Genomic DNA, 125,000 nt, shown 5'->3' with positions numbered 1-125,000 from the left:
CGATTGTCAACACTTTAAACCGCAGGAGAACCCCACACACACACACACACACACACACACACACACACACACACACACACACACACACACACACACACACACACACACACACACACACACACACACACACACACACACACACACACACACACACACACACACACACACACACACACACACACACACACACACACACACACACACCAATTTGGCTTTGTCACAGTTGAAACACCACAATGTAACAGCTTTACAACCACACAGCTGAGAACGACATCGTTGGCAAACAGCCCACTGATCCTCAACACGATAGTTCAGAAAATCATTCCGTTGTCTTAGAAATGTGCGCTTACTGCCGGCCATGAGGCTTATGTACAATCATTTATGCAATATTGTGTGCAATTAATGATCATTTACATTATATGTAGTTGAATATTTTAATTTCATGGCAGTTTAAAGTTCTACCTAACCCCAAATAATCAAAACATTTAATATTTAAATTGTTCAGAACCTTATATTTTCCAACTCTGTAGCTAAATGTATTTTTTGGAGAAAAAATAATCAGACCAATGGAGTCGATAGGGTTAAATAATGCTGCAAGATGACAATGAATGGTAAATGCTTGTTGTCAAAATCACTTTTTTGTCAAAATCAGTGATTATCTCCTCACAATCATCAGAGGCGAAGGCCTACATACTGTGTGTGCTTAAAAGAATTGCTGGTGTTAATACACAGCCTATGCTCTGTAAACCAGCATTTAATCAAACAGTGTGTAAACAAAGGGGGCCCACCTTAGCTAGTAGCAACATACCAGTTTACAGAGCCTAGGCTGTGTGTTAACACTGGATTTTTATTCAGCGCACACACACACAACAGACAGGTAGCGGATCATAAGGAGATATTCACTGAGTGATTTTGACTAAATGTGATTTTGACAACAAGCGTTCTCCAGAATCACTGACTCCACTTTTAATCTGATGTTGGAAATCATTAGCCTGGTGCTACCAGACCATCGTACTTCATTTCATTTGTACAGAAGGTCTGAAACTGCTCTATTTGGCAAACGTTCACTCACTTAGAGGCGGGTGTCTGTCGAAGTTTAAAACTATTGGATCTGCCCAGTGCCACTCTGGATCAGCCGACCAATCGCATAACGTTTGGTCGTAGCATTCAACTGAAACTGGAGCGCGACTTCGACGTCATCGTTCTCAGCCACTCGCTCTGTTCGCTGATTGGACGGCCGAAAATTTTCCTGAACTCAAACACGTGAATTCACCGCAGCCCCAGACTGACTACTGAAGGGAAAATGACATTTGGGCGGAAGTAGGTAGGCGGGCGGGCGGAGCCAGGCTAGGAAATCATCCCAGTGTGTCAAAATGTGATTTATCATTTAAGTAACTAGTTGAAACGGTTGTAGCTAATGAAAGCCAGCGTTTCATGAAGTCAAGTCAGATTTATTTATAACAGCCGAGGCGGACCAAAGCTCTGTACGGTAAAATATCGTCACCTTCTTAAAATAATGGCCTAAGTCATTTTTTCAGTGTTTTCAGGAAACACAAAACACTTAACCAAAGATTGAATATATGATATTCATTAATAATTTCACTCAAACAGGTTATGTCAAAAGATGACTCTTGACATTGTAATAACAATTTATGTCAATTATGTAAGATATTAGGAATAAACCCTTTATAATAATGTTTCACTTGTGACTTAAGCCATTTTACACACTTGTGAAATGTCCTTGAAAAAACAAATTAACAGTAAATGTTGACTTAGGCAAAATAAAATGGCCTAAAACACACTCTTGACATTCTGGTAATATGGTATAATGGCCTATGTCAAGTAAAATCACATGATCTGTTCAACTGAGGATTTAGGCCATTTTACCAGAGGTGGCCAGCATCATGAGGAGATGATTTAAGCAAAAAAAATCATTTTGGCCAAAAAGTGACTAAGGCCATTATTTTAAGAGGGTGACGATAAGTAAAAAACATTACATCCAAAACATCAAATAGACACATAAAAGCAACATTTAAAACTAAATTAAAACACAAAGCAAATAGTTTGTTTTTGTTTCTTGTGGTGTGTGTTTCGTGTTGTTGGGTGTGAGGGTGGGATGTGGGTGGGGTATGTTCGGGGAAAAAAAGGGGAAAAAATTTGTACTCATTGTGCTACAATTCCGTTGTTACTAACATTTAATAAAAAAAAACTTTGAAAGAAAGAAAACACAAAGCAATAGTAAAAGTTCTAGTAGACACTGCTGGGATAGGACGCTCTCAACTAGAGATACAAGTCAACTTGGAAACTGCCTACAGAGCCTTCTCACACTAGCCGTTGCACAACAATTGTTTGATATATTTGCATATTGTTCTTGAGGCCTGCCTGTTCAAAACAAGTTCGAATTTATTGGACGCGGTTTCACTATTGTGTATTGTGTGTGTGCGTGTGTGTGTGTGTGTGTGTGTGTGTGTGTGCGTGCGTGCGTGCGTGTGTGTGCACTGTTTGCTGTGTGTATTTCTCAATAGCTTATATTAGCGTTACTCAATAAATTACAGTCGGTACATTACATTAGCGTAACTGACTGGGGAAAGACACAGAAAGGCAGTTCAGTTCCCTGGAATGTGATGTCAGCTTTCTCTTTGTGTGAATGACATAATACATGATGCAGCATGAGTCAAGACATGTTTGAAGTGTGTGTGTGTGTGTGTGTGTGTGTGTGTGTGTGTGTGTAGCTCCCATGGGCACGCCTCATAAACGTGCTCCTTCAAAACATGTGGTGCAAAGAAGCGTTCTGTCATCCCAGTGAATGAAAAATGGGATTAGATAGACTCCAGGTTTAATCTGTTGCAATTACCACTACACGGTACCCGGCTCTACTCTATTCTACTCTACTAGTAGTATATGTTTCATTCACTTTCCTAGTCAACAACCAAACTGTTACTTTCAAAACATGAAAACGTCATAGAGGTCCTCTTGTGAGTGTGTGTGTGAGAGTGAGTGAGTGAGTGAGTGAGTGAGTGAGTGAGTGAGTGAGTGAGTGAGTGAGTGAGTGAGTGAGTGAGTGAGTGAGTGAGTGAGTGAGTGAGTGAGTGAGTGAGTGAGTGAGTGAGTGAGCGAGTGAGTGAGTGAGTGAGTGAGTGAGTGTGTGTCTTTTGACTCTAATGGACATGATGGCCTCATCAATAATACACTCCAACATCCGTCTGCTTCAGCAGCGGCAGACGACAATGGGAGGCTTCTTTATGCTGCTGTGTGTGTGTGTGTGTGTGTGTGTGTGTGTGTGTGTGTGTGTGTGTGTGTGTGTGTGTGTGTGTGTGTGTGTGTGTGTGTGCTTGTGTGTGTGTGTGTGTTTGGGTCAATGCTCCGTCCAAGAAAAGCACAACAAAGGTAATAGGATCTGTAAAGTCTGCGTGTGTCGGTATGTGTGTGTGTGTGTGTGTGTGTGTTTAGCCTGCCTGTGTGCCTGTGTGTGTGTGTGTGCCTGCCTGTGTGTGTATGTATGTGTGTAGCCTGCCTGTGTGTGTGTGTGTGTGTGTGTGTGTATGTATGCCTGTGTAGCCTGCCTGTGTGTGTGCATGTAGCTGTGTGTGTGTGTGTACATATATCTCACCCAGTCTTCAAAGTGCCTCTCCCCGCTGTGCAGTATCTCTTCAAACTGGATGCTGCAGTTTGCCACAAAGTCGTCGTACCCGATGGGCGCGTCGTGGAACACGGACAGCTCGATGGTCCGGCCCGCAAGCACCTCCGTGGTGAACTCATCCTGCCACGCCGGGCTGTTGGTCTTCTGCAATACATCAATCAGTCAGTCAGTCAGTCAGTCATCTATCTATCTATCTATCTATCTATCTATCTATCTATCTATCTATCTATCTATCTATAAATCTTCAAAAAAGCTATCTGTCTATCTATCTATCTATCTATCTATCTGTCTATCTATCTATCTATCTATCTATCTATAACCTTTATTTTAACTCGAAAGACACTGAGGTTTCCCTAATTTACAGTGATGACAAGCATACACAATACACACAATTACAAGGATGACTTATAGGGTAATGAGCAGAGAAAACAGAAATACAATAGGATAAAAATAAATATATATTCATTTAAAGGTGCTCCGAGGAACTTTGAGCTTTTGTTAATTCTAGCGCCCCCTTTGGACAAAAGCGGTAGTGTTTTCTTACTATGCCAGCTGTAGTTCTTTGGTGAACGTAGGGGCCTACACATGAAAAAAGGCATTAAGAAAAACTTGGCAAAATAGCATTCTTTGCCCTGATGTTCTTGTTTGCTGTAACATGCAAGTCATGATCATCAGAGGAAAAATCCAACTGTTTCAGAAATATTTATAAGTTCCTAGCACCTTTAAATAAACACAATAAATAAATAAATAAAATATATCAAATCAAACTATTTCAGAAATATTTAAAAGTTCCTCTTGGCACCTTTTAAATACAATAAATTAATTCATAAATAAAGTATGTAAAATAAAATAAAACCTGCTTGGTGCACGTCTGGCCCACGCGTGAATCGTCCACGTTCAGAGCGACGTAAGTGTCCAGCAGGAACGTGCTCTGCGTCTTGGGGCCGACGGCGTGACGTAACGACCAGGCCGTTGGCTTCAGGTCCACAGCCTCGCAGATCTTGATCCTCAGCTGCCCGTTGAAGATCACCATGGTGATGACGTGACGTGATGACGACACTGACAGATGATCAACTGTTTACTCTAGTGAATGGAGGGCCACCCTTTTTTTTTGTTGTTGTTTACTTATTTTATATTTTTTCTAAGGCTATTAAGCTTTGTCCTGTTATCACTCAGCCTAGGCTACTTGTTGTATATTTGTACTACTGTTGTAGTTGGAATAACAATATGTACACTGTTATTGTCTTCATATTTCATTGAATTCATAAGAGTAATAACAATTTAAAAAATTAAAAAATAAATTAAATTAAACCAGCCCACCGTTATCCACTACCACTGCAACGTTTTTTTTTTTTTAACTCCTGTAACAGTTTGAATAGCGGATCTGTTCAACCGGTGGTCCACCAAAGACGCAGGCTGCTGTAATTCCTTCCAGTAGAAAACACGTTAAAAAACAATCGCCAAAAAATCACGCCTTTTTACAATGTTTTCGGCTATGAATTGCATACAAGGGAAGTGTCTAGACGTCTCAAGGCAACACCACCAAACACAGCAACAAAACCCTTGTTAAAATAAACTGTGGCAGGCAGCAGCAGCAAAAACAGATTCACGAATATTTCCTCAGACGTGCGCGGAAGAACCATGCATACACAGCCGCCTGAAAGACTTCTCCAAAAAACTAATCGAAAAGGCCCGAGATCCAGATGTTTAGAATTGCCCTGTCATGTTTTGAATATTAAAAAACCCTCGCGTTAGCTGTGTGTAGCAGCTGAGGCGCCCCTAGGAAGCTTGTTGTATCGCCTGCTGCCAATGCCGTTGCGTTTGCATTGCACCGTTTGGAAGAGTGGTGGGGAGGAGGCTGCAAAATGCCTCATTCAAGCCCGGGAGAGGAGTGGCAGATCCCGGCGTTAGGTAGGAAGGTAGAGAGGGGGGTAGAACCAGGGTGTAGTCCAGCTGTTGCTCGCTTGGTGCACCGAACCGACGGCCTGGTCTCTAGCACTGCTGCTGTTGCTGCTGTTGATTTCAACTTTCCGTGGACATAGCAGCAGCTACCTCTCTGTCTGGTTGCCTCCCTCCCCTAGACAGACGCTCGCTGTGTGTGTGTGTGTGTGTGTGTGAGTGTGTGTGTGTCTTTCTCTCTCTCTCTCTCTCTCTCTCTCTCTCTCTCTCTCTCTCTCTCTCTCTCTCTCTCTCTCTCTCTCTCTCTCTCTCTCTCTCTCTCTCTCTCTCTCTCTCTCTCTCTCTCTCTCTCTCTCTCGCTGTGTGTGTGTCTCTCTCTCTCGCTGTGTGTATATGCTGCAGGAAATGCGAAAAACACGTCAGATTTTTTGGAGGTTGCAGTCTTCGTGTGTGTGTGTGTGTGTGTGTGTGTGTGTGTGTGTGTGTGTGTGTGTGTGTGTGTGTGTGTGTGTGTGTGTGTGTGTGTGTGTGTGTGTGTGTGTGTGTGTGTGTGTGTGTGTGTGACAGAAGATTTACGGTACGTAACCCCAGACTAGAATAGGGAGTAGGGAAAGCAGGAGGGGGTCGAAAGTAGGGAAGGAGATCAGAATCAAAAAATATTTTTTGATGGGGGTATTCGGTTTGTTAAAGTTGCTCAAATTTTGAATAAAAACACCCAGAAACAAGTGTAGAAAATATGTGCTTAAGGACAAGGTTTAACCAACAATACCCCTGTAAAGCACTTTGAATGGCCTTGTGTCTGAATTGTGCTATAGAAATAAACTTGCACTAGCCTTGCAGATATCTGTCCTTTTTGTGTTGAGTTTTAGGGTACTATCTATGGCTGAGTTTCATAATTTCAGCAAAAAAAAAAAAAAATCCTCATACTATACATATTATATCATATTAAATATTCTATATTCCCCACCCAAATTAAATACTTTTCATTCCACAGATTGACATAAAATAAATTAAAGTGAATAAAACTTAATATTTTGTTGCAAATTCTTCTCTTGCAATAACTGCATCAAGCCTGTGACCCATTGACATCACAAAACGTTTGCATTCTTCTTTTGTGGTGCTTTTCCAGGCTTTCACCGCAGCCTTTTTCAGTTGCTGTTTGTTTTGGGGGGTTACTCCTCTTTAGCAGGTAAAATGCATGCTCTATAGGGTTTAACTCTGGAGGTAGACTTGGCCAGTCTAAAACCTTCCATTTCTTGCCCCTGATTAACTCCTTTGTTGTTTTTGCAGTGTGTTCTGAGTCATTATCTTGCTGCATTAAGAAGGATCTTCCAATCAGTTTGGTTGCATATTTCTTTAAATTGGCAGACAACATGTTTCTTTAAACTTCTGAGTTAATTTTGCTGTTGCCATCATGTGTTACATCATCAATGAAGAATAATGAGCCTGTCCCAGAAGAAGCCATGCAAGCCCAAGCCATGACATTGCCTCCACCGTGTTTCACAGATGAGCTTGTATGTTTGGGATCATGAGTAGATCCTTTCTTTCTCCAAACTTTAGCCTTTCCATGACTTTTGTAAAGGTTCATCTTGACAACAACACAGTAACACATGATGGCAGCAGCAAAATGAACTTAAAAGTCTACAGAAACATTCGGTCTGACAATTTAAAGAAAGATGGAACCAAACTGATTGGAAGATCCTCCATCATGCAGCAAGATAATGATCCAAAAAAACTGCAAAAACAACAAAGGAGTTCATCAGGGGCAAGAAATGGAAGGTTTTAGACTGGCCAAGTCAATCTCCAGACTTAAACCCTATAGAGCATGCATTTTACCTGCTAAAGAGGAGACCGAAGGGAGTAACCCCCCAAAACAAACAGCAACTGAATTGCTGGCTGCGGTGAAAGCCTGGAAAAGCATCACAAAAGAAGAATGCAAAAGTTTAGTGATGTCAATGGGTCACAGGCTTGATGCAGTTATTGCAAGCAAAGGTTTTGTGACAAAATATTAAGTCTTATTAATTTTAGGTCTATCTGTTCCAATACTTTTGCTCCCCTAAAAATGTGGTGTTCCTTTACAAATAATGCTATCTTCTCAGTTGTGTATCAGATCCAGATGTGAATACCTGGAAATGAAAGCTGAAATGTTGAGCTATTGTCTCATATTCATCTTTTGGTGTCAAACCCAAATGTTTCTAGTCTACAGCAAAAATAAAGGAATTGGCCTCACCGTTCCAATACTTTTGTAGCGGACTGTATACAATTACTATACTATACAATTTAGTTTTCTCCTTAATTCGTGGGTATATATCAAATTCTCAAATATTTTCGATAACACTATTTTCTGTAGTATAAACTTTGGTCTTTTCTGCAATTCCTCCACTTTTAGCCAATGTATAATGCACTTGACTTACACTTATGTTGCTCCAAACTCACTTGATATTTTCACTTATTCCTTTAAGTTTTAGCCTTTATTTCAGAAAGTAAAAGGTATTGACGTTATTCTTTTACCATATACAACAATTTTTATCTTAGAAATACACATGTTGGGGTGCTCCGGTGGCGTAGTGGATAGAGCGCGTACCATATTGGCTCCGGCCTTCGTTGCAGTGGTCGCGGGTTCAAATCCGACCCGTGGACCTTTACTGCAGGTCATCCCCCCTCTCTCTCTGTCCCCATTTAAACTGTATTATCTAATAAAGCTTGAAAATGACAAAAAATAATCTTAAAGAAAAATGCATTCGTGATTAATTCATAAATTGCATCTTACTGGAACCAATATTGGACAATGGTCAGGCATCTGCTGAAAGGTGCGGTGTGTAATAGCGTGCATTTTGGCGCCATATAGTGGTTAGTTTCTAGATTGCAATGTCTACCCTACCATTCGGTAAATTGACTGAAGCTACGGTGGCCTTTAAGGACAAGAAGCTATAGTTACTAAAGATGGCATCATCCACCACTGCCTCAAGTCTTTCCACAATATCAAGTGATGAGGTGAAGATGTATTTAGTTATCTATTCTATAGTACTTCTTCTTCTTGGTCTTCCAACAGGTGCATTTCCCCAGGACGGCCACTATATATAAAAACATGTAAGGCCGTTAAGTTTGTCCGTTCTGTGCTACTGTAGAAACATTGCGGCCTCAGCGCTCCACTTGTATGTTGCTATAAAATACTTATTCTAAGGTAGTAAAAAATACAATTATTTTCAAGCTATTATACACTAATTAAAACATACTTCTGAAAATACATGTAATGGGATGGGGGGAGGAATAACTGTTTCAAAATAACAGAATGCAATAAAACCAATAATACGGTAAAAATCACAATAAGTCAAAACATGAACATAATTAAAAATAAAAGCATGCTTGAGGGGGTCGCTTGTGGTGTAGTGGTTAGGACCCCCCTCACAGAGTCTCAGTCCTCTTCACAGCAGACCCGGGTTAGAATCCGTTCTCTGCGTGTCATTCCCCTCTCTGCCCCATTTCATCTCTGTCTCTCCTAACTGTCTAATAAAATTTTAAAAATGCCAAAAAAAAATAATCTTTTGAATAAAATAAAAGCATGCAAACAAATTACTTTTGCCTCGTGACATATAAATACAGACACGAGTCTCGGTGACGTGTGAAATTAAAGCAGGAACATACTGTATCAGTACAAGGCCAACAGCAATTCACTGTACACACAATGGGACGGCACAGTCATCTGAGCCGATAGCATCATGCCATTATCTGTATTCAAGCTGTGTACACCACAGACAGACAGGCAGCTCAACAACATACAGTACATATTTTTAATGTACTGTGTGTAACAGAGGCTCACTGATAATTTAACACGTGTTATTCATTGTGTCACTAAAGATGGAGGCAGCGATTCTGGAGAACACTTGTTGTGAAAAACACTTTCCCTGCGTTCCAATCCCCATACTGTCTACTATCTAGTATGGTAGAATAAAGATTTAGGATGTCCCGATTCTTGTGGCCAGATTTAGGATGGTTAGAAATATCCGGATGTCTACTAAATCCGTCCGAGAGTTTTAGTGTTGAAAACAGCATCCTATTTGGGCGATTCTACATAATAAAAACAGCCTAGGCTCTGTAAACTGGTATGTTAACAAAGAGGGTCCACCGTAGTAGCAACATGGTAGTTTACAGAGCCTAGGCTGCATATTAACAACATATTTTATTTCAGCGCACACACACAGTATGGACAGGTAGTGGATTGTTAGGAGATACTCACTGATTTCGACAAAAAGTTTGACGTTCTCTCGCTGTCTACACCTATCAAATGTACATTCTTTGGTAAGTGATTATACTAATTTAATAAAAAATGGCATGAACAGGTTAATAAAAAAAATAAAATAAAAGAATATCATGGAAAAGATAATTTTTTTCCTTTAATTTGATTATAACAGTGAAACCTTCATATATTCTTGATTGATTACACATACAGTGAAATAATAATAATTCAAGCCTTTTTGTCTTTAGATTTTTTGACACAGGCAGGCACACACACACACACACACACACACACACACACACACACACACACACACACACACACACACACACACACACACACACACACACACACACACACACACACACACACACACACACACACACACACACACACACACACACACACACACACACACACACACACACACACACACACACACACACACACGGTAACATTACACACAATTTATTTCACCACACATTTAAAGCTTTTAAATACAAAAGAATAAGACAATCAGGGTCTGAGGTGAATTTAAAGGCGGCTCTGTCCACGTCTGTCAGTACAAATAAAGTTATTTGAACTTGAACAGAAAATAGTCATTGGCTGTGTTGTAAAAGCCCTACTAACGTCCTCCCTCCTACATACTCAACATGTATGTACTACATACTGTCTGCTTAACCATCCATTGTGTATGTGAGGTTCTTCTGACCGTTAACACCCTACCTTGCTGTTTGAAAAGACGCAATGCATTGTGGGGCGGTTGGAAAAGTATCCTATCGATCCATACACAAAATCTACCCGGAAGTTAGTACTCATCCGGGGCATTTTTCGCCTACACAAACTCCCATACACAACCGTCACATACTCAAATTGACGTCAAAATGAGTATGAGTAGGACGTTAGTATGGCTTTTCGAAAACAGCCATTGACTGCATCACAGGGTTCGAAGCTTGAACTGGTTAATTGTTGTGGAACAGAAATCAGAATATATTAACATCTCATTTCAGGATTCAGATAAACTCAAGTAGCAGCTCACTCACACAGTCCATTGGTAACCAAACCGAACACAATAAAAGAAATATAAATATATTTTTTAATTCCACCATCTTTGCAGCTGCAGTCAGTCTATGGAAAAGGCTGGATGTTAAAGGGGGAGTCAGTGATTCTGGAGAATGCTTGTTGTCAAAATCCCGTTTTGTCAAAATCAGTGAAGATTTTAATTTTTCGAATGCACACACAGTAGTACAGACAGGTAGTGGATCATGAGGAGATATTCTTTATGTCTTAATGTTTAAATTGTTTTTGTCTCTTATCAGCTTGTCGTGTATTTGATGTATTTGCATTGTATATTGTTTATGTGTTGTTGTTTTTGTTTTGCATTTGTTTGACTCGACATCACTGTGAATGAGGGTCACACACACACACACACACACACACACACACACACCCTTCAATTGATCTCTCGATAATAAATTAAAAAATTATAAAAATTAAAAAATTCACTGATTTTGACAATAAGGTAATTTCATTTTGACAACAAGCAAACGTTCTCCAGAATCACTGACTGCACCTTTAAGTCTTGTCCTTGTTGTGTAGCCAGTCCATGGGGCTTAGAGAGAGAGGGCAGGGGGGGGGTTGTTGCGGTCAGGACGTGGGCCCCGATGGTGTGTCTGCTCCGGGCCTGAGTGTGTTGGTAGCTGTCGTTGGGTCTAGAACGGTTCCTTCATACACCACCTTGTTCTTCATGCCGTCTTGGATCATTCTCTGCTGAACGCGAAGCTTAGCGTTGGTCACTCTGCAGTAAAACCTGGAAGAGGAACACATATTGTTTCAACACATAGCACATTGCACATTTCAAATGAACTTAATCTACTTTTAACTTTATATTCTATTTTAAACATACTGTTTTATATTGTACAAAACAAATTCCTTGCGCTACTTATTTAGAACTAGTATTTCAAATGTATTTAATGGATTTATTTAAATGTTTTAAGATATTTTTTTTGGCATTTTCAAGCTTTTATTAGACAGTACAGAGTTGAAATGGGGAGACAGAGAGAGAGAGATCCACGGGTCGGATTTGAACCCGCGACCATTGCAACGAAGGCCGGAGCCAATATGGTACGTGCTCTATCCACTACACCACCGGAGTGCCCCGAGAGGATTTATTTAAAAAGGTGTAGCCAGTGATTCTGGAGAACGCTTGTTGTCAAAATCACTTTTTTGTCAAAATCAGTGAATATCTCCTCACGACCCCCCTACCTGTCTGTACTGTGTGTGCGCTAAAAAGAAGTAGAGTGTTAATACAAAGCCTAGGCTCTGTAAACTGGAATGTATACAAATTGGGGCCTAGCGTGACCATAGCAAGCAACCTGCCAGTTTACAGAGTCTGAGCTAAGTGTTGACACTGGATTTTGTTTTCAGCACACACAGTATGGACAGGTAGCGGATCATGAGGAGATATTCACTGATTTTGATAAATAATTTTGATAACAAGCCTTCTGTAAATCAATTGACTTCACATTTAAATGCTGGGTATCCTTATGCCAAAAAAAATACAAATGTGTGATGTAATCGGAAAGTGAAAGATAAATAAATATAGTTTGAACATGTAGACGTACCAGGACCCGAGTGTTGTGATCATAAATCCTGCAAACCCAACATCAAAAGACCTCTTCACCCGACCTGTGGACAAAAATACATTATATATTATATACAGGGTTTCCCGCAGGGGTTTATAGTTAGGGGATTTCCTCCTAGACAACACACACCTCCTGCCTTACCTACCGTTGTTTCAAAAAACATTTTGATAATGTACTAAAATGGAACTTACTTTATATCTATATTGTCCACGAAATCTCTACACTTTGTATCTGCACTGTTTTCTTGCTGTCTTACTGTTGTGTTTATTTGTGTCTCAGGTGATGCTCTCTTCACTTGTGTTTTTCTTCTATATTGCATTGTCGAGAGGAGCCTGGGAATTTCATTGCCAATGACTGCCGCCCCCCCCCCCCCCCACACACACACACACACACTGCTGCTGTAGTAACTGTGCATTATGACAAATAAACCATCTTGAATCTTGTGAGCGAACAGTGACATCTGGTGGTCTAGTATAACATTGCACCGTCTATGCAGAGCATCTCTATGGCTGTATTTACACTGCCTTGTGTTGATGCCCCAATTCTGATTTTGTGCCTACTTACATCTACTTAAATGTTTTGTCCAAACAATCACAAGCCACATATACATACAACACAAGACTGTTGAATGATTGTGTTTATTGTGTATGCTCGTCGTCACTGTAAATGAGGGAAACCTCAGTGTCTTTCGAGTGAAAATCAAGGTGATGGATGGACGGACGGACGGAAAGAAAGATAGATGGATAGATAGATAGATAGATAGATAGATAGATAGATAGATAGATAGATAGATAGATAGATAGATAGATAGATAGACAGACAGACAGACAGACAGACAGACAGACAGACAGACAGACAGACAGATTAAACACTGATCCAGACTCACTGGTGGCGAGGAAGTGCAGCAGGCCTAGAGTCAGTGATCCTCCTGCTCCGTGCAGCACTGCGTCTCGGGCACACGGCGTGTTCTGAACATCCAGAATCCCCAGCAGCTTGAAACCCTGAAGACAGAGAGAAAGAGAGAGGAATGGATTACAATAGATAGATAGATAGATAGATAGATAGATAGATAGATAGATAGATAGATAGATAGATAGATAGATAGATAGATAGATAGATAGATAGATAGATCCAGGATCCCAGCAGCTTGAAACCCTGAAGACAGAGAGAGAGACAGGAATGGATGACTGAACAATACTTATATTAAAATATTTGTTTTAGGGGGCGCCCTTAGCTCAGTTGGTAGGGCGTTGGTAGCTATTTTACTTTAATAGCTACTTTGACTAGACCACATCTTCCTGCTAATACTTATGCAGGATGCTTTCACTTTTAAGGTGGTGTTAACTTGTATCCAAGAAAGGTGGTAGCCTAATGCCTTTTACGTGTAGCCTAATGTTATATCTTTACATTGCTGTCTGTATTGGTAGGCTACCTTTGCAGATGGTACATCGAGTATACTAGGGTTAGTGTGTATACAGGTATGAAGGTTGTTTAATGTCCGGTGAATGTTTCATTATGTCATATTCGCTCAGTGACCTTCTCTAAACCGTTCCACTATATTATGAACACATACCTTGCTCTTCGTTTCCTCTCCTTCTCCCGCCATAACGTCACTGTTTCTATGGAGATATTTCTGTTTCTGCGGATGTATTTATCAATGAAAAGACTTCAAAAAAAGACCACTGTCTGTCTCGTTACAAAGTTACAATGTTTTTCGTAACCAGCTCCGTTGGCCTGGCGCATGCGCAGTAACTTCCAAATGGGTCCGTCATGGTTTTAAAAGCCGACTGGAAATCAGGAAGGAGCAGATAGTTCCGGTGCCGAGGTAGAGTCCGCATACTGTATAGTAGTGTAGGGAACACACATGAAGGTTTATAAATACCCTGCGTTCCAAATCATATACTCTTTCTTTTTACTACACTACATACTACATAAAGTACAGAAGAGTTTAAGGGCCACAGGAGAGAAACAAAATCAAATAAGGATTTTTTTTTTTCATTATGTCGAGAAATGTTACTGCAATTGACGTGCATATATTGGGACATCCTAAATCTTTTTCTGGCATACTAAATAGAAGGGAAGTACGGGGATTGGAATGCAGGGTGTTAGTCTAATCTACTCATGTATTGAAAGAAGTCTTGATAAAATGCTATGATGTCATATGATAACGTCATGACAAAATCACAGTTACTAAGGGTGTTTAGCCTACATATATATTTTTTTTAAATGAAGTTTATTTTGCATTATTCACTTAGGCTACATATCATTTTATAATTTAAATTTTTCTATATCCACAGTTTGCTCTTTATATTTTTTTATTATTGTATATTACTAAAACAATTTTTTTTGAACAAACCAAGTTGTACAATTCTTACTTTATATTAATTGAGAAACTACAAATGATGTATATTGTTTTCATATACTGTAGCCGACATTTTGGGCTATATCATCCCTTTTTTGGATTTTGCTAAATTTCATTTTATAGGAAGTATTTAATGAAATTGAAATCCCCGGGGTTGGATTTCGGATGTCTGCTAATTTGTCCCGAACAGGAAACAACTGAATCACGCTGTGTCATCTTGACCCACAAACTAAAAACAAAATTCATTCTCTAAACGACGAGATTAAAGTCATGAATGGACCATGTAACCAGGAAGTCAGTGTGTCGCAGTGAGCTTCAGATATCAACCTGTCAGATGGTCAAGATAGAAATCCGTAGGGACTCTTCTGAAAATAACAATTATAGGCTTTATGTTCAAATCTGATATTTATATGATATTATCACAACATATGTATTCATTCATATTACAGTTATTTAAAAAAGGAGTCAGCGATTCTGGAATTTGCTTGTTGTCAAAATCACTTTTTGTCTAAATCTCCTCACAACGCGCACACACAGTACAGCCAGCCAGGTAGTGTCTCATGAGCAGATACTTAGCGATTTTGAAACAAGCATTCACCAGAATCACTGACTCCACCTTTAACATTTTTATATTGAGACAGTATTTGACAGTGGTGATAGTATTGAGAAATATTTCTAAGGCATAGTTTCAATTGATTTAAAAAAAAAAAAATGTAATATATATTTTTTTTACATGTTTATACTTTATTAGACAGGTTGTAGAGACAGAGTTGAAATGTGGCAGAGACGGGAATGACATGCAGAGAACGACCCGGGCTGGATTCTAACCCAGGTCTGTTGTGAAGAGGACAGAGACTCTATGGGGGGGGGGGGGGGCTCTAAATACTACACCACACTGATCCTTCTAATACTGTTTTATTTTGACAGTCTATTTGAGTGTAACAGGATGCAAACGCGATGTGGAGATTAAGAGACTAATCCCCGAGGTAAATGAAGGTCACTGCTGCACTGTCATCAAAAACAGGTAACCATGGTTGACTTCCATTATGAGGACGTTTTATCCCGGATAAAATGTGCTTTATAAAGACTGGGCCGGACTTTTCTGCACACTGACTGCAGATACCAGAGGGTCAAGTCGCACCAACAACCACCAGGTAACTCATTCCATTTAAAAAAAAAAAAAAAAGGCGCTATATACCTAAATTGAATATATTATTATTATTATTATTATTATTATTATTATTATTATTATTATTATTATTATTATTATTATTATTATTATTATTATTATTATTATTATTATTATTATTATTAATAATCTGAATGTCATTTCTTTTATAATGCCTTTTTTAAAATTTCATATTAGTTTCAGTCAGTATATTAAAGGTGTAATCAGTGATTCTGGAGAACGCTTGTTGTCAAAATTACTTTTTAAAAATCTGTGAATATTTCCTTTCGATCCGCTACCTGTCCGTACTGTGTGTGCGTTGAAGAAGAAACAAATCCAATGTTAATACCCAGCCTAGGCTCTGTAAACGGGCATGTTGCTGTAGCTATGGTAGCTATGGATTATGAGGAGATATTCACTGAACAGTTTGATGCTCACTGGCCTGAACGGGTAACACAATGGCAATATGAAGGTGTATTGAACTCTTTGATCCTATGTAGTATAAATGTGCAAACACTTTTTAAATTGTTTCATCCTAGCCTGAGGAAAGGCAGAAATAATGTTGTATGGTCTCACTGTATAACCCTACATTTTACTAGAGTGACATCACACTAGTAAAAATGTAGGGTTAAGATTAGCAGGACAGCTGGGCCAAGGGAAGACTCAGGGAGGACTGAGGGAAGAAAAAACTCATTCATTATATTATAATAGTGATTTTATAATGATAGAATGCCTGTTCCGTATAGGGTGAAGTATTCCTTAAAGTGAGACTGTGTCTGCTGCAGGATAATGGCTGTACAGGGCTGCAGAGGGTCTTTCCCCCTGATGTTGAGTTTGCTGCTGGGAGCCTCATCTTCCATTTGGCACCTGGCCCCTGCAGGTACATAAGACTGTCACACAGTTTGAAATATTTAAGTTTTTATTTTCTTGTTAAAATAAAAAAGTTATGCAAACAATTCGGAATATTATTGATAAACATCTTCATATTTTTATCAGAAATATGTGTGTGTGTGTGTGTGTGTGTGTGTGGAGGGGGGGGGGTCTTCCTGTTTATTATTTTATTTTTTATTTGTTTTATTCCAACAAGCACAGAGATGTTTTTTCTTGCATTTCATCTTTTCAGTTATTTCAAAAGAAAATACATTTTTGAAGTAAGACAGTAACACCATATATTTAAGTATTTTGTCGATTTATCACAAGTCCTCTGAATCAATATTCAACATTGTTGAAGCCCTAATTTGTACCCAAACCTCTTCCATCACCAGTGGCCTTCCAGCTGCCGTCCTGTCAGCTCATCAACCAGACGGTGTCTCTGGAGAAGGAAGGCTGTCCCAAGTGTCACCCGGTGGAAACTACAATATGCAGCGGCCACTGCATCACCAAGGTATGAAGGGTGATATAGGAAAGAGTCATACCCTGCGTTCCAATCCCCATACTTCCCTCCAATAGCATTTTGGAATATTTGTCTTTATTCTTGACATTTCTCGACATAATGAAAAAAAAACTTCCTTATTTGATATTTTTTTCTCTCCTGTCTATGGCCCTAAAACTCTTCTGTACTTTAGTATGTAGTGTAGTAAAAATAAAGAGTATGTGATTTGGAACACAGGGTTAGTTTTTTTTTGCCAACAATATATGTACTGCCCTTTTTGTGTAGGTTAATATCACGGTAGCATCATTCTTTAGATTTCAACACTCAGTTACTTTTGTTTCCCCTCCCAGGACCCAGTAATCAAGATTCCGTTCAGCAACGTCTACCAGCATGTGTGCACGTACCGGGACATTTACTACAAGACATTTGAGCTCCCGGACTGTCCTCCTGATGTGGACCCAATCGTCACTTACCCTGTGGCTCTGAGCTGCCACTGTGGCCGCTGTGCCATGGACACGTCAGACTGCACCTTCGAGAGCCTGCAGCCAAACTTCTGCATGAATGACATACCTTTCTACTACTAGTCTCACCATCTTCAAATCCCAGCTCAAGACCCCCTCTCTTGTCCTCTGCCTACTCCTAGATCACCCACCAAAACCAAGCCCCATCAACCTTACATTTTCCTTTTGTTTGTTTACTGTTGTGTTAAGCGCTTTGAGTGCGAGAAAAGCGCTATATATCAATTTAATATATTATTATTATTATTAGTCTCAAGTAAACATAACATGACACTTTACATATAGGAATTGTTCTTACTTTCAGCATCAACTATTGTAAATAAAGATTATCATGTTTTAAAGTGCAGGGGAATTTGGTTTTGTATTTCTAATGCAATTAAACTACATGTAAAATACCCAAGTAAAACATCTCTTGGAACTTCCCCTCAATGTGGTTATCAACCATCATTTCCTGGAACAACCAACAAGCACAAAGTCTCACCCTGTGTGTGTGCTACATAACCAACCTGTTATCTGATTGCCTTTGAGGACGTGGTTTGTATCTGAGTGTAAAGTTAGCAAGATGAACTTTCTTATTGGGATTGTCAATAACAGAGGTTTTCTATAATACATTTCTTGCTGACATTAGTTCTAATTCTCAATTGCAGTAATGTAAAAGGACCTCCACTCCAAGGTTAAAATAAATAAATCATAAAAATACTGGTGTTTTGTCAATCTGTATATGTTGGTTATAACAAGGATCTTCAGAGGAATTTTAATTGTTGGTTTATTCTAGCACCCCCATTGGACAAAAGCAGTACTGTTTGTAATCTATAGTTCAAGGGTGAGCGTACCCATGACAAAGGCAAAAAGAAAAACTATAAAATAATAGCATTCTTTGATGGTCTCGTTTGCTGGTACATGTCATTTATGATCATTTGAGGACAAATGAGACTGTTTCAAAAATGTTTAAAAGTTCCTTGTAGCACCTTTAAGTTCTCTGTCTTAGAGAAACAGATTTTGGAATACATACAATAATAAAGATATAGGTCAAACATCAAATCAATAATTTATTTTTTTAGATATCAAATGGATGACGGTCCCTGCCCATCTATGTTCTTTTCTATTCGTCTACATTCTCTTGATTGTTTCATCCCTTTCTCTCTCTCTCTCTCTCTCTCTCTAGAGAGATCTTGTCATTATTCAAACTGATGGGCTGCTGACATCATTGCTGTCCATTCTGCAACAACACAGAGAGGCCAACAGCTTGTCTATGGCCCCTTTCCTCATGAAAATATACAGAACTAAATCTGCAAGAGGACTCAACCTCAGAAGCATAGAGGACAGGTGGGAGAGGGAATCATGCGATCTTTTACCAAACACTTTAAAAAATAAGTTAATGATGAAGGGCAAAAACAACAGTGTATAAATGAGCAGCACCAGAACCAGAATTCCCACAATTCGTTGTTTTTCCTCAGTGGGGACCGACCTGGAAGCAGACAGGGCTTTGAGGGTCCCACCCAGGAAGAAGATGAACAGTGGGAAGGGAATCAGGAGGATGACGGCTATGAAGGTATATATGACTGGTGAGTCAACCAAGAAATATAACATGAGTATAGGGACAAGAGGAACGGCCCAGACGAAGACACAGACCACCACAGAGATCTTGATAGTTCTTCTGAAGCGGTACCACAGTGGACAGGCGATGACCAAATACCTGTTATACAAGACAGACACATGGAGTTTGATGAACTTCAGAAATACATATTTAGACATTGATCAGACATGAAAGTTGTTTAACACGTAGACAGATAGCTACCTTTCCAGGGCGATGCACACCATGAAGCCAACACTGGCCACAACACCACCTAGGTGACTATTTAAGAAGATGCCCCATATCAGCCACTCCTCATCTGTCTCACGGTAACGTGTTGCTTCCCTAACACTCAGGCTGCAGAGCTGAATGAGGTCGGAGATGAGAAGGTTGATGACGTAGATCGGAGCAACATTATCCTTTTGCACCTGCAGGAAAACATTGGTACGGTTACCAAATGTATTGCATTTCTCATGTTCCTTGATTGCTTTTTGATAAAAAAAAATAATAATTATACTGTACAAATTGTTATTATTTTCTTTGATTTGTGACTAACTGGTCACATTAAAAGCTTAATGTAGCTTGGGGCGGCAGTGGCGAAGTGGGTAGGGAGTTCGCCTCTGGTGTGCAGGGTCGGAGGTTCGATCCCCCGTCTCCCCGCCACATGTCGAAGTGTCCCTGGGCAAGACATTGAACCCCGAATTGCTCCCGATTGTTAGCTTAGCACCCTTAGTGCTAGCTTAACACCCTTAGTGCTAAGCTTAGTTACCCTGCGTGGTAGCTGCTGCTATCGGTGTATGAATGTGTGTGTGATTGGGTGAATGTGTACAAACAATGTAAAGCGCTTTGAGTCTGTGAAAAACAGAGATAAAGCGCTGTATAAGTCCATTTACCATTACTTAAGAGAAGGCTGGAATGCAGCCACACACGTGGTTAGGGTCAATATTAAAATATAGGGCAATTTTGGAGTATAATTTTCCCTAAAAATATATAGGTTATAACAACTTTTTGTCCCACACAGACTGTACAACAGATACATTATAAATAAATAAATCATTCTTGGTCATAATGTACATACCAGAGAATAAAGAGAGTAGATGGCCACAAGGATCAAAGGAAGGCCGATAGCGATGATTATGCACGTCGCCACATGCTTGATGAATTCACCTTTGTCAAAATTATCATCATAATAGTCGTAGGTGTAATTGTAGTCGTAGCTTTCGTTCTGTGAGGTGTTGAAGTTGAAATCATCCATTCTTCACTGTGAGACCTGTTGATGAGATTCCGTCAAGAAATGCTAAACGATTTTCATTCATAATCTTATTTAATTTAGTAGTTAATTGTAGTGCATTACTTTCTTATTTCAATCAACCTTTATTTAGTTCTCGGAGGTACAATTGAGGACAAGCCCTCATTTTCAATGTGGCCGAAATGACAGTAGCCTAAATAAAATACACAGTAAGACCACATTATACCAACAGTGCATAAAGTGCAAAACACCCATGCCTGGGATAGAGACAGAGATATGCAAGATTCGCAATGTAAAAAAATTTAAATGATGGACATATACATCACTAAAAACAGTTACAGCTGAAAACAGGAATAGTTAGCACCAATGTTCTGAACTGCCCATAAGTTGGAAGAGAATGTACTTTAAGTGACTGTTGAAGCCTGTTCCAAGTGGTCGGTGCATTGAAAAGGAACGCAGATAGTAATAATAATAATAATAATACATTTTATTTACATAGCGCTTTTCTCTCACTCAGAGCGCTTAAATGTCCCTAGTTCTGAATGAACCCTTTATTTATAGCATATGTGCACCTTTAATCCAAACATGTCTGCTTGTTAAAGTTTGCATATTGATTTGAATGGCTGTTTGCAGTTTTTTAAGAGGGATACAAATAATTAATACATGTAAAAATCGCGCTTCCTATCTTCTAAGATTTTGAATCAATTCATAATTTCCAAAATGTTTTGCTCAGAATTTATTGATTTTCCCTGTGTTACTAGTAACTACATTTTATTTTAGAAAGTGGCAAGTTTGAGAAATGGCAGCTAGCCTAAACCTACCAATTTTATTTTATTTTATGTTTCTGTACAATATACAAGCATGAATAAATGTTACCATTTGTCCTAAGTTTGCCTTTGTGTTTTACATTATCACAATCGGTTGATAATACTTTGCAAACATAACAACAAAACTTTAATTTTCTTTCATGCCAAAATTTGCAACAACGCCAAAAGATTAACACCCCTAGTTATTTTTCCTTTTCAATAATCTCTATAATATATTAACACAAAAGTCCCATTTGAAAGCTTCAAGACCTCACCTTACCTGAGTTCCTTAACCAATGTCTGATGTGTTGTCCTCTGCATCCGAACAGTCTGTGGTGATGACAGTAAGTGAGTACATGCAGTAGGGTCTCTGGTGATATGGAATTGTGAAAAGGAGGAAGTGAGAAAGTGCCAAATGTATGGAGGGTTTTCAGTGCCAAAATTAAATAACTTTTTATGCAAATAATTCAGAATCTATATTCTATATATCTTAATATTTTTTATCAGAAATATGTGTGTTTGTTTGTTTGCTTGTGTGTGTGTGTGTGTGTGTGTGTGTTATTTTGACTTTGAACAAGCATGGAGATTTTACTTATGTGATCAATAAATAATGAACAATAAAACCATGTTGTTGGAATGGAAATAATGCATTTAATCTTTTCATTAATTTCAAAATAAATATATGAATGCAGAAAGACATTTACACTGCATATCTAAGTATTTGTCCTCTCCGGGAACCATCACCTTACCGTGGTGGAGAGGTTTGTGTGCCCCTGTGAACCTGAGAGCTGTGTTGTCCGGAGCCTAGTGCTCCTGGTAGGGTCTCCCATGGCAAAGTGGTCTCAGGTGAGGGGCCCGACTAAGAATAGTTCACAAAGACCCCATGGAAGAGCAAGCTAGAGGAAGTGTGACCCTGCCCAGAGGAAGCCCGGGGCCCCCATCTGGAGCCAGGCCCAGAAAGGGGGCCCGCCTGCAGGCGTCTGGTGGCCGGGTCTGCCACGGGGCCCGGCCGGGCACAGCCAGAAGAAGCTACGTGGCACCAACTCCTTCTACAACTGATGGGCCCACCACTCGTCAGAGGAACCGCTGGGGTCGGGTGCGCTGCCTAATGGGTGGCAGTGAAGGGCGGGGACCACGATGGACCAGACCCGGGCGGCAGAGGCTGGCTTTGGGGACGTGGAACGTCACCTCGCTGTGGGGGAAGGAGCCGGAACTGGTGCGGGAGGTGGAGCGCTACCAATTAGATCTGGTGGGGCTTACCTCCACGCACAGTCTTGGCTCTGGAACCGTACTTCTGGATAGGGGTTGGACTCTATTCTTCTCTGGAGTTGCCCAAGGTGTGAGGCGCCGGGCCGGTGTGGGGATACTCACAAGCACCCGGCTGGGCGCTACTACGTTGGAGTTTACCCCGGTGGACGAGAGGGTCGCCTCCCTATGCCTCCGGGTTGTGGGGGGGAAGACTCTGACTGTTGTCTGTGTGTATGCACCGAAAAGCAGTTCGGAGTATTCGGCTTTCTTGGAGACCCTGAACAGAGTCCTGCATGGGGCTCCGGTAGGGGCCTCCATAGTTCTGCTGGGAGACTTTAACGCGCACATGGGCAATGATGGAAACACCTGGAGAGGCGTGATTGGGAGGAATGGCCTCCCCGATCTGAACCCGAGTGGTCTTTGTTGTTAGACTTCTGTGCTGGTCATGGTTTGCCTATAACAAACACCATGTTCGAACATAAAGATGCTCATAAGTGTACATGGTACCAGAGCACCCTAGGCCGAAGGTCGATGATCGATTTCGTGATCGTATCATCTGATCTGAGGCCGTATGTTTTGGACACTCGGGTGAAGAGAGGGGCGGAGCTGTCAACTGATCACCATCTGGTTGTGAGTTGGGTCAAAGGGGGAAGACTCTGGACAGACCTGGTAAGCCCAAACGGTTAGTGCGGGAGCCTCTGCCGTGACCGAGGCAAAGCAGCGGGTGTGGGAGAAGTTTGGAGAAACCATGGAGAAGGACTTTCGGTCGGCACCAAAGTGTTTCTTGAAGACCGTCCGGCACCTCAGGAGGGGGAAGCGGGGAACCATCCAAGCTGTGTACAGTAAGGATGGGACGCTGTTGACCTCAACTGAGGAGGTGGTCGGTCGGTGGAAGGAGCACTTTGAGGAACTCCTGAATCCGACTAACACGCCCTCTATGTTGGAGGCAGAGCTGTAGGCTGATGGGGGATCATCGTTAATTTCCCTGGTGGAAGTCACTGAGGTATTCAAACAACTCCACAGTGGCAAAGCCCCGGGGTTTGATGAGATCCGTCCAGAAATGCTGAAAGCAATGGGTGTGGAGGGGCTGTGTTGGATGACACGCCTCTTCAACATTGCGTGGAAGTCAGGTACAGTGCCGAAGGAGTGGCAGACCGGGGTGGTGGTTCCTATTTTCAAAAAGGGGGACCAGAGAGTGTGTGCCAACTACCGGGGTATCACACTTCTCAGCCTCCCCGGCAAAGTCTACTCCAAGGTGCTGGAAAGGAGGGTTCGGCCGCTAGTCGAACCTCAGATTGAAGAGAAACAATGCGGATTCCGTCATGGCCGTGGAAAAACGGACCAGCTCTTCACTCTCGCAAAGGTCCTAGAGGGAGCTTGGGAGTTTGCTCATCTAGTCTACATGTGTTTTGTAGATCTGGAGAAGGCTTATGACCGGGTTCCCCGGGAGATACTGTGGGGGGTGCTGCGGGAGTATGGAGTGAGGGGGTCCCTTCTCAGGGCCATCCAATCTCTGTACGCTCAAAGCGAGAGCTGTGTACGGGTTCTCGGTAGTAAGTCGGACCCGTTTCCGGTGGGGGTTGGGCTGCGCTTTATCACCAATCCTGTTTGTGATATTCATGGACAGGATATCAAGGCGTAGTCGTGGTGGGGAGGGGTTGCAGTTTGGTGGGCTGAGGATCTCATCTCTGCTGTTTGCGGGTTGTTCTAGTATGAAATATGTGGTAAATTTGAAAGATTCACATATGTTTTTTCTACTTCCTTTTTAAGTATCGTAATATGACTCCCTGCCTACAGATACATATACTGTATATTTGTATACAGTTAGTATATAGGGGAGAGTGGGGCAAGTTGTGCCGTTTGGAAGTTGTGCAACCCCTTGTTTCTAGAAAACCGTGGAAGAAATTGGAAATGTGACCACATATTTAAGAAGAGCCATCCATTTAACTCATCCTGTAAAGAAGGGAGAAACATGGAATAAGATATAAGCACATTTAAGCTCAAAAAACAGTTTTTTGCCTTTCAAAGTAAAATTTCCATGGTCAAGGTTTTTTGATTATTGTGTCTGAACAATTATAGACACGTTTGAAAACATTTCACACATGTTTTAGTGCTTTGGTATGCTACACTTTGAGTCTATACAGTTAGCACGATGTCAGCCCTAAACTGCTGCATCATGCTTTTTATCCAAATTTCTGAGGTTCTGGTGATTTGTGCCAAAGGGCCTAGGTGAGTTATAAGTAAGTAAGTAAGTAAAATGTATTTATAAAAGCACATTTATAACAGTTTGCACTGTCCTAAGTGCTGAACACAATTAAGGTAAAATAACAATAACAAAAATAAAGGACATAAAGCCCAGACATCCACATATAAACAAAGATAGTAGTGCAGAGGTAAGATAGTTAATGGGGAGGAAACGCCAGGGTGTACATATGGGTTTTGAGCCTTGATTTAAAGGCAGAAATGGAGGGGGAATCACATTTGTCAGGTGGCAGTTGGTTCCACAAGCACGGAGCAACTAGGGCAAAGTACATTTCTGAGAGTTGTGCCAGTGGCATGGCTGTATAAGCTGGTCACCAAAAGAAAGTGATTGTCTACAGTAGCTCAGAAGAGAGTGACATCTCAATTCCACTTAATGACACCACTGATGAGAGTTCAGATGGCCAGAAAGATGATGATGGTGACTTTGTCATTGTGAGCTTAGCAGGTAAAACCATTAGATCTGCTAGGCCTTGTTTAAGAAAATTGTCCTTCAATCTTTGTCAACTATTTACTTTATTTACTTTAAATACACCTTAAATAAGTGATTGTCTAATGGATTTGTCTTGCATTACAGTTTATGAGATATATAGCACAATGGCACAATTCACCCCATGGTATTCTCTCTTGTGGCACAACTTACACCACACCGTGGGGCAAGTTGTGCCACAAGACAACTTTTTTTCCGAAAGCTATATTTCTTCAACGGTTTATTCCAGATCCAAAGTTTGTATTGCCAGGGATGCACAACACCCTGAAATATATGTATATTTGAGTTGGAGACTTTACTGTCAAGGCCTCACTTTAAAGTCACTTTGAGTAAAAAGTTGCACAACTTGCCCCACTCTCCCCTATATGATCATAATAATAAAATATATTTTTAGAAAAATTATAAAATACAACAAAAGATAACGTAATTTATATTTAAATTCACTCTTCCAACTATCACGACTGAATCCTAAATATTATTAATTATGGTTGATATATTTAACGCATTTATTCCACTGTTTCAAATGCTTTCATTGCTACATAATATAGGAAAAGGGATAAAGACAGTGTACTTTACTGTATTCACCAATGAACTACCGTTAATCTTAAAAAATGCCAAAATAGCTATCTATGCTGATGACTCTACAATATACATGACATTCCCATGAATCCACCGCTGAAAGGCTTACACGTGGTTTAATGTCTCAAAAACTAAAAGCATTGTTTTTTAAATAAAATGTTAATTAACTATCCAAAATTTAAACTGTGTTAAAGGTATGGCACTTGATGTTCCTATTTTCTACCTAAAAATGTAATGGGAAATGATAAAACGAGTGACTTATTTAATTTGGACTTTTGATCAGAAGTTTGGTCAGGTGCTGCCAATTGCAAATTGCTCAAAATAAGACGCTGTTTACTACTGTGCTTATGCAGATCTAACGTGAATACAATGCTTAACTGCCTATCCTGGTTAAGTGTTCAGAATAGATTTACTTCCCTCATTGTGTAACTTCACTAGAAATATGTCCTTGACAAAACTGCACAGAATATTGTGTCATCTGTTTTTGCTTCAGTTCTGATGAAGATGATAATGGCTCTGAGTCACTGTGGCCGCTGTGCCATGGACACGTCAGACTGCACCTTCGAGAGCCCGCAGCCAAACTTCTGCATGAATGACATACCTTTCTACTACTAGTCTCAAGTAAACACATAACGCTTCACAAAATTGTTCTTACTTTCAGCATGAACTATTGTAAATAAAGGGTTAAAGAATTTGGTTTTGTATTTCTAATGCAATTAAACTAAATGTAAAATACCCAAGTTAAACATTTCTTGGAACAACCAACAAGAAAAAAAGTATTGCGCTGTGTTGCGCAAAATGCTTTCATTGCTACATAATATAGGAAAAGGGATAAAGACAGTGTACTTTACTGTATTCACCAATGAACTACCGTTAATCTTAAAAAATGCCAAAATAGCTATCTATGCTGATGACTCTACAATATACATGACATTCCCATGAATCCACCGCTGAAAGGCTTACACGTGGTTTAATGTCTCAAAAACTAAAAGCATTGTTTTTTAAATAAAATATGTTAATTAACTATCCAAAATTTAAACTGTGTTAAAGGTATGGCACTTGATGTTCCTATTTTCTACCTAAAAATGTAATGGGAAATGATAAAACGAGTGACTTATTTAATTTGGACTTTTGATCAGAAGTTTGGTCAGGTGCTGCCAATTGCAAATTGCTCAAAATAAGACGCTGTTTACTACTGTGCTTATGCAGATCTAACGTGAATACAATGCTTAACTGCCTATCCTGGTTAAGTGTTCAGAATAGATTTACTTCCCTCATTGTGTAACTTCACTAGAAATATGTCCTTGACAAAACTGCACAGAATATTGTGTCATCTGTTTTTGCTTCAGTTCTGATGAAGATGATAACGTCTCTGAGTCACTGTGGCCGCTGTGCCATGGACACGTCAGACTGCACCTTCGAGAGCCTGCAGCCCAACTTCTGCATGAATGACATACCTTTCTACTACTAGTCTCAAGTAAACACATAACGCTTCACAAAATTGTTCTTACTTTCAGCATGAACTATTGTAAATAAAGGGTTAAAGAATTTGGTTTTGTATTTCTAATGCAATTAAACTAAATGTAAAATACCCAAGTTAAACATTTCTTGGAACAACCAACAAGAAAAAAAGTATTGCGCTGTGTTGCGCACAATGTGATCTTATCTGTCTTTGAGGATGTGGTTTGTATCTGTCAGTGAAAATTGTGCAAGATAAACTTTGTTATTAGAATTACAGAGGGCGACTGTGGCTCAGGTGGTTAAGCTGGTTGGCCAACGATCCTAGGGTTGGCGGTTCGATCCCCGCCTGGCCACTTGTGTCATGGTCGTTGTGTCCCTGGGCAAGACACTTCACCCACCTTGCCTCGTGTGAATGTGTATGACTGCTGTATGTTTGAGGTGGTGGTCGGAGGGGCCGATGGCGCGGAATGGCAGCCTCGCTTCTGTCAGTCTGCCCCAGGGCAACTGTGGCTACTATTGTAGTTTACCACCACCGGTATGACTGTGTGTGAACGAATTGAACCTGGAACCCTGAAAAGCGCTATACAAATCCAATCAATTATTATTATTATTATTATAAAACAAGTACAGTGACAGAGGTTGTTCTCTAATGAATTGCTTGCTGACATTTGTCCTAGGTTTTGATTGCAGTATTCTAGAAGTAACTTCAAGGTTTAAAATAAATAAATCATAAATATACGAGTGTGTTGGTGATATGTAGATGTCGGTTATAATAAAGATAAATAAAATGCACATATCGTTTTAAGCATTTTCATCAAATATTGTAGTAACTCTTTACCTAACAGCTTAAAAACCAAAAAGTCAAAAAGGCTGAAAATAACCATGTCTTGACATATTTTTTGATATTAATAACATTAATAGTACCAGGGATGTTGGTGTAGCATACAAATAAACAAAAGCAACTAAATTTCATTTTGACTTTAGGAATGTTCTGAAGATGGATTTCACTTGAAATAAGGATCTCTGTTCCTGACTTTCCAGCACTGTCTTCCAAACATAACCCATACATTTTGTGTATACCGATAAACCACAACACATTATGCTTTATAGGGGATTGTTAGACACCAATTCATACTGTGGAAATGTGGTTGTCATTTGTTGAATATAAATTGGTTATCGGTTTAAGACATTAGGTTTCATAATCTTTTATTTTTGTCAGTTTGTAATTCAATGAAAAAGCCAAAGGTATATTTTCCCATTATTGTTCGGAAACTGATTTTTAATATAAACTTGCAAGAAAATGTACAATTTAATACAAAATACCATATAACCTGATATAGATTGGTATGTATATTGCCAAGCAAACAATAGCAGTTGCAAACCCAACACCCTAAAATGTACATGCCTTCCACTCAAACACCAAAATCTAATTTATATTAAATAAAAACAGAAATGATTATTGTATTTTATTCATGTTTATTATTCAACATAAAACTAGAAATAGGCAAACAAACACAGCTATGGATAGAAATATATCAGTTATAACAAAAAGATAAAACTAAATTAAAATGGGCCATGATGAGACCAAAAAAGAACAAAAGTTATAAAGACTTTTTAAAGGTGTTCCGAGGAAATTTCAGTTTTGGTTAATTATTTCACCTTTGTTGGACAAAAGTAGTAGGGGTGACCGGGGCTAGTAGGCACACTTTTTACTCTAGTAAGAATTGCTCATCACCTAAACATCTTTCAATAGTCATTCCTAAATTAAATTGAAGCTTAAGGTGTTAGCTTGAAATGTACCCCTCACTTTTTCTAACTTATTGTAATAAAGAAGAAATCTACCATCAAAGACACTCTAACACATTGTGACAACCGACCCCATTAAGTGGTCAGTTGTCACAAACTATGGGGTTGTTTGTCACAGTGTTATCTTTATGGGAAAAATCTTCAAAAGAAGGCAAGCAAACAGAACTAAATTTGAAAGTTTAATTTCATTGTCAAGTTGACAAATAGGCCTATATAACTTTATGCATCTCAACACAAAATGAGGAAGGAATAAACAAACAGGAAATCCATATTAACCCTTGTGTGGTGTTCATATTATTGTTACACAGCCAGTGTTCGTGGGTCTGGTGGACCCACTGCATTTTAGGAGGTTTTAATTCAACACAATCAAACATTTTATGTTAAAATACTCAACAGATGTTTACTTCATCCTATTTGCAAGAAATATAAACAGCATATATATAGTCAATAGTTGCCCTTTACCTTTGTTAGATCCCATTTATGAATTAAAGTACCACTCGTTTTTTGTCTGTTTTTGAATAAAATGTAATAAAACAAGAAAAACAATTATAAAAAAGATATTAGGGGAATAAATTCAACAAATTTACAGATGAAGCAGGGTTTTTCACAACTTTTGATTTTAATCTATTTGAACTTAATTGGAAATTTAACCCATTCAGGTCAGTTTACACTACAAAGCTAATGGGCTGGTCCTAGGGCTGGCTGCTGAAGGCTGGTCCTGTGTCTTCGTTTTGGAACTAGCTGATGCTCAATCTCATTCTCTTCTTCAAAGTCACTGTCAGACACTGACATTTCAGAAATGTGATCCTCACTGTGATCTCATCACTGCTTTATGCAAATGACGTGGTCCTGATGACATCATCGGTCTGTGACCTTCAGCTCTCACTGGATCGGTTCACAGCCGAGTGTGAAGCAGTTGGGATGAGGATCAGTACCTCTAAATCTGAGGCCATGGTTCTCAGTAGGAAACCTATGGATTGTCTACTCCAGATATAGGGAATGAGTCCTAACCCCAAGTGAAGGAGTTCAAGTACCTTGGAGTCTTGTTTGCGAGGGAGGGGACAATGGAGCCTCAGTTTGGCCGGAGAATCAGAGCAGTGGGGATGGTATTGCACTTGCTTTATCGCAACGTTGTGACATAAAGAGAGCTGAGTTGGAAGGCAAAGCTCTCGATCTACAGATCGATCTTGGTTCGTACTCTCACCTATGGTCATGAAGGCTTGGTCATGATCCAAAGAACTAGACCGCAGGTACAAGTGGCCAAAATGGGTTTTCTCAGCATGGTGTCTGGCATCTCCCTGAGAGACAGGGTGAGCAGCTCAGTCATCCTGAGAGATTTTGTAGTACAGACGCTACTCCTACGTGTAAAAAGGAGCAAGTTGAGGTGGTTCGGGCATCTGGTAAGGATGCCCCCAGGGCGCCTCCCTAGGGAGGTGTTCCCGTCACATCCAGCTGGAAGGAGGCCTCGGGGAAGACCCAGGACTAGGTGGAGAGATTATATCTCCACCCTGACCTGGGAACACCTCTGGATCCCCCAGTCCGAGCTAGTTACTGTGGCCCGGGAAGGAGAAGTTTGGGGTCCCCTGCTCAAGCTGCTGGCCCCGAGACCCGACCCCTGATTAGCAGTTTATGATGAGTAATAATCATGAGAGAGTGAGTGATCCTCACATTCTGAACCCTATAACTCTACATCATCTTTAAAAGCTTCTCTCTCTTCCAAAACCTACAATTTCTACACTTGTATTAGCCCTGGGTCCAGTAGACCCGAACATCCTGAATGTAATATAAATGTGTAGGGGGGGTGTACAGCATGTGTTGACCACATTTTTTTTCTGATATATGTTCTTCACAGTAAATGAGCCAAGGCCAATGAGTCTCAGTTTGAAATCATAATAAATAGTATCAGTTTTCTTTTGATAAAAAAGAAAATGGGTCCCACAGACCCGAACACCACACAAGGGTTAAGAACCCGCCTATGTAACGACATAGAGAACAAAACAAATAGGTCTAACAATAATAGCCTACTCAACTAGGATACACACATTCACTATCTGAGTTACAGTGATGGCAAATTCAGGGTCTGCTCACTCTAACTAAGCGGAGCTTGTGTGCCCACTGTGTGAATGCACTGATGGTCTCGTTTGCTGTTACATGTAATTTATGATCATCAGAGGAAAAATGAGACTGTATCAGAAAGGTTTAAAAGTTCCTCGTAGCTACTTCCACTACTAAGTTCTCTGTGTTAGAGATACAGATTCAAGAATACATACACTACTTAAAGTGTAACTGCACCCTTTTACTTGTTTTTTGAGATATAAGCTGAATTAAATCACTATGTTGTTAAGTAACACATATATGCTGGTGTTAATATTGAAAAAAAATTGCAATATGTTAAATATCGGCAATTCAAGAAATGTTTTGTATTGTAAATCATTTTAGAACTTTACTAAGATTTGAAAAAAACTTTTTCCTTCGGATTCGAAAAATGACGTACATGGGACTTTTTTGACCCCATGTACGTCATCACGTCGCCGCAAAGCCAGGCACGCTCTTCACAGGTCCATGGCTGGTCCATAAGCGTCTACTGTTATACTGTCCCTCCAAGGATGTTATTTCGGGGGTTGACACCCTTCACTTCTACCGACAGTGTGTCTGCAATATCTCGCTTGCGCGAACACACACACACAGACACACACACAGACCCGGACTCGTTCATTGTTTCACTTTATTGACACACGCTACCGCTCGCTCTCCTCGCTCACACACACACACACACACACACACACACACACACACACACACACACACACACACACTGCCGCTCGTTCACTTGCGCTACTCGGTCTCCTAACACTACGATAGAAACACCCGCCAACAATTTAGAATAAGAAAAGTCCTCCACCTCGGACGACCTATCTGTGTGGCATATATGAGCTCACTGTGTAGCGACAGTGCCGTTAGACTTTGTGTCACTCGATATTTCAATGAAGTCATGTCATTCAGATCTTCCTGAGTGATAGCTAGCAGCTAGCCCCCTCCTTCACAGACACCGCGCCCCCCCTTCCCGAAAGTCGGCCGGCTGATGTCGGAATGTTTAAAAACAATGGTTCTCAAACGGAATTCAGAATCCATGGTCTGAAAGCATTTTTCAAAATCGTGCAGTAGCTCAAACAGGGGGTGCAGTTACCCTTTAAGGTCAATCATCATATCAAAGCTTTCTTTTTTGGATATCAAATGGATCACGGTACCTGCCAGTCTGTTCTTTTCTTTTTTCTACATTCTCTTTCTGGTTTCACCCCCCCCCCCCCTCTCTCTCTCGCTCTCTCTGTCTCCCTCTTTCTCTAAAGCTGACTGTGTATTTACATGTTGTCTATATTCAAACTGATGACCTGTTGTCATCATTGCTGTCCATTCTGCAACAACACAGAGAGGCCAACAGCTTGTCTATGGACCCTTTCCTCATGAAAATATACAGAACTAAGTCTGCAAGAGGACTCAACTTAAGGAACATTAAGGTCAGGGTGAAGCGGAAATGGTCAAATTCATATTGAATGTATACAGAAAATAAAAAAATTATAAAGGGCAAAAACAGCAGCGTATAAATGAGCAGCACCAGAACAAGAATTCCCACAATGCGTCGTTTTTCTTCAGTGGGGACCGACCTGGAAGCAGACAGGGCTTTGAGGGTCCCACCCAGGAAGAAGATGAACAGTGGGAAGGGAAGGAGGAGGAGGACGGTTAATAAGGTAAATGAGACCATCTTTCTAGCCCATACATGAAACGTGAGTATAGGGACAAGAGGAAGGACCCAGACAAAGACACAGACCACCACAGAGATCTTGACAGTTCGTCTGGAGCGGTACCACAGTGGATAGGCGATGACCAAATACCTGTAATACAAGACAGACACATGGAGTTTGAGGAACTTCACAATTACATAATAAGACATTGATCAGACATGGAAGTAGTTTCTAACACATAGACAGATAGCTACCTCTCCAGGGCGATGCACACCATGAAGCCAACACTGACCATAACACCATCTAGGTGAATAAATAGGAAGATGTCCCATATCAGCGAATACATCAGTCGCTCCTCATCTGTCTTCTCACGGTAACGTAGTGCCTCCAAAACGATCATGCAGCAGAGCTGAATCAGGTCGGAGATGAGAAGGTTGATGACGTAGATCGGAGCAACATTATCCTTTTGCACCTGCAGGAAAACATTGGTAAAACATTTGCACAACATTTTTTTTTCGTAAATCCAGCCCTGAGAGTTTACAGCAATCGTATTACGTCTTTGAGGCCACATGGGCAGCCCGGTCTTTGAACTAAATGTTTGTTGTGAGAAAATGAGACGTAATATACTGTTTTAAAGCAAATTGTATTAATCAAACAAACAGAGGCTTCATGCTCTGTGGATCCCAGAACATGAAGGTTCATAACTGATCCAGACAGCATGGTTGCAGAGGAACTTATCTGAGTGGTTTGGTGGATACACATTCGAGGAATCTACATTTCAGTTTGGAATTATACAACATGCAATATTTATTATTACATGTTCATTATGCTCACAATAACAATGTTCGGGTGCTTCTGTTTAGCATGGAATGCCAAAAAATGCCAGAATCTACGGTGACTAAAAATATTGCATTTCACATTTTTTTTTTTATAAAAACATAAAAACAAATGATGCTGTACTTATTGTTTAAATGTTTCTTCTTGTTATTTGTAACTAACTGGTGGCATTCACAGTTTAAGAGTAGGCTGAAATGCAGCCACACATGTGGTTAGGGTCCACGTTTAAATAAAGCGCAATTATGGAGTCGAATTTTCCTAAAAATATATAGGTACAAACATCTCTTTGTCCCAGGCAATATGTACAACAGACACATTATACAGACAGAAAATAAATAAATCTTGGTCATAATGTACATACCAGAGAATAAAGAGAGTAGATGGCCAGAAGGGTCAGAGGAAGGCCGATAGTGATGATTATACATGTCGCCACATGCATGTTGAATCTAACACTGATCATGTAGCTTTCGTTCTGTGAGGTAATGGTGGTGAAATTGTCCATTCTTCACAGTGAGACCTGTTGATGAGTTTCAAACTAAAAATTTAATAAATATTTTCACTCCTCCAACAGTGTTTAAAGAGGGATAGAAAAAAATGTGTGTTTACATTATAGCAATCAGTTGATACTACATTTCAAACATATAAAATGACTTTTCTCTTCTTTCGTGCCTTATCTTGCCACAACGCATTTCTTAGCACAGATCCTAATATCATCCTATGTACTGAATCGAGAAATCAATTTAGAATCAAATCTTGACCCTCATAATCAAAATGTAATTGAAACGTGGAAGTCAAAAAGATTCACACCCCTAGTTATGTTTCCTTTTAAATAATCTCTATAATATATCACAATATTTATATTTATATCTCACCTTACTTGTTCCTTAACCAATGTCTGCTGTGTTGTCCCCTGCATCCAAACAGTGTGAGGTGGTGACAGTAAGTGGGTACATGCAATAGGTTCCTGTTAATTTATCATTTCTTCTTTAGAGGAAGTGAGAAAGTGCCAAAAGTATGGAGGGTTTTAAGTGCCAAAATTAAATAAGTAAAAGTATAAATAAACACATAAACAATTGTCTTATTATATAACTAAATGTTCAAATGTTTATATATGTATTCATACGTTTAATTGTGTATTTATAATTTTAGTTATTTATTAATACTTGTAAACATTTATTTATACTTTTATTTGTACTTTCATACTTTTATTTATCGTCGGTGTAACTTGCTGCAGATCTGTCAACTTCAGTCATCAAAAGTCAGGGGGCGGGCTCTGCGTGTGATTGGTGGTTGAACTTCTACTGCTTTAGTCTATGGAAGATGGCGGCGACGGCAACAGTATGAGCAGCAGCAGTTCCGTTCCCAGCGACTTGTCCTGCTGCTTCAATCCATTGACTCTCTCGGTGAAGCTCGCAAGCCGGCAAGTGCAAGAGCTTCACCCGCTGTGTAGCTTTGGGACGTGTGGGTTTTCAGGACGGATAACTTACTGAATCAAAGCTAAACTTGATAGATTCCTCGGTAGCTTAGCTCACTAGCCTGAGGGAGCTAGCTGCTTTAGTTGAGCCTTAGGTTCACCGGCGACGGCTTTTAAGTTCAACCCGCCGCGTTGGGTAAAACTCCATCTTTGCTAAAGCGGCCAGCTCCCTCAGCCTAACAAGCTAAGCAAGCGAGGAATCCAGTAAGGTATCTGTCCTGAAAAACCACACATCCCGAAACTACACAGGTGTCACGTCAAGCATTAAGACGGCTACACCTTATGATATAAATAGTAAGAGATGGAACGATATAAGGGCAACTTAATCTTTATTTTATAAGGAAGTCCCATTAAAAGAAAAGTAAATGTCATCAACAAGAGGGACCTGGCCGAGGTATAAGTTGAAGTGTGTTGGTCAGCCTGTTAATTTCAAAATCTCAAGAGAAGAAGTGTAAATATTTTTGTTGCATCGAATGCCCCAAACTCAAAACTGAAACAGTAAAAGAAAATAAATCCTGCCCTGCTTCTTGTTATTGCTGATGAAGTAATGGATAAGCCATTATCACTGTCAAGCATTATACAGGATGCACAACCACCATTAGTGAATCCTTTGGGATCCACTTGTACAAAGTAAGAATCTCTTCATTATGAGATTGATGTTCCTTTGTGCTGTCAGGAGCATCAGGGCTGGATGGAACATGTATATTGTTAACAATTGAACATAAGAAACTCACTGAGAGTAGCTTAGGACATTTTTACAGGACTTTGCAACCTCAGCTCCAGATGTCACACAAGCGCTAATCTGCAAACAGAGACCTGATGTGCAGGTTTGTGAGTATGATGTTAGATTCCAAACATGTTGGAGAGAACAAGGTAAACTAAATAACAACACACAAGATTTTAAGCTCATCCTCCCTGGTAAAGTTTTCTCCAAGGAGGATTCAGCCGAAAGTCGAGCCTCAGATTGGAGAAGAAACATTCAGATTCCGTCCTGGCCCTGAAACAAGATAAGAGTTCTCCTTTCTCTCAAAGATCCAAGAGGGGCCTTGGACTGTGTCTCTCCGGTCTAACTGTGTTTTGTGGATCTGGAGAAGGCGGGAGATACTGAGGGAGGTGCTGTAACAGTATTGGGGTGGGGGTGACTGTTCAGGACCATCCAATCTCTGTACGCTCAAAGCAAGAGCTGAGTCTGGATTCTCGGCAGTTAGAGCGATTAGTTCTCGTGGGGAGGGAGAGGTCAACAATGCGTTGTCGCGGGGATGAGTGGTTACAGCTTCGGTGGGCTGAGGATCTCAATGCTGCTTTATGCAGATGATGTGGTCCCGATGGAATCGTTCGTCTGTGACCTTCAGCTCTCACTGGATCGAGTGTGATGTGGTCGGGATGAAGATCAGCATCTCTAAAACCCGAGGCCATGGCTCTAAGATACGATAAGAAAATTGTATTGTTGTTCACAAATGAAAGAAATTCGTCTTTGACAGGCTTGAATATATACAAGACAATTTGAAGAGATCTACATCAAGCTTAAATATCCGACATGACCAATCCGAATGACTCGCAACTGATAGTCAATATTTAGTCAAACAATGTCTCAACTCGTGCTACATGATCATCTATGACTAATAATACAGTAAAACAGCTAGGTAAAGCTCGCCTTTCCATATGGAAAACACAATTGTCACTAACGAAAACAAACATCAACTTAATATATCTGGGGGGCGCCCTTAGCTCAGTTGGTAGGGCGTCCCCCCCATGGGCCTTGGCCAGCAGCGGACCCGGGTTCGATTCCAGCCCGCGGTCGTTCTCTGCATGTCACTCCCCTCTCTGCCCCATTTCAACTCTGTCTCTACACTATCAATAAAAAGTATAAAAATGCCAAAAAATATCTTTAATACTTAAGTTATATGAAGTTATAACAGGGGGACAATCAGGCTGTGGTTTTGGTATGCAGGTTTTTCAGAAAGGTGGAGGTGGATAAGAGAGAGTGGTTTTTCTCTCTTATGTTGGGAGTCTCTTGACACACCGGGTAGCCCATTGAAAAACCATGTAAAAGTGCATTAATGAACTTTAAATAATCTCTCTAGTCAAATAGTCTTTCCACTTTAATTCACTCTCTCTTACCCAGCAGGGGACCAGAGTGGCACTGACCCTTTCGCACTTCCTTAGAAGAAGCAATGATATATTACTCACTAACCATCACCACCACAGACGCAGAGGACAGCACATCAGCCATTGGTTTAAGGAACTCATTCAGGTGAGGTCTAGTAGCTTTTTAAATGTAGAAATTATATTATAGAGATTATTAAAAAGACAGCTTCGGACTGCAGGTCCACGGACAACTGTGGGTAAACTAATTATGTAAAGAAATAGATATCACCCTTTGTATTCATTTTATTTAATAATGTATGTTTTTATGAATTCCGTGGAATAAGCATCAAACTGGTGTTAAGTTATTTATTTTCAGGAATGGGGTTAATGCAAATTAAGTTTGTTTTCCTAATCGTTCTGCCCCCAAAACACTTGAATAATGTATTAGTATTATTAATTAATACTATCGTTGTTATTGCTACAATTTTGGTTTCGGCTGTCCAATGAATTATATAACCCAAGACAGTTTACAGTCAGGTAATGATTCAGTTAATGATGATTAATTGAAATGATAACATGATTCCATAACATAATACATTCTATGTTGGCCCTAAAACTATGTGATTTTTTAAAATTTTATGATATATATTTAAGTTCTTCCTGGTGAATTGAAATGTTTGAATGGCCAGGAAATTTATTTATTCTTCTCCGTACACGTCTGTACAATAAATACGAGTATGTGTTGGGTTATACAACTTTATACTTCAACTTCACTACATCTCAGAGGCAAGTACTTTACTTTTACATCAATTTGTGCTGCTATCCCTTTAATAACAGTGTGTATGTGTGCGCATGTGAGGGTGGGTGACCCATCCCAGAACCACTTTCCTGTGGAGCTGGTAAAAGACTCTGAACTGACTGGAGGGTTTACGTTGCATTTACAGAGAGGATCACAGAATACAAAAGGAACAACAACAACATCAACAGGAAGTCATCACGAAGCAAGTCAGTGTGTTTTTATGGCTTTTTATGTAAACCACTACTAAATCCTCCTGGTAATATGAACGTAGATGGATGAAATCAAAGGCGTTAGTTTCGGCTTCAGAAGTGTATGGGTGGGGCAACAAATGAGTCGCGTTCCTTAAGAACAAGAACAACAAGAACTGAAAATAAAAACTGAATGGTTTTTAAATTATTAATACAATTTAAAGCTGTATTTGTGTTTCTTGATAGAGGTGATTTTACAATAAATCTACCTAACCTAAAATTGGGTTTGCAATCTGCACTACAAAAGTGACTTAATGAATGCATTATTTAATTGAATTGTATTCACATGTCAAGTAGCAATTAAAATATTTAGATTTTTTTTGTAAAAAACAATCAACAGGTCTTACTGAAGAATGGCGGATTTCAACTTTAACAACACCTCCCTGAACAAAAGCTACAATAACAGCAACAGCACATCCAGCAGTGATGAGGAAGACAAGAATGTTAAATTCATCATGCATGTGGCGACATGTATAATCATCGCTATCGGCCTTCCTTTGATCCTTGTGGCCATCTACTCTCTTTATTCGCTGGTATGTACATTATGACAGAGATTTATTTATTGTTTGTCTGTGTGTCTGTCTTACAGTCTGTCTATAAAGGATATTGATATGTTTGATTGATTGTGATAAAGTGTTCTAATGACCTGCAATATTTAAAAAAATAAATTCTATGGTGCGCCACCAATTTCATTTAGTTTGTCAAGACAGTCTGTAGGTTTTCAGTTTAATTTACTCAGCGAGCTTTCACACCTTCCTTGTTTGGTCCGGACTTTGTGTGTCCGGACTAAACAGGCGGACCTTGGTCCGACCTAAAGAGGTGGTCTCGATCCGGATTATACTGACCCATGGTTCGGTCTTTGTCCAAAGTGAGGGCAGTTTTTGGATGGTTCGGACTTTTGGACCAATTACAGGAAGTCCTGGCCGGCTATCGCCAGTCACAAAGAGGAGAAATTGTCATGGTCCGTCTTGTCCTGTCTTGGTTTTTGTGGTTTCCTGTTTTATTTTGGTATGTCTGTCTTGTTTCCTCCCCATGTCCTGTCTAGCTTCCCTCTTGTTGATTGCTGTTCCCGCCCCTAATGTGTTTCACCTGTGTCTCGTTATGTCTTATATATATACTCCTTGTGTTCCTTTGTTCCTTGTCTGTGCATTATGGTTTGTTTCGTGTCAGTGAGTCTTTGTCTTGTGTGTTCCCTGCTTTACTTTTTTTCCCTGGACTTTTTGCATTTTTGCCTGTTGGCCTTTTTGTTGTATTTTTTGGACTTAATAAATTATTCTTTTGCTACGACGTCTTGCGTTTGGGTCCTGCTTGCCTGCCTGTCTGCCACACCGTAACAGAAATGAGCCGCTGACGGTGGAACTGTAGAAGCGGGGCGGGGGATGGTGATGGGAGACGGGCAATTTTTTATTTACAACTATGGTCAAAGCAGGAGGTGTGTGTTGTCTGGACAGCTGTCTGAACTACACAGCGCTGCAGGAAATGAATCTGTTTATACATTTTTCTTCATTCATTCATTCAAACTGGTGAAGGCTTTACCACTGAATAGAGACGCAGACGTCAAACGCACTCCCATCTACAAACAAATCCATGTCCAGTATAGGGGGGTGCAGCCCATTTAGGTGATGTCCACGGACGTAGGCATGTCTTGGAAAGTTCTTTAGTTCACTGGCAAAACTGCGCGTGAAACCTACGCAGATCAAATCCATACAGGGGATTAAAAAAATGGGTGTGAAAGCCCCCTATAACAGCAGCTCAATATGAAGTCAGGCTCCATGTTAGCAACTGCTTGTCAACTTTCATCAATGTTTTCCCGCAGGTGAGAAATGATCATGTTGCTCCAATCTACGTCATCAACCTTCTCATCTCCGACCTCATTCAGCTCTGCTGCATGATCGTTAAGGAGGCACTACCTAATGATGAGCAGATATTCAAAATATATGACGCTATTCACTTTCATGGTATGGTGGCCAGTGTTGGCTTCATGGTGTGCATCGCCCTGGAAAGGTAGCTAATTAATGTGTAAAACTAATTTCATGTCTGATCAATGTCTCACTATGTAATTATACAGCATAACAAACTCCATGTGTCTGTCTTGTATTACAGGTATTTGGTCATCGTCTATCCACTGTGGTACCGCTTCAGAAGAACTATCAAGATCTCTGTGGTGGTCTGTGTCTTCGTCTGGGCCCTTCCTCTTGTCCCTTTACTAACTTACTTTTTGGGGTTTGCAAATGAAGTCAGAACTACCATCAAAATTGCCCTCATCCTCCCTCCCTTCCCATTGTTAATCTTCTTCCTGGGTGGGACCCTCAAAGCCCTGTCTGCTTCCAAGTCGGTCCCCACTGAAGAAAAACGACGCATTGTTGGGATTTTGGTTCTGGTGCTGCTCATTTATACACTGTTGTTTTTGCCATTCATAATTTTTCTCTTTTTAGCAATGAGAAAGATGTATTTCAAACCCCTTTTCACCCTGTGCATTATGTGTCTTAGTTTGAGTCCTCTTGCAGATTTATTTCTGTATATTTTCATGAGGAAAGGGGCCATAGACAAGCTGTTGGCCTCTCTGTGTTGTTGCAGAATGGACAGCAATGATGACAACAGCTCATCAGTTGCAATGACAACATGTACGCAGTCAGCTTGAGTGAAAGAGGGAGAGAGAAAGGGAAGGAAAAAGATGGAACAATTAGACAAATATAAAAAAGAAGATTCAAGATGGTTTTATTGTCATATGCACAACAATTACAGAGTAGTCGCTGGCAATTAAATTATTTAGTCTTGGGCTCCTCCAACAGTGCAATAAAGAAAGTGTATAAGTATCAAAGAAACACAAGTGGGAAGCTGAGACTTAAATAATAAAAAAGCAACAACAATAATAATAGTAATACTAATAATAAGAATTAAGTGTATGGGAGGAACACAAGAATAGCAGAGACCTGAATACAAAATTAATAAATGTAAAATGTAAACAGACGTGTTTATCCAGATGTCGACTGGTATGAGGTGGCAAGTTAGAAAGTGTCATTGTGGTGAGCTAAGAAGTTCAACATTCTTATTGCCTGTGGGATGAAACTGTCCCTGAGTCTGGTGGTGCGAGACCGGATGCTGAGGTAGAGTCTACCAGACGGGAGCAGCTGAAACAGTTTGTTGCTGGGGTGATGAGGGTCTTTAATAATCCGGTTAGTGTTCTTCCTGCAGTGCTGAGTGTAGAGGTCCTACATGGATGGCAGCTCTGTCCTGGTAATGTGGTTATATATATATAAGAGGTTATATTGGTACATAGATCAATACATATTCAAATCACAGACTGTTACATTTTAGTTGAACTTCTTGCTACTAGGATTTATCACAATGTATCACAAACATCACAAATAAAGGAAAAGACTGGCTTTGTCCAAAACAGGCAATCATATTACATCAGAAGATTATTAGGCAAGGCAAGGCAAGTTTATTTCTATAGCACATGACAGACACAAGGCCATTCAAGGTGCTTCACAGGGGCAAGATTAAAATACATCAAGTATAGAAAACACATTAGAAAGGGGATTAAAAACATGAATAGAAATATAAAATGAAAATAAAATAGATAACACATTTAAACCTGCAGTGTGTAGAATTTTGGGTTTTATTTCCTAGCAGATTTTGTAGAAAGTAATTATAATATCCATAAGTACATTTAATCTAGTGCATAATAGCTGAATCTGTTTTTTATTATTATTTTTTCCCTTAGAAAGGGTCTCATATATGTCCATATTTCTGCATATTTTGGACCAAGGCCTAGTGCCGCCATCTTGAAAGTGTCATAGTTGGAATGTCATCAGGTGCATTGTTTAAAATTTAGAATTTTTCTTGTCCTTGAAGGCCACTGTAGCTTCTGTTATTATTCGAAAGGGTTGGGGTTACCCAGGGAGTGTTGCGTTCTAGAACTTTCTAGAACTTTCTTGATGATGTCATATTACACACTGCACCTTTAAATAAAATAAAAAATTACAGGTTAAAATGTTAACAGGAAATTCTTCAGACTTGTTTTCTGGCAGTTTGTTCCAGATAGTTGGTGCATAAAAACTAAAAGCTGCTTCTCCTTGTTTAGTCCTAACTCTGGGGACTGTAAGTAGACCTGTCCCAGACGACCTGAGAGCTCTGGACGTTTCAACGGATCAGCAGGTCAGAGATGTATTTTGGGCCTAAACCATTTAGGGCTTTATAAACCAACATCAGTATTTTGAAATCAATTCTTTGGTTGACAGGAAGCCAGTGTAAAGACTTTAGAACTGGGGTGATTTGATCCACTTTTTTGGTCCTGGTGAGGACTCGAGCAGCAGCGTTCTGAATTAGCTGAAGCTGTCTGATTGATTTTTTCGGAAGGCCTGCAAGGACACTGCAATAGTAGTCAAGTCTACTAAAAATAAACACATGGACAAGTTTTTCTAAATCCTGCTGATACATTAGCCCTTTAATTCTTGATATGTTTTAAGGTGGTAGTAGGATGGCTTAGTAATTGATTTAATGTGTTTTTTTGAAATTCAAGTCTGAATCTATGACTAAGATTTCTGGCTTGGTGTGTGGTTTCTAACATAACAGATTTCAGCTGTGCACTGACTTTTAATTGTTCTGACTTTTATTTTTACTTCAGTTTTATTGTTGTTCAATTGAAGAAAATGTTGGCACATCCAGTCATTGATTTGTTCAATGCACTTATTCAGTGCTTGTATCAGACTATAGTCTCCTGGTGATATGGTTTTGTAAATGTGTGTGTCGTCTGCATAATTATGGTAACATAATTTGTTCATATTCATAATCTGAGCTAGCAGGAGCATGTATATGTTAAACAGAAGAGGCCCAAGAATGGAACCCTGGGGGATCCCGCATGTAATATTTGTTTGCTCGGATGTGAAAGTGCCTATAGATACATAGTAGTCTCTGTCCTAAAATTCCAAAATGCTCAAGGGGTTCACATTAGTGTTGCCACCCGTTCCGTTTCCCCCAAAATTGCTCTCTTTTTTCACCAGCTGTCCCAGGACATAATTTGTCCCGTTTTTTCGGGAAAATGCCAGAACCTCATTTGATTTCCTTCGTTCAGTAGTTAAGGCCGTTTCACACGGGCCGAGGCCTTTGTTGCGCCCACTAATGCATTCTCAATGGAGAGGCGGGCGGGCAGAGAGAAGGTGCAGCGTTTCGTCAGGCAACACGACAACCGTGCAGGGGCGGTCTTAACGATCTCGGGGCCCGTTTCAAGACCCTGTGTGGGGCCCCACACATTTTCTTTTTGATTTTTTTTCTATGAATAATGCTTGTGCATGCTCCCTGCAAAAATAAAAAAGATTGTGGAAACCAGTTGGTTCATAGACGGATTATGAGATAATAGGCCCAGACTCTTAAAGCCCCCTCCCCTCCATATCCAGTCAGGTACATTGACTTTTCCGCACAGATACTGCATATACATTTACTGGCATAAACATATTAAGGGAGTCAGTGTTTCCCACAGGATTTTGGGATACTGTGGGAGATATCCTGTACCTTGTTGGGGGGTCCAGGGGCATGCCCCCCAGGAAGAAAATTGGTTTTAAAGTAAAATGCATTAATCTGATGCACTTTCAGAGGAAAATTTAGATTTAAATCAAATCTTGAGCTGCAGAAGGAACATTATTTTTCTTAAACATGCAGCACTCTTTACTCTGCAACTGTAAAAACATTTCAGTAGATTGGTCTGCAGACCAGGGATGGAAATTAACACCCGCCACACGCCAAATGCGGGTAGATTTGCGTGCTGGCGTGTAAAATGTGTCACTTCACCCACCACTGTGTCGGGTAATACTTTCCAGTCAGGTCCGATCGAATTTGCATATTTAATACATTCGTCATAAACATGATGCCAGGGCGCTGCACAGTCCCACAGTTTCTTTTTGCCTTTCTAGTCGAACTGAACTACGGCGCGATCCGCTCCGCGAGGAAATACTGTCTGCGAGACATGTGGAGGCATAAGTCGACAAATCAATCGACTTACTTTGCCCCTTTTTTTCTTCCCAAAGCAGAGGTTGAGGTGCAGAAAATGAAGTGAAAACTGCGCTTTTCCTTTAAGCAGCAGAGCTGCCGCCGTTGTTACAGTATTTACATCAAAGCCCAAATGGTAATACAAATGAGATGCTTTATTTAACGCTGTCCGTGCTTAGAGGTGATTGTGATTGTGTCGGCTGAAACAGAAACTAACGGAGGGACCCGGCTCACTGTAGGCTACAGTGTTTTCAGGCTCGAGACATTCAAACGGATCGCATACAAACAGGGAAGCCTCTCCCATCGATATCGCCAACGGGGAGAATATCCCCGGTTATTATTTGAGCCTCAAACAGAGTTCTTCCGCGCGCGGCGGCTCGCTCGCTGGTGAGATCTGACGTTGAAACGCTGCTTTGCTTGGACGAAGGCATCGTGTGTTTCTAGATGATTTAACACTAAAGCCTCAGACGAGCGTTTAACATTATGTTGCATCTTTTGCACTGCACTGTTTTTTATCAACAGTGAAAACATGGTCCCACACCGGACTCGTATGTGTAGCTGATCACTTCATGCACGCACCTTGCAGAAGTGACGCTCCTGCAGCGCGCACACGACCAGACGTGAACTCGCACGGTGACATCTCCCATTAATAAAACGGCATAACAGATTTTCAGATTTCTATTTTTAAATTCGACTTGAGCGCAAGTGGAAAACCGGTCATTGGGTCGACACATTCACATCCCTAATGCATAGAGAAAGTGATAAACACAGCATACCACACCACAAAGACTGATCAGACCTTCATCTCTTATTTTTCCCTATGTTTGACCATGACTTCTGCAGGTGAACTATTCATTAAACTGCCCAAATTCAAGAATAAAATAAATCATCAAAGTACCGCACTTCTGGCCACTCCTTCCACATACTTTCAGTTGTAGGCTTCACATTTATATGTTTGCCTGGTTTTATATTATGTGTATGCACAATATCAACATTTCACATCATTAACTAAAAATAAAAAAATAAATCTAAAGCTAACTTCAATACTGTATTATAATTATTGACTAAATGATGAAAAAAAGGTGTCTGCAGGACCAGTGAAAATATACAAGGGGCCAGTAAAACTCGGATCTATTGGCCAAGCAGGCCAGTTGGGAAAAAAGTTGCATTGAACCCAGAGTATATATGGAGTTCAATTATAAAATGTTTTGAAGTAAAGATGACGTGTATTGTGTATCATATATAGTAAGAGTGTACCATTTGCAACTCAGTTCCTTGGTAGCACCTACTAACAGTAGACATGACTTCTGATGGAAAACATTTGTATGAAAAACACTTTTATTAGCTAATCTTACTATTGTATTGTTTAACATTAACGCATATATTAAAAAAGAGATTGCGTGTAAAAAGTGGCTGGTAAAAAAGACGAGTGGCTGGTAGATTTTTAAATCTACCAGCCTCAGTGGCTGGTAGGCAAAAAAGTTAATTTCCATCTCTGCTGCAGACCCATGTTATATGATGGAGGGGCCCATTGCAACAGATACAGGGTGGAAAGCTACTTTTTATGAACAGTATAGAATTTACACGTTGAAAGCTTATTCCTGTATGTGTGTGGGGGCCTTAGAGGCCCCTTATGAAGCCCATAATATATAGCTAATAATGCTTTTGTTTTGCACTTGCTTTTCTATTTTTCACCTACTAGTTGAGGGGCCATGATGATTTATTTCCTTATATTTAGGCTATTCCTTTTTGGACCCTGTTATTGACATGAGTGACTGAGCTCTTTGGCAATGCGACATGTAAAGTTACTATCAGTATATCTGGCTCAGGGCCCCCCTGAGCCCTTGGGCCCCTGGGCCTGGTTGCATGCAGTTTTCTTCTCAAACTGCACCAGATTGATGAATTTTACTTTAAAATGTTGCATTTTTTTCTTCCGGGGGAGCATTCCCCCAGACCCCCCTACAAGGTCCAGGGTCCCCACCTCAGTCTCCCTATTTAGCCTATAATGTAAAAAGCACTGTAGGTGTGTATGGTTATTAAAGGTCATTACACTGGGCAGTCTGAACTGGTAGCCTAATAATGGCCGAGCCCTCCGCCCCAAACATCAAGTGTCCCTTTTTTTCCTTATTCCAAGGTGGCAACCCTAGTTCACATACTTTCAAGCAGCACTGTAAGTAAAGGTACCAAACAAGGATGCCCTTTATCTCCTTTATTATTTGAATTAGCAATGGAACATGATCAGATCGAGCACCTTGAATGCTGGTATCCAAACTTTAAAACAAATGAGCAGGATTTCACTGTATGCAGATGATGTCCTTTCTTATCTTTTTAACAATCCCATATATTGATATTACAATGTGGTATGAAAACATGGATGTCCATTTTGCCATTCAAGAGATTATCACACATGTTCTAAGACATACTCTTGAGGTACTTGTAAGGGAATGGTCCCCATTAGAAATATACCTGAAAGAATAATGCTCTAGAGTAATATGTATAGGAGTACTAATTTGAAAATGTTCTGAATAGGTACCAGAAATATTACATTTTGCATGCACTACTGTCTGTGACTATTGCTACTGCTAGTTTTTATTTAACTTTACACAGTTGTATTTGTATTTATATGTATTCAGTCTTAAACTTTAATCACTGATAGGGGGATTTTATTTGATGACCATGCACTGCATTTAGTCAAATATATAATCGCATTTAAAACGTTTATGTAGTAGAATTTGTGTATTCAATACATATCTACTCTCAAATCGTTGTATATATTGCATAAAATGTGTTACTATGTTTTCCATGCACATCATTATGAAATGACTAGTGCGTCCACAATGCAGCTAGTGCTGAATCTGAGATGTACTCTGTCCATGAATACTCTGTCGATGCATGCCAATAAAGAAACCTCAACCTAGAATCAACTTGTTATCTGAGTTATTTCACCTTCCTCCCCTCTAGACCAGAATAATCTCCCTTTCAGTTGGTGTTGATGGCAGATTCGGCAATGGCTATAAGCGAATATATTTTTTATTGTGCTTTCAAGAAATTGGGCAGGAAGCAGATTCTTAAAATTACTAAACCGTTTTTCATCTGCATTAGAATTTGATTACATCATGGATACGCCATTAACAATGGTCACACTGTCAAGCAATATACAGGATGCATCATTAATACACCACCGTTAGTGAATCATTTTGGGATCAATTTGTGGACATTAAAGCTACTACGAGTAAGTCGGCACGTTGGCGACACCTTTGAACAAAAGCGGTAGTATTTTTACGACACCAGCTGTCGTGAAGCTGTTTTCTAGCTTGTGCAGGGCATGCAAGATTCAAATAATCAGGAAGCAATATGGTGCGTGTCCGTGTGTTGAAAGTGTGGAGGGCACCGGACTCTTTTCGTTTCGGTGAGAGTGGTTAGTGACACAGCATTAAATAATGCCAGTAAGTGCTAAACACACCTGATTGCAATGAGTTGATGCATTGTCACCTCTCACAGAGCTGAACGAGTCTGTCCCCACACAAAGCGAATGAACGAGAGATGGCAGTTCGTTAGTATGGATCACGATGAGGTAGTGTTTATGTTGTTGTAACTTGTAAATAATGACTATATCAGATGAATAATGGTCATCTGATGATGCTGGTGAGGAAAGTAAACTTTGTTTTAGTAGGCTACCGCTCATTCATTTAGGAGTAAACACTGCAGTCTAGGTTCACTCCGTGAAATTGTGAATACGTTGCTTGGCAACGCCCTCCCACCCGCCTATCACTCCCTTTTAGCTTTTCTTCATTGCATTTTCTTTTTTTTTCTTTGATGGTTCAGTCATTATGAAGACAAACAACTGTCTCAAACAAGGCACCCGCTCCCCTTCTAGGGTGACCAGATCGCATTTCCATTACTTTTCACACGTCCCGCAAATTGAGACGTTGTCCCGCATTGTTATTGAAAGTGAGCCCCCCTTTTTAAATGCGTGTTTTATAATCTGGCATTTATCCGATAGCTGCAGTCTCCGTTTGTCTGTGTGTGTGTATCACGCTGTCGGGGGCTGCTGGGCTCTGTGAAGGTGCTGCCTGCTTCAGCGTTTACCTTCCTGTTACTTCAAAATAAAAGCCAACTCACGTTTGTCAAGAGAAATGCTAATGTGAAGCCAGTGAAATGCTTTTAATGTGAAGCCGCAGCCTTAATGCTCTATTTGTTTAACAGTAGCTAACTTAACTGCTGCGCGCTGATCTAAAGATAGTGTATTTCGGCTCTTTTTAGTGAGCCGGATCATTTGGATCGGCTCACCAACAAGAACCGGCTCTTTCGGCTCCCAAACGGCTCTCCATATTTCCATATTATACCTTTTATAATTCAGCCAAATGTAGCCCCGTTTTGACTTCTGATGAGTATGTGTTGGCCTATATCACTGCAATTATCCAATACCATTGTACAGTAGTATTCAAAAGTAAAAATTAAATTTTCCAATATCAATACATTGCGTAGCCGTTTTTTTTCATTGCATTTACAGACCCATGTAACTCTCTGAAACCACCAAATAAATGCACTGACTTGTTTCTAGACCTCTCTGATACACAAAGTGGCCTGGATAGAAACACCTATACAGACTTTATGTTTAAAAAAATCTATATATTGTTATTTAATTTTTTTAAACGGCTCTCAGTTGGGAGCCGACTCCCATCGTTCACTTAAAAGAGCCGGCTCTTTGAACCGGCTCGTTCGCGACCGACCCATCACTATTCTTTAATATAGAAAGCCGTGTCTCTGGCATTACCGGTGGTGACACAAGTTTATTTTGTCCCGCATTGTCCCGCACAAACGTAGTCTTTGTCCCACATCTGGTGAATTGGGATCTGGTCTCCCTATCCCCTTCCCTCACCTGGAGTGATAGGCTTCTCAAATCGCGTTCCTGCGCCACACTGAAATCTGCGACCAATACGGATATGTGACCATAGAGCATGCACACGTGAACCGAAAATCGGACTGGGTGTACAACCAGATCAAACGCAGTAATAAAAACTATATAAAAACGTCTTTCTTTGCACTGATGGTCTCGTTTGCTGTTAAAGGTAATTTATGATTATGAGAGGAAACATGAGGCTGTTTAAAAGATATTTAAATGTTACTCGTTGCCGCTTTAACTTCGATTCATGGTCCAACATAATAGATATCAAACACTTGTGCTGATATGTAGATAATAACCCCAATTACAAAGTGAGAACCACTTCATTATAGATGGAACCTTTCAATTGTTAACAATTGAACATAAAAAACTCTCTCTTCCACAGAGGAAGGTGTTTTAATGTGCTTTTGTGTATGCTGCCTTTAGGCCTCAACAATATGAACACCACACAAGGGTTAAAAGAAGCAACTATGTATTACCAGGAACCTAGTTCATGTAGTCACTCACCATCATCACTGCAGACTGTTTGGATGCAGAGGACAACACAACAGACATTGGTTTAAGGAACTCTTTCAGGTGAGGTCTAGTATATTTTTAAAGGTAAATCTTGTGATATTATATTATAGAGATTATGAAAAGGATATTATAAATGAAAACAGTCATTAATGTCAATATGCAAACTGTAACAAGGAGAAAGAATTGGACTGTAGGTGTACAGACTAATGCGGGGAAACTGAGTATGTAAAAAAAATAGATTTCTCCCCTTTTATTAATTATATTAAATCATGTATGTTTTTCTGAACTCTGTGTAATAGGCATCAAACTGGTGTTAGATTATTTATTTTCAAGAATGGGGTTAATGCAAATTAAGTTTGTTTTCCTAATTGTTCTGCCCAAAAACACTTTAATCATTTATTAGTATTATTAATTAATACTATTGTTGCTATTGCAAAATGTTTGGTTCCAGCTGTCCAATGAATTATGTAACCCAAGACAGGTTACTGTCGGGTAATGATTCAGTTAATGATGATTTATTGAAATGAGAAAATTAATCCGTAACACAATACATTCTATGTTGGCCCTAAAACTCTGGGATTTTTTAAATGTTATGATATATATTCAAGTTCTCCCTGGTGAATTAAATAAATGTTTCATGCATTTTCAGTAGAGATATCAGAGGAAGATAAGAACCAGATAAAACCAAATATCAGCTTCATCCGTTTAGCCGGAAATGCACATCATGTGTGAGTTACCACAATCTGATAACAGAAAAAGAACATGTCGGGGCGCCCTTAGCTCAGTTGGTAGGGCGTCCCCCCCGGGCCGGGCCAAGCAGCAGACCCGGGTTCGATTGCCGCCCGCGGTCGTTTCTGCTTGTCACTCCCCTCTCTGCCCCCTTTCACCTCTGTCTCTACACTATCAATAAAGCATAAAAATTCTCAAAAGATATCTTAAAAAAAAGAAATGTAGATTAACAGGCATTACTGTGTTCATCAACCACTCTGTAGTAAGAAGGAAAAACACAGCAGACTTTTTGTAGAACCTCTTACTTTAGTGTGTCTCCTCAAACTTCACAAACCAAACCTACAACATTGTAGTTGTATCTTGCTTTAGTTCCAATGAACACAGTTTATCTAGCTTCTAACAATCCCTTCTAAAGCATCACCCAATATCCCTTTAATAACAGTGTGTGTGTGTGTGTGTGTGTGTGTGTGTGTGTGTGCGTGCGTGTGTGCGTGCGTGTGTGTGTGTGTGCGTGTGTGTGTGTGTGTGTGTGTGTGTGGGCATATAAGGGTGGGCGACCCATCCCAGAACCACTTTCCTGCGGAGCTGGTAAAAGACTCTGACTGGAAGGTTTATGTTGCATTTACAGAGAGGATCAGAGAACCCATCAGGACAACAACAACAACAACAACAACAACAACAACAACTGGAAGTCATTACGAGGCAAGTCAGTGTGTTTTTATAGCTTTTAATGTAAATCACTACTAAATCCTGCTGGTAGCACTAATATATGGAATTAGTTGGATGAAATCAAAGTCGTTAGTTTCAGCCTCGGAAGTGTACAGGTGGGGCAACAAGTGAGTTGCGTTCCTTAAGAACAGGAAAAACAAGAACTGAAAATAAAAATGGAAATGGTTTTTAAATTATTACTACAATACAAATCTGTATTTGTGTTTCTTGATAGAGAGGTGATTTTACAGTATACTGTCCTAAAATTGGGTTTGCTTCTGCACTACAAAAGTGACTTAATGAATGCATTATTTAATTGAATTGTATTCACATGTCAAGTAGCAAATATTAAAGGGGCACTGTGTAAGATTTTAAGTAATTTATTAGCTAAAATCAATATCCTCATTCATAAATATGTCCTCATTGGTGTAAAATAATCTGAATTATCCTCCTGAGTGGAGAATTACAAATATTAATATTACATTTTCTACATTGGAATGTCATCAGGTGCATTGTTTGGAATTTAGAATTGTTCTTGTCCTTGATGACCTTTAAAGGGTGTTTCAGACGGAACGCGTTTGTCGCCCCTAGCAATGCATTGTCAATGGAGAGGCGAGCGGGCAGAGAGAAGGCGCGGCGTTCTGTCAGACGGCACGACAAGCGGGCGCACTCCCGTGGAACTGTCGCTTCCGTGCTCGTCGAACGCTTGCGCGCGCTCGTAGGAGCCGTTGGAAAAGTTGAGAACTGTTTATCTTTTTGTCGCGGCGGTTGAAAAATCACAATCGCGCTCCTCCGCCCGTCACTTCACACGGGGAGTGCAAAGTGAAGCCGCGGTGCCAGGCGACAACGTGAGCGGAATGTCGCCTACCATCTGAAACGGCCTTAAAGGTGCACTGTGTAATATGACATCATCAAGAAAGTTCTAGAAAGTTCTAGAATGCAACGCTCCCTGGGTAACCCCACCCCTTTAGAATAATAACAGAAGCTACAGTGGCCTTCAAGGACAAGAACAATTCTAAATTTTAAACAATGCACATGATGACATTCCAACTATGACACTTTCAAGATGGCGGCACTAGGCCTTGGTCCAAAATATGCAGAAATATGGACATATATGAGACCCTTTCTAAGGGAAAAAATAATAATTAAAAAAAAAATTCAGCTATTATGCACTAAATTAAATGTACTTATGGATATTATAATTACTTTCTACAAAATCTGATAGGAAATAAAACCCAAAATTCTACACACTGCAGGTTTAAGGAATTCAAATATTTAAATTTTTTTTTGTAAAAAACAATCAACAGGTCTCACTGAAGAATGGCGGATTGCAACTTTAACAACACCTCCCTGAACAAAAGCTGCAATAACAGCAACAGCACATCCAGCAGTGATGAGGAAGACAAGAATGTACAATTCATCATGCATGTGGCGACATGTATAATCATTGCTATCGGCCTTCCTCTGACCCTTGTGGCCATCTACTCTCTTTATTCGCTGGTATGTACATTATGACAGAGATGTATTTATTGTTTGTCTGTGTGTCTGGTGGTGACGGGAAACGGGCAATTTTTTATTTACAACTATGGTCAAAGCAGGAGGTGTGCGTTGTCTGGACGGCTGCCTGAACTACACAGCGCTGCAGTATATGAATCTGTTTATACATATTTCTTCATTCATTCAAACTGGTGAAGGCTTTACCACTGAATAGAAACGCAGACATCAAACGCACTCCCATCTACAAACCAATCCATGTCCAGTATAGGGGGATGCAGCCCATTTAGGTGATGTCCACGGACGTAGGTATGGAAAGTTCTTTAGTGGCGGTCAAAACTGAAATGTGAAAACAAACCTAAGAGGATCAAATCTACACAGGGGATTTAAAAATTAAAAATAGTCCCTAGTTAAGACCTTGGTTCTGACTTTTAGGTGTGAAAGCTCCCTAAGACATCAGCTCAATATGAAGTCAGGCTCCATGTTAGCAACTGCTTGTCAACGTTTCCCAATGTTTTCCTGCAGGTGAGAAAGGATCATGTTGCTCCGATCTACGTCATCAACCTTCTCATCTCCGACCTCATTCAGCTCTGCAGCCTGATCGGTTGGGAGGCAAAACCTAAGAATAAGCAGATAACCGAAATATTCGAGTGTATTCACTTTTATGGTATGGTGGCCAGTGTTGGCTTCATGGTGTGCATCGCCCTGGAAAGGTGGCTATCTGTTCATGTGTGAAAATACTTCCATGTCTCATCAATGTTTTATTATGTAATTCACAAGTTCCTGTGTGTGTGTTTGTCTTGTATTAAAGGTATTTGGTCATCGCCCATCCACTGTGGTACCGCTTCAGAAGAACTATCAAGATCTCTGTGGCGGTCTGTGTCTTTGTCTGGGCCGTTCCTCTTGTCCCTTTAATCATTTACTTAAGGGAGGTAAATGTTCACATCATGATGATAGTCCTCTTCCTCCTTCCCCTGCCACTGTTCATCTTCTTCCTGGGTGGAACACTCAAAGCTCTGTCTGCTTCCAAGTCGGTCCGTTCTGATGAAAAACGACGAATTGTGGGAACTTTGGTTCTTGTGCTGGTCAGTTATACGCTGCTGTTTTCGCCATCCATCATTAATCTCTTTATTTTTGCTTTGGGAAGATTTAACACATCTCTCTGCAACATGTCCTACATGTTTTTTAAGATGAGTGCTCTTGCAGATTTATTTCTGTATATTTTCATGAAGAAAGGGACCATAGACAAGCTGTTGGCCTCTCTGTGTTGTTGCAGAATGGACAACAATGATGTCAGCAGTTCATCAGTTGCAATGACAACAGGTACGGAATCAGCTTGAGCGAAAGCGGGAGAGAGAGAGGGAAGGAGAAGATGGAACATGTAGATTAATAGAAAAAGGAGGGTTTATTGTTTCATAGTCCAATTAGTATTCAAAATGCAGACTGTTACATTTTACCTGAACTTCTTGCTGTGGGATTAGTCACATTTTACCACAAATTGTGGGACATCACCAGACTGGCTTTGTCCAAAACATATTCAAACATTAGGAGATTATTAGGTATTTTACAGTAAATTAAGATTAAGAAACGTAATGCTTTAGTGGTCTCTTTAGATGCATAAAAACCCTTTGATCATATAGAGTGGGATTATTTGTTAAAAACTTTAAAGGAGTATGCTTTCGGAGACGGATAACGGAATGGGTTAAATTGTAATTTTCTGCAGCATTAGCATCAGTTTCTATTATGAGGGTAATGTCTACCCCTTTCTCTATAAGTAAAAGGTACCAAACAAGGATGCCCTTTATCTCCTTTATTATTTGAATTAGCAATGGAACATGATCAGATCTAGCACCTTGAGTGCTGGTATCCAAACTTTAAAACAAATGCCCAGGATTTCACTGTATGCAGATGATGTCCCTTTGTATCTTTTAAACAATCCCATATCCTGATATTACAATGTGGTATGAAAAATGGATATCCATTTTGCCATTAGAGAGATTATCACACAGGTACTGAGAAATACTCTTGAGGTACTTGTAAGGGAATTGTCCCTATTAGAAATATACCTGAAATAATGATGCTCTAGAGTAATATGTATAGGGGTATGAATTTGAAAATTGGCTAAATAGGAATCAAGAAATATCTAATTATGTATGCATTACTGTCTGTGACTATTGCTACTGCTAGTTTTATTTTACTTTACACATTTGTGCTGGTATTTATACTTATATATTAGTAAACTTTAATCACTGATAGGGGGATTGTATTTGATGACAATGCACTGCATATATTAACAAATATAATCACATTTACAATATTTATGTATTAGCATTTGAGTATTCAGTACATATCTACTCTCAAATCTTTGTATATATTGCATAGAATGTGTTACTATAGTGAAGCTGAATCCGGGATGTACTCTGCCCATGAATATTCTGTAGATGTGTGCCAATAAAGAAACCTCAACTTAGAATCAACTTGTTATCCGAGTTATTTCACCTTCCTCCCCTCTAGACCAGAACAATCTCCCTTTTAAATGGTGTTGATGGCAGAATCGGCAGAGGCTACTGTCAAGTTATGTGCTGTTGAAGTGTAGACCACAGCTCTGCCCAAACTTGAAAACGGCGGATCAACTCATAAAGGACACTATGTGTTACTAGAATTATTTCATCAAACTACCCAAGTGTTTGAATAATTGAAACTGAGTCAGGCCTTCTTGGAAGCAGGTGAATTTACTTGCAAACAGCATGCAAGGGTCAAACAACATGTATCACAAATGGGCGTACATGATTGAATACATCGAATGAACAGTGTACAGAGATTATATGCAAGAGAAGTTGGTGTGTGCGCAAACACACACTAAGTTTGGTGTGTCCAGCCCGTTTTGCTGGCGAAAGCAGAAATGTTTTTAATTAGGCAGATAACAGGATATGGGAAATTTAGGGAGTCTTTTCTTACTGTGCACATGAATGCGTCATACCTCTGTATGGGCCAAAATCTTATTAGGCAGTTTCTTCTTCAAGGCTAACAACAACTTGAAGCAAAACACTTTGGTTAGTGGGACAAAGTTCAACAGCCAGAAAGCATGTATTGTGCATTAAAATATTATACAATCATAAAGCAAACTAAATTCTGTTAACATTCCACCCTTTTTATAATATTTAATGCAACTTTCTTGCAACACTTCAAAGCAAAAAGGGCAAAGCATATGAGTAAATATATTTCAGTCAAGCAGAATAATATCAAGTACATCAACATCACAGTTGTGAAAATGCAAGTTTGTGTACTGGTGCCACATCGTCTATGTACAGTTTCAGAGAGGACAGTTTTTTGCAGAAGCCAGGGAACAGGAACCTAGGTCGTCTTGGTGGTCAACAAGTCCCTTTTGTGGCATTTTGACGCAAAGTGTCCTTCATATCACAGTCACTGGGGGAATGGTTATGTAGGATATTACCATAACCGATTCAGATTGTTCCTCAGTGTCCAATTGTCCTTATTGAAGCATGGTCAGCTTCGTCTTCTCCTTGCATCTGAAACAGAATGAATTTGAGCAGTAACATGTTCTCAAAAGAAATGCTCATCATTCTGCCAGGGTTGTTTCTAAAATATCATCCTATCCATTTTGCTTGCTCTAGATGTCACAATTAACGCACAACAACATTTTAGGATAGGTTTGATTTCATTCTTCAGTTCACATGTTTTGTCTGTGTTTGGGCAGCATTCAAGCACATACAGGCAGTCAGTGAGACAGGCCCTCCCTTTTCTGCATGGGATTGAATCACACACACACCACATTCCTGAGAAGCTCTCTACTTCTCCAAATCTGACATGGTGTTATAGTTTGTTCTTCAAATAACAAAAGTTAACATGTAGGTTAAGTATAGGTGTCTTTACAGTTAACCAGTTTTTGAATCAATTTATATCAACAATACACATTATGATCATATTTTCAGCATAAAAATCCCCTTTAACTTGTAATTCAAATCAAAAGCATTGAACAAGTCTTTTCAGTGAACATTTTCATAAAAAGAACACAAAAGGACGCTTTTTTGTAAGTTTATGCTGGAACTTCAAATGATTGACTGCACCTTTAATCTTTAAGGTTTACTATGGGGCTTGGATTGGCGAGATATTTAGCTCTAAACTTTAAAGCGTTTAGCAATTTAGTCAGAACTCTGGTCATCTTTAGGAGACGAGCATTTTATAACCCATCATAACAGCATAACAATTGTATGCACACTTACAAAACCTTCTATCTCCCTTCCCCTACATACTTTTTCTTTCTTTATAACATCCATAAACAATCAGTTCCAAACAATCTTTTTCCTCTTACACTTTCAACAACATTCTCTTATTCATCTCCTGGGCCACCACCTTTCTCTTTACTGTTCTTTATCTGATTCTCTGGACCTGCCAGCAGAAGAGCAGCTGAGGAGCCGGGGTTTTGGGTCTCAATGGAAAGAGACACAGGAAGGGGTAGAGGAGACTTTTCTTCACCAGTCTCCTCTTCTTTGTTTATTTCTATATCAAATGTATCTATTTTACAAGTAATTTAATTTTTAAAATGTAAAATCTAATCAATTTAACAGGACGAACACCCCTATTCCCTCCAATTGATTAACAAAATTCACCAATTTAAAACTAGAACACCCTATGTGATGTATTCTAAATAAAACTAATAAGTCTACTCTGCAGTTGTAGACTATTGACAAACATAACAAAACAAAACAAATAAACAACCTGTCATAGACTAACTCCCTGGAGCAGTACTATATCCCCAGGCTAAGTAACAACAAGCAGCCAGATATCAATTTGTTTCCATAAAACCTTCCCGAATTACAAAGAACTCTCAGTTTAATGGAACAAACTATATCTGTCAGAATAAAGGGACCACCCTCGACCCCACACTAATGATCATCTAATTACGTACGTGAGACTTTTGTTTTTGACAGTGTAAATTCTCAAACACCAAAGGCTGAGATAGGTTTGTCTCTAGTGCATCTCCCCAAACACTACAGGTTGAGATAGGTTTGTCTCTAGTGCATCTCCCCAAACACTACAGGTTGAAATATTTTTCTCTTTAGTGCATTTTCCCAAACACTACGATCAGTTATTCTCCCTTACGGTAAAACCATGAGAAATACTGCTTCATAAACTAGTTTATCTACCTAATACATAAAACAAAGGAACTACCATAATTCCTGGACAAAACAAAATCAGCTGTTTATATTCACCTGATTTCAAGAAAGCCTCGACTCGCTCAGTTTTGGCTCTGGATTCCGTCACCCCTCCTCCGTCCAAGTAGAGTCTGCAGACAGCCTCTTTTGTAGCTCTGTTTACTGGAGGTCTTTTGTCGAGAGATCTTGGACTCCCCCGTTCACGGTGCAGGCTCTTCTTGTCCAGAGAAGAAGATGTTGGATCCGGCAACTCGAAGGACCATTTGTTACTAGAATTATTTCATCAAACTACCCAAGTGTTTGAATAATTGAAACTGAGTCAGGCCTTCTTGGAAGCAGGTGAATTTACTTGCAAACAGCATGCAAGGGTCAAACAACATGTATCACAAATGGGCGTACATGATTGAATACATCGAATGAACAGTGTACAGAGATTATATGCAAGAGAAGTTGGTGTGTGCGCAAACACACACTAAGTTTGGTGTGTCCAGCCCGTTTTGCTGGCGAAAGCAGAAATGTTTTTAATTAGGCAGATAACAGGATATGGGAAATTTAGGGAGTCTTTTCTTACTGTGCACATGAATGCGTCATACCTCTGTATGGGCCAAAATCTTATTAGGCAGTTTCTTCTTCAAGGCTAACAACAACTTGAAGCAAAACACTTTGGTTAGTGGGACAAAGTTCAACAGCCAGAAAGCATGTATTGTGCATTAAAATATTATACAATCATAAAGCAAACTAAATTCTGTTAACACTATGGACAACTCAGTTCTTTTCATCTTCAGTTTCTTTTATTTTAGGGCAATTGGAGATGAATGGGGTGTTACAGAATAGGTTAATAACCTAAGGTAAACAGAGAACAAAGGCATTAATTGCACATAATTCCAGTTCACATTTCTTAATGTAAAGAATAAATGATAATAATAATGTTAATTTTACTTGATAAATGAAAACTTATTCAGATTAATTTAACTAAAATCACTTCAAAAGGGTTAATAATTAAAGTAACAAATGTTACACCAAGGGTTACGACCATCATTCTCATTCTCATCATCATCATGATAGAGTGCAAATAACAAAAGCACGAGTACCAAAGTACTTCTATGAAATAATATAATAAATTCAAACATTACATCACCAAATACACACAATCAAAGCATTTGGGAAGCATGGCTACCAAACTTAAACTTCTACTATACCAGTGGTGTCTTCAATCATCGATCAGGAGCTGTGGCTGTGAGGTGTCTACAGGAGCAGGCAGGAGAGCTGACTGAGCCAGCTCCAAACATTTCAGCCCTTGCTTCCTGAATGGGTGCACCGGTGATTGTGCTCCCTCAGACACTTCCTTCCTCTTACTTGGGGTTATTTGCCCTCTGCAAGTTTGGAGTGTCAGGGATCTGGGAGTGTGGCTCTTTCCACAATGAAGCAGGTTTTGACGCAACAGCTACCATTAAGCAAATGTAGTAGTTACAGTATATTTTGCTTGAAAGTGTAATGGGTTTTAGCTCTCCTGTGACATCCTTGCCGAAACTTAAGAAATAGGTAAGGTATCTAAATTGGAATTTGATTAGATGAACAAAATTAATGAAAAAGAAAAGTAAATAATTTTAATTTGTATTTGCATCGAATGCCCCAAACTCAAAACTGAAACAGTAAAAGAAAATAAATCCTGCCCTGCTTCTTGTTATTGCTGATGAAGTAATGGATAAGCCATTAACAATGGTCACACCGTCAAGCATTATACAGAATGCACAACCACCATTAGTGAATCCTTTGGGATCAACTGGTACAAAGTAAGAATCATTATGAGAATGACGTGTCAGGAGCATCAGGGCTGGATGGAACATTTCCATTGTTAACAATTGAACAGAAGAAACTCACTTATAGTAATTTAGGACATTTTACAGGACTATGCAACTTCAGCTCCAGATGTCACACAAGAGCTAATCTGTAACTAAATAACAACACACAAGATTTTAAGCTCAGCCTCCCTGGTTAAGTCTACCCCAAGGTGCTGACAAAGAGAATTCAGCCGATAGTCGAAACTCAGATTGAAGAAAAACAATACAGATAATGTCCTGGATGTGGAGAGACGGACCAGCTTTTCACTCTTGCAAGGATCTTTGGAGTGTGCCTATCTGGTCTACATGTGTTTTGTGGATTTGGAGATGGTGTATGAACAACTTCTGCGGGATGAGGGGTTGCAGTTTGGTGGGCTGAGGAGCTCAATGCTGCTTTATGCAGATGATGTGGTCCTGATGGTATCATTCGTCTGAGACCTTCAGCTCTCACTGGATCGGTTCGCAGCAGAGTGGGATGTGGCAGGATGAGAATCCCTTCTAAAGCATCACCAGTTGGAGGATATGAACTCAGTATTAGGAATATTGCTGAATAGGTTGTATGGGGGTTTGTGTTGGAAGTCACTGCAAAATGAGAATTCTAATGTTAAGCAGGGCATTTTTCTTGGTCTGCCACAGCATATATATCTGCTCTGTTGAAGAAAAACAGGCACCGCCCCCTAGTTTCACGTTACACTGAGCGGACTGCGGGCAGATTTGAACAGGCTGGGGGAGGGCGGGACAGGGACATGTCTGAGCTTGTAGCAGCATGACCATACATGGAAAATCCGCTTTGTGTGACATCACGCAATCCAGGAAACTAGGCACTAGGTTGCCGCGATCGGCATCGGAGTGTTTAGGCTATGCACACCTGCAGCCACCCCAGACAGTAAGCAGGGAATTTGTCTAAAAATGCATGTTCGTCATTATCTGACACTTTGGTATCATTTAGCATGACTGTATAACGTTATAACAGCATTTATAGGTCAGAAAAGTTGAAAAAGCATAATAGGTGCTCTTTAATCTCCATTTCATCTCAGAGGCAAGTATTGTACTTTTCAATCAATTTGTGCTGCTATCTCTTTAATAACAGAGTGTGTGTGTGTGTGTGTATGTGTGTGTGTTTTACTGTATCTCCACTTCATCTCCAAGGCAATTATTGTACTTTTCAATCCATATGTCCTGCTATCCCTTTAATAACAGTGTGTATGTGTGTGCGCATGTAAGGGTGGGTGACCCATCCCAGAACCACTTTCCTGTGGAGCTGGTAAAAGACTCTGAACTGACTGGAAGGTTTATGTTGCATTTACAGAGAGGATCACAGAACACATCAGGAACAACAACAACAGGAAGTCATCACGAGGCAAGTCAGTGTGTTTTTATAGCTTTTTATGTAAACCACTACTAAATTTATTTATTTATTTATTATTATTCTTCCGGACAATTACACATAATACATAATTTTCTCATTGCATATGCATACATATTACTTTGTGTTATCGTCCGAAGGGAAGCAGGAGAAGCCAAAGGCTTATCGGGTCCCGCCCCCACTGCCATAAGATTCAGATACACAGCTACTACAGTTAGAAAATTTATTTTTTCTTTTTTTTAAGAAGATTCATTCTAATACACAGATAATTTTAGGTCTCTATTTTCCTCTCTGCCTGTGACAATGCAGATATGGCCTTGTCCATTTCTTCTCTAGTAGTCTAAACACATCTGCAAAAGTATTCAAAACAGTCAGTGTCCTAAATCCTCCTGGTAATAGTTATTTAACATATGAATGTAGATGGATGATATCAAAGTCGTTAGTTTCGGCTTCAGAAGTGTACGAGTGGGGCAACAAGTGAGTCGCGTTCCTTAATAACAAGAACAAGAACTGAAATAAAAACCGGAATGGTTTTAAATTCAAAATATAATCCAAATCTGTATTGGTTTTTCTGGATAGAGAGGTGCTTTTATAGTACATAACCACATTTTGTATTTGCATCTGCACAACAAAAATGAACTTTATGAAACTGCATTATTTAAACTAATCGTATTGGCACATAATGTAGCAAATATTGAGGAATTACAATATTTTAGCATTTTTTATTTTGTCAACCCATCAACAGGTCTCACTGAAGAATGGAGGATTTCAACTTTACCAACACCTCCCTGAACAAAAGCTACAATAACAGCAACAGCACATCCAGCAATGATGACGGAGACAAGAATGTTAAATTCATCATGCATGTGGCAACATGTATAATCATCGTTATCGGCCTTCCTTTGATCCTTGTGGCCATCTACTCTCTTTATTCTCTGGTATGTACATTATGTTTCTTTGTCTGCTGTACAGTCTGGGTCTCTGAAGGATCTTGATATGTTTTAGGGACTTAGTGTCAGGGGGCAAAGCATTGTCGGGACCATTCTTTTTTTAGGATTCATTTATTTCATAATTTTGAACATAAGCACATTTCTGTCTACATTCTAGCATCGTCTTTAATTATTAATGGCACCATTTAGTTACAAATCAAATAAACCTATAAAAGGTAATGGCAGGATCAATAAAGCTCATTATGAGCTTTTCTATGAAACAAATTTCAAAACTTCTTCTCTACTACCAATGTTTTCCTGCAGGTGAGAAAGGATCATGTTGCTCCGATCTACGTCATCAACCTTCTGTTTTCGGACCTCATTCAGCTCTGCAGCATGATCGTTTTGGAGGCACTACCACAAGCACAACATAAGGGTTTGAAGTATTGTTTCTTCGTCTTTACTTACAACTATGGCATGCTGGCCAGTGTTGGCTTCATGGTGTGTGTCGCCCTGGAAAGGTATAGCTATCTGTCTATTTGTGAAGCTTATTCCATGTCTGACCATTGTATTTCCATATCATTTAAAAAGTCCTCAAAGACAACATGTCTCCTTTATAACAGGTATTTGGTCATCGCTTGTCCACTGTGGTACCGCTTCAGACGGAATATCAAGATCTCTGTGGTGATTTGTGTCTTCGTCTGGGTCCTTCCTCTTGCCCCTATACTAGCTATCTCTTTGTGGTCTCAAAGAGATGTCGGAAATACCGTCTTAATCATCCTCCAGCTCCTTCCCTTCCCACTGTTCATCTTCTTCCTGGGTGGGACCCTCAAAGCCCTGTCTGCTTCCAGGTCTGTCCCCACTGAAGAAAAACGACGAATTGTTGGGATTTTGGTTTTGGTTCTGCTCATTTATACGCTTCTTTTTTTGCCAAATATAATTTTTTACTTTGTTGATGCATTGATGAAAATCAATTTGAAATTCCTCGACAACCTGTCTTTGATTCTCATGAGGTTGAGTCCTCTTGCAGACTTAGTTCTGTATATTTTCATGAGAAAAGGGGCCATAGACAAGCTGTTGGCCTCTGTGTGTTGTTGCAGAATGGACACCACTGACAACAGCTTGCCATCGGTTTCAATGATGACAACATGTACGCTGTCAGCTTCAGAGAGAGAGGGAGAGAGAGAAAGCAAAACGGGAGAAAACAGGAGAATGTAGACAATAAAAACACAATTGACGGATACTTATCAGGGTTCAATCCTTCATCACTGATAGGACCCCCTGACACTGCATGTATTAAAAGATAAACCACATTTCAAATTCAAATGTCATCAATCCATATTTACTCTCATATCATTATATATCTTTCACAGAATGTGTAACTCTCTGCATGCATATAACTTATATATAAATCGCCCAGCGGGATTGAATGTTTACGTTGAATTCAATTTAATCGATTATAGCTGTGCTGTTTATAATAGACACTTGACTGCCTTCAAGAGCCCTACGAAACTGCTCAGTTCGTTAATGCCTTGTGCCGGCTCTGGAGTGCCCTATCCATTGGGACTTACAGTGCAGAGCATAGAAATAACAGAATCAAATACGTATCAAGACTTATTCTTCCACCGTGATTTTATTTGATGACCATGCACTGTTTCATTTTATATATTCTATGAAAAGTGTAACATGTTCTTCATGCATATAACAATGAAATGACCAGTGCATCCACAATGCAGCTGGTGCTGAATCTGGGATGTACTCTGTCCATTAATATTCTGTTGATGTGTGCCAATAAAGAAACCTCTACTTAAAATAAACTTGTTATCCAAGTTATTTCACCTTCCTCCCCTCTAGACCAGAATAATCTCCCTTTTAAATGGTGTCCATGGCATAATCGGCATTGGCTACCATTAAGCAAATGTCTTTGTTATATTTTGCTTGAAAGTGTAATGGATTTTAGCTCTCCTGTGACATCCTTGCCGAAACTTAAGAAATAGGGAAGGTAGCACCTACATTAGATTTAGATTAGATGAACAAAATAAATGAAAAAGAAAAGTAATAATTTAAAATTTGTATTGTCATTGTTGCAGCGTATGCCCCAAACTAAAAATTGAAACAGTAAAAGAAAGAGATACTGCCCTGCTTCTTGTTATTGCTGATGAAGTAATGGATAAGCCATTAACAATGGTCAAACTGTCGAGCATTATACAGGATGCACAACCACCATTAGTGAATCCTTTGGGATCAATTGGTGCAAAGTGAGAGACTCTTCATTTGTTAACAATTGAACATAAGAAAACTCACTGAGAGTAGCGTAGGAAATTTGTTCAGCTCCAGATGTCACAAAAGTGCTAAACTGCACACAGAGACATTTTTAAAGGTACTTTACAACCCCAATTCCGAAAAAGTGTGGACATTGTGAAACATATGAATAAAACAGAATGTGATAATGTCCTAATCCTTTTCGACATGTATTTCATAAATAACACTACAAATACATCATATGGCCGGGCTTCAACCACGGCCAGCTGGGCTTCAACCACCACGGCCAGCCGGGCTTCAACCACGGCCAGCCGGGCTTCAACCACGGCCAGCCGGGCTTCAACCACGGCCAGCCGGGCTTCAACCACGGCCAGCCGGGCTTCAACAACTGTCAACAGGGAGAAAATATGCAGTGAAACACGCAATCAGTGAATCCTGCAAACACAGTGGTCGCGCTGAAGGTAAACAGAGACAATTTAGATTCTTCCAGACTGTAAATCATGCAAAGGTCATATGGGACTCAAAGACCAAACCAAAGGGTATTGTAGGAGGACACTTGAACATTCGAAGTATTATTTCAAAACAAGATCAGGTTCAACACCTAGACTCCAATCTAGATTATTTATGTTTGACTGAAACGTGGCTTAACTGTAATATCCCAACACATATGATTGATGTACCAGGTTATGTATGCTTTAGGAAAGATAGATTGATGGGTAGGGGGGGGTGGAGCAATGATTTATATAAGAGAGAGTTTTAAATGTAATGAAATTAATCTGGACACACCTTTGGAGTGTATTGCTATTAATGTTGTGTTGTCAACAAAAATGAAATTCAATATTGTAACCCTATATAATCCTCCATCACATGGTGCCTCATTTTACCAGGATCTAGACGAACTACTTAAACAACTAAATTGTAGCTGTGAAACTATATTTTTGGGAGACTATAATATAAACTGGTTGCACAAAGGCAGCAAGCAAAAATGAAAAACAATCTATTCAAAGCATAATTTTCAGCAAATGATCAAAGGACCAACGAGACTAACTAAAGTCAGCAAAACCCTCATTGACTTGGTCTTTACAAATAGAATTGAGAGAGTGACAAAGACATACAATTTAATCACAGGCCTGTCTGACCATAATATGGTTTTAATAGTTAGAAAACTAACCAAAACACGTCTAAAATCCTGGTGCAATGGTAAACCAGAGTTTGCAGGTATTCCAAAGAACAAAACAACACAATTTGAAAACGACTTGCGGAATATTTCTTGGGATGATGTTATACAATCTCACAATGTAAACACCTGTTGTGATACAATGATGAAAACATTTACTGATCTGATGCAGAAATACACTCAGAAATTGAGAAAGCCACGTCGTCCCAGGGCTTTACCGTGGTTAAATAAGGATATTCATCAACTAATGAAGAAAAGGGATTTTGCACTTAAACAGTCATTGGTAACAAAAAATTATTCAGACACACTTATTTTCAAAGGTTTAAGAAATAAGGTAACAAAGGAGTTGGGTATGGCAAAAACCTGTTACTTTATGCAACTAATTGCTGACTCAAAAGGGAAAAGCTCAGCAATCTGGAAACATCTAAATACTTTGACTAATCGGGCATCAAATATGAAAAGATCTAATGTGGAATTAAATATAAGTGGAACAGTTAGTAATGATGTATTGGAAATTGCAAATGAATTTAATACATTTTTCACTAAATCAGTTGAGGAACTGGCAACTAATTTCCGACCAATTGAGTTTGAGGATATACAGAGAGATCTCTCGACTTCTTTTCATATTAAAGAGGTCAATCAAAGTGAGATTGGTAAAGTTATAATGGAGTTACGGCAATCTAAGGCTAAGGATTATTTCGGATTGGATTCTTTAATTATTAAAAAAACACAGTTCTGTTGTTCAAGTGCCAGTGACTCATGTTGTCAACTGCTCCATCAGAAGCAATGAATTTCCTGAGCCCTGGAAAAAGGCAATTATAACTCCCATTCACAAGTCTGGTTCACCTGACCTGGTCTCTAATTATAGGCCAATTTCTATCTTGCCTGCACTCTCAAAAGTTCTTGAGAAAACAGTTGCTAAACAACTTGTGGATTTCTTAGAGAATAAACATCTACTGCACCCCAAACAATTTGGGTTCAGAGCAAGGTACTCAACAGAGTTGGCAAACTGCTACCTCACTGAAACTATAAAACAGTTGTTAGATGAGGGGAATGTAGTGGTGGCAGTATTCTTGGATTTGAAAAAAGCCTGTGATACCATTAACCATGAAATTCTCCTTAATAAACTCAAAACATTTAATTTCTCAGATGAGGCAATTGCTTGGTTCCGTTCATATCTTAAACATAGAGAGCAGTGGGTTAGATCTAATTCCACCCTGTCAACTGTCCAGACTTGTTCAATGGGAATTCCACAGGGTTCTATTTTAGGCCCTTTACTTTTTAGCTTATATATTAATGATTTACCGGACAGTTGTAAAAAAGCCAGATGCCAAATGTATGCAGACGACACCGTGGTATTTGTGTCTGCAAAAACGACTCAGTTGGCAGCTAAAACTCTGTCAGAGGAGATGTCTGGTGTATCCCAGTGGCTCAGAAACAATAATTTGACCTTAAATTATAAAAAGACAGTGTCAATGTGCTTTTCAATTAAAAGAAAAGCCAACGAAAATTCCAGAGTAAAAATTGATGAGATAGAGATAGATCAAGTAGATGAGTTCAAATTCTTAGGTGTTGTTCTAGATTCTCAACTTAAATTTAACAGACATGTTAAGAAGCTATGCAAGACTGTCAAGACCAACTTAAATTGCTTTCGCCTTATAAGACAATATATACGTCTTAAGGCAGCACAACAATTTATGCATGCCATGATATTCTCCCATTTGTCATATTGTATAACCGTTTGGGGTCAAGCTAACCAAACAACAATGACACCAATAAAATCATTATACAAACAGGCACTTAAAATAATGGATCAGAAACCTACTAGATGGCATCATTGCCAAATTTTAAAGAAACACAATTTGCTGAGTTTTGACAGCTTTGTAAACTTTTCATTTTTAAAGATAATGTTCAAGTGTGTGAACAACCTTGCTCCAGAAATACTCTGCCAAATGATAAACAAACTGGACAGCAGAATTAGAACTAGGGGTGCAACCAGCGGAAATTGTAGAACAGCCAGACGCAAAACCACATTCGGACAATGATCCTTTGTAGCAATAGGCACTAAACTGTGGAATACACTACCAACAGAAATCAAAACATTGACAGAGCTCAAGGTTTTTAACTCACAAGTAAAACAATGGTTGAAACTGAATAAACCGTGAACATTGACACACGCTCACATACACACATTCATCATTGTCCTTGTTTTTATTGTTTTTATTTTATTTTATTTTATATTTTATATTTTATATTTTATTTTTATTTTATGTCTACTATGTATGATCCCTGTATTTTTATTCATGTGAATTTTTATTTTTATTTTTTTTGTTTTATGTCTACTATGTATGATCCCTGTATTTGTATTCATGTGAATTTTTTAGGAGATGCCTAATCAGGGACAGGGGTTGCAAATTAGTTTCGACTAACACCTGTATGCGTGGCATCTGTTTTATGTTTTTATAATATGAAACAATGTTTTTAATGCATTTGTCCTTAATAAATAAAAAAAAAAAAAAAAAATATCAGATTTATTTTTAGGTGTTTTTTATTTACTTATAAGTATCAACATTTTACACAACTTTTTATGCAACTTTTACTGTATCTCCACTTCATCTCCAAGGCAATTATTGTACTTTTCAATCCATATGTCCTGCTATCCCTTTAATAACAGTGAGTGTGTATGTGTGTGCGCATGTAAGGGTGGGTGACCCATCCCAGAACCACTTTCCTGTGGAGCTGATAAAAGACTCTGAACTGACCAGAAGGTTTACATTGCATCTACAGAGAGGATCACAGAACACATCAGGAACAACATCATCCCGAGGCAAGTCAGTGTGTTTTTATAGCTTATGTTAACCACCAGTAGCTCTTCCTTTGTAGTAGTTATTTAAAATATGAAACAGAGATAAGAACAAGAACAAACATTTAAAAAAACTGAATGTTTTTTAAAATACCATAAAACATAGAAGAAATTGGAAATGTGACCACATATGTTTGAAGAGCGAACCATTTGAATCATCCCGTGAAGAAGGGAGACACAAGGATTAAGATATTAGCGCATGTATGCTAAAAAAATAGTTATTTGCCTTTTTATGACCAAAGTTTTTTGATTATTGTGTCTGAACAATTATAGACACGTTTGAAAACATTTGACACATGTTTTAGTGCTTTAGTATGCTACACTTTGAGTCTATACAGTTAGCACAATGTCAACACTAAACTGCTGCATCATGCTAGTTTTTCCAAAATGCTGGGGTTGGGTAGCCTGGCATTCCCAGACCTGCCACTAGGCGCTGGCAAATTAAATTTGCTGCGCCTGTTGGTCTGGACACTCTCCATTGAAGCTTTTTCAGAAATCCCAGAAATCCAGACTCACGTTTCAATTGGTTCTATCTAATATGGGCGCGCCAGAGCCCCTTATATGGTACTCTGGGGAGGACGTAACCGGATGACGACAGTGACATGTGCATGCGATGTCGAAGCCGTGATAGTAAACATCAAAGATGGCTGCGGATATGTTGTGTGAGTTTGAGACTGCTTTGGCCTCGACCCTTTACGATTTGGAAGACGGCACTCAAATCTTTCATTAGCAAGTAAGTGGAATGTTCTGTTTTGCCGACCGACCATGGCAAAAGTTTAATTTAACAGTTTAACAGCTGTTCGCTAAACGAACAGGGCTTAATACGTCACCTTGTGCATCGCTCTGATTGGTTGTAGTGCTATCCAACTGCGTGCAGTGGCATTTGAAATGCACGAGTAGGAGCCGCCCCTTGAGTTGGAAATTACTATTAATTGTGGCCAGACCCTCTATCGTTCAAGATATCAGGGTCTGGATTTCCAGGCTAGGGGTTGGGGTGATTTGTGCCAAAGTGTAGGGTGAGTTGTAAGTAAGTAAGTCAAATGTATTTATAAAAGCCCATTTATAACAGTTTGCACTGAAAGTGCTGTACATAGTGCATTCAGTAGGTAACAAATGAAGGTAAAATAAGTTGTGCCACAAGACAACTTTTTTTTCAAAAGAAATATTTCTTTTACAGTTTATTTCAGACCCAAAGTTTTTGTAACCAGGGGATGCACCACATCCTGAAATATACGTACTTTACATATTTCAGTTGGAGACATTACTGTCAAGACCTCACTTTAAAGTCACTTTGAGTAAAAAAGCTCACCCCACTCTCCCCTACAATCCAACATTTCCATTGGTTTTTCTTTGCTAGAGAGGTGCTGATTGATAAGCTAAAATTGGGTTTTTATCCTGCACTACAAAACGGCCTTTATGAATGCATTATTTAATTGAATTGTATTTGCACATAATATAGCAAATATTAAGAAATTAGCAGAGGTGGGGGTAAGTCACTAATGTGCAAGTCACAAGCAAGTCTCAAGTCATAACCTTCAAGTCTCAAGCAAGTCCAAGTCACTGTGGTGAGAATCAAGCAAGTCACAAGTCAAGTCATTGCTCAGGTCATTGCCCCGACCGCCAGGTCATAATTTCTAACGTAATCTAACTTTTTAAAATTCAAGTCATCTGTCTCAAGTCTAAGTCAAGTCTCAAGTCATGAAGACCAAGCCAAAGTCAAGTCGTGTCTTTTATCAATGTTAGTCAAGCGAGTCTCAAGTCTTCAAATTTGTGACTCGAGTCTGACTCGAGTCAAGTCATGTGACTCGAGTCCCCCATGTCTGGAAATTAGTTTCATATTTTTTTATTAAAACCCATCAACAACCAATCAACAGGTCTCACTGTGAAGAATGGAGGGTTACAACTTTAACTACACCATCCTGATGAAAAGTAACAGCAACAGCACATCTGGCAATGATGCGCTGTCGCTTATGCATGTGGCGACATGTATAATCATCGCTATCGGCCTTCCTTTGATCCTTGTGGCCATCTACTCTCTTTATTCTCTGGTATGTATATAATGAGGGAGGTTTATTTATTTACTGTCTGTATAATGTGTCTGTCTCCAAACTATATCGATATGTTTGGGGGGCTGGGATAAAGTGTTCTAATGACCTGTAATATTTCAGTATTTTCAGTTTCTGATTTACAAAGACAGCAGCTCATAATCAACTGCTTGTCAACTGTCACCAATGTTTTGCTGCAGGTGCAAAATAATAATGTTGCTCCGATCTACGTCATCAACCTTCTCATGTCGGACCTCACTCAGCTCTGCTGCCTGATCGTTATGGAGGTATATTACCGTATGCAGACAGATGAGGAGCGGCTGATATACATCATCTTCTTTTTTATTCACCTATATGCTGTTCAGACCAGTGTTGGTTTCATGGTGTGCATCGCCCTGGAAAGGTAGTTATCTGTCTATTTGTGAAGCATGTCTGACCATTGTATTTTCATATAGTTTGAAAAGTCCTCAAAGACAACATGTCTCCTTTATAACAGGTATTTGGTCATCGCCTGTCCACTGTGGTACCGCTACAGACGAACTATCAAGATCTCTGTGGTGATTTGTGCAATCGTCTGGGCCCTTCCTCTTGGCCCAGTATCTTTCTTTTTGAGTTTTGATGAAAAAGTCAGCTACACCATCTTTATCCTCTTCCTCCTGCTTCCCTTCCCACCGTTCATCTTCTTCCTGGGTGGGACCCTCAAAGCCCTGTCTGCTTCCAAGTCGGTCCCCAATGACGAAAAACGACGAATTGTTGGGATTTTGGTTCTGGTGCTGCTCATTTATACGCTGTTGTTTTTGCCCTGCATTATTCTCTTTACTAATCCATTGAGAGAAAAGTATGACAAATCCCTTGACATCCTGGGCAATATTTGTCTTAGGTTGAGTCCTCTTGCAGATTTAGTTCTGTATATTTTCATGAGGAAAGGGGCCATAGACAAGCTGTTGGCCTTTCTGTGTTGTTGCAGCATGGACAGCAATGATGGCAGCAGCCCATCAGTTTCAATGACAACATGTACGCAGTCAGCTTGAGCAAAAGAGGGAGAGAGAGAGGGAAGGAAAAAGATGGAACATTTAGACTAATAGAAAAAAGAGGGTCTATTGGTACATAGATCAATACATATTCAAAACACAGACGGTTACATTTTACCTGAACTTCTTGCTACTAGGATGAATCACACTATGGCACAAATTGTGAGACATGACCAGACTGGCTTTGTCCAAAACAGGGAATCCTATTCAAATAATAGGAGATAACTAGGTTTTTTACAGTAAGTTAAGATTCAAAAACGTAATGCTTCAGTGGTCTCATTAGATGCATAAAAACCCTTTGATCATATAGAGTGGGATTATTTGTTACAAACTTTAAAGGGACATTTTAAGTAATTCATTAGCTCAAATCAATATCCTCATTCATAAATATGTCCTCATTGGTGTAAAATCACCTCTGCCAATAATTGGAATTATCCTCCTGAGCGGAGAATTACAAATATTAATGTCACATTTTGTCCATTGAGCGGGCAAGTCGTATGGAGGAATCCATGTTTTTGGAATGTCATCAGGTGCATTGTTTAAAATAGAATTGTTCTTGTCCATGAAGGCCACTGTAGCTTCTGTTATTATTCAAAAGGGGTGGGGTTACCCAGGGAGCGTTGCATTCTAGAACTTTCTTGATGATGTCATATTACACAGTGTCCCTTTAAAGGGGCACTGTGTAATATGACATCATCAAGAAAGTTCTAGAATGCAACGCTCCCTGGGTAACCCCACCCCTTTTGAATAATAACAAAAGCTACAGTGGCCTTCAAGGACAAGAACAATTCTAAACAATGCACCTGATGACATTCTTTTTTGATACGTGAACATGATGCAATTTTTTACTTGTGCATATCTTGTGACGTGTATTTCTTTTTGTCATAAGTAAAAGTAGGACATGTTTAATGAAACAGAATAGAAGGTGAATGCTCATCAGGTTAAAGCTGGCCATAGGAAGGGGGAGGACCATATGGCCATAGGAAGGAATAGGGGGAAGGGGGCTACCTGGTTCCCCCGTGTAAAACTCTTGAAACAGATGACTTGGTAAAATTCTTAAACTTTAGAGTGGGAATGAAAGAATAGGAAATCTCCTAGAATGTTGAATGGAATTAACGGAATATTGGTAGTCCACAGTGGCTCCTCTGTTTTGGCAATATCCCTTAAGTCCTTACCATTTTTAAGATTTCGGGGTTTTTAGATCAGGGATAGGCGCAAGATTAAATTAGAGAGCTTGCAATAACTCTGATTATCTTGTGTGTTGGCAAATTGGGAAAAATATACCAAGTAAACATCTATTAGGGGAAAAAGAACTCTATTGAATGAGTCATTAGGCATATAACTTTTCTTTTCCTTTCTTGTCCATTTTATGTAATATTCCTATACTCTTTTGTATTTTATAAATAAAATCCCTTAAATGGTGTAAAGCCTCAGTTTCAATTAGTTTATAGCTGGAACAGAAGGACTTTAGGTATAGGTTTTTTCTTGAAAGAGATGGTTCGGCCCTGGGGAGGTAAGTACAATTTGATTCCACACTACGGCACATTACTGATTTAAAACACACACGACCTCATAAAACTAACCTCTCTGTAAAGAGAGAATATGCTCTAATTCCTTCCCGGGTTTAACGCGAGCGTTTGCCATTGAAGAGATTATCAAACATGTACTGAGAAATACTCTTGAGGTTCTTGTAAGGGAATGGTCCCCATTAGAAATATACCTGAAAGAAGAATGGTCTAGAGTAATATAAATAGGGGTATGAATTTGAAAGTTGACTGAGTAGGAATCAAGAAATATTGTTTAAGCCTTAATCACTGATCAGGGGATTGTATCTGATGACCATGCACTGCATTTATTTAAGTATATAACCACATTTAAAAAGTTTATGTAGTAGAATTTGTGTATTCAATACATATCTACTCTCAAATCGTTGTATATATTGCATATAATGTGTTACTATGTTTTCCATGCATATCATTATGAAATGACCAGTGCATCCACAATGCAGCTGGTGCTGAATCTGGGATGTACTCTGGCCATGAATATTCACTCGATGCATGCCAATAAAGAAACCTCAACTTACAATCAATGTGTTATCTGAGTTATTTGACCTTCTTCCCCTCTCAAACACTACACATTCCCCCAAGGCTGCTGCCAGTCCTGTGTGAACTTGACACATGTCTTAAACTTCTTTACGTGCATTTTCAGTTGTGAGTAATGGAAACTTTCCGTAGCCCTGATGCTCCTGGAAGGTCCTTCTCATAATGAAAAGATTCTCACACATCCGGGTTAATATCTACATTTGGCACGAGTGGTTGGCATCTCTGCCTGACAGTGAAACATGAATCAAAGCTGAAGTCCACCAATTGATCCCAAAGGATTCACTAATGGTTGCTGTACTTCCTGTGTGATGCTTGACAGTTGTTGACATGGTTAATGGCTAATCCATTACTTTATCAGCAATGAAATGAAGCAGATTATTTTTGTCAGTGTATCAGAGATAGACAAGACCTTTTTGTGTGCCTTTATCATATCAATCAATCAGTCCTTAGGTCCCTGTTAATATAAATTTGGAAAACATTGCATAATCTTTGTATGTTGAAACTGAAAATAGTTAGACTTTTGATAATATAGTTTTCTGACTTGTCTGTTAAAACTTGATGAAATAAAACAAAAAAATTAAGCTGTTTTAGAGGGTAAAATAATACATCTTTTTTGACACAGGTTGTGCATTAGAATGGGTTTGCATGGCTTGTGCATCAAAGAGGTTAACATTGAGATTATTCTGGTCTGGAGTGGGGCAAGGTGAAATCACTCAGACATCAAGGTTGATTCTTAGTTGAGGTTCTTTCTTTATTGGCATGCATGGACAGAATCAGCATGAACAGATTACATCCCAGATTCAGCAATGAACAGACCAACAAACCAAAATGTCTTTATACTCTCCAATGCAAGTATGGATAAGGCACTCCCAATCGCAACCATATAAGGTACAGTTTCCTTCTGCCTGGTGTAATTCATGTCCTTGTTTTTACTTGACCTGGACTCAATCGTCTTTCCTCAGCTGATTCCAGATGATTCTTGTCTAGCTGTTACTGCCTGCTTTGGGGTCCTGCTGGACATTTCCTATGTGAGTGATATTCATGCAGAGAACAGAGTTACACATATATACAAATATGAGAGTAGATATTGAATGATTACAAAAATGCAAATACATAAACATTTTAAATGTGATTATATCTATTAATAAAGGGAGTGCATGGTGATCAAATAAAATCCCCCTATCAGCATTGAACAATTAAGCCTGGATACATATTTGAGTAGTATTTCTATTTGTCTATATTTTCCTCTCTTTTTTTCTCTCTCTCCCTCTTTTTCTGCTGCCTGTAGCTGTAGATTGTGTACATGTTTTCATAATTCAAACTGATGACCTGTTGTCATCATTGCTGTCCATTCTGCAACAACACAGAGAGGCCAGAAGCTTGTCTATGGCCCCTTTCCTCATGAAAATATACAGAACTAAGTCTGCAAGAGGACTCAACCTTACTAACATCGCAGAGAGGTTGTCAAGGATGAAATACCTTTTCTTCAATACACGTAAAAAGAGAAACATGATGTTCGGCAAAAACAGCACTGTATAAATGAGCAGCACCAGAACCAGAATTCCCACAATTCGTCGTTTTTCATCAGTGGGGACCGACCTGGAAGCAGACAGGGCTTTGAGGGTCCCACCCAGGAAGAAGATGAACAGTGGGAGGGGAGGGAGCTGGAATACGATTAAGATGGTAGCTAGGACCGGAAACTTACAACCCAAAAAGTGAGCGAGTATAAGAATGCAAGGAAGGGCCCAGACAAAGGCACAGACCAACACAGAGATCTTGATAGTTCTTCTGAAGCGGTACCACAGTGGACAGGCGATGACCAAATACCTGTAATACAAGATTTTGTTAGAGGAACTTTAGAATTGGAGTTTGAGGGGCGTTAGATAAAAATGGTAAAACAAAGATCAGACATGGAGGTATTTCCACACATAGAGCCATTAGACTTACCTTTCCAGAGCGACACATACCATGAAGCCAACACTGGCCAGCATGCCATAGTAGTAAGTAAAGATGAAGAAGCGAAAATTTGGAAAACCCTCATGTACCGCCTCCCTAAAGATCAGGCTGCAGAGCTGAATGAGGTCGGAGATGAGAAGGTTGATGACGTAGATCGGAGCAACACGATCCTTTCGCACCTGCAGGAAAACATCGGTGAAAGTTGACAAGCAGTTGATTATGAACTGCTGTCTTTGTAAATCAAAAACTGAAAATAAAAAATACAAAAAAATGACCACAGTCCCAGCCCCCAAAACACATCAATATCATTTAGAGACATACTTTAAGACAGACACACAGACAGACAATAAATACATCTCAGTCATAATGTACATACCAGAGAATAAAGAGAGTAGATGGCCACAAGGATCAAAGGAAGGCCGATAGCGATGATTATGTATGTCAGAATATGCACGATGAATTTGACATTATTGTCTCCCTCATCATTGCCGGATATGCTTTTGCTGTTACTGTAGCTTTTGTTCAGGGAGGTGTTGTTAAAGTGGAAATCCCCCATTCTTCAGTGAGACCTGTTGATGGGTTTTAATTGTATAAAAGAATGCAAAGATATTTTAATACCCCAATATTTGCTACATTATGTGCGAACATAATCTATTTAAATAACAGTTTCATAAAGTTTATTTTTTAGTGCAGAAGCAAACCCCACATTTGGATATATACTGTCAAAGCACCTCTTTATCAAGAAAAAACAATACAGATTTTGAGTGCATTTATAATTTAAAAACCATTCCGTTTTTGATTTCAGTTCTTGTTGTTCTTGTTCTTAAGGAACGCGACTCACTTGTTGCCCCACCCGTACACTTCCAAGGCTGAAACCGGCTTTGATTTCATCCATCTACATTCATATTTTAAATAACTATTACCAGGAGGATTTAGTAGTGGTTAACATAAAAAGCCATAAAAACACACTGACTTGCCTCGGGATGACTTCCTGTTGTTGTTGTTGTTGTTCCTTTTGTATTCTGTGATCCTCTCTGTAAATGCAATGTAAACCTTCTGGTCAGTTCAGAGTCTTTTACCAGCTCCACAGGAAAGTGGTTCTGGGATGGGTCACCCACCCTCACATGCGCGCACACACACACACACACACACACACATACACACACTGTTATTAAAGGGATAGCAGCACAAATTGATGGAAAAGTAAAGTACTTGCCTTTGAGATGTAGTGAAGTTGAAGTATAAAGTCGTATAACCCAACACATACTCATATATATTGTACAGATGTGTACGGAGAAGAATAAATACATTTCCTGGCCATTCAAATTGATTCAATCCAAAAAAAGTAAATCATTACAAACAAAGAATTTCTCTCATCCGCCAAAAACTGGTATCTTTTTAACATTTGAACTCATATGAGTTCATATCCTTCAACACGGGATGCTTTAGAAGGGACACACACGCACACACACACACACACACACACTGTTATTAAAGGGATATTGGGTGATGCTTTAGAAGGGATTGTTAGAAGCAAAATAAACTGTGTTCATTGGAACTAATGCAAAATACAACTACAATGTTGTAGGTTTGTTTTGTGAAGTTTGAGGAGACACACTAAAGTAAGAGGTTCTACAAAAAAGTCTGCTGTGTTTTTCCATCGTAACTACAGAGTGGTTGATGAACACAGTACTGCCTGTTAATCTACATGTTCTTTTTCTGAACAGTTATCAGATTGTGCTAACTCACACATGATGTGCATTTCCCGCTAAACGGATGAAGCTGATATTTGGTTTTATCTGGTTCTTATCTTCCTCTGATATCTCTACTGAAAATGCATGAAACATTAACTACATTTACCAGGAAAGACTTCTATATATTATTAAGAAAACTAAATCCCGGAGTTTTAGGGACAACATGTATTATGTTACGAGATCATGTTCTCATTTCAATAAATCATCATTAACTGAATCATTACCCGACTGTAACCTGTCTTGGATGACATAACCCATTGGACAGCTGGAACCAAAATTGTAGGAATAACAATAGTATCAATTAATAATACGGATAAATTATTTATGTGTTTTTGGGCAGAACGATTAGGGGAAAACAAGTGTATTTGCATTAACCCCATTCTTGAAAATAAATAATCTAACACCAGTTTGATGCCTATTCCACGGAGTTCCGAAAAACAAACATGATTTAATACAATTAATAAAAAGGGAGATTTTTTTTACATACTCAGTTTCCCCGCATTAGTCTGTACACCTACAGTCCAACGCTGTCTTCTTGTTACAGTTTGCATATTGACTTTAAGGACTGTTTTCAATTATTTTATCCTTTTTGATAATCTCTATCATATAATATCACAAGATTTATCTTTACAAATATACTAGACCTCACCTGAAAGAGTTCCTTAAACCAATGTCTGATGTGTTGGCCTGTGCATCCAAACAGTCTGTGGTGGTGATGGTTATTGAGTAATATATCATTGCTTCTTCTAAGGAAGTGCAAAAGGGGCAGTGCCACTCTGGTCCCCTGCTGGGTAAGAGAGAGTGAAATAAAGTGGAAAAACTATTTGACTAGAGAGATTATTTAAAGGTCATTAATGCACTTTTACATGGTTTTTCAATGGGGTCCCCGGTGTGTCAAGAGACTCCCAACATATGAGAGAAAAACCACCCTCTCTCTCCACCTTTCTGAAAATCTGCGTTCCAAAACCAGTCTGATTGTCCCGCTGTTATAACTTCATATAACTTAAGTATGTAGATATAATAAGTTGATGTTTGATTTCGTTAGTGACAATTGTGTTTCCCATGGAAAGGCAAGCATTAACTCGCTGTTTTACAGTATTGTTAGTCATACCTGGTAATACATAGTTGGTTCTTTTAACCCTTGTATGGTGTTCATATTGTTGAGGCCTAAAGGCAGCATACACAAAAGCACATTAAAACACCTTCCTCTGTGGAATGTAACAAAGTGAGTTTTTTTATGTTCAACTGTTAAAGCGGCTACGAGTAACATTTAAATATCTTTTAAACAGCCTCATGTTTCCTCTGATAATCATAAATTACCTTTAACAGCAAACGAGACCATCAGTGCAAAGAAAGACGTTTTTAAATAGTTTTTATTACTGCTTTTGGTCTGGTCGCACACCCAGTCCGATTTTCGGTTAGCTCGTGCAAGCTCTATGGTCACATATCCGTATTGGTCGCAGATTTCAGTGTGGCGCAGCAACGTGAATTGAGAAGCCTATCCCTCCAGGTGAGGGAAGGGGAGCGGGAGCCTTGTTTGATACAGTTAGTTGTCGTCATAATGACTGATAACGGGGCTGAACCATAAAAGAAAAAAAAGAAAATGCAATGAAGAAAAGCTAAAAGGGAGAGTGATATAGGCTACGGGGGGACGAGGGCGTTGCCAAGCAACGTGCATACAATTTCACGAGAGCGAAACTAGACTGCAGTGTTTACTCCTAAATGAATGAGCGGTTGGTACTAACACAAAGTTTGCTTTGCTTCACCATCATCAGATAACCATTATCTGAAATAGTAATTATTTACAACAACATAAACACATTACCTCATCGTGATCCATACTAACTGCCGTCTCTCGTTCATTCGCTTTCTGTGAGGAGTCGGACACACGTCTTTCAGCTCCGTGAGAGAGAGTAGTTAGCAATCAGCATTGCAATCAGGTGCGTGTGGCAGTGACTGGCATTAGTTCATGCAGTGTCAAAACCACTCTCACGGAGCCGAAAAGAGTCCTCACACTTTCAACACAAGGACATGCACTATATTGCTCCCTTCTCAGTTCACACTCACGCGCCTGGCACGCGCTAGTAAACAGCTTTGCGACAGCGGGCGTCGTAAAAATGCTACCGTTTTGGTCCAAAGGGGACGCCAACGTGCCATGTTACTCGTAGTGGCTTTAACAATAGAAAGTTTCCATCTATAATGAAGCGGTTCTCACTTTGTAATCGGGGTTATTATCTACATTCAGCTCAAGTGTTTGATATCTCTGCCTTATGTTGGACCATGAATCAAAGTTAATGTCCATAAATTGATCCCAAAGGATTCACTAACGGTGGTGTATTAATGATGCATCCTGTATAATGCTTGACAGTGTGACCATTGTTAATGGCTTATCCATTACTTTATCAGCAATAACAAGAAGCAGGGCAGGATTTTTTCGTTCCTGTTTCAGTTTTGGGCATACGATGCAACAAAATATTTACACTTTTCTTCTTATTCATTTTTTTAGATGTAATCAAATTCCACTTCAGATGAAAAACGGTTTAGTAATTTTAAGAATCTGCTACCTGCCCGATTTCTTGAAAGCATAATAAATAATACATTTGCTTATAGCCATTGCCAAATCTGACATCAACACCAACTGAAAGGGAGATGATTCTGGTCTAGAGGGGAGGAAGGTGAAATAACCCGGAAAACAAGTTGATTCTAAGTTGAGGTTTCTTTATTGGCACACATCGACAGAATAATCATGGACAGAGTACATCCCAGATTCAGCACCAGCTGCATTGTGGATGCACTGGTCATTTCATAATGATGTGCATTGAAAACATAGTAACACATGTTATGCAATATATAAAAAGATATGAGAGTAGATATGTATTGAATACACAGATGCTAATACATGAACATTTTAAATGTGATTATATATTTTAATAAATGCAGTGCATGGTCATCAAATACAATCCCCCTATCAGTGATTAAAGTTTAAGCCTGTATAAGTATTTGACAATTATTTTCTAATAGTCTAAATGTTCCATCTTTTTCCTTCCCTTTCTCTCTCCCTCTTTCGCTCAAGCTGACTGCACACATGTTGTCAATATTCAACTGCTCATCATTGCTGTCCATTCTGCAACAACACAGAGAGGCCAACAGCTTGTCTATTGTCCCTTTTCTCATGAAAATATACAGAACTAAATCTGCAAGAGGACTCAGCCTAAGAAACATATTGCACAGGAAGACAAGGGATTTGACATATCTATTCATCAATCCACGTAAAAAGAGATTTATGATGAAGGGCAAAAACAGAAGCGTATAAATGAGCAGAACCAGAACCAAAGTTGCCACAATTCGTCGTTTTTCTACAAAAGGGACTGACTTGCAAGCAGACAGGGCTTTGAGGGTCCCACTCAGGAAGAAGATGAACAGTGGGAAGGGGAGGAGGAGGAGGAGGATGACGACGGTAGCTCCGACTTTCCTTTCAGACCTCAAATAGAAAGCTAGCATAGGGACAAGAGGAAGGGCCCAGACAATTGCACAAATCACCACAGAGATCTTGATAGTTCGTCTGAAGCGGTACCACAGTGGATGGGTGATGACCAAATACCTGTTATAAAGGAGACACGTCGTCTTTGAGGACTTTTCAAATTATAGGGAAATAAAATGGTCAGACATGGAATAAGCTTCACAAATAGACAGATAGCTATACCTTTCCAGGGCGACACACACCATGAAGCCAACACTGGCCAGCATGCCATATTTGTAAGTATAGATGGAGAAGTGAGACTCCAAAGCCTCATGTTGTGCTTCCATAACGATCATGCTGCAGAGCTGAATGAGGTCGGAGATGAGAAGGTTGATGACGTAGATCGGAGCAACATGATCCTTTCTCACCTGCAGGAAAACATTGGTAGTAGAAAATAAGTTGTCATTTGTTTCATAAAAAATGCTCATATTGAGCTGTATTGATCCTGCCATTACCTTTTATAGCTTTATTGGTAAATGGACTTGTATAGCGCTATATCTCCGTTTATCACAGACTCAAAGCGCTTTACATTGTTTTTGTACACATTCACCCAGTCACACACACATTCATACACCAATAGCAGCAGCTACCACGCAGGGTAGGCTTAGCACTAGGGTGCTAAGCTAACTATCGGGAGCAATTCGGGGTTCAGTGTCTTGCCCAGGGACACTTCGACATGTGGCGGGGAGACAGGGGATCGAACCTCCGACCCTGAACACCAGAGGCGAACTCCCTACCCACTTCGCCACTGCCGCCCCAAAGTTTAGTTATTTGATTTGTAACTAAATGGTGCCATTAATAATGAAAGATGATGCTAGAATGCAAACACAAATGTGGTTAGGATCAAAATCATGAAATAAATGAATGCTAAAAAATTAAAGGTGCCTACAATACTTTGCCCCCTGACACTAAGTCCCTAAAACACATCAAGATCCTCTAGAGACCCAGACTGTACAGCAGACAAAGAAACAGTACATTTATAAATCTCAGTCATAATGTACATACCAGGGAATAAAGAGAGTAGATGGCCACAAGGATCAAAGGAAGGCCGATAGCGATGACAATGTATGTCACCACACGCAAGAGGAAATTTACATTATTGTCACCCTCATCATTGCCGGATGTGCTGTTGCTGTTATTGTAGCTTCTGTTCAGGGAGGTGTTGTTAAAGTTGAAATCCTCCATACTTCACAGTGAGACCTGTTGATGTGTTAATTAAATAAAAAAATGCAAATACATTTTAATTCCTCAATATTTGCTACATTATGTGCAAATACAATCCAATTAAACAATGCATTTATAAATTCCATCTTGTAGTGCAGAAGCAAACCCAATTTTAGGATATACAGTATACTGTAAAATCACCTCTCTATCAATAACCACGAATACAGGTTTGTATTGTATTTATAATTTAAAATTAATTCTCTTTTTTTATTTACAGTTCTTGTTGTTCTAGTTCTTAAGGAACGTGACTCATTTGTTGCCCCACCCGTACACTTCCGAGGTTGAAACCGGCTTTGATTTCATCCATCTACGTTCATATTACCAGGAGGATTTAATAGTGGTTTACATAAAAAGCTAAAACAAACCACACTGACTTGCCTCGGGATGACTTCCTGTTGTTGTTCCTGATGTATCGTGTTAGATGTATTCTCTCTGTAAATGCAACATAAACCTTCTAGTCCGTTCTATCGATGGAGTAGTTTACCAGCTCCACAGGAAACTGATACTAGGATGGGTCAACCACCCGAGCATGGCCACAAACGCTGTCATTAAAGGCATAGCTGCACAAGTAGATGGACAAGTTGGGATGTTATGTCAAATGTGAAGTAAACAGAATGTAATCATTTCCTAATAATTTTTTTCAACATCTATTCAATAAATAACAGTTTATCAGTTTAAACTGATCAAACTTTATTGTTCTTTGTAAATATACACACATTTGTCATTAACCACGTTTCAAAAAAGTTGGGACAGGGGCATGTTTACCACTGTTTTACGTCACCCATTCTGTTAACAAGACCGAGTAAGCGTTTGGGAGCTGAGGACATTATTTGTTTAAATTTTGAAAGCTAAATTATTTAGCATTCTTGCTTGAAATACAACTTCAGATGCTCCTCAGCAGTTCTTCCCAAAGTGGTGAGCCTCAGCCCATTATTTCTTGTGAAGACGGGAACCCTTATGGTTTGCTCCTTTATATCTATTCATGATATTATCACCATGTTTATGAGAGTAATGTTCCAAAAGTTGTTTTTGTTTACATTCTACAGCTTTCCCAATATTGCAATGCCCCTGTCCCAATTTGTGTATATTAACAAAAAACAATAAAGTTGATCAGTTTAAACAAATACGATGTACTGTATTTGTACTGTTATTTATTAAATACATGTCAAAAAGGTTTAGGAAATGATCAGATTCTGTTTTAGTCACATTTTACACAACATCCCAACTTTTGGGGAATTGGGACAGTACCTTATGTCTCTGTGTGCAGTTTAGCGCTTGTGTGACATCTGGAGCTGAGGTTGCAAAGTCCTGTAAAAATGTCCTAAGCGAATCTTAGTGAGTTTCTTAAGTTCAATTGTTAACAATGGAAATGTTCCATCCAGCCATGATGCTCCTGACACAGCACAAAGGAACATCATTCTCATAATGAGGAGTCTCTCACTTTGTACCAGTTGATCCCAAAGGATTCACTAATGGTGGTTGTGCATCCATGTATAATGCTTGACAGTGATAATGGCTTATCCATTACTTCATCAGCAATAACAAGAAGCAGGGCAGTATTTATTTTCTTTTACTGTTTCAATTTTGAGTTAAGTTAAGTCTTTGTTTGTCAATTAATACACATGCAGGGTAATCGAAATGTCGCTATCCCCCCTATACATCTCTAACGCACATGCAGATGTACAGAAGGGGGTTATCGCGCAGGGTCATGGAGAAGCTTTTTGGGTTAAGTGCCTTGCTCAAGGAAACAATGGTAGATGGGCACCGTAGATGCAATACCAGCCGGCGACTAGTGCTACAAATAACACCCTCCTGTCCGGTGCCGGGGATCGAACCAGCGACCTCATGGTTACTAGTCAGCCCCTATAACTCTAGGCCATCCTACCACCCATTTGGGGCATACAATGCAACAATGTCAATACACATTTAAAGTGATTTACTTTTCTTTTTCATCAATTTTGTTCATCTAATCAAATTCCAATTTAGATGCTACCTTCCCTATTTCTTAAGTTTCTGTAAGGATGTCACAGGAGAGCTAAAATCCATTACACTAGCAAGCAAAATATAACAAAGACATTTGCTTAATGGTAGCCTCTGCCCACCATTTAAAAAAGGAGATTATTCTGGTCTAGAGGGGAGGAAGGTGAAATAACTCAGATAACAAGTTGATTCTAAATTGAGGTTTCTTTATTGTCATGCATCGACAGAATATTGATGGACAATTTACATTCCAGATTCAGCACTATAGTGACACATTCTATGCAATATATAAAATTATTTGAGAGTAGATATATATTGAATATACAAATGCTAATACATGAACATTTTAAATGTGATTATATATATATATATATTTTTTTTAAGATACTTTATTGATAGTGTAGAGACAGAGTTGAAATGGGGCAGAGAGGGGAGTGACATGTAGAGAACGACGAGGGGTGGAATCGAACCCGGGTCCGCTGCTGGCCGAGGCCCATGGGGGGGGCGCCCTACCAACTGAGCTCAGGGCACCCCCAAATGTGATTATATATTTAAATAAATGCAGTGCATGGTCATCAAATACAATCCTCCTATCAGTGATTAAAGATTAAGCCTGTATAAGTATTTGACAATTATTTTCTATTTGTCTGCATTCTCCATCCTTTTCCTTCCCTTTCTCTCTCCCTCTTTCACTGAAGCTGACTGTGTACATGTTGTCAATATGCAAACTGATGTTGTCATTGCTGTCCATTCTACAGATATGATTACCAGTCTGGTCATGTCCCACAATTTCCGATATAATGCGATTAATCCTAGTAGCAAGAAGTTCAGCTAATATGTAACCGTCTGTGTTTTGAATATGTATTGATCTATGTACCAATATAACCTATTTTTTCTATTATTCTACATGTTCCATCTTCTCCTTCCCTTTCTCTCTCCCTCTTTCGCTCAAGCTGAGTCCGTACATGGTGTCATTGCAACTGATGACCTGTTGACATCATTGCTGTCCATTCTGCAACAACACAGAGAGGCCAACAGCTTGTCTATGGCCCCTTTCCTCATGAAAATATACAGAACTAAATCTGCAAGAGGACTCAACTTAAAAAACATGAATGACAGTTTACGGAGAGATTTGTCATATCGCAAACGATTAGGAAAGAGATAAATGATGGATGGCAAAAACAGCAGCGTATAAATGAGCAGCACAAGAACCAAAATCCCAACAATTCGTCGTTTTTCTTCAGAGGAGACAGACCTGGAAGCAGACAGGGCTTTGAGTGTCCCACCCAGGAAGAAGATGAACAGTGGGAAGGGAAGGAGGAGGATTACTAAAATCATGATACGAACATTAAACCCCCATAAGTAATTGATTAAAGGGAAAAGAGGAGGGGACCAGACAAAGACACAGACCACCACAGAGATCTTGATAGTTCTTCTGAAGCGGTACCACAGTGGATGTGCGATGACCAAATACCTTTAATACAAGACAAACACATGGTGATCGAGGAAATTCACAATTAGATAGTAATACATTGATCAGACATTGAAGTAGTTCAACACATAGACAGATAGCTACCTCTCCAGGGCGACACACACCATGAAGCCAACACTGGCCATCATACCAACTAAGTGAATAGCCCCGGATATTTCGGTTATCAGCTTATCCTTTGGTTTTGCCTCCAAACCAATCAGGCTGCAGAGCTGAATGAGGTCGGAAATGAGAAGGTTGATGACGTAGATTGGAGCAACATTATCCTTTCTCACCTGCAGGAAAACATTGGTAAAAGTTGACAAGCAGTTGTTAACATGGAGCCTGACTGGAGCTTTCACACCAAAAAATCAGCACCAAGGTCCGAACTAAGGAATATGTTTTACTCCCCTGTATAGATTTCATCTGTGTAGGATTTAGTTTCACATTGCAGTTTTGCCATCAAAGCAATGAACTTTCCATGACATACCAACGTCTGTGGTCATCACCTATAGTGCATACGGAGAGTATTCACAGCGCTTCACTTTTGCTCAAATTTCTACACATAATTCCCCATAATGACATCTTATACCTATACATGCTGTTACAATGTTATACAGTCATGCTAAATGATACCAAAGTGTCAAATAATGATGTACATGTATTTTAGACAAAATTCCTGCTTACTGTCTGGGGTGGCTGCAGGTGGCTGTGCACAGCCTGAAAAGTATGTTGCTGTTCGCGGCACCCTAGTGCCTAGTTTCCTGGATTTTGTGACATTGCAAAAAAGCGGATTTTCCATGTATGGTATTGCTGCTACACGCTCAGACCTGTCCCTGTCCCCCCGTCCCCGCCTGTTAAAATCTGCCCATGCTCACACTGCAGTCCGCTCAGTGTTACGTGAAACTAGGGGGCATGCCTGTTGCTATGCAGTTACCCGGGCTGCTCTGATTGGCCAGGTTCAAACAGAGTGCAGACGGAGACAGAGGGCAGTTATGTTTAGAATCTTAACAGAACGTTTTTGCAGAGAGGTTAAACTGCAGTACCAAAGGTAGACAAATAAAGAAAAATAGCACAATAGGTCCTCTTTAAGTTTGAATCAAACGGAAAAGTCTGAAAGTCCGGACCAAACAAGGAAGGTGTGAAAGCTCCCTGAGTAAATTAGACTAAAACATACAGACTGTCATGACAAACTAAATGAAACAGTGGCGCACATTTGCACCATCATTTTATTTTAATGTTTTATATTTAAGGTCATTAGAACACTTTATATAAAAATAAATAAACTATCAATATCCTTTAGAGACAGGAGACTGTAAAACAGACAGATAACTAAACCTCAGTCATAATGTACATACCAGAGAATAAAGAGAGTAGATGGCCACAAGGATCAAAGGAAGGCCGATAGCGATGATTATACATGTCGCCACATGCATGATGAATATAACATTCTTGTCTTCCTCATCATTCTCGACCGTGCTGTTGCTGTTATTGTCGCTTTTGTTCAGGGAGGTGTTGTTAAAGTTGAAATCCTCCATTCTTCACAGTGAGTGCTGTTAATGGGTTTTAATAAAAAAATGCAAAACGATTTTAATTCCTCAATATTTGCTTTGTCATGTGCAAATACAATCCAATTAAATAATGCATTCATGAAGTCCATTTTGTAGTGCAGAAGCAAACCCAACTTTAGGTTATCAATCAGGACCTCTCTAGCAAAGAAAAAACAAAATCGAAAGTTTTGGATTTTATTTGTATTTCAAAAAAGCATTCAGTTTTTATTTACAGTTCTTGTTCTTAAGGAACGCGACTCACTTGTTGCCCCACCCGTACACTTCTGAAGCTGAAACTAACGCCTTTGATTTCATCCAACTATATTCATATTTTAAATAACTATTACCAGGAGGATTTAGTAGTGGATACCATAAAAAGCCATAAAAACACACTGACTTGCCTTGGGATGATTTCCTGTTGTTGTTGTTGTTGTTCCTGATGTATTCTGTGATCCTCTCTGTAAATGCAACATAAACCTTCTAGTCCGTTCTGTCGATGGAGTCGTTTACCAGCTCCACAGGTGACTGATACTGGGATGGGTCAACCACCCAAGCATAGGCACAAACACTGTCATTAAAGGGACAGGAAAACACAAGTAGATTGAAAAGGACAATAATTGCCTCTGAGATCACTGGCAGCTCCTGACAAGTCTCCCAGGGGGGGCAATTGTTGCCCTGATGGCTAAGGTCCACGGTACAATTAGTTATTTTCTGCTCACCTCAAGTAACCGCTAAATGGCAACATCAAACATGGACAGCATGTACTATAACATATTTTTGGTACAGCTAAATCAAGTTCATAATTATTGTTAACATGATTTTGGTTGAAAAATCCCACTGTGGTCATCAAAAGTAGATTTTCATCTACCATTTTGCCTCCACCTCTGAAAGTGAAAATAATTAATTAATCACAATACTCTGATTGTCGCCATCTGATAACATGTATTTTAAGTGGAGCAGTTGTGTTCTGATTAAACAAATAAATTAATGTTAGCATACAAATTACAATATTTACAGTATTACAGTATTCATAAAATAAGAATGATCCAAGGTGTTAATCAAAACATGGAGTGCTATTTGCTATTTTTTCTATCCTCCTTCTAGCTGATGAACAACGTGCAAAAGAATAATGTGCAATGAATAGGCCAAACTTTGGCACCTGCACCTTATGCACAAGTTCTAGTGCCATAGTTATAGTTACTCATTTTCAATGGCAAGGCAAGGCAAGGCAAGGCAAGGCAAGTTTATTTATATAGCACAATTCAGACACAAGGCCACTCAAAGTGCTTTACAGGGGCAAGATTAGAATACATAAAACACATTATAAAACATTTAAAAGCGAATAAAAGAAGCAAATAAAATAAAAATTGCAAGTTAAAATGGAGACACATTATAAAACATTTAAAAGCTAATAAAAGAAGCAAATAAAATAAAAATTGCAGGTTAAAATGGAAACAAAAAAGTCTTCAGACTCGATTTAAAAGAACTGAGAGTTGCAGCAGACCTCAAGTTTTCTGGGAGTTTGTTCCAGATTTTTGGTGCATAATAACTAAAAGCTGCTTCTCCTTGTTTAGTCCTAACTCTAGGGACTGTAAGTAGACCTGTCCCAGACGACCTAAGGGCTCTGGACGGTTCATAACGTATCAGCATATCAGTAATGTATTTTGGCCCTAAACCATTTAGTGCTTTATAAACCAACATCAGTATTTTGCAATCAATTCTTTGAGTGACAGGAAGCCAGTGTAAAGACCTCAGAACTGGGGTAATGTGATCCACTTTTTTGGTCCTAGTGAGGACTCGAGCAGCAGCGTTCTGAATTAGCTGAAGCTGTCTGATAGATTTTTTTGGAAGGCCAGCAAGGACACTGTTACAGTAGTCAAGTCTACTAAAGATAAATGCATGGATAAGTTTTTCTAAATCTTGCTGAGACATAAGCCCTTTAATTCTTGATATGTTTTTTAGGTGGTAGTAGGCTGATTTATTAATTGATTTAATGTGTTTCTTGAAATTCAAGTCAGAGTCTACGATTACACCAAGATTTCTGGCTTGGGGTGTGGTTTCTAACATAACGGATGTAAGCTGTGCGCTGACTTTTAATTGTTCATCTTTGGCACCAAAGACAATTACTTCAGTTTTGTCGTTGTTTAATTGAAGGAAATTTTGGCACATCCAATCATTGATTTGTTCAATGCACTTACTCAGTGCCTGTATCGGACTGTAGTCTCCTGGTGATATGGTTATGTAAATTTGTGTGTCGTCTGCATAATTATGGTAGCATAATTTGTTCTTATTCATAATCTGAGCTAGTGGGAGCATGTAGATGTTAAACAGAAGAGGCCCAAGAATGGAACCTTGGGGGACTCCGCATTCAATATTTGTCCGCTCAGATGTGAAATTGCCTATTGACACATAGTAGTCTCTATCCTTTAAGTAGGATTCAAACCAGCTTAGTACAGTTCCAGAAAGTCCAACCCAGTTTGCTAGTCGATCTAGTAATATGCTGTGGTCAACTGTGTCAAAAGCGGCACTGAGATCCAGTAAAACTAAGACAGAACTTTTGCCACTGTCTGTGTTTAAATGGATGTCATTGAGGACCTTAACCAGAGCAGTCTCAGTGCTGTGGTGTTGTCGAAATCCTGACTGGAAAACATCAAAGCAGTTGTTCTTTGCTAAGTAGTTATTTAGCTGTTGATAAACAGCTTTTTCAATGATTTTACTTAAAAATGGTAGGTTAGATATGGGCCTATAATTTTTCATGAGTGATGTATCTAGATTGTTCTTTTTTAGGAGTGGCTTGATGACTGCTGTTTTCAGGGCCTGTGGGAATACACCTGTCTGAAGGGACATGTTGACAATTTGAAGCAATCATGCACTGTGCCCCACACAAATTTCCCCATGGGGACAATAAGGTTCAACGTATCTTACCTTATGGCCTGAACACTGTTTGTGAAGCTCTGCAGGGCACGTTTGGTGAAGAGTGAAGACTGCATCAATGTATTTCTTCTGCAGCTTTTGGTACATCATGTCAACATGAGGCATGATTTGATGAAATAGCTGCACGAAAAACTTGAAGTCATGGTCCTGCAGCATCCTCAGGAAGCCAGATGCCTCCCTCACTGTGCTGCTGTCAAATGAGCCGTCTATCCTGATGGCTTCAAAACACACTATGATGTCAAGTAGGTTCTCATAGACTGTATTCACGACCCTGCTGTTCCATCTTGTAGCCGATACTCTTGGCAGCCTCCGTGTAACAACTTGGTCGAGACTAAAAAAAAACGACAAATGCCACTCAAGTCCGAGAAAAAAACCCTCACTGCTGGGACGTGAGAAGTGGCTTGCTGCATAATCAAATTCTGCCATCAACACCAAATTAAAAAGGGAGATTGTTCTGGTCTAGAGGGGAGGAAGGTGAAATAACTCAGATAACACGTTGATTCTAAGTTGAGGTTTCTTTATTCACATGCATCGACAGAATATTCATGGACACAGTGTATCCCGGATTCAGCACCAGCTGCATTGTGGATGCACTGGTAATTTCCCTGTTATATGCACAAAGAACATGTTACACATTATATAGAATATATAAAATGATACAGTGCATGGTCATCAAATAAAATTGTCCAATAAGTGGTGGAAGAATAAGCCTGGATAGGTATTTGATTCTATTATTTCTATTTGTATACATTCTACTTATTTTTTGTTCCCTTTCTCTGCCTACCTGAAGCTGACTGCGTACATGTTGTCAATATTCAAACTGATGACCTGCTGTTGTCATTGCTGTCCATTCTGCAACAACACAGAGAGGCCAAAAGCTTGTCTATGCCCCCTTTCCTCAGGTAAATATGCAGAACTAAATCTGCAAGGGGACTCAATTTAACAAAAGATAATGGACAGGTAGGAGAGGGATTTGTCATCTTACTTCCAATGCATGAGTAAAGAGAATAATGATGCTAGGCAAGAACCGCAGGGTATAAATGAGCATAACCAGAACCAAAACGGCCACAATTCTTGGTTTTCCATCAGTTGGGACCCACTTGGAAGCAGAAAGGGCTTTTGACGATGAACAGTGGGAAGGGAAGCAGGAGGATGACGGCTAAGAAGGTTATTAGGACCATCAATGTAAAGTGAGTAAAGGGACAAGAGGAAGGACACAGACAAAGGCACAGACCACGGCAGAGATCTTGATCTAGGATAGAATCAGCATCTACAAAGTACATCCATGCTCCCCACTGTAAGTCCCAATGGATAGGGCACTCTAGATCAGCCACAGGGCATTAGCAAACTAAGCAGTTGCTTAAGGCTCTTGAAGGCAGTTAAGTGTCTACTGTAAACAGCACAGCTATAATCGATGCAATTGATAATGGTTGTATTGTATCAAGCATTGACGTAGTCAATCAATTTGGCAGCACTAAGGTGGGAGGGGGCCCCTAATCGGGCCAGCCCTGGAGCACTCCCTATCTCGACTACATAAGGTTCAGTTTCCTTCTTCCAGGTGTAATTCCTGTCCTTGTCTTTACTTGACATGGACTCATTTGTCTTTCCTCAGCTGATTCCAGAGGATTCTTGTCTAGCTGTTACTGCCTACATTGAGGTCCTGCTGGCCGATTCATATATAAGTTAGGGCTGGGCCATATATCGAATATATGCGATGTATCGCAAGATGTTCTCCACGGGATTTATAAAATGACCCTATCGCGACCATCGAATACAAATAGTTTTTATGGCCGCCGCCACCTCGATGGTGTTCGCTTCTCTCGCTCTTTCCTGTGGCTCTCTGCCTCACAGACTCACATGCATTGGCAACTCACTCACTCCCCCCTCCCAACCAGAGTCTCCTGGGCGCGCACCTGTGACGTAGTCTGCAGTGCGCCCTGTGTGTGTTTACTTTTATCGCTATGTGAAAACAACGAGAGGGGGAGAAAAAAAGACGAGGGCTCTTGTGCTCTTATGACAGCCGAACGAGCGAGTGGAGGGGGGCGCGAAAGACGGCGATGGTGGCCGTCGTTCATAGCATGGACCTTTTTTGTAGGTCCATGGTTATGAGAAGAAGGCTACACAGGCGAACGACCGGGGGAGGCGGGCGCACATGACAGCATTAGCGGCCGCTGTACACAGCACAGCCTGCCCTGGTCCTTATGAGAGGAAGGCTAGTGGCTACAAATGCGAAAGAACGGGGGAGGCGGGTGCTTGACAGCATAAGCGGCCGCTGTACAGAGCCTGGTCCTTATGAGAGGAAGGCGAACGAGCGCCGTGGGGCGGATTACTCCAACTTCATGGAGAGTTTTTGGTCCAACGTCACATAACCACGGCATCACATTTATTACGGGCAGCCTCTTATAATAGGTCCATGTCAGCACCAAGGGAGGTGCACACCGTTTATTAACTAAAAGTCTATGTAAAGTAGGCTACATTTGCGAGTATTTTTTATAAAATAAAACATTGACTACTATTATGGAGCAAAACCTGTTCTGCATTTAAAGTGTGGCTGCTATCTTCAGGGGGTTAGTGGTGATAAACAATTAGTAAGTGGTTGTAATGAGTCATAATTAGTGTTCTCAGTTTACAGATTAACAGAAGATGGAAAAAACTGTTTCCAAATAAAATAATGCTGGATCCATTGTATGGGAGTGGAAGGATGTGGAATAATCAATACAATGTGCAAACTCTTTGCCATGTGCAAGTTTCAAATTGTTCCAATAGAAAGCACTAAATAATATAAACAAGATGTTGTTTCATGTAGCCTAATGCATCGTTAGTGCATACACATTTTGCAGGGACTATTTAAAACATATTAGTGGTGTGATGTTATGCAAAAAATAAATTAAATTGAGCATTTAGGATGTGCTCTAGAGGAGATTTGAAATAAATCGAGATATATATCGTGTATCGAGATATAGTAAAAATAAATAGAGATATTGATTTTAGCCCATATCGCCCAGCCCTAATATAAATTATATGCATGCAGAGAGTTACACATTCTGTGAAAGATATATAATGATATGAGAGTAAATATAGATTGATGACATGCATGGAAATACATGAACATTTGAAATGTGGTTTATCTTTTAATACATGCAGTGTCAAGGGGTCCTATCAGTGATGAAGGATTGAACCCTGATAAGTATTAGACAAGTGTGTTTTTATTTGTTTACATTCTCCTGTTTTCTCCCGTTTTGCTTCCTCTCTCTCCCTCTCTCTCTGAAGCTGACAGCGTACATGTTGTCATCATTGAGACTGAAACTGATTCCAAGCTGTTGTTATCATTGTTGTCCATTCTGCAACAACACAGAGAGGTCAGAAGTTTGTCTATGGCCCCTTTCCTCATGAAAATATACAGAACTGAATCGGCAAGAGGACTCAACTTAATAAACATCAAAGACAGGTTGTCAAAGGATTTGTCACAACTTACTCCAAATACCCCAAACATGTAAAAAATTGTGTTTGGTGTAAACAGCACCACATAAATGAGCAGCACCAGAACCAATATTGCCACAATTCGTTGTTTTTCATCAAAGGGGACCGACTTGGAAGCAGACAGGGCTTTGAGGGTCCCACCCAGGAAGAAGATGAACAGTGGGAAGGGAAGGAGGTAGAGGACGATATTTATGATCCTATAATCTACAAACTTCCAATAATAAATAAGTAAAGGGACAAGAGGAACGGCCCAGACAAAGGCACAGACCAACACAGAGATTTTGATAGTTCTTCTGAAGCGGTACCACAGTGGACAGGCGATGACCAAATATCTGTAATACAAGACAGACACTTGGAGTTTGTTGTGCTTCAAAATTACACAGTAAGACATTGATCAGACATGAAAGTATCATCACACAAAAGACAGATAGCTACCTTTCCAGGGCGATGCACACCATGAAGCCAACACTGGCCATCAGACCAAAAAAGTGAATACACCTGAAGATGTTTCTTATCTTTTCTGAATTCTGATCTTGCGACTCCCAAACGATCATGCAGCAGAGTTGAATGAGGTCGGAAATGAAAAGGTTGATGACGTAGATCGGAGCAACATTATTATGTTGCACCTGCAGGAAAACATTAGTAAAAGTTGACAAGCAGTTGTTTACATGTAATAAATCAGATGCTGAAAACACACAGACTTTGAAGACCAACTTAAAGAGCACCTATTATGCTTTCTCGTCTTTTCTGACATATAAATGTTGTTATAATGTTATATAGTCAGGCTAAATGATTGATGACCTTTGCAGAAAGCCTATATAGCAATCTGGAAATCTAACCACCCAAAAAAGCATAGCAAAAGGTGCTATTTAATGAAAACTGTGCCGCACATTTCCACCATTAGGGATGTTAAACGACTCATTATTTGCGTGTCGACGTATCGGAGGCATGAATTGACAAATCGATCGATTTACTGTGCCATTCAGAAAAAAAAAGGCTGTGTGCCTTTTTTTGTGGCAGCAGCACGCAGTGATGGTGCTGATAAGAATGAGCAACTGCGCTTTCCTTTAAGCAACACTGCTGCCGCCCGATGTGTGTCTTCAGACTTCATTTGCATCAAAGCCTTTTTGATTATAAAAATTAGAGGCTTTAATTTTAAAAATGCTGTGCGTCAGAGGTGAATGTAACTTACTCGGCTGAAAACAGAAACTAACGGAGGGAGGCGGCTCAGTCCCTTCAGTCGCGCTGTCAGCTTGCCGACATGATTCTGTGTATTCGGGCTCGAGACATACAAATAGATCGCGGAAGTCGTTCCCGTAGACAACATTAACGGACAGGATACCCCCGGTTATCATTTTAGCTGTCAAAACACCGTTTTTTTTGCAGCGCGGCTCACTCGCTTACACTGGCGGGGTCTCCCGGTGATTTTCACCGTCAGAGCGTTCCACTCGCAGCTTTGCTCGGGCGGAGGCTTTGTGTGAAGGTAATTTAACATAATGTCATAGACGAATGTTATAACTTAATGCTGCATATTTAGCACTGCACTGTTGACCCACACCGGACATGTAATGCGCGCACATTGCAGAAATGAGGCGCCTGCAGCGCGCTCGCGACCAGACGTGAACTTGCATCCCATGTCCCCAAAACATCTAATAAAGTAAAACCCCTGATTTACTGATTTCTATTTTTAGAGTCGTCTTGCACCAGTCGAAAACCGAGTCGAGAATCGACACATTGTTCACATCCCTATCCACCATACCATTTATTTCTTAAAAAATTACAGGTCATTAGAACACCTTATCCCAGCCCCCAAAACATATCATATTTAGAGACAGACTTTAAAACAGACACACAGATAGACAATAAATACATCTCAGTCATACCAGAGAATAAAGAGAGTAGATGGCCACAAGAATCAGAGGAAGGCCGATAGCGATGATTATGCATGTCGCCACATGCATGATGAATATAACATCCTTGTCTCCCTCATCATTCTCAATTGTGCCGTTGCTTTTGTTGTAGCTTTCATTTTGTGAGATGTTGTTGAAGTTTAAATTGTCCATTCTTCAGAGTGACACCTGTCAAGCACATTATGTAAAGAATATTTTAATTCCTCTTAAATTTCTTACATTGCGTGCTAATGCTATTTAAACAAATACAACTTTTTTATATAGTACTCTTGGTAGAGAAGATGCATACCACAATCTAGCTATCAGCAAATCTCTATCAAGAAAAGCGGACGATTAGATAAACCCTGTATTTCTATTTTAAAAAGTATTTTATTTACGTCCATGTTTTGGTTCTTATTCGCAAGGAATCCAGCTCACTTGTTGCCCCACCCAAACAATTCCAAGGCTGAAACTAACGCCTTTGTTTTCATCCATCTACGTTCATATTGCCAGGAGGATGTAGTAGTGGTTTCCATAAAAAGCTATAACGAATCACACTTACTTGCCTCCTGATGACTTCCTGTTGTTGTTGTTCCTGATGTATGTTTTGATCCTTTCGGTAAATGCAAAATAAACCTTCCAGTCAGTTCTGTCAATGTAGTCTTCTACCAGCTAAATAGGAAAGTGGTACTGGGATGGATGACCCACCCTCAAATACATGCAAGCATACAAGCACGCAGGCACGCACACAGGCACACACACGCTTTTATTAAAGGGATAGCAGAACACATGGAGAAGGGTGGACAATAATTGTCCCACAAGAACTGTTCCTGCATAATGCGTATAACATTTCTTAATTTCGCCAGGGAGGACTAATAAAAACTCAAAAGGCCCAGAATATAAAATAAAGCATTTGTAAAGTGAAAAAAACTAGGACAAGCTTGAAGTGAATGCAAATATTTTCCATTTTTGTTTAAAGAAGTGAATCTTACTATAGCTGCAAAAACATTAACAATTTCAAACTAAATGAAATATGTGTTGATATAGAATGTTATCTTTATTGCAGAGCAAATAACAGCTGTTTTCCGATCACCCTAAAAGCTATTTGCCTTCCACTGAAACTCCAAAGTCAAACTAATATTAATCAAAGACAAAATATTGAAGGAAGTGAAAAAAATATGGATATACATTAGTTGTATCTAAGAAAAACAAATTTAAAACAACACATACAGAAACTGTTATAACTTTTAGCATCAACTTGTCAACTAAAAAGTATCACTTTTAAGTGCAAAATAAATAGGTTCTTATCTCTAATGCAATTACACTATGGGAACTACCCGCATTGCACATTTCTAGGAACTTCCATTAGTAGGAAGACTTATACTCACTGGGGTTATCAACCAAACAAATCCTACCACAATCAGCAAGCACAAAGTAACATGCTCTGTGCGTGTGTGTGGTACATTACGCAATACATCTGAGATCTGATCTGTCTTTGATCTGTCTATGGTTTGTATGTCTTAGGACTTAGTGAAACAGTGCAAGATTACATTTGTTATTGGGGTTAAAAACATGTCTCCTAAACCCCCCGTACCCCCAAAAAAAATCTATTTAGGGTGCTTTTTTTGGCACCCATTTGGACGTTTTATTTTTGGGAACTTTTTTGGTGGTGGTGTTTGTTCACACAACATACAATATCATCAACAAAACATTTATGAGACAGATACAGTTGAATACATTTTATTTACAGGGCAGATATTTATGCTGTGGGAGACGAGAACACATACTTAACTTAATTCTATTTTGCCTTTTAAGATATATTTTATAATTGGTTTAGCCTGCTAATGGGAGATGGGGCCCGGGCTGTTTAACATAGGGATCCTATTTCCCTACTTTCCCTACTACACTGACTTACAACACTAAGCCATACAACCCATTCAGCCTTTCTGTAAGAGTCATTATCACACATCAAATGTTTTTTGTTTAAATTTATTTCGAACATGTAAAAGAAAATAATGAAGTTACACAAAATAGAAAGCATAATTAGATATGTTGTTTCATAAGTGATCGTTAAACACCCATTTATACTGTTTCATACATACATATTGTTACTAATACATGGCATACAGCAAGGTTGTAGGTTTGGTTTCCAAAATAGGGGATACAGATTGAAGTCAGAGGATCTTAAACAACACATTAAAAACTAAATAAAATAAAACAAATAAAAAAGTAATTTAAACTAAAATGACTTTTGGTCAGAGTCTGCTGTTTTGTCCTGTGTCCACACAGTCGGTGATGAAACACAGAACTGCCTGTTAATCTACATCTTGTCTTTCTGAACAGATATCAGATTGTTCTTATTTACACATCACATGCATTTCCTGCTTCTAATATAAGGCTGATATTTGGTTTCATCACGTCCTTATCTGCCTCCAATATTGGTACTGAAAGAGCACATCACTTTTTACCATTAATTTGACCAAAATACTACATAACAGACCAGCATTAAGTACATCAGAAAGACAGAAATAAAGTGCTCGACTCTTAAATTATTCTCCTCTCAGAAATAGATAACCTAAAGAAATTATATGACATTTTGGGAAATATGCTTGATAATTGTTGTTCGATCTCTGTTCGTATTAGCTAAAGACATACAGTACAGTAGGCTCCAAAAACATATTTGTAACTCAGTGATTAGGCAAAAGGCAGACATGTACATTTTGTCAAGCTGATCCTTTGTTGACCTTCAAGAAATGTTCAATTTCAAACCACACACACACACACACACTTTGAATCACACCCTAAAACTAACCACTAAACCACTTCCACTAAAACACCAAGAATCTGACTTCTAAACTTTGCTCACGCTATGGAGAGACCCTCTTCCTCTGCTACCTACAAGCTGAAGCTGTGTACATATTGGCATTAGTACATAGTAGGGTTGCAAAGGGGTGGAAAGTTTCCGGTAAATTTCCGGAAACTTTCCACAGGAACTTTCGCTCGGGAATTTTGGGAATATTCAAAATTGGAAATTATAGGAATTAACTAAATGGCGGAAATTTAAAAGATTTTTTTTTCATATCCCGACATAAATCTAAACATTTAAACACTATGTTTGGTCATAGGCAGACAGACATCCATGCAAACTAATACAATAAAAAACATTACATTTCAACAGATTTATTTGTAAGAATAACTTTAACAAGTTTTGATTATTTTATGAACAATCAATAATTTCACTGAACAACAAAGATGAATGTCGAGTAAACTATTACTCATCTGTCTGACCCCACCCATTCAAAAAATACATTAAAATGCCCCTTCATGTGATGGAGGAATGCACAGTGCATGTAGGGGGCGTGGCCTCAGTACCCCTGCAGTAGGATGTGTGCTATGTGCAATTTGCCAAGTGTACTTGCATAAAATCAGGTTGTTTTAGTCAAGATTATGCTAAATATATTTTCCCCAACTATATTTAAAATCACAGTTTAAGCCTCTGTAAACCTGGTCTATTAAAAATCAATATATGATATCAAGTTTGGTGTCTCAATAGCCTTTAAAAAAAAATCAGATTTGAAATTAAATGTTCATAAATATATTAAAACTTAGTTGAAAAAAACTGCTTTTTACAGTCTAAAACGTTTGCCAGGACTTAAATAACATAGTTAGGAGAATTTAGTGCATTTGGGTTGCTTTGAATTTAGTAAATTCCCGTTTATTCCCATGGAAAGTTTCCAACTTTGAAAATTCCCGGAATTTTGCAACCCTAGTACATAGCCAGTCTGCTCAGTCTGAGGGTGTCATACTGTATGGAATGTAAAGGCCACTGAGGCAAATTTCTATTTGTGATATTGGGCTATACAAATAAAACAGATTTGATTTGACTCAGTTCCGACAAGTTGTTGTAAAATGCGACTAATCCTACAGCTAACAGTTCAGGTAAAACTTAACAGTTTGCGTTTTGAATACTAATTGGACTATGAAACAATACACCCTCTTTTTTCTATTATTCTACACGTTCCATCTTTTTCCTTCCCTTGCTCTCTCCCTCTTTCTCTCAAGCTGAGTCCGTACATGGTGTCATTGCAACTGATGACCTGCTGTCTTCATTGCTGTCCATTCTGCAACAACACAGAGAGGCCAACAGCTTGTCTATGGCCCCTTTCCTCATGAAAATATACAGAACTAAATCTGCAAGAGGACTCAACTTAAGAAGCATATAGGTCAGTCTGCCAAGGGATTTGTCATATCTTATATCCAATACATCGTGAACGGAACAAATTACATTGGGCAAAAACATCAGTGTATAAATGAGCAGCACCAGAACCAAAACTCCCACAATTCGTCGTTTTTCTTCAGTGGGGACCGACATGGAAGCAGACAGGGCTTTAAACGTCCCACTCAGGAAGAAGATGAACAGTGGAAGGGGAAGCAGGAGGAAAATGATCAAGATGATTAATTGGACTTTTGGATATAACCAGAAGTATGAAGTAAGGATATAGACGAAGGGAATAGCCCAGACGATTGCACAAATCACCACAGAGATCTTGATAGTTCTTCTGAAGCGGTACCACAGTGGACAGGCGATGACCAAAAACCTGTAATACAAGACCGATACATGGTGTTAGAGGAGCTTCACAATGATAATTATACATTGGTTTTTAAACAAGTAGTTTATTCAAACAAGTAGTCCCATTAAAATCAAGATTTTTTTTAAGAGAGACATGTGTACTATACAAGATAAAAAATTTAAAAAAAACACATACAGTACACTCAATACAGTTTGATCCACGATACTTCAAAGACTAGCAATACAACAATCTAAGAAAAGCAATAAAACATTTGGCTAAAATTATATAGGAGCTACCCTTTTTTTGAATTGTTTTTGTTGGGGTATTTCTTTGCTTTTAATAGACAGTTTTGGAGAGACAGAGTGGGGAATGACAAAAGGAGCCACGAGCACCAACCTCATAAGAGCAACCTTTTTTTAAATGTTCAAGTGATATAAGAGAGTATAACTCCATAGATTTTTGTATCTCATTCCACACAGACAGATATCTACCTTTCCAGGGCCACACACACCATGAAGCCAACACTGGCCATCAGACCACCGGTGTGAACACATAAGCTGATGTCGATCATCACTTCATCCTCATGTGTTTCCCGGAAGATCATGGCGCAGAGCTGAATGAGGTCGGAGATGAGAAGGTTGATGACGTAGATCGGAGCAACATTATTATTTTGCACCTGCAGGAAGATATTGGTAAAAGTTGACAAACAGCTGTTCACATGGAGACTGACTGGGATATTATGAATACTCACAGACTGTGCTACAACTACATTTACACAATAAATTATTTTAAGGAAATCTGGCAGTAAGAGTCTGCCGCTCCCCAGGTGACTGAGCTGTTTTTTTATGTCTTTAACTTACATTTTGTTTTTCAAACATTATTGCATGCACAGAACTTCTGCATTAATCAGTATTTTGTGTAGCTGGGAATTTGTTTACTTCAACAACTGTCTGATCAACAGTCAGAGGAATGATACTGCACGGAAAGAAATGAGTAGGCTTTTTTAATTATGATTGTAACAGACAAAATTCTTGCCCTTTGTTACAATAACAGTGTGGGTGGATAATAGGCTACACACCTATGATGCGTAAACACACCTAGAGACCGGTTCTACCTGCTCAGAGGTGATGGTGTTTTTTAATAATCCAAGTAGGCTAATCATTGCACCGGAACGCCTACAGGATAAACACAAAGTTGATTTGTCACAATGACAATGGTCCTAATTGTGATTAAATCGTGTTTGTGAACTTTTAACACACACATCTGGGTTTGCCTACACCATTTTTTGATTTTTTTTAGTAGGAAAATGTCCACCGGTTACTTATAAATAAGGGCAAATATAATGTAATGCTGATATCTAGCAGGTAATGTTTGGTATTTTTTACTATCATAGTTTAGCTTCATAAACTAAAATGCTAACATCTTAGTTTACCATCTTAGGATAAGAAAACACATTTTTACAAATTTTCACACACACACACACACACACACACACACACACACACACACACACACACCTCTATACATAATAAATATAAGTGAATATGGTGTACATACCAGAGAATAAAGAGCATATATGGCCGCAAGGGTCAGAGGAATGCTGATAGTGATGATTATGCATGTCACCACGTGCATGATGAATTTAACTTTGTTGTTGTGCTCTTCATCAGGATCATCACAGTCTAAGGTGAAGTTAGTGGAATTAAAGCTTTCGTTCTGTGAAGTGTTGAAATAGTCCATTCTTCAAGTGAGACCTGAAAAATATACAGTAGCTATATGTTTATGTATATTTTAATTAGGGCTGTCAAAATTAACGTGTTAACGCAGGGTGATTAATTTCTGGAATTATCGGCGTTAATTTTTTTAACGCATTTAACGCATGTGCAGAATGATCCGCCCCGTAGGCTACATCCCACCGGCTCTGTACTACAGTCACTCTTAACGTTGTGGCTGACCCAGGATCAGTAGCTGCGCGCAGCCAAACATAGCAGCACGTTAGCCTGTGCCGTGTTTTAAAGTTTTAAACTGCTAACGGCCACGTCTGTGTCACGGGCATAGTTAGTATATCAAATCAACTGCCGCGGGTGGCAGTTGATGTCGAAGCAACAGGAGGAGAAACAGTGTCCGCTCTGTTCAGAGCCTGCGAGGTCACAAACGTCTGCAGTTTTCAGAGGTGTGTGTGATCAGACAACAGTCCCCTAGGACGTGGTCGCGTGTACAAACGCACGCACCCACCCACGCACTCACGTACGCACACACACACACCGCGGACTGTAATCAAGTAGTTGTATTCAATAATGCACAACCTATAGATTCACCAAATAAATGCCATTCTATAGCCTATCCTATATTTGCCCAAAGACATAGTAAAGAGACAGACCAATTGAATTATGGTTTGGTAGGTAGGCCTATATATTTTAGTTTGATTTTTTTTTAAATTCAGTATTAAAACCCATCATTTGGATTTTCAAAAACAGACTAATTTTAAATGTACATATCCACCTTCTGTCATTTGTCTTTCCGTTCATACAACAATATACAGAGAAAATTCTAATTTTTCGGGCATATTTCGAATGGTAAAATTAATCGTGATTAATCCACAGAATCCTGTGATTCAGTCATTAATCCACAGAATCCTGTGATTAATCTGATTAAAACTTTTAATCGTTTGACAGCCCTAATTTTAATTACTCAATATAAGTTACATAACTTGTATAAATATAGGCAAGGCTAGTTTATTTATATAGCACAATTCAGGCCACTCAAAGTGCTTCAAAGTTTCACAAAATAACATATAATACAGATTAATATAGTTTAATTTAGGCAATCAAATAATATCATTTTAGCTCGTACAACACATTTTGTAGATGTAACTGACTGTTGGCAGTTCTTTTAACCATTCTCTGTAATATACAGCTCTGTAAAAAATTAAGAGACCACTCCAAACGTTCCGTGTCTCTTCTTTTACTCTATAGGCATATGTTTGAGTAAAATGAACAGTTTGGTTTTATAATATAAACTACTACAACATTTCTACCAAATTCACAATAAAAATGTTGTCATTTAGATCATTTTCAATAAGTAATATAGAGATAAAGATTAAAGAAAAATCCAATAACTTGGAAAAGCTACTAGACCTCACCTGAATTAGTTCTTTACACCAAAGTCTGATGTGTTGTCTTCAGCAAACAGTCTGCGGTGGTGATGGTGAGTGACTATATGCAGTAGTTTCCTGGAATAATATTATTGGAAGGGGGGCGGGGGAACACAATGGTTTAGGACCGGCCCACAACACAGATTCTCTGTCGCCCTTAACCTGTAATTTTTATTTTATTTAAATGTTTTATTTCTATTCATATTTTTCGCTTTTCTAATACTGTACACAGTAAAAATGAGATCAGCCTATTCTAAAGATTTAGTTTGTCTCAGTCCATGTTAAGACCACTTCTTTTTGGTTCTAGTGAAGAAAAAAATCTAAATAAATTAAAATCTCTTGTCCCTACCACTCTGCAGAAACAATACGAAATGGCCTTTTTGTTCCGGGTCCAAAAGGGTCGCTCCGATGGGGGTAGCTTGCCATTCTGCACACCGCTGCAGGACTCCGGGGAGGGTGAGCAGGATGCAAACAATCCAGGGTCCAAATCTTTCTCAATCCACAACAAAAACATGGCCTTGACAACAAAGCCAAAAGACTCATTAGTAGTCTGTCTATAAAATACAATTCAGTCACTTTTCTATACGTCATAATCATATTTTAGGTAACAACACAGTGTAAAACATAAATGATTGACACTTTAATGATTAACTCTCCATATACATCTGTTTGAATAAAACACTTCAAACCCCATTCAAATTGTATTTTCTTTGTGTTGTTATATACTCAGCAAGCTTTAGTTTAGTTACTGGAAGAATGATCATTTCAAAGCTAGTACCTTTAACTCACAGCTTTACAGCTCATATTGCTTTTCACCATAAGGCAAATAAACACAGCTAGCAGCATCACACATCAACACACCGCAACATCAGACAGTGAAGAAAATGAGAGGCACCTATTTGGAGACGCATGGGGAAAGTGGAGTTCCACCGGAAGTGGATTTCATTGGTCAGAATTGTAACCTATTTGTTTTCTTCTTTTTGTTTTACTGCCGGAGTTCACCTAGCGGTGAATAATAATACACGGTTTCCACCGGTTATGATGCTAGTACACAGTAAAATACGTCAGTTTGTTAAGGGTCCCAAGTGGCCAGGACGGTGGTAAAAAGTACATGTTGAGGTAGAAGATGAATGAAGCAACGAAGCTTTGTGTACATCTTCTGAAATCCGTCTGTTTAATTCACAATCATCACGAGTAGGTCAATCACATACAAATATCAACTCTTATAAATGAAACACAAAAAGTGCCACCACATTAAAATAAATAACTCATTTTAAAAAGTGCAAACACATCAAAACACACAACTCATTTTAAAAAGTGCAAACACATCAAAATACATTTTTTTATAAGAGTTTATATTTTTATGTGATGTGTGGGCATTTTTTGTGTCTTTCAGTGACCCCCACATTATTATTTAGTGTGTGTGTGTGTGTGTGTGTGTGTGTGTGTGTGTGTGTGTGTGTGTGTGTGTGTGTGTGTGTGTGTGTGTGTGTTGGAGAGGAAGGTGGGCCGTGAGCATGTGCCTTTTGGAGTCGTCCTCTAGCAGAGTCCAATGGCATCTGTAGACCAAACATGCAACATGTTATTGCGTCATCATGTTTAATATAGGCTACAAAGGTTTACCACTTGAAGAAATGATCCAGGTTGGATTCAGAATGACACAGTACCAAACTAAACATACTGCATGAGCAATAAAGATACATGATGTACCTAGCACTGACCACTTAGCTGCTTGAAAGCCTCCTTTTTCGTTTGGTCCTGAAGACAGGTGGTGTGTTGCCTCTGAGGGTTGCTTTTCCCTCCTCAGTGCTATACATAGTTATTTTATCTGAAACAATAGCTCAAACATTAGGCTAACGTTTGTGTAACTAATGTTAAGGTTGCTTGTGACCATAGTACTGCCTATCTGTCTAACAAACAATTAGGCCTATTTCTATTACAGTCCTATCTGTCTAACAAACAATTAGGCCTATTTCTATTACAGTCCTATCTGTCTAACAAACAATTAGGCCTATTTCTATTACAGTCCTATCTGTCTAACAAACAATTAGGCCTATTTCTAGTATAGTCCTATCCGTCTAACAAACAATTAGGCCTATTTCTAGTATTTCTAGCCATTCTCAATACTTTTATTTTAACAGTTGACAATTAGGCATATCTGTGTAACAAATATATAATTATCCTGACTTCCAAAAGCTGCTTGTCTTTTCCAGCCATTCTGATATGTCATTTATAGCTGTCAATCATTGAATGAAGCTGTCAAACGTACCTGCACTTATAGCTGTCAAATTTTGAAATCGTCTTCTAAACCAATGAAATCGAGAGTTCATGGTTTTCGACCAATGAAATGACGTTCGGGGAGGGACAACGCTTTTGACCAATGAACGAATGAACTGAGTTTGGGGCGTACAATTCTGACCAATGGAATTAGTTTGGGGCGTGGCCCCATCTTGCTTCCGGTGTAGTGGAGGTCCGTTTTCTCCATACGTCTCCAAATAGGTACTCTTGAAAATGCTTAACCCACCGCCAAACACACCCTGCGTTCCAAATCACATACTCTTTCTTTTTACTACAGTTCATACTAAAGTACAGAAGAGTTTTAGGGCCAAAGGAGAGAGAAAAAAAATCAGATAAGGAAGTTTTTTTTTTTCATTATGTAGAGAAATGTCAAGAATAAAGATGAATACTCCAAAATGCTATTGGAGTTAGTGGGGGGCATCCAGGTTCAGCATACTACAATTGACCTGCATGTATTGGGACATCCTCAATCTTTTTCTGGCATACTAAATAGTACGGAAGTATGGGGATTAGAACGCAGGGCTACAGTCTGCCCGCAGACCGCACCGCAGACCCAGCAACGGGCCTCACCCCCACCCTCCCTCCCTCCCCCCACATCAGTCACGGCACGCCAAGTGCAGCGTCACTGCGCTCTATGCTAGACAGTTAGCGAGCAGCATTAGCTGCGGCCAGTTAGCGGCTTAGCACATCATTTCTCACCCCAAAAACACAATTCTTATATCACATCTTTACACATGGAGACTCACCAAGGTTTTCGATTTAATCTACGGGCTCTTCGGGACTTTTAGTGGCGGGGGGAATCTCTCTTGTGTAGCTAACTATTTAAAAACAGTTGCTAACGGTCGATCTCGTCTGTGGCTCGTTCCGAGTTCCGAAAAGGACGAATCTCTGTAACTGCCGTCTGATGACATTAAAAGAGGCGGGTCTAATTTCGGATTGGCTAAGTAAGCCAAAACAGTTGCCATGCGACTTTTTTAATTGACAGGTGATTTAACCAATCACACCATATTAATCAGATACAATAGATTAAATGCATTTATTTGCAATAGTTTACACTAACAACTACACCACAGGCTATGCCCTTGCATATAATATTCTTAAACTCCCAGTAAACCTAAAATCAAATGTTCCTAAACCTTCAAACAATTGTTAACTTTTATGAATACAGATTTACCCATTTACCTGTTCAGAAGAATTAGGTTTATATTTGTAATTTTATTAATTTTATAGCCTAATGCATTTTAACAAAGGAAAATAAAAACAACAATAATTGCGTGTCCGTGTGTGTGCCTGCGTGCGTACGTCCTTGTGTGCGTGCGTGTGTGTGTGTGTGTGGAACATTATGCAATACATCAGAGATCTGATCTGTCTTTGAGGATGTGGTTTACTTTATCTCAGGGAAACAGTTTATGTGAAAGTTTAACTTATGTCATGGGGTTATGGAATAGGTCAAAAGATCCCTTACTTTGGGGTCGCGGGTTCAAATCCGACCCGTGGACCTTTACTGCAGGTCATCCCCCCCTCTCTCTGTCTCCCCATCTCAACTCTGTACTATCTAAAAAAGCTTGAAGATCTCACCTTAAAAAAGAAAAGAAGGTTTAAATGTACTGGAGCCAATTTATTGTAACTGCTTTAAACATTTTCACTACAGATGTTAATCAGAACTTCAACTCCTTGACAATTTCCAGAACGTTTCACTAAAATAAAAATGTATGTGCATCACGTAATCTTAAAATAGAATTTTCTTTCATAGTTACAATAATTACAGAAAAAAAACTGTGGACTGTGGAGTCACAGAGCCTTCAGAAGTAGGGATGTCCTGATCACAATCATCATCTAACAACCATGTTATTTGCAATGCCTGTCACTAGATGTGCCTTCGAAATCCCCCTCCCCCCCAAAAAAAAAACAATAGAAAAAGAAAAATGCAAACATTGAGACTGTACTAGGCACAATCTATAGTGCAATAAAAACATGGTGAACCAAGCTTTAGATCATTCACACACTTCATCATTTCAGTCTGGAAGTTTGGCTGAGATGATACACTGGGGCGCTCCGGTGGTGTAGTGGATAGAGCGTGTACCATATTGGCTCTGTCCTTCGTTGCAGTGGTCGAGGGTTCAAATCCGACCCGTGGACCTTTACTGCAGGTCAACCCCCCCCCCTCCCTCTCTCTCTCTCTCTCTGTCTCCCCATTTCAACTCTGTACTGTCTAATAAAGCTTGAAAATCCCCAAAAATAAATAAAAAAATCTCAGTTTGAGATGATGAATTGGCTGCACCTAGAGTTTATAGCGCTTACATGTCCAAAGCGCTTTACATTGTTTGTGTTTTTCACTGTCAGCCCCCTGATATGAATCATTTCATTAAAGCACAACGTAAATACCATCCCAGCATAGATTTCTTGAGTCAACCTTAAAGCAGTAACTTGTAACTTCTGTCGCCCCCATGAGGAATTCTGAGTAATTACAACAACACTATCGGTGCATCTACATAAGGTAAGGCTTTGGTGATGGCTCATGGATTTTATTTTATACCTTCTGCTGTACATCCAGGTTTTTTCTCAGCAGTAGAATCAACAACAAACATTTTTTGTGCTCTTCTTGGGATTGTTCTGAGCTCCTGCACCAGTGTCGGGGGGGGGGGGGGGGGGGGGGGTGACACCAGTTTGTTAACGCTGCCATATTGAGAAATACAGAGAGTGTTTTGTGGAGCTGATAGGCTTAATCAAACTTTGTAACCGACATTAATTTATGTGAAAAAAGTATGCACTGTAAATTAGAAAAATGTAAACAAGTCGATTATAAGGTTTGATTTGTAGGCTTCAGATCCTTTAAAAAAAATTCAAAAGGCTTCGGAATGCTCATACAGAGGTTGTGAGTTGACGTCTTCTTTGCTGATTGCGGCGTCTCTTAGTGTAATTTGCGTTTGCCGCTGGATTTTAACATGAAACACGTCCAAATTCTCAGGTATCAGCCCTTTGTTGAACAGCAGAGAGGCCAAGAAGGAAACCAACAATATGGTGACGAAAGAAATCAGCATACAGATGGTTCGTATCGGCGAATACTGAACGTAAACGCTGTCTTCAAGTTGGCATCCGGGGAAATGGATGGCGGGTGGTAGCCCTACCAAAGGCTCCCCGCATAAAAGTCTAATGAAAAATCCCAATAGATAGCCCGCAGTGGCACCGTAACCGTTGGATACTTTGCAGAAGAGAACGCAGACCAGTTGCGGGAACATCAAAATGTACGCGATCTCTCCACCCAGGACCCAGAATGCCATAACACCGGTGTGAAGGAATGTGAGCGACGTACCGGCCAGGCCGAATACAACCACTGCTATACGAATCACCCAGCCGATCTCTGTCTCTGATGCCTACAAGGATACGGAATAGAAAGAGCGGAAAATTATGTAAATTCATTTGTATTTATTTTAAAATCTCTCTCATTCAATCCATTCTCGCAAAATATTTCTTGCTTTCCATAATTTTTTTACTTTGCTGCTTATTTAGATACTAAAAATGTTTCCGATCTGCCTGCAGGTAATTGATAAGCTGACAATGGTCAGAAGTTGAAGTATTTTATCAGAGATCTCTCAATAAAACATATTTTAGAATGTTTATGTCATTTTAGGAAAAGCTGAAATGTTGGCACTGAAAGGTACATTTCCATCTGTTCAATGATGGATTAGTATAGCTGCACTCACACAGAACAGAATATGTACACTGATGAAAAAAATGAGATCTGAATCTGGACCTTTTGTAACATGCTTTTTATTGTCCTTATATGTGAACAAATTTGAAAAAAAATGTTGGTTCTTTTCTTTTTTGTATTTTCGATATGTCTGAAATAAATGTATTCAAATCAAATTTCAATAGCGTTACCTTGGTCCTCAGGATCTTCTTGTAGATATTTGAGGAGAAGATGGAGGCAGCAGACAGCAGGGCAGAGTCTGTGGAGGACATTACAGCCGCGGCCACAGCTCCGATGCCCACGACAGAGATGTACGGCGGGGTTAAGTGTTGCAGCGACAGAGGCAAAATCAGACCGGTCTGCCCTCGCTCATACGGAGGAGGAGAACCGTATGATGTGAGGTTCCAGTCTGAATAAAAAGAAGGAGGATTATTCAGTTGAACTAATACTGTATTTTAAGTTTGTCATTTCAAAATCAGTAGCAAAATCAGTCTCAAAACATACGATTTGACTTTGATCGAGTATTAGAGCCACTGTGAGTACTTTTTTTTAAGGAACTGGAACATTGTTACTTTTGAGCAACAAATGCTATTTTTATATAGTCTTTCTTAATGCCTTTGTCATGACTACGCTCACCCAGGAACAACAGCTGGCGTATAGTGAAAAACACTACCCTACTAAGGGGGTGCAAGAAATAACACAAATGGAAGATTCCTTGGAGCACCTTTACATTTCAAGCTGAAAGGTATGTTAACACTTCTGCTTCACCTGTTGATGCAGCCACCGCCCCGATGAGCACCGGAGGAATCCCAAACGTGGGGATGAGAATGGCTGCAGCGTAACATCTCAGTTTGGCTGTGGACGAGGAAGAGGCCGACAGTGTTCTCTGGTGGAAATCCTGGAAACCCAGGTCCCCTACACTCTGGGAGGGAGAAAGAAATGTCAGCAAGGGAAGAGACAGAGGTAAATTCATCAAGTATCTGTACTGTATCTGTTCAAAGCTATAGCGCGTAACTTTTTTTATACTATATAAATGAATGGTGAAAGCCAAATCAGCTACACACAACTGTCTCTGTATTTCTCAGTATGGCAGCGTTACCAAACTGGTGTCGGAAAAACTATTTCAATGTAACCATTGACCAGTAGAGTAACTTAACTTAAACACCTTAATTTCACTTGAAATCTGGACTTGGTCTCCAAGTATCAAAATGCTTTTGCATTACCTTACCAAGAGTAAGAATAAGTCCATCCACCTCCAGGCGCGGTCTGCGCTGAGAGAGCCCACCCAGGGAGCCTGGAACGTGTGGTTGAAAGATGTGGTGGTGATGTCAACAGACGTGGGACTCATCAAGAGGAAAGGGACACACAGCCACTGAGGAGACAGATAAGAAATACGTTTTTTATTTAAAAAGTGTGTATTTAAATTTTCTAAGACAGGCAAACATGTATCATTTGTGCGTAAAAATGGTCTGAGTAATTCAGATACGAAGAAATTTAGGTAGGAAAAATCACCAATTGTGCGTGGAATGTTTGTTCGCTAGGTTAAGGCACAAATCTTTGCCTAAGTACTGTATGTAAATGAGGGCCATAGTTTTTGTTTAACCTTTTGTTGTGAAGAGAACTGCGTGTATGCGAACATGGCTTCAGATTAGGATTCGAATAATTTAAGAATGTGAGAATGTGTTTATTTCGAGAGAAGTAAAGAAAAATGGGTCAAATTAAAATAATTTTTTATATAATTACCGAGGTGATGAAAATGAGACTGAGCTGTATGATGTCAGTGTAGGCCACAGAGTAGAGGCCTCCCAGTAGAGTGTATGTGATCGCCACAGCAGCAGAGATCCAGATACATACAGCGTAGGACAAATCCAGGATCACACTCATGGTCACTCCTAAGAAACACACACACCAGGTTAACATGCAAACTAAAATGAAATACACAGACATTGGAGACATATTCAAAAAAAATATTTTATAATGTGATATCTAGTTCGAGGGTGTTATGCAAGTGCTGCTGCAATTTGGAGTTAGGTTTGCGCCGATAACAGCCGATAACGTAATATTTAAAAAAAAATGTCCGAAGATCATTTTTGGGCATTTTCTATTGTTGTTACTTTCAATTAGGCAAGGCAAGTTTATTTCTATAGCACAATTCAGACACAAGGCCAATCAAAGTGCTTTACAGGGGGCATAAAAACAGAAGTGTTTTTGGAGGGACATATATGAAATGGGGCAGAGAGGGCCTGGCTTTATTTTACAAACATATTTTACTGGTTTATTGATCTGTTTGTGTGATTTTATGAGTTTTATTGAGTCTTTATGTTTTATGAGCCACAATCTAAAGGCAATTTTCTTTTCCATCTTAATTGAATATAATATAATTTTATAGGATTTTTTAAAACTTGGACAATTATCGGATGACCAACTCTGCCTCCTGTAACCACAGCCATCCCTTTAATGATCATCAATTATCAAATAAATAATGCAACAACTGCATCAATCTGAAGGACACAATAAGACGCTTAAAATTACTCACTCACTCAGACATAATATAGCTAAAGTGCTTTGGTCAAATTGATTGAGATCTTATTGGAATAAATTAGCCTGGAAATCCAGACCCTGATATCTAGAACTATAGAGGGTCTGGCCACGATCAATAGTAATTTCCAACTCAAGGGGCGGCTCCTACTCGTGCATCTCAAATGCCACTGCACGCAATTGGATAGCACTACAACCAATCAGAGCAATGCACAAGGTGACATATTACAGTGGAGGAAATAAGTATTTGATCCCTCACTGATTTTGTAAGTTTGCCCACTTACAATGAAATGAGCGGTCTATAATTTTAAAGCTAGGTTTATTTTAATGGTGAAAGACAGAATAAAGATATACATTATTTTGCATTTCATTGAGTGAAATAAGTATTTGATCCCCTATCAAAACATTGCTTAGTACTTGGTGGAGAAACCCTTGTTGGCAAGTACAGAGGTCAGACGTGTCTTGTAGTTGATGACCAGGTTTGCACACATCTCAGGAGGATATTTGGACCACTCCTCTTTGCAGATCCTTTCCTAATCTTTAAGGTTTTGAGGCTGTCGCTTGAGCTTCAGTTCCCTCCACAGATCTATTGGATTAAGGTCCGGAGACTGGCTAGGTCACTCCATGACCTTAATGTGCTTCTTCTTGAGCCACTCCTTTGTTGCATTTGCTGTATTTTTAGGGTCATTGACGTGCTGGTCATGACCCATTTTTATGGACCTGGCTGAGAGAAAGAGGTTGTCACTCAGTATTTCATGGTACTTGGCCCCATCCATAGTTCCCTCGATGCAGTGAAGTCCACCTGTCCCCTTAGCAGAGAAACACCCCCAAAGCATAATGATTAAACCTCCATGCTTGACTGTGGGGATGGTGTTCTTGGGGTCAAAGTCAGAATTCCTCTTCCTCCAAGCATGGCGAGTCACTATGATACTAAAGAACTTGATTTTGTTCTAATGTGACCTCATCACCTTCTCCCAAGCATTCTCTGAGTCGTTCAGGTGTTCATTGGCAAACTTCAGACGGGCATGTACATGTCCCTTCTTGAGCAGGGGGACCTTACGGGCACTACAGGATTTCAATCCATTACGGCATATTGTGTTACCAATGGTTTTCTTGGGGACTGTGGTCCCAGCTGCCTACACAAGCTCCTCCTGTGTAGATCTGGGCTGATCCTTCACCTTTCTCGTGATCATTGATACCCCACAAGGTGAGATCTTGCATGGAGCCCCAGACCGAGGGAGATTTTTGGTCATTTTGTGTTTCTTTCATTTTCGAATAATCACACCAACAGTTGTCTCCTTCTCACCCAGCTTCTCGCCAATGGTCTTGTAGTCTATTCCGGCCTTGTGCAGGTTTACAATCTTGTCCCTGATGTCCTTAGACAGCTCTTTGGTCTTGCCCATGATGGAGATGTTGGAGTTTGATTTATTGACTCTGTGGACAGGTGTTTTTTATACAGGTAACAAGTTGAGACAGGTGTCACACAACATCACCCCCCCCCCCCCCCCCCCCACACACACACACACACACACACAGTTCTTACCTAAGCTTATCAGAGTTGATGTCACCCAGATGATCTCAGACATGAGCGGCGCCACAGACAGGAGGCCGGTCAGTCCGTTTCCATATTTCTCCTGAAACGGATCCATCATAGTCACGTACCTCTTCTCCCTCATCGGCTCGGCAAAGAAAAGACCGCCTTGGAAAGAAATTACACACACACACAGACACAGACAGACACACACACAGACACAGACACAGACAGACAGACAGACAGACACAGAGAAAGAAGAATTCCTTTTTTTAAAGATTTAGTTTTTTTGCATTTTCAAGTTTTTTTAATTTAATTGACAGTTTGGAGAGACAGAGATGAAATGTGTCAGAGGGGGGAATGACTTGCAGAGAACGACCCGGGCTGGATTGTAACCCGGGTCTGCTGTGAAGAGGACTGAGACACTATCGGGGGGAAGGAGGGTCTAACCACTACACCATGGTCGCCCCTCTAAATGTAAAAGATTCAAATCCCTGATTCTGCTTAACAGTTACAGGTTCAATATTTCATAAATTTCCATCTATTTCTTTATCTATTCGTTCTTTCAAACAAACCAACATTAAAGTAGATGTATAGAAACTTGTGAATTATTTTGTGTTGTTTACAGAAAATCTAAAAAGTTTGTAGTACAAACACCTGAAAGATCTTATAGCCTTGAAAAGGAATGTAGAATTATTTTTCATAAACATTCATTTTATTTTATTGACAGTACAGAGAGACAGAGATGAAATGGGGCAGAGAGGGGAATGACATGCAGAGAAGTGACCCGGGATGTGCTTTGAAGAAAAAGTGAAAGTAAAAATATCTAAACGATCATATCTTTTAAGCTCAAGGAAGAGAGTGTTGTTTTTCCAAAGGTAAAAGCAGTTGGTCTGCATTCCTGTTCTACAGAGGATAGTCAGTACAGATATCTAAGAGGGAACTATTGTCGTGACCCATTTAGCTTAATAACATAGGTGGTGATTTAAGTTCAAAGTTTATATAAAGTAGCTACGAGGAGCTTTCAGTTTTGATTGTTTCTTGCACCCCCTTTGGACCAAAGCAGTAGTGTATTTACCACACCAGCACCTGCTATCTATCTATCTATCTATCTATCTATCTATCTATCTATCTATCTATCTATCTATCTATCTATCTATCTATCTATCTATCTATCTATCTATCTATCTATCTATCTATCTATCTATCTATCTATCTATCTATCTATCTATCTATCTATCTATCTATCTATCTATCTATCTATCTATCTATCTATCTATCTATCTATCTATCTATCTATCGCCTGCTGTCCTAAAAATCTTTGCTAGCGTGTGCCGGCGGCGTGGCATTTATTTAGGAAGCGAGTGAAAGAGAGACGGCAGGATGCATGGCCATGAGGTAATGTATTTATATGTGACTGTGTCAGATTAATAATGGTAATATCACCATGGTAAAGTAAAGTAAACTGTGATTTAGTAGCGTTCATAAGCACAGGCTTTTTTCCCCGTCTGCCTGCCCTAAATTGTATTGTAAGTTCCCAGGAAATCGGACACTAGCAAACGTATGAATGATATAAAAAAATATATAAATTCATATACTTATTATTATTGTAATGATTATTTCAGTGCACACACAGAACGGACAGGTAGCGGATCGTGAAGTTATATTCACTGATTTTGACAAAGAGAATCGCAGACTGCATCTTTAAGATAAACTTGATCATATTGCATTTGAAATATATGAATAGAAACTCACCCAGACCAAAGGCCACCGTTGCTGCCACCGGCATCACGGCCCAAATCAGCCCAAACTTTGGGTCGTACACCGTCTCAGCTGTCCCGATGATAAACGTCCCGCCAACCCAGGTCGCTGCAATGTGACAGAGGTACATTTACACATTTCATTATTTGTTTTTTAAAGATATTTTGTTTGGCATTTTTTCTGACACTCCACGTTATGCTTGTTTACTTAAGTTAACCTCTCTCTCTCTCTCACACACACACACACACACACACACACACACACACACACACACACACACACACACACACACACACACACACACACACACACACACACACACACACACACACACACACACACACATTATTATTATTAATAATTTTTTCAAGATAATTTTTTTGTTGCATTTTTTGTTGCATTTTTGCTTTGTAGATGAAATGGGACAGAGAGGGGAATGACATGCAGAGAACTGACCCGGGCGGGATTCGAACCCGGGTCTGCTGCAGGGCCTGGGCCCGGGGGGAAGGGTAGGGACGCATTTGCCACACGCGCCCCACATTTAGACATTTTAGACAATATTACAAATTTATATCAAAGATGTCTTTTATGGATGTCCTTGAAATAAAAATAAATTTTTCGAACGGTGAGATACTGAGCGTTGTGTAACTGATCTAAGCTACAGTTTGTAACTTTAGTCAGTCTTATCTATGGAGCGGAAATGTGAGGCGTTCACTTACAGGCAATGTGTGTTATTCTTTCAAAAGGGTGTGACAACACACACACACACACACACACACACACACACACACACACACACACACAATGATACTATTTTGGTGGTGTACATTACAGGGGCTCAATGTGTCAAGTCAAAAAGAACACGCACAGAAACTATGTATTTCTTCTATGTACGTTGCTGAAGACTCACTTTTGTTGCATTGGCCTTTAACACAAGTTGAGACTTTGACACTCCTAACTTTTTGTTTCAGGTATCTTATATGTTGTTTTGTATTGTATCTTGTGCAGCACTTTGGTCGACTGATGTTGTTTTTAAATGTGCTATAGAAATAAATTTGACTTTGACTTTATTACTTTGTAAATCATGTGGATCATCAGGAGAATAACCTGCAAGCAGCAAGATTAACACAGATTCATTTTTGCAACATGGTTATGTGTTTGTTGTGAAGTTCTTTCAAGGTTAGAGGTCAACTCAGGTGGAAGAGTATTTCAGGAGACTTGGATGAATTATGAAGCAATATTTATCACAGGCTTGGCCAAGGAGAACCGGACTGCAACTCGGGTGACTTGCGATTCAGTTCTCCCAGACAGTTCCTGAGAGCTGTGTATTAATATTGTGCTGTGTGTGTGTGTGTGTGTGTGTGTGTGTGTGTGTGTGCGCGTGTGTGCGTGTGTGCGTGTGTGTGTGTGTGTGTGTATTAACCTGGTGCTATCTCTAACACCTCCCCGGCTCGGGCACCAACCGTACCAATGTTTTTTTTCAGAGCCGAACACAGTTGACCATTACATTCTGGAGTCTAAGGAGATGAGACTTTATCTATACAGCTGGTCAAAGTGTCTCCCCTACAGGCTTCAAGGCCGACATAGTCCCTGCGTTCCAAATCACATACTTTTTCTTTTCACTACACTACATACTAAAGTACAGAAGAGTTTTAGGGCCACAGACAGGAGAGAAAAAAATTCAGATAAGGAAGATTATTTTTTTTCATTATGTCAAGAAATGTCAAGAATAAAGGCGAATACTCCAAAATGCTATCAGAGTTAGTGGGGCATTTATGTATTTTCAGCATACTATGATTGACATGCATGTATTGGGACATCCTAAATCTTTTTCTGGCATACTAAATAGTAGGGAAGTATACACCAGTATACACACACACACACACACACCACACCAGTATACCCACATACCTGTACACACACACACACACACACACAGTATACCCCCCCCCACACACACACTCACACACACACAGTATACCCCCCCACACACACAGTACACCCCCCCTCCTCCCCCCCCCCCCCCCCCCACACACACACACAGTAAACACACACACACATACCGGTGGTAGTGAAAACCCCCACGAGCAGGCTGATCTTGCGGTCCCCCAGCAGAGCCATGTCAGCGTGGACGGCCTGCGTCCGGTTCTCATCTCGTCTGGATTTGACCGAGGCCCAGATCCCGATCCCCAGCACCAGCACATAGAAGATGATGGTCACTATCAGTCCCGGGACGTTGAGAGCCATATCTGTCTGTTTCTCTGTCTGCCTGTCTACCTGCCTGTCTGTGTGTCTGCCTGTCTGTGTGTCTCCCTGTCTCTCTGCCTCTCTGCCTGCCTGCCTCTCTGCCTGCCTGCCTACTTGTCTGTCTCTCTCCCTGTCTGCCTGCCTGCCTGTCTGTCTGTCTGTCTGCCTGCCTGCCTGACTGCCTGCCTGCCTGCCTGCCTATATGTCTGTCTGTGTGTCTCCCTCCCTCCCTCCATGCATCTCTGCCTGTCTCCCTCTCTCCCTGCCTGTCTCCCTGTCTGCCTCCCTGCTTGTCTGCCTGCTTGTCTGTGTGTGTGAATGAATTAATGAATGTCTCTCTGCCTGCCTGTGTGCCTGTCTCTCTCCCTGCCTGCCTCCCTCTCTGCCTCCCTGCCTGCCTGTGCCGGTGTGTGTGAGAGAGCAGTGCAGAGAAACACAGTGCAGTGAGTAAGCTACAGCCACGCTAGAGGCAGGAGGAGGAGTACGGTGGCCCTGAAGGGTAAAAATATCCCACTGCAGGAATGCAAAAAAAAAAAAAAACACAATGACAAAGCGATTGATGTTACTTCACCAATGAGACCATATAGAATGCCCAAGCGTCGATCCCAGAATGCATGTGTTTGGATTGCCGTTTACAGAGCCTGTGCTGTGTATAAACGACCTACGTTTTTTTCAGCGCACACACTCTAAAGAGAGGTAGCGGATGATAAGTAGCTGATTTTGACAAAAGCGTTCTGCGTTATACAATGAGTGAGTTTGCCTTTAAAGAGAGTAGTGTTTGGGCACGCCTGGCCGTGTGGCGCTGTCCAGGGTTCTGAAAGGGGGACGAGATTTTTTAAGGTTGAATTCTGTTCTAGTTCTAGTATATTGATCTCGTTTCTCTTCTGCAAATCGGTCAGGCCTTTCTCTCCAATCCTCGTTAGTGGAAGGCAGCCCCTGATTGGTTCATGTAGTCGTTGACGTCAACATGGATGGACGAATAAGCGTGTTAGATATGGCTGGTCTCTCGAGGCTAAATGAGGACAACATGAACCAATCAGAAGCTGCTTTCCACGTCCAGACAAGACGAAACGTGTGTCATCACATGGGGAGATGGACCTGTGGAATGCCAGCAACACATACACACACACACACACACACACACACAGAAAGACAGTCAGACGGGTAGACAGACAGACAGAGAAAGGCAGATGGACACAAACATACAAATAGGCTACAGACACGCAGAAACACCCAAAGCACACACACACACACCCAGTCACATAGTACATGCAAATAGACACTCACACACAGAGGCACACAAAGCAAGAGAGAGAGACACACACATGAATAACTAGTTTAACTAGTTTACTGTTTAATATAGACGCCAATGTATTACTAATGTTTACTTTCTTCAATACTAGCCATTACTAGGAAATGGTGAATACTTTTCACAACAGTCATTTTCATTGAGTAGGCCTATGTAGGCCTATGCATGAATTAGAACTTCGTATTGTATTGTTTTGAGACAGTGAGATGTGTTTGTTTCCACCAACCTGCTTTAATGCGAACTTTGATTTACCGAATCAGAGAAGGAGTTAGACGCGTTAAAATTCGTATAAAAATATCGCAAAAAAAAAAGTCACGCTCGGTTCGCTTGAGGTGGTTTTTGACACGTTTATCGAATAAGTTGTGACGTATAGTGAACATTGAACACACATGACATGACAACAGATGGGTGGATACCGCGGATAGTGAAGTGACATGTCAAAATCTGCCTCACTGACCTAGGCTATTCCATGCCTGATCACATTATAAACTGCAAACGCAATCTTGATAATTAAAAGGGAACACGTTTTCATTCATAGCCTACTGTAGCGGGGCCAAGCGGGAGTTATAATGGTGTGTAGGCTATGGGGGAGAGTCAGTAGGCTATTTAACCTGCCTTATTTACTGATCTCGTCCCCTTCTAACTCCTAACCAAAAGTGAAAATAAGTGCTTAAAAAATGCGCAGTTGTCAAGCTGGTACTCCAGCCGAGTGAGGTCAAAGTGTCAAAATCAAATCAAATCAGTTTTATTTGTATAGCCCAAAATCACAAATAGACATTTGTCTCAGTGGGCTTTACATTCCATACAATATGATACAATATGACACCCTGCCCTTAGACCCTTATCCCGGCTGAGAAAAAACTCCCAGTAAAAAAACATTTAAATTTTTTTAAGAAATCTCAGGGAGAGTCGACACAGTAAGGGATCCCTCTCCCAGGACGGACATACTGCAATAGATGTCATTAGAGAAAATCACGACGGAATTTGATCATTGACCAGATGTTTACATGCTAATAGCCTACTAAAGTAAAGTAAAAAACCGGGACGGGTGGCAACACTAGTGTAGGTGTGTGTGTGTGTGTGTGTGTGTGTGTGTGTGTGTGTGTGTGTGTGTGTGTGTGTGTGTGTGTGTGTGTGTGTGTGTGTGTGTGTGTGTGTGTGTGTACGGTGTACCCTTCTTACCTGTCGCAGTTTAGATCAATGCAGATTCACGAGACAGAGGCAAATTAGGTTCACGCTCATCTGGATTTGATTCTGGATCTGTGCTTGTATCAGTGCCACAGGTTTACAGTTGGTTTTAACTTTGGCTTCGGATTGTTTTCCCTACGGGCTAGAGAGCCACGAGCTGCCAAGTCTCACTCTTTGGCCGTGAGACACACGCAAATCAACCAGATCACACCCCTTTTCAAATATGTTGTGGCATTTTTATGGAGTGCTTGGCGGCCTTATCAGTGCAGGAGTCACTAGGGCCGACTCCTGTTGATGCATTTTTATTATTGTATTGTTGTTGCATATTTGAAATAAATCATTCATTCATTCATCACACGCCACACCTCAAATTTCTCACGCGGAGAAATTAATCCCCAAAATAACATTTGTTTTGCGGGACTTTTATTTTCAAATTCTTATTTTGAAAAGCTAACAGACATGAGTGCCGTGACTTCCTCTTTCTGAACGCGCATTAACGTTATGCTTTGATGTGCACTGTGCATTCGAAGCGGGAGGCGAGCCCCCTACCTATACCTTCTCTTCCGAGGTGTGTGTTGATGGCGTGCCAATTTACCGCTGATAAGAATTGTGTCCCCGCCGGCCGGTGAGCGCGCATGCATCAAACATAATAACCCTTCAATTTCACTCAAGTAAATTCAGAAGATCTTTGGATCGTTTTGTAGCCTATATTGTTTTTAGTAATTTAGTTTGAAAATTTGGTTTGCAATGTAACAAATTTCAGAGTGGAAAAAGTAAGTGGATCAGTTTACCCCACAGCTGGGGTAAAGTGAGCCACATGACAACTTTTTTTAAAACAATCATATTTTCACTGCCCTTTGTCTTGAAAAAATTCGCCAATATTCTTCTGTTTAATGAACTATAGCCTATATGCACTTCTTTGAATAAAGCCTAATGCTGCTAGTAAAATACCACCAGCCAATAGTAGACATGATATAGAATAATTACCTTTATTACAGTTTAAGCAAATGTTTTAACAATAGGCTTCAGGAGATATTTGAAAGCACTACACATGCATTGTAGGCTATTCAATAAAATTTATGTCAGCGGAACCGTGAATGTTCTCTTTTACTTTACATAAAAATGAATGCAGTAAAGGCACACGTTGCTTCATAAAAATTCACCAGAATGCAGGAAATTAAGTGTTTAATGCTCAAAAATTTCTGGTGGGGGGGGGGGGCCTCACTCCAAACTTTTGGTGAAACTTGGCAGCCCTGCACATTAACTGTATGAGTCTCTCCCAGGAACGTCTTTTTTACTTTCTTTTTTTTGTCTACTTTTTTAAATAATTCGAAATATTAACTTTTTTCTAATTTAGTAGGCTTTTTACATTTTGTCGTCAGGAATAATATTTTGCATTCTCTCCCAAACTCCCATCAACAATAGATAAGTATAGGCTACACAGAACATTAAATAGGAGTCCATTCAAACCCAGAGTTAATTTATTTTATTTTATTTATTTGATCATGAAATTTCGATCAAGAAAGTGTTATATCATTATTAAAATACTTGTATAAGTTATGTTATAGTATTTACAAAAATATTATTGGACTTCTGTTTTTAAGCATAAACAATATATTAGTTGAGAAACTCAATGAAAAATGTGTTAAATGACAAATCCTGACTGAGGTTTTTATGATTAAAGTATGAAGGGTCAACTCCTTGTAGCAAAATACCACACACACACACACACACACACACACACACACACACACACACACACACACACACACACACAGCAGCACATTTGCAAAAAACAGATACTTCAACAAGGTCAGTTTATGCAGAGCCTGGATCCCTAATAAATACCAGTTCATGTGTGTCTGTGTGTCTGTCTGTCTGTATGTATGTCTGTATGTCTGTGTGTGTGTGTGTGTGTGTGTGTGTGTGTGTGTGTGTGTGTGTGTGTGTGTGTGTGTGTGTGTGTGTGTGTGTGTGTGTCTGTCTGTCTGTCTGTGTGTTGATTGGTTAATCTCCCTGCAGTCTTTACTGAGGTGGGGTGCCTCATGGTGGCTTAACTGAACAAAGCAGTGTCCGCGCCCCGAGGCAAACCGGACTTGTTTTATTGGAGTCGACACCCGGAATGTAGTGCAGCGCAAAAAGGACTAAAATTGAGAACATTTTTAAATTTCAAATGTAGTCTAGATGTGTGTGGATTTACACTACAATTGTCCACAAACATTGAATTGCAATTTTCTTACTTCAGTTGGATGTCCAGATTGAATATTAATTCCAGACACACATAGGAACATTAATGTAAGGTGAATGCTGTGTGTTTTAGCCTAATCCACTGTGTTGTCAAGTCCAGCAAAGCCTGGTAAGCAGCATAGTTTTAGTTTTACAAGTGTGCATCGGAACAGAGTAAGAATTTCACTAAACTTGTCCATGCATTTATTTTTAGTAGACTACTGTAACAGTGTCCTTGCAGGCCTTCCAAAAAAATCCATCAGACAGCTTCAGCTAATTCAGAACGCTGCTGCTCGAGTCCTCACTAGGACCAAAAAAGTGGATCACATTACCCCAGTTCTGAGGTCTTTACACTGGCTTCCTGTCACTCAAAGAATTGATTTCAAAATATTGATGTTGGTTTATAAAGCCCTAAATGGTCTAGGGCCAAAATACATTACTGATCTGCTGATACGTTATGAACCGTCCAGAGCCCTTAGGTCGTCTGGGACAGGTCTACTTACAGTCCCTAGAGTTAGGACTAAACAAGGAGAAGCAGCTTTTAGTTATTATGCACCAACTCTCTGGAACAAACTCCCAGAGAATTTGAGGTCTGCTGCAACTCTCAGCTCTTTTAAATCAAGTCTGAAGACTTTTCTGTTTCCATTTTAACCTGTAATTTAAATTTTATATAAATGTTATTCTTTCGCTTTTAAATGTTTAATTCATTCGCTTTTATGATGTGTGTTAATAAGATGTTATCCTGCAATTTTTCTGCCTGTATTTGTTCTTTGTGTTCACTGTCTCTTAAATGCAATTTCTAATGTCTAATCTTAATGTATTTCATGCCCCCTGTAAAGCAATTTGAATGGCCTTGTGTCTGAATTGTGCTATAGAAATAAAGTGGTTTTGTCTTGTGTTTAAACAATGCTTTAGTTTACTTGTGTATATGTGAAAGAGGAAATACAGTAAAAAAAAATATTACAGAAATACCAAGAGATTTAGAAATCAGAATTCTCCACTTTATTGACAGTCATTTTGTCCATGGAACAATGAACTCAACAGGAATCTACTGTGAACATCACACAGTAAAAAATAAATACAAATATCAGTTACAAAATATCATCATGTATTATTATTATTTATTACAAAATAAAGATTCTTCTGCTTCTGTGAAGGAAATGTAAAAAGGTTATTGAAGCTCTCTGTGATTTAAGGTCATAATTGGGAAAGTGCTTAACTCTAAAAAAGGATCCTACGCCAATCTCTGTCGTAATTTTAATTTTTTTTTTAACTTTTTTTGACAGGGATCTTACAACGGTAAAACCATGATGAGAAAGGGGAGGAGTTTTACATCCGGTAGGTGTATATCAACATTCTACATCCGGTAGGCCAGACAGGTATTATAACTAGCTACGGTGGATCCCTTTGTTTACATACCCTTTATTACATACCAGTTTACAGAGCGGAGGCTTATGCTGCGTTCCTTGGAAACAGAGGATTTCCCAGTTGAAATTTCAGAAATCCGACAACTGGGAAGTCGTATTTTTCAGAACTTCTGAAAAGTAACCTATCGATCCATACACAAAATCTTCCTGGAAATAAGCGCTCATTCGGGCATTTCTCGCCTACACAAACTCGCTTACAGAACCACAACATACTCAAATTGACATCAAAATTAGTATGAGTAGGACATTAGTGGGGCTTTTAGTATGAGTAGGACGTTAGTAGGGCTTTTGGAACACAGCCATATTTCTTCCCACCTCCTACTAGGAAAATACAACTGGAACGCTGTTTAAAGTTGGAGTTCCTAGTACCCCGAGTTTGAGGTCATATGTCGGAAATTACATTCCACTTCCGAGTTGTATGGAAGGCAGCATTAGTATTAACACTGGATTATTATTTTCAGCGCTTGCACACAGTACGGACAGGTAGCGGGATCGTGAGGGAATATTCACTGAGTTCGACACAAAAGGAGAATTTCGAAAAACAAGAAATCTCCCAGAATCGCTGACTCCATCTTTTAATAAAAACGTCCCCATTTGTGACAATCCCAAGAGATCTAGATCGACGTACTACAGTGTATTCGGATTTTGAATTCAGTCCTTGATTTCTTCCTTTTCTGCGAAAACCTCATCCTTAACCTTAACCCCTTCAATTTCAATTTGAACTCCACCATCTCCAACTCCAAGAAATTCATCTCTGGTGCCCGATTCCGGCCCTGGACTCTGGGCTGGAATCATCTCTACACCTCTCCGGCTCCTGGTGCTTGCGGCTCTGGCGAGTCTAGTGAGCGTTGGTTCGTCAAGCGTGGGCAGATACACCATCAAAAAAACACCGTCGTTCTCGTCCTGCTGTGAGCTTGTGCTTGTGCTTGGCAATCTGTTGTGCTCCCTCCTGCTGCGTCGGATTGAAGACAGCAGTTCACAGTTCCTCTCCGGGTCTTGTAAATCTTCCAGCTGGATGACGTTGGACATGTCGAGTTTTTCCGTGAGGCTGAGGTTGCTCTGCTTACGACGACGCCACGACAACCAGCCCGTAGAAACGAGGAAGATGAGAAGCAGGGAGACGGTCGCTACGGTGATGATTGCGATGGTGCGGGCACTGATGAGCGCCTCGCCGGAACCCTGGGAGAGGGAAAGATGAAAGCAAGAATTTTGTTAAGTTTTTAAGTTTGGTTTAGATGGACAGATAGACAGACAGACAGACACACACACACACACACACACACACACACGCACGCACACTTTCAAATTAACACTGCAGGTGAGTAGGGTTAAATGTTTAACTGATACATGTCATCATGAAGCTTTGCCAGTTGACTACTGGCATTAAAATAATGTTTTTTGTTTTAAAACATTTCTACAGAAATGTTTGAATGAATATACACATTTGGCAATATCTGAGTATTTCTGTGAACATTTTACAAACTAAAAAATCTAGATGTTGGGTAAAAGTCATGGTTCAAATCTTAATTTAATTTTTACAACATACTGTATACGTTACAAAGTTACTGAGACCTTGTCCCAGTGGTCACGGGTTCAAATCTGACCCGTGGACTCTGTTTCTCTCCATACTCACAAATAAAGCTTGAAAATGCCAAAAAAATATCTTAAAAAT

General features: G+C 39.6%; 15 protein-coding genes across 15 annotated transcripts in view; 5 read left to right on the top strand and 10 right to left on the bottom strand.

Moving 5' to 3' along the window:
• LOC307257683 (protein kinase C epsilon type-like) overlaps positions 1 to 5,704 on the bottom strand; it is an 80,251-nt gene extending 74,547 nt beyond the window's left edge. Inside the window, exons 1-2 of the mRNA XM_080036959.1 lie at positions 4,497 to 5,704; positions 3,611 to 3,784 (exon numbers count right to left, since the gene is read on the bottom strand). Coding sequence (XP_079893085.1) covers positions 3,611 to 3,784; positions 4,497 to 4,673 — 351 coding nt within the window. The 5' untranslated portion in view covers positions 4,674 to 5,704. The remainder of the gene's footprint in view (positions 1 to 3,610; positions 3,785 to 4,496) is intronic.
• Positions 5,705 to 10,206: 4,502 nt separating this feature from the next.
• cox20 (cytochrome c oxidase assembly factor COX20) lies at positions 10,207 to 14,144 on the bottom strand. Its single transcript, XM_080036324.1, has 4 exons — positions 13,995 to 14,144; positions 13,308 to 13,422; positions 12,401 to 12,464; positions 10,207 to 11,586 (listed from the first exon to the last, which is right to left on the bottom strand). Exons 1-4 carry the CDS (start codon positions 14,025 to 14,027, stop codon positions 11,424 to 11,426), a joined length of 375 nt encoding a protein of 124 aa, XP_079892450.1. The 5' UTR covers positions 14,028 to 14,144; the 3' UTR covers positions 10,207 to 11,423.
• Positions 14,145 to 16,776: 2,632 nt separating this feature from the next.
• Positions 16,777 to 17,907, top strand: LOC307257237 (gonadotropin subunit beta-2; the record flags this gene model as incomplete). The annotated part of the gene is made up of 3 exons (XM_080036408.1): positions 16,777 to 16,831; positions 17,217 to 17,335; positions 17,674 to 17,907. 3 exons carry the CDS (start codon positions 16,777 to 16,779, stop codon positions 17,905 to 17,907), a joined length of 408 nt encoding a protein of 135 aa, XP_079892534.1.
• Positions 17,908 to 19,023: 1,116 nt separating this feature from the next.
• Positions 19,024 to 20,669, bottom strand: LOC307257556 (ovarian cancer G-protein coupled receptor 1-like; the record flags this gene model as incomplete). Its single annotated transcript, XM_080036817.1, has 3 exons — positions 19,024 to 19,537; positions 19,640 to 19,842; positions 20,493 to 20,669. 3 exons carry the CDS (start codon positions 20,667 to 20,669, stop codon positions 19,024 to 19,026), a joined length of 894 nt encoding a protein of 297 aa, XP_079892943.1.
• Positions 20,670 to 32,688: 12,019 nt separating this feature from the next.
• LOC307257555 (G-protein coupled receptor 4-like) lies at positions 32,689 to 34,391 on the bottom strand (the record flags this gene model as incomplete). The annotated part of the gene is made up of 3 exons (XM_080036816.1): positions 32,689 to 33,202; positions 33,307 to 33,524; positions 34,251 to 34,391. 3 exons carry the CDS (start codon positions 34,389 to 34,391, stop codon positions 32,689 to 32,691), a joined length of 873 nt encoding a protein of 290 aa, XP_079892942.1.
• Positions 34,392 to 38,851: 4,460 nt separating this feature from the next.
• On the top strand, positions 38,852 to 41,139 carry LOC307257554 (G-protein coupled receptor 4-like; the record flags this gene model as incomplete). The annotated part of the gene is made up of 3 exons (XM_080036815.1): positions 38,852 to 39,031; positions 40,315 to 40,502; positions 40,602 to 41,139. 3 exons carry the CDS (start codon positions 38,852 to 38,854, stop codon positions 41,137 to 41,139), a joined length of 906 nt encoding a protein of 301 aa, XP_079892941.1.
• Positions 41,140 to 52,665: 11,526 nt separating this feature from the next.
• LOC307257553 (ovarian cancer G-protein coupled receptor 1-like) lies at positions 52,666 to 54,179 on the top strand (the record flags this gene model as incomplete). The annotated part of the gene is made up of 3 exons (XM_080036814.1): positions 52,666 to 52,845; positions 53,365 to 53,552; positions 53,651 to 54,179. The coding sequence occupies 3 exons, from the start codon at positions 52,666 to 52,668 to the stop codon at positions 54,177 to 54,179; spliced, it is 897 nt and encodes a 298-aa protein (XP_079892940.1).
• A 7,802-nt stretch (positions 54,180 to 61,981) lies between these two features.
• On the top strand, positions 61,982 to 63,370 carry LOC307257552 (ovarian cancer G-protein coupled receptor 1-like; the record flags this gene model as incomplete). Its single annotated transcript, XM_080036813.1, has 3 exons — positions 61,982 to 62,161; positions 62,477 to 62,673; positions 62,776 to 63,370. 3 exons carry the CDS (start codon positions 61,982 to 61,984, stop codon positions 63,368 to 63,370), a joined length of 972 nt encoding a protein of 323 aa, XP_079892939.1.
• Positions 63,371 to 70,343: 6,973 nt separating this feature from the next.
• LOC307257551 (G-protein coupled receptor 4-like) lies at positions 70,344 to 71,530 on the top strand (the record flags this gene model as incomplete). Its single annotated transcript, XM_080036812.1, has 3 exons — positions 70,344 to 70,502; positions 70,700 to 70,902; positions 70,996 to 71,530. The coding sequence occupies 3 exons, from the start codon at positions 70,344 to 70,346 to the stop codon at positions 71,528 to 71,530; spliced, it is 897 nt and encodes a 298-aa protein (XP_079892938.1).
• Positions 71,531 to 74,948: 3,418 nt separating this feature from the next.
• On the bottom strand, positions 74,949 to 76,144 carry LOC307257550 (ovarian cancer G-protein coupled receptor 1-like; the record flags this gene model as incomplete). Its single annotated transcript, XM_080036811.1, has 3 exons — positions 74,949 to 75,459; positions 75,580 to 75,767; positions 75,965 to 76,144. The coding sequence occupies 3 exons, from the start codon at positions 76,142 to 76,144 to the stop codon at positions 74,949 to 74,951; spliced, it is 879 nt and encodes a 292-aa protein (XP_079892937.1).
• Positions 76,145 to 78,494: 2,350 nt separating this feature from the next.
• On the bottom strand, positions 78,495 to 82,047 carry LOC307257549 (ovarian cancer G-protein coupled receptor 1-like; the record flags this gene model as incomplete). Its single annotated transcript, XM_080036810.1, has 4 exons — positions 78,495 to 78,509; positions 80,421 to 80,943; positions 81,046 to 81,230; positions 81,868 to 82,047. The coding sequence occupies 4 exons, from the start codon at positions 82,045 to 82,047 to the stop codon at positions 78,495 to 78,497; spliced, it is 903 nt and encodes a 300-aa protein (XP_079892936.1).
• Positions 82,048 to 85,014: 2,967 nt separating this feature from the next.
• LOC307257547 (G-protein coupled receptor 4-like) lies at positions 85,015 to 87,072 on the bottom strand (the record flags this gene model as incomplete). Its single annotated transcript, XM_080036808.1, has 3 exons — positions 85,015 to 85,540; positions 85,643 to 85,830; positions 86,893 to 87,072. The coding sequence occupies 3 exons, from the start codon at positions 87,070 to 87,072 to the stop codon at positions 85,015 to 85,017; spliced, it is 894 nt and encodes a 297-aa protein (XP_079892934.1).
• Positions 87,073 to 87,564: 492 nt separating this feature from the next.
• On the bottom strand, positions 87,565 to 93,974 carry LOC307257546 (rhodopsin-like; the record flags this gene model as incomplete). Its single annotated transcript, XM_080036807.1, has 4 exons — positions 87,565 to 87,615; positions 90,010 to 90,236; positions 93,301 to 93,830; positions 93,934 to 93,974. 4 exons carry the CDS (start codon positions 93,972 to 93,974, stop codon positions 87,565 to 87,567), a joined length of 849 nt encoding a protein of 282 aa, XP_079892933.1.
• Positions 93,975 to 99,444: 5,470 nt separating this feature from the next.
• On the bottom strand, positions 99,445 to 101,698 carry LOC307257545 (uncharacterized protein; the record flags this gene model as incomplete). The annotated part of the gene is made up of 3 exons (XM_080036806.1): positions 99,445 to 99,985; positions 100,450 to 100,634; positions 101,516 to 101,698. 3 exons carry the CDS (start codon positions 101,696 to 101,698, stop codon positions 99,445 to 99,447), a joined length of 909 nt encoding a protein of 302 aa, XP_079892932.1.
• Positions 101,699 to 108,179: 6,481 nt separating this feature from the next.
• On the bottom strand, positions 108,180 to 117,297 carry LOC307257679 (high-affinity choline transporter 1-like). The gene is made up of 8 exons (XM_080036955.1): positions 116,995 to 117,297; positions 114,926 to 115,039; positions 113,183 to 113,338; positions 110,845 to 110,993; positions 110,330 to 110,473; positions 109,870 to 110,023; positions 109,293 to 109,510; positions 108,180 to 108,784 (listed from the first exon to the last, which is right to left on the bottom strand). The coding sequence occupies exons 1-8, from the start codon at positions 117,176 to 117,178 to the stop codon at positions 108,254 to 108,256; spliced, it is 1,650 nt and encodes a 549-aa protein (XP_079893081.1). The 5' UTR covers positions 117,179 to 117,297; the 3' UTR covers positions 108,180 to 108,253.
• Positions 117,298 to 125,000: the final 7,703 nt, after the last annotated feature.

The sequence above is a fragment of the Ammodytes marinus genome (assembly GCF_949987685.1).
Source record: "Ammodytes marinus genome assembly, chromosome: 11".
NCBI lineage: Eukaryota > Metazoa > Chordata > Actinopteri > Uranoscopiformes > Ammodytidae > Ammodytes > Ammodytes marinus.
Note: the sequence above shows the minus strand (reverse complement) of the source record. Positions and strands in the feature narration are given on the sequence as shown.

What these genes read in the sequence shown, in the direction of transcription:
- cox20 (XM_080036324.1), bottom strand. Translation starts at nt 14,027, where the DNA reads ATGGCGGGAGAAGGAGAGGAAACGAAGAGCAAG. An exon ending in GAGAGGAAACGAAGAGCAAG is followed by an intron (nt 13,423 to 13,994) that starts GTATGTGTTCAT and finishes CTCTGTCTTCAG; the next exon opens with GGTTTCAAGCTGCTGGGGAT. An exon ending in GCTGCACTTCCTCGCCACCA is followed by an intron (nt 12,465 to 13,307) that starts GTGAGTCTGGAT and finishes TTTTGTCCACAG; the next exon opens with GTCGGGTGAAGAGGTCTTTT.
- LOC307257679 (XM_080036955.1), bottom strand. Translation starts at nt 117,178, where the DNA reads ATGGCTCTCAACGTCCCGGGACTGATAGTGACCATCATCTTCTATGTG. An exon ending in GGGGGTTTTCACTACCACCG is followed by an intron (nt 115,040 to 116,994) that starts GTATGTGTGTGT and finishes GTCACATTGCAG; the next exon opens with CGACCTGGGTTGGCGGGACG. An exon ending in AGAAGATCCTGAGGACCAAG is followed by an intron (nt 108,785 to 109,292) that starts GTAACGCTATTG and finishes GTATCCTTGTAG; the next exon opens with GCATCAGAGACAGAGATCGG.